Genomic DNA, 108,828 nt, shown 5'->3' with positions numbered 1-108,828 from the left:
TTTGTCATTTTGTTTGAGTGTTTCTTTAAAACATATATGGACAATTTCCACGCTGCGCTTTGGTCTCATTCCAACGACAATCATTACGTTATAATTATGTGTTTAAATGAATCAGGTATTTATTAACTCAGTAACCTGGGGCACCATGGGAAAGTTTTGTTTTTTATTGAGTGTCTATTTCCCAAATAAACTCAAATAATATCAGAATATCGATTTTACAGCAGTAGTTAATTAATTATTTTCCTCTACAGTCTCATCCTGAAAGTCGCATAATCCGGCTAAAATGATAATATAAGATATACATACACAAACACACAGTCTAGGCTATTGATTAGAATTTAGTTCAATGAAACAGGTCCCTAGCAGGCCAACACAATATGACACGTGTTACACAAAATGGGGATTTCAAAGGAGCGCGAAAGAGAGTGAACAAGAGAAAAGCACACTTGGGTAAATTTGTAAACTATGCTTAGTTTTAGCCCTAACCTTGCCCAGAACTGCCATTCCTATGGGTCAGAATAAAATGACATAATTACATGTCGAAGGTCTCCAATGGGGTGTCTATTCGTGGTCCGGGTTCGCCTTCTCTGATGACGGCCCGCCTTCGGTTACCGGGTGTAACTCTGTTTGTCCTCATGATGTCAGTGTCTTTTCTCTTAGTGGTCTGTTTCCTCACCCTTCTTCTGAAAGATGGGTCTTCTGAGGACGGCTAAACAGCTGAGTAGATGGTTCCAGCGTGGGAATGAAAGCAGTGTAGAAACACGATTCCTTGGAGAGTGGTAACCGGGTGGTCCCGCTTGAATTCACCCTCTTAGACACAGTTACTCATCCGTAGCATAGATTGTTAAAAGGTTCCTTTGTCTTCAACCTCATGTTGTATTTTGGGGTTACAACTAATTGGACGTTGGCTGCAGCTCATGGTCCCTAATCATAATGTTAAGAATTAACTCGTGTTTTATACCCTCGGGTCAGAAATGGACATTTCCACCATTAGGGCAAGTTCTCTGGGCATAACTAGTTACGAGGCAAGGTCTGGATTTTACTCAGATCCAATTTTAGACAACAAACTTCATATTTCATTTTTACAAAAACATTCTCTTTGATCTGGACCTTTTCCACAAAACGTGTAATATGCAAACATCAGGTACATCTTGTGAAAACTCTCCACGTTACAATGTTTTGTTATAACGTCGTCATTTAACTTTTAATAACATAAGAAAAACAACATTCATTTTCATATTCCATCTATCGTCATTACTACCATTTTGGCAAACGAAACATATTGTCCCAAAGTCCATTTATTGCATGTTACTGTTCAGAGGTAGATTCTCCATAGGCCCATCATACATTCCATTCCTCCATACTGTGAGGACAAAGGGATTTTGTCTGCTGCTTTAAGATTTACAATGGGCGTGAGGTGTCATAAAACCCTTGCAACTCCATAACTCTCGATCTCTCGCCAGGTGGTGGGTGTGAGAGATGTCTCTGTGGGATTATGGTCCACGGTAATCTGACCCGAACAGGCCAGTCATGACAGTGTGCTCTTCTCCATATATGTGTTAGTGTGCTCTTCTCCATATATGTATTAGTCTGCTCTTCTCCATATATGTGTTAGTGTGCTCTTCTCCATATATGTGTTAGTGTGCTCTTCTCCATATATGTGTTAGTGTGCTCTTCTCCATATATGTGTTAGTGTGCTCTTCTCCATATATGGGTTAGTGTGCTCTTCTCGATATACAGTGGGGCAAAAAAGTATTTAGTCAGCCCACAATTGTGCAAGTTCTCCCACTTAAAGATGAGAGGCCTGTAATTTTCATCATAGGTACACTTCAACTATGAAAGACAAAATGAGAGAAAAAAAATTCCAGAAAATCACATTGTAGGATTTTTAATGAATTTATTTGCAAATTATGGTGGAAAATAAGTATTTGGTCACCTACAAACAAGCAAGATTTCTGGCTCTCACAGACCTGTAAATTCTTCTTTAAGAGGCTCCTCTGTCCTCCACTCATTACCTGTATTAATGGCACCTGTTTGAACTTGTTATCAGTATAAAAGACACCTGTCCACCTGTCAAACAGTCACACTCCAAACTCCACTATGGCCAAGACCAAAGAGCTGTCAAAGGACACCAGAAACAAAATTGTAGACCTGCACCAGGCTGGGAAGACAGAATCTGCAACAGGTAAGCAACTTGGTTTGAAGAAATCAACTGTGGGAGCAATTATTAGGAAATGGAAGATATACAAGATCACTGATAATCTCCCTCGATCTGGGGCTCCACGCAAGATCTCACGCTGTGGGGTCAAAATGATCACAAGAAGCCTACCATCAGTAACACACTACGCCGCCAGGGACTCAAATCCTGCAGTGCCAGACGTGTCCCCCTGCTTAAGCCTGTACATGTCCAGGCCCATCTGAAGTTTGCTAGAGAGCATTTGGATGATCCAGAAGAAGATTGGGAGAATGTCATATGGTCAGATGAAACCAAAGGAGAACTTTTATGTAAAAACTCAACTTGTCGTGTTTCGAGGACAAAGAATGCTGAGTTGCATCCAAAGAACACCATACCTACTGTGAAGCATGGGGGTGGAAACGTCATGCTTTGGGGCTGTTTTTCTGCAAAGGGACCAGGATGACTGATCCGTGTAAAGGAAAGAGTGAATAGGGCCATGTATCGTGAGATTTTGAGTGAAAACCTTCCATCAGCAAGGGCATTGAAGATGAAATGTGGCTGGGTCTTTCAGCATGACAATGATCCCAAACACACCGCCCGGGCAACGAAGGAGTGGCTTCGTAAGAAGCATTTCAAGGTCCTGGAGTGGCCTAGCCAGTCTCCAGATCTCAACCCCATAGAAAATCTTTGGAGGGAGTTGAAAGTCCGTGTTGCCCAGCAACAGCCCCAAAACATCACTGCTCTAGAGGAGATCTGCATGGAGGAATGGGCCAAAATACCAGCAAGTGTGTGAAAACCTTGTGAAGACTTACAGAAAACGTTTGACCTCTGTCATTGCCAACAAAGGGTATATAACAAAGTATTGAGATAAACTTTTGTTATTGACCAAATACTTATTTTCCACCATAATTTGCAAATAAATTCATAAAAAAATCCAACAATGTGATTTTCTAGATTTAATTTTTTTTTGTCTGTCATAGTTGAAGTGTACCTATGATGAAAATTACAGGCCTCTCATCTTTTTAAGTGGGAGACCTTGCACAATTGGTGGCTGACTAAATACTTTTTTGCCCCACTGTATATATCTGTTTATTATACCTGTTGATACAGGGCTCATATGTGAAACTATTCTAACTGAACATTTTCTTTCACAGTGACACTGACTCCGAATGGGAGTCTTATGCGGTGTCCTGTGTGAATTTAAGTATGCTCTCTAATTCTCTCTTTCTCTCTCGGAGGAGGACCTGAGCACTAGGACCATGCTTCAGGACTACCTGGCATGATGACTCCTTGCTGTCCCCAGTCCACCTGGCCTTGCCGCCGTTCCAGTTTCAACTGTTCTGCCTTCGGCTATGGAACCCTAAACTGTTCATTTTTACTCTTGAGGTGCTGTCCTGTTGCACCCTCTACAACCACTGATCTCCACCCGGCACAGCCAGAAGAGGACTGGCCACCCCTCATAGCCTGGTTCCTCTCTAGGTTTCTTCGTAGGTTTTTGCCTTTCTAGGGAGTTTTTCCTAGCCACCGTGCTTCTAAACCTGCATTGCTTGCTGTTTGTGGTGGGCTGGGGCTGGGGCTATATAAATAGATTTGATTTGATAGAGGACTGAGGGTCTTCCAAATATTGAAAGTGTGTAAATAGTTACCCATGTTATTTTGTAAATGTGTATATATATATATATATATATATATATATATATATATATATATATATATATATATATTTTTTTTTTTTTTTTTTTCATATCTTTTTAAAATCAATAATAAATAAAATAAAACACTTTTTTTTCTTTTTTTTCCTAAATTTTTTTTTTGGGGGTGTGTTAGAATACCATTTTGGTATTTTGTATATAGTTATTTGTTTCAAAATGTATACCTTCACCAATTTGGCCACTTGGGTACATTTGGGCTACTTGTGTGGGACACCTGGGTGACTTCATGATAAATGTCATGTAGCACACTCATTTTGGAAGTTATCATTCTGAAACTTTGCACAAGTACTGTTGCCCTCTTATATTTTTCCACTGAAATTGTCCCCATCATCCTATCTGAATGTTTGTTATATCTCATTTTAAAGATGATGATACAAAAATAAAAAACGTATGTTTTTTTGTTGTTTTATCTAAACCAGATCTATTGTGTTATATTCTCCTACATTCAATTCACATTTCCAAACTTCAGAGTGTTTTCTTTCAAATGGTACCAAGAATATGCATATCCTTGGTTTTGTGCCTGAGCTACAGGCTGTTAGATTTGGGTATGTCTTCAGGCGGAAATTGCAAAGTAGGGGGGAGCTCTACAACCCCCCAGACGAGCTTCAATGCCATACAACTCTCCTTCCGTGGCCTCCAATTTCTGTTGAATACAAGTAAAACTAAATGCATGCTCTTCAACAGATCGCTGCCGTCACCTGCCCGCCTGTCCAACATCACTACTCTGGACGGCTCTGACTTAGAATATGTGGACAACTACAAAAATACCTAGGTGTCTGGTTAGACTGTAAACTCTCCTTCCAGACTCACATCAAACATCTCCAATCCAAAGTTAAATCTAGAATTTGTTTCCTATTTCGCAACAAAGCATCCTTCACTCATGCTGCCAAACATACCCTTGTAAAACTGACCATTATACCAATCCTCGACTTCGGCAATGTCATTTACAAAATAGCCTCCAACACCCTACTCAATAAATTGGATGCAGTCTATCACAGTGCCACCCGTTTTGGTCACCAAAGCCCCATATACTACCCACCACTGCGTGCTCTCGTTGGCTGGCCCTCGCTTCATACTCGTCGCCAAACCCACTGGTTCCAGGTCATCTACAAGACACTGCTAGGTAAAGTCCCCCCTTATCTCAGCTCGCTGGTCACCATAGCAGCACCCACCTGTAGCACGCACTCCAGAAGGTATATCTCTCTGGTCACCCCCAGAACCAATTCTTCCTTTGGCCGCCTCTCCTTCCAGTCCTCTGCTGCCAATGACTGGAATGAACTACAAAAATCTCTGAAACTGGAAACACTTATCTCCCTCACTAGCTTTAAGCACCAGCTGTCAGAGCAGCTCACATAATACTGCACCTGTACATAGCCCATCTATAATTTAGCCCAAACAACTACCTCTTTCCCTACTGTATTTATTTGATTTATTTTGCTCCTTTGCACCCCATTATTTCTCTCTCTACTTTGCACATTCTTCCACTGCAAATCAACCATTCCAGTGTTTTACTTGCTATATTGTATTTACTTCGCCACCATGGCCTTTTTTTGCCTTTACCTCCCTTATCTCACCTCACTTGCTCACATTGTATATAGACTTATTTTTCTACTGTATTATTTACTGTATGTTTGTTTTACTCCATGTATGACTCTGTGTTGTTGTATGTGTTGAACTGCTTTGCTTTATCTTGGCCAGGTCGCAATTGTAAATGAGAACTTGTTCTCAACTTGCCTATATGGTTCAGGATAGGGGGCAGTATTTCCCCTTTGGATGAATTGCGTGCCCATAGTGAACTGCATCAAAATCTGTCCTAAATTGCTAATATATGAATATTATTATTAATATTGGATAGAAAACACTCTGAAGTTTCTAAAACCGTTTGAATTATGTATGTGAGTATAACAGAACTCACAGGGCTTCCAAACTAGTTTTGAAATCCTGAAAGTTGGGGCAACTGTGACGTCATCGCCCCCTCCCTTCCCAACAAGTTATGGATCTGGAAACACTTCCTATGTCTTCCACTAGATGTCCTCATTCAGTAGAAAGTGGAATGGAGCATTTGCTGTGAACTTTGACCTAATGGGAAGAAAAGTAGTAGGTGTCGCAAAGATTTTCATGTGCGTGAAGGCGCGCATGGGATAGAGTGCTTCCTTTGTTCCAATCAGCCTCAGATGAACATGGATGTCCCGGTTGGAATGATATTCGATCTGTATGATTATAACATCCTGAAGATTGATTCTGCACTTAGTTTGACCAGTTTCATCGACCTGTAATATGTAATTTGGAAGTTTTGATGCAAAATTATCCTTGACCAGAAGTCCGTTTTTGGGCATTTGAGCTGAAAGTGGTAGCAAATGCTGCTACATGGACACTAGAATTGAACATTATGGAACAAAATAACGATTTATTGTGGAACTAGGACTCCTTGCACTGCATTCTGATGAAAGATCATCAAAGTAAGGGAATATTTATGATGTAATTTCGTATTTCTGTTGACTCCAACATGGCAGAGAAATATATTTACGTCTGAGTGCCGTCTCAGATTATTGCATGGTAGGCTTTTTTCGTAACGTTTTAAAAAAATCTGATACAGCGGTTGCATTAAGAACCAGTGTATCTTTAATTCAAAATGATGATGAGTATTTATTTTATCTGGCGTAGCTTTCTATAATTCCTCCGGGTATTTTGGAGGCATTTCCGAACATGGCGTCAATGTAAACCGAGATTTGTGGATATAAATATAAATATGCCTATTATTAAACATGAATGTATTGTGTGACATGTCATATGAGTGTCATCTGATTAAGATTATCAAAAGGTTAGTGATTCATTTTATCTCTAATTCTGCTTTGTGACTATCTTTGGCTGGGAAAAATGGGCGTGTTTTTTTTTGTTGATTTGGTGGTGGTCTAACATAAATATATGTTGTGTTTACGTTGTAAAACATTTTAAAAATCGGACTTGATGGGTAGATTAACCTCTAACGTCGAGCAATCCCGTATCCAGGAGCGTGATCATAGCCTTAAGCTCATTACCATAACGCAATGTTTCCTATTCATGAAAATCGCAAATGAAATGAAATAAATATATTGAAACACAAGCTTAGCCTTTTGTTAACAACACAGTCATCTTAGATTTTCAAAATATGCTTTAACCTGTTATGGCTGCAATCCCGATACCGGGATAGATATGACAACTACCAGTGAAAAAAGAGGGCGCCAAAATTCAAACCACAGAAATCTCATAATTACAATTCCTAAAATATACATGTGTCTTATATCATTTTAAAGCTATTCTCGTTGTTAATCACACCAAAGTGTCCGATTTCAAATAGTATCTTCAGCAAAAGCACTACAAACAATTATGTTATGTCTCCACCAATCCACAATAAGCACAGCCATTTTCCAGCAAAATATAGCATTCACAAAAACCAGAAATAAAGATAAAATTAATCACTAACCTTGAATTATCTTCATCAGATGAAACTCATAGGACTTCATGTTGCACAATACATGCATGTTTTGTTTGATAAAGTTCATATTTATATAAAAAAAATCTGAGTTTACATTGACGTGTTAGATTCACTAGTTCCAAAAACAAACAAAGTGATTTTGCATAGCCACATCATTCAACAGAAATACTCATCATAAATGTGAAATCTGACACAGCGGTTGCATTAAGGAGAGGTTTATCTAGAATTCCATGTGTATATTATAGCTATATTATAGTTATACAGATGGAATTATAGATAAACCTCTCCTTAATGCAACCGCTGTGTCAGATTTCAAAAAAATGTTACGGAAAAAGAAATGCATGCAATAATCTGAGACGGCGCTCAAAAGTAAAAACATCACAGCCGCAAAGATGGCGTCAACATAAACAAGAAATTACATGATAAATATTCCCTTACCTTTGATGATCTACATCAGAAAGCACTCCAGGAATCCCAGGTCCACAATAAATGTTTGTTTTGTTCGAAAATGTCCGTTATTTATGTCCAAATACCTTCTTTTGTTAGCGCGTTTGGTATTATATATATATATCCAAACGCTAATTCTGATCAGCATTATATCGGACAAAAACTTCAGAAAGTGATATTACCGGTCGAAGAAACATTTCAAACTAAGTACAGAATCAATCATTAAGATGTTTTTAACATATAGCTTCAATAAAGTTCCAACCGGAGTATTCCTTCTTCTCTTCGTGAGCCATGGAACTCAAGTGACTACCATGAGGAAAAAGTGTGATCACAAAATGGCTGCTTGATGGACATCTGATATATTCTGCTCTCATTCACTCCCACAACAACATAGAAGCCTCATTATAATTTCTATTGATGCTTGACATCTAGTGGAACCCCTAGGCAGTGCAACATCATTCATATCTCAAGGGAATTTAATTGGGGAATACATACAAGCTCAGATTTCTGACTTCCTGTTTTGATTTCAACTCAGGATTTTGCCTGCCAATATGAGTTCTGTTATACTCACAGACATCTTTTAAACAGTTTTAGAAACGTCAGAGTGTTTTCTATCCAATACCAATAATATTATGCAAATACTAGCAACTATGACTGAGGAGCAGGCCGTTTGATATGGGCACCTTTCATCCAAGCTACTCAATACTGCCCCTGCAGCCATAAAAAGTTAAAGCTTGGTTGCAGATGGGTCTTCCAAATGGACAATGACCCCAAGCATACTTCCAAAGTTGTGGCACAATGGCTTAAGGACAATGAATTCAAGGTATCGAAGTGGTCATTACAAAGACCTGACCTCAATTCTATAGAACATTTGTGGGCAGAACTGAAAAATAGTGTGCGAGCAAGGAGGCCTACAAACCTGACTCAGTTTCTCCAGCTCTATCCGGAAGAATTGTCCAAAATTTACCCAACTTATTGTGGGAAGCTTGTGGAAGGCTACCCGAAACGTTTAAGCCAAATAAAAAAATTGAAGGCAATGCTACCAAATACTAATTGAGTGTATGTAAACTTCTGACCCACTGAATAAATAAAAGCTGAAATAAATAATTCTCTCTACTATTATTCTGACATTTCAAATTCTTAAAATAAAGTGGGGATCCTAACTGACCTAAAAAGGGGATTTTTTACTTGGATTAAATGTCAGGAATTGTGAAAAACTGAGTTTAAATGTAATTGTATGTAAACTTCCGACTTCAACTGTAAATCTGATAGACTTTGGTTTTTAATGTAAAGATAGCATAATAGTATTATTATTTGTGTTGAAGTAGAAAGCAATGGGTTAGAGGAATCCTACATAATCCATAAAGTAATATGCAGCATCCATTTATGGCCAGCTATGTAAGCTATGATTTTTCCTGCAATAGATGCCTTTCAATTGATAATATACATTTTTGTATAAAGGGAAAAGTAATCTAAATGTAACTGAAAGCAACAGAAAGTTACATAACTGATACATTTTGGACAGGTAACTAGTAACAGTAACGGATAACATTTAGAAAGTAAGCTACCCAACCTCAAATAGTGCAATACACATGGTCAAAAATATGAACAAAGGTGTCATGTTGTGTCTTGTCTCTGTCCTTTCCCTTCACCCTGTCTCCCTCTGCTGGTCGTTGTTAGGTTACCTTTTCTCCCCCGCTTTCTCCCAGCTGTTCCTTGTCTCCTCTAACTACCCATTCACCCCGTTTCCCACCTGTTCCCTTTTTCCCTCTGATTAGGTCCCTATATCTCTCTCTGTTTCTGTTCCTGTCCTTGTCGGATTCTTGTTTGTGTTTCATGCCTGAGCCAGACTATCGTCATGTTTGCTGTAACCTTGTCCTGTCCTGTCGGAATCTGCCGGTCTATCTGAGCCTACCTATGTTTGGTTATTAAAGAAGCTCTGTTTAAGTTAGTTCGCTTTTGGGTCCTCATTCACTCACCATAACAGAAGAATCCGACCAAGAATGGACCCAGCGACTTCGGATCCTCTCCACTCAGCCGTCGGGATCCAGGGAGCGATGCTAGGCAGACACGAGCAGGAAGTGTCTGCTGCTCGACATGCCGTTGAGACCCTGGCCACCCAAGTCTCCAACCTCACAGAACAGGTTCACCATCTCCGCCTCGATCCACCGGCCACTTCCAGGGCTTTCGAATCTCCGGAGCCCAGAATCAATAACCCGCCGTGTTACTCTGGGGAGCCCACTGAATGCCGCTCGTTCCTCACCCAGTGTGATATTGTGTTTTCTCTCCAGCCCAACACTTACTCCAGGAGCACTGCTCGTGTCGCCTACGTCATATCTCTCCTTATTGGACGGGCTCGTGAGTGGGGCACGGCAATCTGGGAGGCAAGGGCTGAGTGTACTAACCAGTATCAGGACTTTAAGGAGGAGATGATACGGGTTTTTGATCGATCTGTTTTTGGGGAGGAGGCTTCCAGGGCCCTGTCTTCCCTATGTCAAGGCAATCGATCCATAACAGACTACTCTATTGAGTTTCGCACTCTTGCTGTCTCCAGTGGCTGGAACGAGCCGGCCTTGCTCGCTCGTCTTCTGGAGGGTCTCCGCGCAGAGGTAAAGGATGAGATTCTCTCCCGGGAGGTTCCTTCCAGCGTGGATTCCTTGATTGAACTCGCTATTCGCATTGAGCGACGGGTTGATCTTCGTCACCGAGCTCGTGGAAAGGAGCTCGCGCTCTCCGTCGCCCCCCTCTCCGCATCACTACCATCTTCCTCTGCCGGCTCGGGTGCTGAGCCCATGCAGCTGGGAGGTATCCGCATCTCGACTAAGGAGAGGGAACGGAGAATCACCAACCGCCTCTGTCTCTATTGCGGTTCCGCTGGTCATTTTGTCACTTCATGTCCAGTAAAAGGCCAGAGCTCGTCAGTAAGCGGAGGGCTACTGGTGAGCGCTACTACTCCTGTCTCTCCTTCAAGATCCTGCACTACCTTGTCGGTCCATCTACGCTGGACCGGTTCGTCTGCTTCCTGCAGTGCCTTAATAGACTCTGGGGCGGAGGGCTGTTTTATGGACGAGACCTGGGCTCGGGAACATGACATTCCTCTCAGACAGTTAAAGGAGCCCACGGCCTTGTTCGCCCTGGATGGTAGTCCTCTCCCCAGGATTCAGCGTGAGACGCTACCTTTAACCCTCACTGTTTCTGGTAATCATAGTGAAACCATTTCTTTTTTAATTTTTCGTTCACCTTTTACACCTGTTGTTTTGGGCCATCCCTGGCTAGTTTGTCATAATCCTTCCATTAATTGGTCTAGTAATTCTATCCTCTCCTGGAACGTCTCTTGTCATGTGAAATGTTTAATGTCTGCTATCCCTCCTGTTTCCTCTGTCTCTTCTTCACAGGAGGAGCCTGGTGATTTGACAGGGGTGCCGGAGGAATATCACGATCTGCGCACGGTGTTCAGTCGGTCCAGGGCCACCTCTCTTCCTCCACACCGGTCGTATGATTGTAGTATTGATCTCCTTCCGGGAACCACCCCCCCCCGGGGTAGACTATACTCTCTGTCGGCTCCCGAACGTAAGGCTCTCGAAGATTATTTGTCTGTAGCTCTTGACGCCGGTACCATAGTCCCCTCCTCCTCTCCCGCCGGAGCGGGGTTTTTTTTTGTCAAGAAGAAGGACGGGTCTCTGCGCCCCTGCATAGATTATCGAGGGCTGAATGACATAACAGTGAAGAATCGTTATCCGCTTCCTCTTATGTCTTCAGCCTTCGAGATCCTGCAGGGAGCCAGGTTTTTCACTAAGTTGGACCTTCGTAACGCTTACCATCTCGTGCGCATCAGGGAGGGGGACGAGTGGAAGACGGCGTTTAACACTCCGTTAGGGCACTTTGAATACCGGGTTCTTCCTTTCGGCCTCGCTAACGCTCCAGCTGTCTTTCAGGCATTAGTCAATGATGTCCTGAGAGACATGCTGAACATCTTTGTTTTCGTCTACCTTGACGATATCCTGATTTTTTCACCGTCACTCCAGATTCATGTTCAGCACGTTCGACGTGTCCTCCAGCGCCTTTTAGAGAATTGTCTTTTTGTGAAGGCTGAGAAGTGCACTTTTCATGCCTCCTCCGTCACATTTCTCGGTTCTGTTATTTCCGCTGAAGGCATTAAGATGGATCCCGCTAAGGTCCAAGCTGTCATTGATTGGCCCGTCCCTAAGTCACGCGTCGAGCTGCAGCGCTTTCTCGGCTTCGCGAACTTCTATCGTCGTTTCATCCGTAATTTCGGTCAGGTGGCAGCTCCTCTCACAGCCCTTACTTCTGTCAAGACGTGCTTTAAGTGGTCCGTTTCCGCCCAGGGAGCTTTTGATCTCCTCAAGAATCGTTTTACATCCGCTCCTATCCTTGTTACACCTGACGTCTCTAGACAGTTCGTTGTCGAGGTTGACGCGTCAGAGGTGGGCGTGGGAGCCATTCTTTCTCAGCGCTCCCTCTCTGACGACAAGGTCCACCCATGCGCGTATTTTTCTCATCGCCTGTCGCCGTCGGAACGTAACTATGATGTGGGTAACCGCGAACTGCTCGCCATCCGGTTAGCCCTAGGCGAATGGCGACAGTGGTTGGAGGGGGCGACCGTTCCTTTTGTCGTTTGGACTGACCATAGGAACCTTGAGTACATCCGTTCTGCCAAACGACTTAATGCGCGTCAGGCGCGTTGGGCGCTGTTTTTCGCTCGTTTCGAGTTCGTGATTTCTTATCGTCCGGGCTCTAAGAACACCAAGCCTGATGCTTTGTCTCGTCTCTTCAGTTCTTCAGTAGCCTCCACTGACCCCGAGGGGATTCTCCCTGAGGGGCGTGTTGTCGGGTTGACTGTCTGGGGAATTGAGAGGCAGGTAAAACAAGCGCTCACTCACACTCCGTCGCCGCGCGCTTGTCCTAGGAACCTTCTTTTCGTTCCCGTTCCTACTCGTCTGGCCGTTCTTCAGTGGGCTCACTCTGCCAAGTTAGCCGGCCACCCTGGCGTTCGGGGTACGCTTGCTTCCATTCGCCAGCGTTTTTGGTGGCCCACCCGGGAGCATGACACGCGTCGTTTCGTGGCTGCTTGTTCGGTCTGCGCGCAGACTAAGTCCGGTAACTCTCCTCCTGCCGGCCGTCTCAGGCCGCTTCCTATTCCCTCTCGACCGTGGTCTCACATCGCCTTAGATTTTGTCACCGGACTGCCTTCGTCAGCGGGGAAGACTGTTATTCTTACGGTTGTCGATAGGTTCTCTAAGGCGGCTCATTTCATTCCCCTTGCTAAGCTTCCTTCTGCTAAAGAGACGGCACAAATCATCATCGAGAACGTTTTCAGAATTCATGGCCTTCCGTCAGACGTCGTTTCGGACAGAGGTCCGCAATTCACGTCTCAATTTTGGAGGGAGTTTTGCCGTTTGATTGGGGCTTCCGTCAGTCTCTCTTCCGGCTTTCACCCCCAGTCTAACGGTCAAGCAGAACGGGCCAATCAGACTATTGGTCGCATCTTACGCAGTCTTTCTTTTCGCAACCCTGCGTCTTGGTCAGAACAGCTCCCCTGGGCAGAATACGCCCACAACTCGCTTCCTTCGTCTGCGACCGGGCTATCTCCTTTTCAGAGTAGCCTCGGGTACCAGCCTCCGCTGTTCTCATCTCAGTTCGCCGAGTCCAGCGTCCCCTCCGCTCAGGCTTTTGTCCAACGTTGCGAGCGCACCTGGAAGAGGGTCAGGTCTGCACTTTGCCGTTATAGGGCGCAGACTGTGAGGGCTGCTAATAAGCGTAGAACTAAGAGTCCTAGATATTGTCGCGGTCAGAGAGTTTGGCTCTCCACTCAGAACCTTCCCCTTAAGACGGCTTCTCGCAAGTTGACCCCGCGGTTCATTGGTCCGTTCCGTATTTCTCGGGTCATTAATCCTGTCGCAGTTCGACTTCTTCTTCCGCGATACCTTCGTCGCGTCCACCCGGTCTTCCATGTCTCCTGTATTAAGCCCGTTCTTCGCGCCCCCGCTCGTCTTCCCCCCCCCCCCCCCATCCTTGTCGAGGGCGCACCCATCTACAGGGTCCGCAGGATTTTGGACATGCGTCCTCGGGGCCGTGGTCACCAGTACCTTGTCGATTGGGAGGGGTACGGTCCTGAGGAGAGGAGTTGGGTTCCCTCTCGGGACGTGCTGGACCGTGCGCTGATCGAGGATTTCCTCCGTTGCCGCCAGGTTTCCTCCTCGAGTGCGCCAGGAGGCGCTCGGTGAGTGGGGGGGTACTGTCATGTTGTGTCTTGTCTCTGTCCTTTCCCTTCACCCTGTCTCCCTCTGCTGGTCGTTGTTAGGTTACCTTTTCTCCCCCGCTTTCTCCCAGCTGTTCCTTGTCTCCTCTAACTACCCATTCACCCCGTTTCCCACCTGTTCCCTTTTTCCCTCTGATTAGGTCCCTATATCTCTCTCTGTTTCTGTTCCTGTCCTTGTCGGATTCTTGTTTGTGTTTCATGCCTGAGCCAGACTATCGTCATGTTTGCTGTAACCTTGTCCTGTCCTGTCGGAATCTGCCGGTCTATCTGAGCCTACCTATGTTTGGTTATTAAAGAAGCTCTGTTTAAGTTAGTTCGCTTTTGGGTCCTCATTCACTCACCATAACAAAAGGAGTTAAAGAAGTAGTAAAAATAAAAGCAGAAGCTCTCTCTCTCGTGCTCTCTCTACACACATATACACACACTTTTTCAGCATGAGTAACTCAGCGCCTCATCATTACCCTCCTTGTATGCAAAGCTGTGAAAAAAAATCTTACAGAATACAATATTTGGCAGGCAGGCAGGCAGACAGTAGCTAGCGTGTGTGTGTGTGTGTGGCAGGTGTGTTCAGCGGGGGTGTTGTGTGGAAATGACGGTAGGCTCTCTGCTGTGACTGAGTACTGAGTTCGAACAAGTTTGCCTGATGCATAACAAACTAACCAACACCAGCCAGGAGAGGAGTCAATGCATGTACGCCAGATAGCTTTGGAATTCAAATAATTCCAGGTATTCAGTGAATATGATTATCCAGCTTCCTTCGCTTCAGCTAAAGCTAAGACAGGCTGTGTCCTCTTCCATCAACATTCACCAATCAACCTATCCCTCATCTCTGTCCTCTCCCTCTACCTTTTCTTTTTCTCAGTCACACTTTATTTGAAGGTGGTATACATGTCGCATTCATAGCATAAGATATTCATAAAACTTCTCTCCAAGAAAGTTATTGTCATTTCTCCTTTTTTCTTCTTCTGTTTCTGCTCTAGCCCTCTCCCTGACAGAGTTGGTCAATGATAACACTGAAAATATGCTGTTTTACCCATTAGCCAGACTTGTCCGTCAATTTCCATCCTCCTTTGTCTATCACCCATCCCCCATCTCTTATTTCCTTCCATCTCTGAGGTCACGGTGTATCGGTCTTTCTCCTCACGTCTTCTTGGGACTTTGAGTGTTGTGTCCTGCAAAAAGAGTACTAGTTGGTTCAGTCACAGAATGACTGACGATACATATTTAACGCATGGTATTAAAAATGAAAGGATCCGTTCTCCTTCTTTATTCTGAGACCCAGGGGGGGAAAAACAAGCTTCAATAATGGATGAGAGAAAGGTTCGCTAAGAAAAGCCAGGGCCATGAGATTGAGCTAAGGGAGAGAGTGGAAATTAGGGATGGAGGGAGAGAGGGAAGAGGGATGAAGGTAGATAGGGATGATGGATGGAGGGAGAGAGGGATGATGGATGGAGAGAGAGTGGAAAAGAGGGATGAGCAGGGAAGGAGGGAGATAGAGGAAAGGAGGGATGGAGGGAGAGAGGGATGGAGGGATGAGGGAGAGAGTGGAAAAGAGGGATGAGACAGAAAGGAGGGATGCAGGGAGAGAGTGGAAAGAAGGGATGGAGCTGGGAGGGAGGGAGAGAGTGGAAAGGAGAGATGGAGGGAGAGAGGGAGGAGGGATGGAACAGGAATGGAGGGAGAGGGCGAGACCCAGATGCAGACCCAGGAGGCAGATGGATGGAGTCTTAAAATGTTTATTAATACAAAAAGGGGTAGGCAAAAGAATGGTTGTGTACAGGCAAAAGGTCAAAACCAGTTCAGAGTCCAATAGGTACCAATGGACAGGCACATTCAAGGTCAGGGAAGATAGGATGATCAGGCAGGGGGGAAAGTAGAGTCCAGAGTCAGGCAGTGGTCAACACCGGGAAGACTAGCAAAAGAGAATAGAGAAACAACGCTAGTTGACTTGACTAAACATATTAGATGAACAGACACAGAGAGACAGAAACATAGGGATGAATACACTGGAGAAAATGGGTGAAACAGACCAGGGCTTGACAGAGGAGGGATGGAGCAGAGATGAGGGAGAGAGTGTAAAGAAGGGATGGGAGCAGGGATGGAGGGAGAGAGTGTAAAGAAGGGATGGAGTAGGGATGGAGGGAGAGAGTGTAGGGATGGGTAGAGAGTGGAAAGGAGGGATGGAGTAGGGATGGAGGGAGAGAGTGAAACGGAGGGATGGAGGGATGGAGGAAGAGAGTGGAAAGGAGGGATGGAGTAGGGATGGAGGGAGAGAGTATAAAGAAGGGATGGAGCAGGGATGGGGAGAGAGTGAAACGGAGGGATGGAGGGATGGAGGAAGAGAGTGGAAATGAGGGATGGAGCAGGGATGAGAGAGAGAGTGGAAAGAAGGATGGAGCAGGGATGAGGGAGAGAGTGGAAAGAAGGGATGGAGTAGGGATGGAGGGAGAGAGTATAAAGAAGGGATGGAGCAGGGATGGGGAGAGAGTGAAACGGAGGGATGGAGGGATGGAGGAAGAGAGTGGAAATGAGGGATGGAGCAGGGATGAGAGAGAGAGTGGAAAGAAGGATGGAGCAGGGATGAGGGAGAGAGTGGAAAGAAGGGATGGAGTAGGGATGGAGGGAGAGAGTGAAACGGAGGGATGGAGGGATGGAGGAAGAGAGTGGAAAGGAGGGATTGAGTAGGGATGGAGGGAGAGAGTGAAACGGAGGGATGGAGGGATGGAGGGAGAGAGTGAAACAGAGGGATGGAGGGATGAGGAAGAGAGTGGAAAGGAGGGATGGAGCAGGGATGGGGAGAGAGTGGGAAGGAGGGATGGAGTAGGGATGGAGGGAGAGAGTGAAACGGAGGGATGGAGGAAGAGAGTGGAAAGGAGGGATGGAGCAGGGATGGGGAGAGAGTGGAAAGGAGGGATGGAGTAGGGATGGAGGGAGAGAGTGAAACGGAGGGATGGAGGGATGGAGGAAGAGAGTGGAAAAGAGGGATGTAGGGATGGAGGGAGAGAGTGTAAAGAAGGGATGGAGCAGGGATGGGGAGTGAGTGGAAAGGAGGGATGGAGTAGGGATGGAGGGAGAGAGTGAAACAGAGGGATGGAGGGATGGAGGAAGAGAGTGGAAAGGAGGGATGGAGTAGGGATGGAGGGAGAGAGCATAAAGAAGGGATGGAGCAGGGATGGGGAGAGAGTGAAATGGAGGGATGGATGGATGGAGGAAGAGAGTGAAAATGAGGGATGGAGCAGGGATGGAGAGAGAGAGTGGAAAGAAGGGATGGAGTAGGGATGGAGGAAGAGAGTGAAACGGAGGGATGGAGGGATGGGGGAAGAGAGTGGAAACGAGGGATGGAGCAGGGATGGAGGAAGAGAGTCGAAAGAAGGGATGGAGCAGGGATGAGGGAGAGAGTGGAAAGGAGGGATGGAGGGATGGAGGGAGAGAGTGAAACAGAGGGATGGAGGGATGAGGAAGAGAGTGGAAAGGAGGGATGGAGCAGGGATGGGGAGAGAGTGGGAAGGAGGGATGGAGTAGGGATGGCGGGAGAGAGTGAAACGGAGGGATGAGGAAGAGAGTGGAAAGGAGGGATGGAGCAGGGATGTGGAGAGAGTGGAAAGGAGGGATGAGTAGGGATGGAGGGAGAGAGTGAAACGGAGGGATGGAGGGATGGAGGAAGAGAGTGGAAAAGAGGGATGTAGGGATGGAGGGAGAGAGTGTAAAGAAGGGATGGAGCAGGGATGGGGAGTGAGTGGAAAGGAGGGATGGAGTAGGGATGGAGGGAGAGAGTGAAACAGAGGGATGGAGGGATGGAGGAAGAGAGTGGAAAGGAGGGATGGAGTAGGGATGGAGGGAGAGAGCATAAAGAAGGGATGGAGCAGGGATGGGGAGAGAGTGAAACGGAGGGATGGATGGATGGAGGAAGAGAGTGAAAATGAGGGATGGAGCAGGGATGGAGAGAGAGAGTGGAAAGAAGGGATGGAGTAGGGATGGAGGAAGAGAGTGAAACGGAGGGATGGAGGGATGGGGGAAGAGAGTGGAAACGAGGGATGGAGCAGGGATGGAGGAAGAGAGTCGAAAGAAGGGATGGAGCAGGGATGAGGGAGAGAGTGGAAAGGAGGGATGGAGGGATGGAGGGAGAGAGTGAAACAGAGGGATGGAGGGATGAGGAAGAGAGTGGAAAGGAGGGATGGAGCAGGGATGGGGAGAGAGTGGGAAGGAGGGATGGAGTAGGGATGGCGGGAGAGAGTGAAACGGAGGGATGAGGAAGAGAGTGGAAAGGAGGGATGGAGCAGGGATGTGGAGAGAGTGGAAAGGAGGGATGAGTAGGGATGGAGGGAGAGAGTGAAACGGAGGGATGGAGGGATGGAGGAAGAGAGTGGAAAAGAGGGATGTAGGGATGGAGGGAGAGAGTGTAAAGAAGGGATGGAGCAGGGATGGGGAGTGAGTGGAAAGGAGGGATGGAGTAGGGATGGAGGGAGAGAGTGAAACAGAGGGATGGAGGGATGGAGGAAGAGAGTGGAAAGGAGGGATGGAGTAGGGATGGAGGGAGAGAGCATAAAGAAGGGATGGAGCAGGGATGGGGAGAGAGTGAAACGGAGGGATGGATGGATGGAGGAAGAGAGTGGAAAGAAGGATGGAGCAGGGATGAGGGAGAGAGTGGAAAGAAGGGATGGAGTAGGGATGGAGGAAGAGAGTGAAACGGAGGGATGGAGGGATGGGGGAAGAGAGTGGAAACGAGGGATGGAGCAGGGATGGAGAGAGAGTGTAAAGAAGGGATGGAGCAGGGATGGAGGGAGAGAGTCGAAAGAAGGGATGGAGCAGGGATGAGGGAGAGAGTGGAAAGAAGGGATGGAGCAGGGATGGAGAGAGAGTGGAAAGAAGGGATGGAGCAGGGATAATTGAGAGAGTGAAAAGGATGGATGGAGGAAGAGAGTGGAAAGGAGGGATGGAGCAGGGATGAGGGAGAGAGTGAAAAGGAGGAATGGAGGGATGGAGGAAGAGAGTGGAAAGGAGGAATGGAGGGATGGAGTCAGAGAGTGGAAAGGAGGGATGGAGCAGGGATGAGGGAGAGAGTGAAAAGGAGGGATGGAGCAGGGATGGAGGGAGAGAGTGGAAAGGAGAGATGGAGCAGGGATGGAGGGAGAGAGTCGAAAGAAGGGATGGAGCAGGGATGAGGGAGAGAGTGGAAAGGAGGGATGGAGCAGGGATGGAGAGAGATTGAAAGAAGGGATGGAGCAGGGATGAGGGAGAGAGTGAAAAGGATGGATGGAGGAAGAGAGTGGAAAGGAGGGATGGAGCAGGGATGAAGGTAGAGAGTGTAAAGAATGGATGGAGCAGGGATGGAGAGAGAGTGGAAAGAAGGATGGAGCAGGGATGAGGGAGAGAGCGAAAAGGATGGATGGAGGAAGAGGGTGGAAGGGAGGGATGGAGCAGGGATGAAGGTAGATAGTGTAAAGCACGGATGGAGCAGGGATGGAGAGAGAGTGGAAAGGGGGGGTGGAGGGATGGAGGTAGAGAGTGGAAAGGAGGTATGGAGCAGGGATGAGAGAGAGAGTGAAAAGGAGTGATGGAGGAAGAGAGTGGAAAGGAGGGATGGTGTAGGGATAAAGGCAGAGAGTGGAAATGAGGGATGGAGCAGGGATGAGGGAGAGAGTGAAAAGGATGGAGGAAGAGAGTGGAAAGGAGGGATGGAGCAGGGATGAAGGTAGATAGTGTAAAGAATGGATGGAGCAGGGATGGAGAGAGAGTGGAAAGAAGGATGGAGCAGGATTGAGGGAGAGAGTGAAAAGGAAGGGTAAAGCAGGGATGGAGGAAGATAGTGGAAATGAGGGATGGAGCAGGGATGAGGGAGAGAGTGAAAAGGATGGAGGAAGAGAGTGGAAAGGAGGGATGGAGCATGGATGAGGGAGAGAGTGAAAAGGAGGGATGGAGGAAGAGAGTGGAAAGGAGGGATGGTGCAGGGATGAAGGCAGAGAGTGGAAATTAGGGATGGAGCATGGATGAGGGAGAGAGTGAAACGGAAGGATGCAGGAAGAGAGTGTAAAGGAGGGATGGAGCAGGGATGAGGGAGAGAGTGAAAAGCAGGGATGGAGGGATGGAGCAGGGATGTAGGGAGAGAGTGTAAAGAAGGGATGGAGCAGGGATGAAGGTAGATAGTGAAAAGGAAGGGTAAAGCAGGGATGGAGGAAGATAGTGGAAATGAGGGATGGAGCAGGGATGAGGGAGAGAGTGAAAAGGATGGAGGAAGAGAGTGGAAAGGAGGGATGGAGCATGGATGAGGGAGAGAGTGAAAAGGAGGGATGGAGGAAGAGAGTGGAAAGGAGCGATGGAGCAGGGATGAAGGTAGATAGTGTAAAGAATGGATGGAGCAGGGATGGAGAGAGAGTGGAAAGAAGGATGGAGCAGGATTGAGGGAGAGATTGAAAAGGAAGGGTAAAGCAGGGATGGAGGAAGATAGTGTAAAGAACGGATGGAGCAGGGATGGAGAGAGAGTGGAAAGGGGGGGTGGAGGGATGGAGGTAGAGAGTGGAAAGGAGGTATGGAGCAGGGATGAGAGAGAGAGTGAAAAGGATGGAGGAAGAGAGTGGAAAGGAGGGATGGAGCATGGATGAGGGAGAGAGTGAAAAGGAGTGATGGAGGAAGAGAGTGGAAATGAGGGATGGTGTAGGGATAAAGGCAGAGAGTGGAAATGAGGGATGGAGCAGGGATGAGGGAGAGAGTGAAAAGGATGGAGGAAGAGAGTGGAAAGGAGGGATGGAGCATGGATGAGGGAGAGAGTGAAAAGGAGGGATGGAGGAGGGATGAAGGTAGAGAGTGTAAAGAACGGATGGAGCAGGGATGGAGAGAGAGTGGAAAGAAGGATGGAGCAGGGATGAGGGAGAGAGTGAAAAGGGGGGATGGAGGGATGGAGGTAGAGAGTGGAAAGGAGGGATGGAGCATCGATGAGGGAGAGAGTGAAAAGGAGGGATGGAGGAAGAGAGTGGAAAGGAGGGATGGTGCAGGGATGAAGGCAGAGAGTGGAAATTAGGGATGGAGCATGGATGAGGGAGAGAGTGAAACGGAAGGATGCAGGAAGAGAGTGTAAAGGATGGATGGAGCAGGGATGAGGGAGAGAGTGAAAAGCAGGGATGGAGGGATGGAGCAGGGATGTAGGGAGAGAGTGTAAAGAAGGGATGGAGCAGGGATGAAGGTAGATAGTGTAAAGAATGGATGGAGCAGGGATGGAGAGAGAGTGGAAAGAAGGATGGAGCAGGATTGAGGGAGAGAGTGAAAAGGAAGGGTAAAGCAGGGATGGAGGAAGATAGTGTAAAGAACGGATGGAGCAGGGATGGAGAGAGAGTGGAAAGGGGGGGTGGAGGGTGGATGAGGGAGAGAGTGAAAAGGGGGGGTGGAGGGATGGAGGTAGAGAGTGGAAAGGAGGTATGGAGCAGGGATGAGAGAGAGAGTGAAAAGGAGTGATGGAGGAAGAGAGTGGAAATGAGGGATGGTGTAGGGATAAAGGCAGAGAGTGGAAATGAGGGATGGAGCAGGGATGAGGGAGAGAGTGAAAAGGATGGAGGAAGAGAGTGGAAAGGAGGGATGGAGCATGGATGAGGGAGAGAGTGAAAAGGAGGGATGGAGCAGGGATGAAGGTAGAGAGTGTAAAGAACGGATGGAGCAGGGATGGAGAGAGAGTGGAAAGAAGGATGGAGCAGGGATGAGGGAGAGAGTGAAAAGGGGGGATGGAGGGATGGAGGTAGAGAGTGGAAAGGAGGGATGGAGCATCGATGAGGGAGAGAGTGAAAAGGAGGGATGGAGGAAGAGAGTGGAAAGGAGGGATGGTGCAGGGATGAAGGCAGAGATTGGAAATTAGGGATGGAGCAGGGATGAGGGAGAGAGTGAAACGGAAGGATGCAGGAAGAGAGTGTAAAGGAGGGATGGAGCAGGGATGAGGGAGAGAGTGAAAAGCAGGGATGGAGGGATGGAGCAGGGATGTAGGGAGAGAGTGTAAAGAAGGGATGGAGCAGGGATGAAGGTAGAGAGTGTAAAGAACGGATGGAGCAGGGATGGAGAGAGAGTGGAAAGAAGGATGGAGCAGGATTGAGGGAGAGAGTGAAAAGGAAGGGTAAAGCAGGGATGGAGGAAGATAGTGGAAAGGAGGGATGGAGCATGGATGAGGGAGAGAGTGAAAAGGAGGGATGGAGGAAGAGAGTGGAAAGGAGCGATGGAGCAGGGATGAGGGAGAGAGTGAAACAGAGGGATGGAGGGATGGAGGAAGAGAGTGGAAAGGAGGGATGGAGTAGGGATGGAGGGAGAGAGCATAAAGAAGGGATGGAGCAGGGATGGGGAGAGAGTGAAACGGAGGGATGGATGGATGGAGGAAGAGAGTGAAAATGAGGGATGGAGCAGGGATGGAGAGAGAGAGTGGAAAGAAGGGATGGAGTAGGGATGGAGGAAGAGAGTGAAACGGAGGGATGGAGGGATGGGGGAAGAGAGTGGAAACGAGGGATGGAGCAGGGATGGAGGAAGAGAGTCGAAAGAAGGGATGGAGCAGGGATGAGGGAGAGAGTGGAAAGGAGGGATGGAGGGATGGAGGGAGAGAGTGAAACAGAGGGATGGAGGGATGAGGAAGAGAGTGGAAAGGAGGGATGGAGCAGGGATGGGGAGAGAGTGGGAAGGAGGGATGGAGTAGGGATGGCGGGAGAGAGTGAAACGGAGGGATGAGGAAGAGAGTGGAAAGGAGGGATGGAGCAGGGATGTGGAGAGAGTGGAAAGGAGGGATGAGTAGGGATGGAGGGAGAGAGTGAAACGGAGGGATGGAGGGATGGAGGAAGAGAGTGGAAAAGAGGGATGTAGGGATGGAGGGAGAGAGTGTAAAGAAGGGATGGAGCAGGGATGGGGAGTGAGTGGAAAGGAGGGATGGAGTAGGGATGGAGGGAGAGAGTGAAACAGAGGGATGGAGGGATGGAGGAAGAGAGTGGAAAGGAGGGATGGAGTAGGGATGGAGGGAGAGAGCATAAAGAAGGGATGGAGCAGGGATGGGGAGAGAGTGAAACGGAGGGATGGATGGATGGAGCAAGAGAGTGGAAAGAAGGATGGAGCAGGGATGAGGGAGAGAGTGGAAAGAAGGGATGGAGTAGGGATGGAGGAAGAGAGTGAAACGGAGGGATGGAGGGATGGGGGAAGAGAGTGGAAACGAGGGATGGAGCAGGGATGGAGAGAGAGTGTAAAGAAGGGATGGAGCAGGGATGGAGGGAGAGAGTCGAAAGAAGGGATGGAGCAGGGATGAGGGAGAGAGTGGAAAGAAGGGATGGAGCAGGGATGGAGAGAGAGTGGAAAGAAGGGATGGAGCAGGGATAATTGAGAGAGTGAAAAGGATGGATGGAGGAAGAGAGTGGAAAGGAGGGATGGAGCAGGGATGAGGGAGAGAGTGAAAAGGAGGAATGGAGGGATGGAGGAAGAGAGTGGAAAGGAGGAATGGAGGGATGGAGTCAGAGAGTGGAAAGGAGGGATGGAGCAGGGATGAGGGAGAGAGTGAAAAGGAGGGATGGAGCAGGGATGGAGGGAGAGAGTGGAAAGGAGAGATGGAGCAGGGATGGAGGGAGAGAGTCGAAAGAAGGGATGGAGCAGGGATGAGGGAGAGAGTGGAAAGGAGGGATGGAGCAGGGATGGAGAGAGATTGAAAGAAGGGATGGAGCAGGGATGAGGGAGAGAGTGAAAAGGATGGATGGAGGAAGAGAGTGGAAAGGAGGGATGGAGCAGGGATGAAGGTAGAGAGTGTAAAGAATGGATGGAGCAGGGATGGAGAGAGAGTGGAAAGAAGGATGGAGCAGGGATGAGGGAGAGAGCGAAAAGGATGGATGGAGGAAGAGGGTGGAAGGGAGGGATGGAGCAGGGATGAAGGTAGATAGTGTAAAGCACGGATGGAGCAGGGATGGAGAGAGAGTGGAAAGGGGGGGTGGAGGGATGGAGGTAGAGAGTGGAAAGGAGGTATGGAGCAGGGATGAGAGAGAGAGTGAAAAGGAGTGATGGAGGAAGAGAGTGGAAAGGAGGGATGGTGTAGGGATAAAGGCAGAGAGTGGAAATGAGGGATGGAGCAGGGATGAGGGAGAGAGTGAAAAGGATGGAGGAAGAGAGTGGAAAGGAGGGATGGAGCAGGGATGAAGGTAGATAGTGTAAAGAATGGATGGAGCAGGGATGGAGAGAGAGTGGAAAGAAGGATGGAGCAGGATTGAGGGAGAGAGTGAAAAGGAAGGGTAAAGCAGGGATGGAGGAAGATAGTGGAAATGAGGGATGGAGCAGGGATGAGGGAGAGAGTGAAAAGGATGGAGGAAGAGAGTGGAAAGGAGGGATGGAGCATGGATGAGGGAGAGAGTGAAAAGGAGGGATGGAGGAAGAGAGTGGAAAGGAGGGATGGTGCAGGGATGAAGGCAGAGAGTGGAAATTAGGGATGGAGCATGGATGAGGGAGAGAGTGAAACGGAAGGATGCAGGAAGAGAGTGTAAAGGAGGGATGGAGCAGGGATGAGGGAGAGAGTGAAAAGCAGGGATGGAGGGATGGAGCAGGGATGTAGGGAGAGAGTGTAAAGAAGGGATGGAGCAGGGATGAAGGTAGATAGTGAAAAGGAAGGGTAAAGCAGGGATGGAGGAAGATAGTGGAAATGAGGGATGGAGCAGGGATGAGGGAGAGAGTGAAAAGGATGGAGGAAGAGAGTGGAAAGGAGGGATGGAGCATGGATGAGGGAGAGAGTGAAAAGGAGGGATGGAGGAAGAGAGTGGAAAGGAGCGATGGAGCAGGGATGAAGGTAGATAGTGTAAAGAATGGATGGAGCAGGGATGGAGAGAGAGTGGAAAGAAGGATGGAGCAGGATTGAGGGAGAGATTGAAAAGGAAGGGTAAAGCAGGGATGGAGGAAGATAGTGTAAAGAACGGATGGAGCAGGGATGGAGAGAGAGTGGAAAGGGGGGGTGGAGGGATGGAGGTAGAGAGTGGAAAGGAGGTATGGAGCAGGGATGAGAGAGAGAGTGAAAAGGATGGAGGAAGAGAGTGGAAAGGAGGGATGGAGCATGGATGAGGGAGAGAGTGAAAAGGAGTGATGGAGGAAGAGAGTGGAAATGAGGGATGGTGTAGGGATAAAGGCAGAGAGTGGAAATGAGGGATGGAGCAGGGATGAGGGAGAGAGTGAAAAGGATGGAGGAAGAGAGTGGAAAGGAGGGATGGAGCATGGATGAGGGAGAGAGTGAAAAGGAGGGATGGAGGAGGGATGAAGGTAGAGAGTGTAAAGAACGGATGGAGCAGGGATGGAGAGAGAGTGGAAAGAAGGATGGAGCAGGGATGAGGGAGAGAGTGAAAAGGGGGGATGGAGGGATGGAGGTAGAGAGTGGAAAGGAGGGATGGAGCATCGATGAGGGAGAGAGTGAAAAGGAGGGATGGAGGAAGAGAGTGGAAAGGAGGGATGGTGCAGGGATGAAGGCAGAGAGTGGAAATTAGGGATGGAGCATGGATGAGGGAGAGAGTGAAACGGAAGGATGCAGGAAGAGAGTGTAAAGGATGGATGGAGCAGGGATGAGGGAGAGAGTGAAAAGCAGGGATGGAGGGATGGAGCAGGGATGTAGGGAGAGAGTGTAAAGAAGGGATGGAGCAGGGATGAAGGTAGATAGTGTAAAGAATGGATGGAGCAGGGATGGAGAGAGAGTGGAAAGAAGGATGGAGCAGGATTGAGGGAGAGAGTGAAAAGGAAGGGTAAAGCAGGGATGGAGGAAGATAGTGTAAAGAACGGATGGAGCAGGGATGGAGAGAGAGTGGAAAGGGGGGGTGGAGGGTGGATGAGGGAGAGAGTGAAAAGGGGGGGTGGAGGGATGGAGGTAGAGAGTGGAAAGGAGGTATGGAGCAGGGATGAGAGAGAGAGTGAAAAGGAGTGATGGAGGAAGAGAGTGGAAATGAGGGATGGTGTAGGGATAAAGGCAGAGAGTGGAAATGAGGGATGGAGCAGGGATGAGGGAGAGAGTGAAAAGGATGGAGGAAGAGAGTGGAAAGGAGGGATGGAGCATGGATGAGGGAGAGAGTGAAAAGGAGGGATGGAGCAGGGATGAAGGTAGAGAGTGTAAAGAACGGATGGAGCAGGGATGGAGAGAGAGTGGAAAGAAGGATGGAGCAGGGATGAGGGAGAGAGTGAAAAGGGGGGATGGAGGGATGGAGGTAGAGAGTGGAAAGGAGGGATGGAGCATCGATGAGGGAGAGAGTGAAAAGGAGGGATGGAGGAAGAGAGTGGAAAGGAGGGATGGTGCAGGGATGAAGGCAGAGATTGGAAATTAGGGATGGAGCAGGGATGAGGGAGAGAGTGAAACGGAAGGATGCAGGAAGAGAGTGTAAAGGAGGGATGGAGCAGGGATGAGGGAGAGAGTGAAAAGCAGGGATGGAGGGATGGAGCAGGGATGTAGGGAGAGAGTGTAAAGAAGGGATGGAGCAGGGATGAAGGTAGAGAGTGTAAAGAACGGATGGAGCAGGGATGGAGAGAGAGTGGAAAGAAGGATGGAGCAGGATTGAGGGAGAGAGTGAAAAGGAAGGGTAAAGCAGGGATGGAGGAAGATAGTGGAAAGGAGGGATGGAGCATGGATGAGGGAGAGAGTGAAAAGGAGGGATGGAGGAAGAGAGTGGAAAGGAGCGATGGAGCAGGGATGAGGGAGAGAGTGAAAAGGATGGAGGAAGAGAGTGGAAAGGAGGGATGGAGCATGGATGAGGGAGAGAGTGAAAAGGAGGGATGGAGAAGAGAGTGGAAAGGAGGGATGGAGCAGGGATGAAGGTAGAGAGTGTAAAGAACGGATGGAGCAGGGATGGAGAGAGAGTGTAAAGAAGGATGGAGCAGGGATGAGGGACAGAGTGAAAAGGGGGGATGGAGGGATGGAGGTAGAGAGTGGAAAGGAGGGATGGAGCATCGATGAGGGAGAGAGTGAAAAGGAGGGATGGAGGAAGAGAGTGGAAAGGAGGGATGGTGCAGGGATGAAGGCAGAGAGTGGAAATTAGGGATGGAGCAGGGATGAGGGAGAGAGTGAAACGGATGGAGGAAGAGAGTGGAAAGGAGGGATGGAGCATGGATGAGGGAGAGAGTGAAAAGGAGGGATGGAGGAAGGGAGTGGAAAGGAGGGATGGAGCAGGGATGAAGGTAGAGAGTGTAAAGAACGGATGGAGCAGGGATGGAGAGAGAGTGGAAAGAAGGATGGAGCAGGGATGAGGGAGAGAGTGAAAAGGGGGGATGGAGGGATGGAGGTAGAGAGTGGAAAGGAGGGATGGAGCATCGATGAGGGAGAGAGTGAAAAGGAGGGATGGAGGAAGAGAGTGGAAAGGAGGGATGGTGCAGGGATGAAGGCAGAGAGTGGAAATTAGGGATGGAGCAGGGATGAGGGAGAGAGTGAAACGGAAGGATGCAGGAAGAGAGTGTAAAGGAGGGATGGAGCAGGGATGAGGGAGAGAGTGAAAAGCAGGGATGGAGGGATGGAGCAGGGATGTAGGGAGAGAGTGTAAAGAAGGGATGGAGCAGGGAAGAAGGTAGATAGTGTAAAGAACGGATGGAGCAGGGATGGAGAGAGAGTGGAAAGGGGGGGTGGAGGGTGGATGAGGGAGAGAGTGAAAAGGGGAGGTGGAGGGATGGAGGTAGAGAGTGGAAAGGAGGGATGGTGTAGGGATAAAGGCAGAGAGTGGAAATGAGGGATGGAGCAGGGATGAGGGAGAGAGTGAAAAGGATGGAGGAAGAGAGTGGAAAGGAGGGATGGAGCAGGGATGAAGGTAGAGAGTATAAAGAACGGATGGAGCAGGGATGGAGAGAGTGGAAAGAAGGATGGAGCAGGATTGAGGGAGAGAGTGAAAAGGAAGGGTAAAGCAGGGATGGAGGAAGAGAGTGGAAAGGAGGGATGGAGCATGGATGAGGGAGAGAGTGAAAAGGAGGGATGGAGGAAGAGAGTGGAAAGGAGGGATGGAGCAGGGATGAAGGTAGAGAGTGTAAAGAACGGATGGAGCAGGGATGGAGAGAGAGTGGAAAGAAGGATGGAGCAGGGATGAGGGAGAGAGTGAAAAGGGGGGATGGAGGGATGGAGGTAGAGAGTGGAAAGGAGGGATGGAGCATCGATGAGGGAGAGAGTGAAAAGGAGGGATGGAGGAAGAGAGTGGAAAGGAGGGATGGTGCAGGGATGTAGGCAGAGAGTGGAAATGAGGGATGGAGCAGGAATGAGGGAGAGAGTGAAACGGAAGGATACAGGAAGAGAGTGTAAAGGAGGGATTGGAGCAGGGATGAGGGAGAGAGTGAAAAGGAGGGATGGAGGAGGGATGTAGGGAGAGAGTGTAAAGAAGGGATGGATGAGGGATGGGGAGAGAGTGGAATGGAGGGATGGAGCAGGGATGGAGGGAGAGAGTGGAAAAGAGGGATTGAGCAGGGATGGAGGGAGAGAGTGTAAAGAAGGTATGGAGCAGGGATGGGGAGAGAGTTGAAAGGAGGGATGGAGGGATGGAGGAAGAGAGTGAAACGGAGGGATGGAGGGATGGAGGAAGAGAGTGGAAAGGAGGGATGGAGCAGGGATGGGGAGAGAGTGGGAAGGAGGGATGGAGTAGGGATGGAGGGAGAGAGTGAAAAGGAGGGATGGAGGAAGAGAGTGGAAAGGAGGGATTGAGCAGGGATGGGGAGAGAGTGGAAAGGAGGGATGGAGTAGGGATGGAGGGAGAGAGTGAAACGGAGGGATGGAGGGATGGAGGAAGAGAGTGGAAAAGAGGGATGGAGTAGGGATGAGGGAGAGAGTGTAAAGAAGGGATGGAGAAGGGATGGGGAGAGAGTGGAAAGGAGGGATGAAGTAGGGATGGAGGGAGAGAGTGGAAAGGAGGGATGGAGCAGGGATGGAGAGAGAGTGTAAAGAAGGGATGGAGCAGGGATGAGGGAGAGAGTCGAAAGAAGGGATGGAGCAGGGATGAGGGAGAGAGTGGAAAGGAGGGATGGAGCAGGGATGGAGAGAGAGTGGAAAGAAGTGATGGAGCAGGGATGAGGGAGAGAGTGAAAAGGATAGATAGAGGAAGAGAGTGGAAAGGAGGGATGGAGCAGGGATGGAGGGAGAGAGTGAAAAGGAGGAATGGAGGGATGGAGGAAGAGAGTGGAAAGGAGGAATGGAGGGATGGAGTCAGAGTGGAAAGGAGGGATGGAGCGGGGATAAGGGAGAGAGTGAAAAGGAGGGATGGAGCAGGGATGGAGGGAGAGAGTGGAAAGGAGAGATGGACCAGGGATGGAGGGAGAGAGTCGAAAGAAGGGATGGAGCAGGGATGAGGGAGAGAGTGGAAAGGAGGGATGGAGCAGGGATGGAGAGAGAGTGGAAAGAAGGGATGGAGCAGGGATGAGGGAGAGAGTGAAAAGGATGGATGGAGGAAGAGAGTGGAAAGGAGGAATGGAGGGATGGAGTCAGAGAGTGGAAAGGAGGGATGGAGCAGGGATGAGGGAGAGAGTGAAAAGGATGGATGGAGGAAGAGAGTGGAAAGGAGGGATGGAGCAGGGATGAAGGTAGATAGTGTAAAGAACGGATGGAGCAGGGATGGAGAGAGAGTGGAAAGAAGGATGGAGCAGGAATGAGGGTTAGTGAAAAGGAAGGATAAAGCAGGGATGGAGGAAGAGAGTGGAAAGGAGGGATGGAGCAGGGATGAGGGAGAGAGTGAAAAGGGGGGGTGGAGGGATGGAGGTAGAGAGTGGAAAGGAGGGATGGAGCAGGGATGAGGGAGAGAGTGAAATGGATGGATGGAGGAAGAGAGTGGAAAGGAGGGATGGAGCAGGGATGAAGGTAGAGAGTGTAAAGAACGGATGGAGCAGGGATGGAGAGAGAGTGGAAAGAAGGATGGAACAGGAATGAGTGAGAGAGTGAAAAGGAAGGATAAAGCAGGAATGGAGGAAGAGACTGGAAAGGAGGGATGGAGCAGGGATGAGGGAGAGAGTGAAATGGAGGGATGGAGGAAGAGAGTGGAAAGGATGGATGGTGTAGGGATGAAGGCAGAGAGTGGAAATGAGGGATGGAGCAGGGATGAGGGAGAGAGTGAAAAGGATGGATGGAGGAAGAGAGTGGAAAGGAGGGATGGAGCAGGGATGGAGGAAGAGAGTGGAAAGGAGGGATGGAGCAGGGATGGAGGAAGAGAGTGGAAAGGAGGGATGGAGCAGGGATGAAGGTAGAGAGTGTAAAGAACGGATGGAGCAGGGATGGAGAGAGAGTGGAAAGAAGGATGGAACAGGAATGAGGGAGAGAGTGAAAAGGAAGGATAAAGCAGGGATGGAGGAAGAGAGTGGAAAGGAGGGATGGAGCAGGGATGAGGGAGAGAATGAAAAGGGGGGATGGAGGGATGGAGGTAGAGAGTAGAAAGGAGGAATGGAGCAGGGATGAGGGAGAGAGTGAAAAGGAGGGATGGAGGAAGAGAGTGGAAAGGAGGGATGGTGCAGGGATGAAGGCAGAGAGTGGAAATGAGGGATGGAGCAGGGTTGAGGGAGAGAGTGAAAAGGAGGGATGGATTGATGGAGGAAGAGAGTGGACAGGAGGGATGGAGCAGGGATGAGGGAGATTGTGAAAAGGAAGGATGGAGCAGGGATGGTAGAGACTGGAAAGAAGGGATGGGGAGATGGAGGAAGAGAGTGGAAAGGGGGGATGGAGCAGGGATGGAGAGAGAGTAGAAAGAAGGGATGGAGCAGGGATGAGGGAGAGAGTGAAACGGAGGGATGGAGGAAGAGAGTGTAAAGGAGGGATGGTGCAGGGATGAGGGAGAGAGTGAAAAGGAGCGATGGAGGGATGGAGCAGAGATGTAGGGAGAGAGTGTAAAGGGGGGATGGAGGGATGGAGGTAGAGAGTGGAAAGGAGGGATGGAGCAGGGATGAGGGAGAGAGTGAAAAGGAGGGATGGAGGAAGAGAGTGGAAAGGAGGGATGGTGCAGGGATGAAGGCAGAGAGTGGAAATGAGGGATGGAGCAGGGATGAGGGAGAGAGTGAAAAGGATGGATGGAGGAAGAGAGTGGAAAGGAGGGATGGAGCAGAGATGGAGAGAGAGTGTAAAGAAGTGATGGAGCAGGGATGGAGGGAGAGAGTGGAAAGGAGAGATGGAGCAGGGATGGAGGGAGAGAGTGGAAAGGAGGGATGGAGCAGGGATGGAGGTAGAGAGTGGAAAGAAGTGATGAAGCAGGGATGGAGCAGGGATGGAGGGAAAGTGGAAAGGAGGGATGGAGCAGGGATGGAGGGAGAGAGTGGAAAGAAGGGATGGAGGGATGGAGGAAGAGAGTGGAAAGGAGGGATGGAGCAGGGATGGAGGGAGAGAGTGGAAAGGAGGGATGGAGCAGGGATGGAGAGAGAGAGTGAAACGGAGGGATGGAGGGATGTAGGAAGAGAGTGGAAAGGAGGGATGGAGCAGGGATGGAGGGAGAGAGTGAAAAGGAAGTATAAAGCAGGGATGGAGGAAGAGAGTGGAAAGGAGGGATGGAGCAGGGATGATTGAGAGAGTGAAAAGGGGGGATGGAGGGATGGAGGTAGAGAGTGGAAAGGAGGGATGGAGCAGGGATGAGGGAGAGAGTGAAAAGGAGGGATGGAGGGAGAGAGTGGAAAGGAGGGATGGAGCAGGGATGAGGAATAGAGTGGAAAGGAGGGATGTAGCAGGGATGGAGGTAGATAGTGGAAAGAAGGGATGGAGCAGGAATGAGGGGGAGAGTGGAAAGGAGGGATGGATCAGTGATGGAGGTAGAGAGTGGAAAGGAGGGATGGAGGTAGAGAGTTCAAAGGATGGATGGAGGAAGAGAGTGGAAGGAGGGATGGAGCAGGGATGGAGGGAGAGAGTGGGAAGAAGGGACAGAGGGATGGAGGCAGAGAGTATAAATGAGCGATGGAGCAGGGATGGAGGCAGAGAGTGGAAAGGAGGGATGTGGAAGAGAGTGGAAAGGAGGGATGAAGCAGGGATGGAGGGAGAGAGGTGGGAGAGAGGAAAGGGGAGGGGGGCTGGGAGAGAGAAATGATGATGCATTGGTGGACAGATTTAGAGATAGAAGGGAAAGAAAAGGAGAGAGGGGTGGAGAGAGAGGTAAATGGCGACAGAGAGAGAGAGAGCTATGTGGTTCGAGAGCCCTGTGGTGTCAGTCAGCGCGGTTGGGCTGTCAGTCGGTGAAGGTGGCTGTGGGTATGACCTGGTGTTGCAGTGATACGTCTCCCCAGATTCAGGTCTTTGTCCCATTTAGGGTTACACATAGCTGGCTGCTCCTGATGCTTGGCTCTCAGACACGCACATCAAGCAAAAGCAGAGTCAGCCTGGCCCATGCAGCCGCAATGTCAACCAGCAACACACACACATACAATACCATTCCTCACGCTCTCTCTCTGTGTGTGTGTGTGTGTGTGTGTGTGTGAGAGAGAGAGGTAAAGTCAATTCATGTGTGTTTGAACTGAGAGACTTTTCTTCTGGAGAATCTGAAACCTTGCCTGTGGCATTCCCAAAGTATTCCCAATCCACGGTTTTTCCTGGATGAAAGTCTGAATGGTAAGGCTGGTAAGGCCTTCCCACACTGTGCAGTCGTAGCCAAAAGTTTTGAGAATGACACAAATATTAATTTCCACAAAGTTTGCTGCTTCAGTGTCTTTAGATATTTTGTCAGATGTTACTATTGAATACTGAAGTATAATTACAAGCATTTCATAAGTGTCAAAGGCTTTTATTGACAATTACATGAAGTTGATGCAAAGAGTCAACATTTGTAGTGTTGACCCTTCTTTTTCAAGACCTCTGCAATCCGCCCTGGCATGCTGTCAATTAACTTCTGGGCCACACTGATGGCAGCCCATTCTTGCAAAGTAAATACTTGGAGTTTGTTTGAATTTGTGGGTTTTTGATTGTCCACCCGCCTCTTGAGCATTGACTGCAAGTTCTCAATGGGATTAAGGCCTGGGGAGTTTCCTGGCCATGGACCCAAAATATCGATGTTTTGTTCCCTGAGCCACTTAGTTATCACTTTTGCCTTATGGCAAGGTGCTCCATCATGCTGGAAAAGGAATTGTTCGTCACCAAACTGTTCCTGGATGGCTGGGAGAAGTTTCTCTCTGAGGATGTGTAAAAACTGAAAGTATGCAGCTTAGAAATAGTTTTCAGATAGAAATTGTATGTCTGAGCTAAGAATCATATCGGCTTACAAAAAAAATACATGGTCGCTGAGGGAGAAAGTTCATTCTTGTGCATTTATCAGGCTGATCAGGCCTATTTGTCATGTAAACAAGATAATTAGGGAAATTCTTGAAAAGCAGTAACACATTTAAATCAAATATTATCTACTGCTATTACATTAAACTATTATACTAACATGACTAAACACAACAATCATATTATTTTGTCCATTATCAGTGTTATTGGTCAGTCCCCAGGATCGGCTTGTAACACAAGCCACACTAGACGACATTAAAAATACAACGTCGTAACATTAAACATTCTTGAAAATGCAAGCGTCTTACATTCTTCAAAAGATTAGGATCTTGGTAATCAAACTACGTTTTCCGATTTAAAATAGCTACTACAGAGAACAAATACCATGCTTTTGTTTGAGAAGAGCAATCAACAACAGAAACATTTTCCGCCATGACAGTTTTTACACATTCACATCTGAAGGTAAAATTATGACTTACATTCTGATATCTTGCTCTTATTTCTCTTCCTGAGGGTCCCAGTGATCAAATGAAGTGCCGTTTTCTTTGATAAAATCCATTTTTATAGCTTAAATCGAAACATTTTGTAACCTGTTTGGGCCGTGAATTCCATCTCTATCAATTTTTTAAGGAGCATTCGACGTGATTACACACCGTAAACAATCGTTTATCTAGTCATGGTTGGTTTCAGTGCATTGCTCTGGATGTTTGCAACATAGCCAAAAGTCATTGTCATGGACATGTACAGGCCCGTCTGAAGTTTGCTCGAGAGCATTTGGATGGTCCAGAAGAAGATTGGGAGAATGTCATATTGTCACGCCCTGGTCTTAGTATTTTGTGTTTTCTTTATTATTTTGGTCTGGCCAGGGTGTGACATGGGTTTTGTATGTGGTGTGTTTTGTCTTGGGGTTTTGTTAGGTATTGGGTTTGTGGCTTAGTAGGGGTATCTAGTATAGTCTATGGCTGTCTGGAGTGGTTCTCAATCAGAGGCAGGTGTTTATCGTTGTCTCTGATTGGGAACCATATTTAGGCAGCCATATTCTTTGAGTGTTTCGTGGGTGATTGTTCCTGTCTCTGTGTTTGTTTTGCACCAGTATAGGCTGTTAGGGTTTCTAGTTACGTTTATTGTTTTTGTACTGTTTGTGTTTCATCTTTATTAAACATGTATCAGAATAACCACGCTGCGTTTTGGTCCGCCTCTCCTTCGACGGAAGAAAACCCTAACAGAATCACCCACCACAACAGGACCAAGCGGCGTGGTGAAAGGCTGGAGCAGCGAAAAGAGGAATGGACGTGGGAGGACGTTTTTGGACGGCAAGAATATGGACTATACTACTTGGGAGGAAATAGACAGGTGGGCGGTCGACCCAGGGAGAGTGCCGGAGCCCGCCTGGGATTCTCTGGAGCAGTGAGAGGAAGGTTATAGGAGAATGGAGTTGGAGAAACGAACACGGCGGTGTGGAAGGAAGCCCGGGAGTCAGCCCCAAAAATGTCTTGGGGGGGGGGGGGGGGCTCACAGGGAGTATGGCTATGCCAGGTAGGAGACCTGCGCAAACTTGCTGTGCTTACCGGGGGGCTAGAGAGACCAGGCAGGCACCGTGTTATGCTGTGGTGCGCACGGTGTCTCCAGTGCTGGTGCATAGCCCGGTGCGGTACATACCAGCCCCGCGTATCGGCCGGGCTAGAGTAAGCATCGAGCCAAGTGTCATGAAGCCGGCTCTACGCATCTGGTCTCCAGTGCGTCTCCTTGGGCGGCTTACATGGCACCAGCCTTGCGCTCGGTGTCTCTGGTTCGCCTGCATAGCCCAGTGCGGGCTATTCCACCTCGCCGCACTGGCAGGGCGACCGGGAGTATTCATCCAGGTAAGGTTGAGCAGGCTCGGTGCTCAAGAGCTCCAGTGCGCCTGCACGGTCCGGTCTATCCAGTACCACCTCCACGCATCAGCCCTCCGGTGGCAGCTCCCCGCACCATACCTACTGTGAAGCCTGGGGGTAGAAACATCATGCTTTGGGGCTGTTTTTCTGCAAAGGGACCAGGACGACTGATCCGTGTAAAGGAAAGAATGAATGGGGCCATGTATCGTGAGAATTTGAGTGAAAACCTCCTTCCATCAGCAAGGGCATTGAAGATGAAACGTGGCTGGGTCTTTCAGCATGACAATGATCCCAAACACACCGCCCGGGCAACGAAGGAGTGGCTTCGTAAGAAGCATTTCAAGGTCCTGGCGTGGCCTAGCCAGTCTCCAGATCTCAACCCCATAGAAAATCTTTGGAGGGAGTTGAAAGTCTGTGTTGCCCAGCAACAGCCCCAAAACAACACTGCTCTAGAGGAGATCTGCATGGAGGAATGGGCCAAAATACCAGCAACAGTGTGTCAAAACCTTGTGAAGCTTTACAGAAAACATTTGACATCTGTCATTGCCAACAAAGGGTATATAACAAAGTAGTTTAGATAAACTTTTGTTATTGACCAAATACTTATTTTCCACCATAATTTGCAAATCCATTCATTAAAAATCATACAATGTGATTTTCTGGATTTTTTTTCTCATTTTGTCTGTCATAGTTGAAGTGTACCTATGATGAAAATTACAGGCCTCTCATCTTTTTAAGTGGGAGAACTTGCACAATTGGTGGCTGACTAAATACTTTTTTGCCCCACTGTAGATTAGGGTATGTCTTCAGTAGTGGTACTGAATCAGCAGACCTAGACCCTGTCACACTGAACCAGCCAAGACGTAGTGGTACTGAATCAGCAGACCTAGACCCTGTCACACTGATAGCGCGAACATGTCTGAAAATCGTTTACAACCTAAGAATTTGCCCGCGATATGGACATTTTCTTTGGGACAGCAAAATCGTGGTTAGCGATGGTTGCCAGATTTACTACTGACTGACCAACCCCGAAAGTGATTTCATATGATTTGATTTCCGTGACTGGCACAGCTTGACTGACTAACACACACTCATATCAGCCCACCGACATCCCATTTTACTCTCCCTCATTCTCTCTTGCTCTTACACACAGACACACAAGCATGCACACACCGCCCATCCCCATTTGCTACACATGGCCAACACACTGCATCACTATCCCAATAGCTCTTGAATGAGCACATAGCCTATATTAATCATAATCATATTACATTTGAAAGGGAAGCTCTTGCACCATCTGTTTGGCTCGGTTTCTTCAAGGGCAACCACAGATTCACCATCACTGTCAGGAATTTAAAAAATGAAAAGTGCATTCACTTACTGCGGTGTAAGTAAGCATGTCACTGTTAGTCTACACCTGTTGTTTACGAATCGTGTCAAACAACATTTGATATGTAGGATGCTTGGCAAACGAGAAAGCAAGGCAAATCAGTGCATTGTAACATACTGTATTATTCAATCCATAACCATTATCGGTCTGTGTGTGTGTATGCACACAATAAATAGCTTCGCGTGTGTGTGTGAAATGTCTGTTTGTCATATAGACAATGGATAATAAAGTAATATTATTTTTAAAAGGCCTACATGTATTTCATCAAGAGGGAGTTATTAAAACTGTCACACCCTGACCATAGTTTGCTTTGTATGTTTCTATGTTTTGGTTGGTCAGGGTGTGATCTGAGTGGGCATTCTATGTTGGATGTCTTGTTTGTCTATTTCTATGTCTGGCCTGATATGGTTCGCAATCAGAGGCAGGTGTTAGTCATTGTCTCTGATTGGGAACCATATTTAGGTAGCCTGGGTTTCACTGTGTGTTCGTGGGTGATTGTTCCTGTCTCTGTGTTTTGCACCAGATAGGGCTGTTTTTGGTTTTCCACGTTTAATGTTTTGTAGTGTTCATATTTATCGTTTTTAATTAAACATTAATCAATATAACCACGCTGCATTTTGGTCCGACTCTCCTTCACAACAGGAAAACCGTTACAAAAACATGCATGTTTGATAGTAAAAATAATATACTATAAGGATGCACAGTACCAGTCAAAAGTTTGCACACACCTACTCATTCCAGGTTTTTAAAATGTATTTTTACTATTTTCTACTTTGTAGAATAATAGTGAAGTCATCAAAACAATGAAATAACACATATGGAATCATGTAGTAACCCACATTTCTTTCCATCATAAAAATAGATTGTACATTTGAGATTCTTCAAAGTAGCCACCCTTCGCCTTAATGACAGCTTTGCACACTCTTGGAATTCTCTCAACCAGCTTCATGAGGTGTGCATTTAATTTATCAAGGTGTGCCTTATTGAAAGTTCATATGTGGAATTTCTGTCCTTCATGGATTTGAGCCAATCAGTTGCGTTGTGACAAGGTAGTGGTTGCATTTGATAAAATACCAAGTCCATGTTATGTCAAGAACAGCTCAAATTAGCAAAGAGAAACGACAGTCCATCATTACTTTAAGACATGAAGGTCAGTCAATACAGAACATTTCAAGAACATTGAAAGTTTCTCCAAGAGCAGTCGCAAAACCAACAAGCTCTATGATGAAAATAAGCTCATTAGAGTTAACTGCACCTCAGATTGCAGCCCAAATAAATGCTTCACAGAGTTCAAGTAACAGATACATAAACTATTCAGAAAAGACTGTGTGAAACAGGCCTTCATGATCGAATTGCTGCAAAGAAACCACTACTTTTTTAAATTGTATTTTTATTTCACCTTTATTTAACCAGGTAGGCCAGTTGAGAACAAGTTCTCATTTACAACTACAACCTGGCCAAGATAAAGCCAAACATTGCGACACAAACAATTAGGGTTACACAGACTTACACATGGGATAAACAAACGTACAGTCAATAACTCAATAAAAAAGTATATATACAGTGTGTTGCAAGAAGTAATATTAGGGAGGTAAGGCAATATATAGACCATATTGGCGAAATAATTTAAATTTAGCAATTAAACACTGGAGTTATAGATGTGCAGAAGATGAATGTGCAAGTAGAGATACTGGGGTGCAAAGGAACAAAAAAATATATATAAATATGGGGATGAGGAAGTTGGGTGGGATATTTACAGATGTGCAATGTACTAAAAGGACACCAATATTAAGAAGAGACTTGCTTGGGCCAAGAAACACGAGCAATGGACATTAGACCGGTGGAAATCCGTCCTTTGGTCAGATGTGTCCAAATTTGAGATTTTTGGTTCCAGCCGGCGTGTCTTTGGGAGATGCAGAGTAGGTGAATGGATGATCTCTGCATGTGTGGTTCTCACCTTGAAGTATGGAGGAGGAGGTGTGATTTTGTGGGGGTGCTTTGCTGATGACACTCAATGATTTATTTAGAATACAAGGCACACTTAACCAGTATGGTTACCACAGCATTCTGCAGTGATACGCCATCCAATCTTGTCTGGGCTCAGGGGGACTCTCATTTGTTTTTCAACAGGACAATGACCTAAAACACACCTCCAGGCTGTGTAAGGGCTATTTGACCAAGAAGAGTGATGGAGTGCTGCATCAGATGACCTGGCCTCCAAAATCACCCGACCTCAACCCAATTGAGATGGTTTGGGATGAGTTGGACTGCAGAGTGAAGGAAAAGCAGCCAACAAGTGCTCAGCATATGTGGGAACTCCTTCAAGACTGTTGGGGAAATATTTCTTAATGAAGCTGGTTGAGAGATTGTCAAGAGTGTGCAAAGCTGTTGTAAAAGCAAAGGGTGGCTACTTTGATGAAGAATCTCAAATATATTTTGATTTGTGTAACATTTTTTTGGTTACTCGGTTCGACTCCTACAGCAGTAGAGCAGCCCAGCCAAAGTAAGGAGGCAATGGCATTCTGCCATCTAGTGGCACAAAAATTAGGTTCAACCCTATACTCAGCACACATTTTGCTCACATCACTAGCCTTTTACCTTTTACTAAGAAATATATATATATATATATATATATATAACAATAATAACATGGTTATGCCATACCTATGCTAAATAGGGAGATGTAAAAGTATGTTTGGCCTCAAGCTTTGACTGGCTCCGTCAAATAAGATGAATATTACAACTGATATTTTCCTGGCTATTACTGAGCTGGCTCTCGCTCTACGAATATAGACTGAGTGAGCCCTCACTAACCTTCATAAATGACAGCCAGCGCTTTAGGGTTTAAAAACTCAAAAAGTATGTCAGTGTGAATTGAAGGGGCCCACAGTATGCTAATATTGCAACTGATAGAACTAGGAAGTATTCGAAAGAGGTATTCGCAAAGACCAACTACAGCCCCAAATTCCCTGGTTTGCTCTAAGGCAGAACATGCTGTACAAACAGTGAGAAACACAGACACGCACACTCATGCGCGCGCGCACGCACGCACGCACGCACGCACGCACGCACGCACACACTCAAACTATGCAAGGAGCCTCATTTGCACACCACCATGTATTATCAGTCTAATTCGAGTATTACTAACATAGCGACAGTAGTAAACATGGAATGTCAGAGATAACCAGAGAGGTTGAGAGAGGCTGAGGACACAGAGACAGAAGCCCCCACTTCCCAACAGGGAAGACAAAGATAGTAGTAACAGGCCTGTAGAGGACACTGACAGAAGGCCCCACTTCCCAACAGGGAAGACACAGATAGTAGTAACAGGCCTGGAGAGGACACAGAGACAGAGGGCCCCACTTCCCAACAGGCAAGACAAAGATAGTAGTAACAGGCCTGTAGAGGACACTGACATAAGGCCCAACTTCCCAATAGGGAAGACACAGATAGTAGTAACAGGTCTGGAGAGGACACAGAGTAGACATACGCTTCAAACCAGTCTGGGACATGATACCATGATCCTCTAACAGAGCTTCCGAATAGGCCTTGATATAACTCCACAACTACTATAGGGCATAATGAGATTACTCGTAACCCGATATGGGAACCTAGGGTTTACAATAAAACATGTAACTTTCCCACACTTCTCAAGTTTTCTGGAAACCCCAGTTGGAGGATTCAGGGATTTCCTGCATATTCTCTCTTGATGCTCTGAATCTTCCAAACAGGATTTCTGAAAAATATGGGAATTTGGGGAAATTTTGCAACCCTACTTTGAACCCGTTCTTGCCTCTGCTGGCCAGCTTTTAGCAGACGATCATCGTGACAGAACTATTCTAAACCAAGTTCAATCATAGATCTATAAAAACATTGAGGACTTAGTTGCAACTGACTTACAATAAACCCACTGGGCACACATTGGTTGAATCAACGTTGTTTCCATGTAATTTCAATTAAATTATGTTGACCCAATAGATGTTGAATTGGAATCTGTGCCCAATGGGAAGGCAGACTATTGACACACATCGATCTCACAGCCTCTTTTGACCAAACAAAGCAGACTATACAATTCCACAAAGACATGTCCCAAACTCCAATAGATACTGTAGCTCTCATAGCTCTTCACAAATGCCTGAGAAAGATTCAAGATTGACACACTCCAACAGTCAGCACAGTATCCATCCAACAGATTTTCATTGTGTTGATTTTGCCCCCTCTTCTGCTTTGGCTATTTTATCTTTTGTTTACTGCCGGGTTTATTATCCTCGAGTCGGGAGTGCACCACAACACACACACACAATACACCAAACTTTTGGCAGCCTCTCTGTATGATCCCCCAGTAACAGATGAAAGGAACCAGAGGGGGGAAATGCCAAAATGAACGACGGGGCTTAAGGAAATATGAAAACACTAGCTAATTACAATGAAATGACATAAGGATAAGAGGGAATGACAGTTACAGCCAGGGAAAGTGCCAGAGCCGGTATTGTCATGGTAAACAGTGTGTGAGAGAGTGGTTGTGGGTAGCAGTAGGGGTAGAGCATCTACAATAGAGCAGACACACACACACATATTGACACAGATGCGAGCGCACACACACACAAACACGGAGAGAGACAAGTATGCACACACACACAGAAAGAGTGGTTAGTTGTGGGACACAGTAGAGGTTACCTCTACAATAGGCCAGCTTGTTTTCAACAACAACAAGCCCGGAATGTCACTCACAACCCAACGTGTCAGTCTGTAGAACTTGAGTCTCTGGGGGGACAAACCATTTAGCATCAACAACAATAATACCAGACTCCTGTGTACCAAATACACTATTAGAAAAAGGGTTCCAAATGGGATCTTTGACTGTCCCCATAGGAGAACCCTTTTTGGTTTCAGGTAGAACATTTTTGGGTTCCATGTTGAATCCTTTGTGGAAATTGTTTTACATTGAACCCAAATGGGTTCTACCTGGAACCAAAAAGGGTTCTTCAAAGGGTTATCCAATAGGGACAGCCGAAGAACCATTTTAGGTTCTAGATCTTTCTTAGAGTGTAGACTATTATTTGCTGTGCATTCTCTTGAAAAACAAAAATACTCAATCACTTGAAAAACTTTATCCGCCTTCTAGGCTCCATTCTCTCAATTGTTGTTGATCACTCGTACTAAACCACATCTTTTAAATGTTTATTCACTGGACACACAGTATCAAAATAACTTACTGTCCATCTAGTATTTGAAACCAATGTCTTCTGTTTCGTACGTAGGCTCTTGAAGCGTGTGGGCAAAATGCTAAATCGACAAATTACCAAACCTAGAGAGTTCAATGACCATCACAGAGCTCTAAGAAGACAGGAATATTAGAACAATTCTTAGAACATGACTTAGAACAGAGAGCTCACCAACATCACCACAAACAACGAACAGGTACCAGTACATAAGATAAGAGACACAAGAAACCATCCATCTCCATTCACAACAACGCATGCATACACATACACACACAGAGAAAACAAAACAAACCTCCCCACGACCTCCCCATTATCTCTTTCCACCCAGGCATTCTCTCTCTGGCACTCCTACACACACATACATAGACACACACTGATTGTGTTCAGCAATACAGTACACTGCTACTGTGTTTTCAGTCAACAGTAGTGGATGTTTACTGGCTATCTTTCATCCCTTAATTAGTTGAGGCAGCTGCCCCCAAATCTCTCTCATCCTCTCCCAGCTATTCTTTCCCACCAACTCTCACAGGCACCATCTCTGTCCTCCTTTTTCTCTTTAATTTCTCCCCTCTCTTTCCCACCTCATCCCTGTCTCCAAAACCTGGGTTCAAATAGTATTTAGGGTAGCCTAGTGGTTAGGGGGTAGCCTAGTGGTTAGAGCTTTGGACTAGTAACCAGAAAGTTGCAAGTTCAAACCCCCGAGCTGACAAGGTACAAATCTGTCGTTCTGCCCCTGAACAGGCAGTTAACCCACTGTTCCTAGGCCATCATTGAAAATAAGAATTTGTTCTTAACTGACTTGCCTAGTTAAATAAAGGTAAAAAAAAAATAGAATTTGGAAGGTGAGATTAGTTTGCACTTTTGGAACTAGTTCATTGGTTCCATTGCTGCAGGCAAGCTCAAACAATCACAGCTTAAGTATTTAAAATATTTTGAATACTATTTGAACCCATGTATGCCTTCTGCATCGTTTGGTCCATTGGTCTGGCCCTGTCTGGGCCTAATGCCTGCGTCTCTGTCTGATTATGCCCCTTTCCTTCAAATTCCTTAAACCCTGTGTTGGCCAACCCTGCTCCAAGTCTTAGTAAGCTGCAGTGGGGAAATCGCAGAATAGCTGAATCAAGCCAGTGTCTTCAAGCCAAAACAACAGAGTACTACTGACACAGCGGCTCTCTCCAGGACCAGCCATGCTGGCAACAGAAAACATGGTTTACAGGTCTTTGTAGACCATGTCTATCTGTTTGAACATATTGCCACTGTACATTCATTTAAACTATGGCCACTGACTACAATAAAGTGCTACACCTAAGATGTGCTGTTTTGCCTTTTTCTGAAGCTCAGTTGGCAGAGCATGGTGCCTGCAATGTCAGAATAGTGAGTTTGATTCCTAGAGCAGCCATACATAAAAGGTATGAATGAATGCTGTAAGTTGCTTTGGATAAAAACATTTGTTAAATATGATATGATATATTAACACTTCTGTTAGTTAGCTGTGGATGAAAATGTGTCCAAATAATAATCAAATAACCCAGGGATGTTCTCTATCTATTGGATCCAGATAAGCATGATAAGATGACATCTCTTTCACTGGCTCTTACTCTAGAACCCTCAAATTCACATCTGGACCTAGAAGCCAGTTCCACAGACCCCCCCCCCCTTCATTCTACCCTCTAAGAAGCAGTGGAGGACGGCTCATAATAATGTCTGGAAGGGTGCTAATAAAATGACATCAAACACATGGAAACCATGTTTTTGATACCATTCCACATATTCCGCTCCTGCCATTACCACAAGCCCATTCTCTCCAATTAAGGTGTCAGCAACCTCTTGTCCTAGCAGGTACTGATTTAGACCATGGACAACAGGTGGGTGCAATTAATTGTCAAGTAGAACAGAAATACAGCGGTACTCCCAGACCTTGTAGAGAAAGATTTGAATATCCCTGCTCTAAAAATTCTCCAAAATTGAGATACTGTATTTACGGCTCTGTCTAGTGTGAGTTTGTATTGACCCCTGCTGGCCAACTAGAATACTGCATGTCAATGGAGGCTTTATAACAAGTGCAACAGGGCCATCTACAGGCTGGATTAATAGGTGCATCATTCCCGGCAGACAGACAGACTTGTTACTTCCCTTATGCACTACGCTTTTCCGGGTGCTTACAGTACCACAGGTCAATATACCAGTCTAACAGTTCATTTCCACATAACTCATTGGGGGCATTGAAACAACAGAGCCCCATTAATGTTCAATGCAGGGAAGTGAAGTGGACCGGGGGACCATTGGGTGAGGGGCATAAGGGCAGGGTCGTGTGAACAGGGAAGGAACAAAGTTGGGGAAAGCTGAACTTCATGCAAATAAATAAAAGCAATGTCCATGTCTTCCAAGAATAACATGCTGACCAGACCGCCCAAGTTGAGTGCACATATACAGTGCCTTGCGAAAGTATTCGGACCCCTTGAACTTTGCGACCTTTTGCCACATTTCAGGCTTCAAACATAAAGATATAAAACTGTATTTTTTTTGTGAAGAATCAACAACAAGTGGGACACAATCATGAAGTGGAACAACATTTATTGGATATTTCAACATTTTTAACAAATCAAAAACTGAAAAATTGGGCGTGCAAAATTATTCAGCCCCTTTACTTTCAGTGCAGCAAACTCTCTCCAGAAGTTCAGTGAGGAGCTCTGAATGATCCAATGTTGACCTAAATGACTAATGATGATAAATACAATCCACCTGTGTGTAATCAAGTCTCCGTATAAATGCACCTGCACTGTGATAGTCTCAGAGGTCCGTTAAAAGCGCAGAGAGCATCATGAAGAACAAGGAACACACCAGGCAGGTCCGAGATACTGTTGTGAAGAAGTTTAAAGCCGGATTTGGATACAAAAATATTTCCCAAGCTTTAAACATCCCAAGGAGCACTGTGCAAGCGATAATATTGAAATGGAAGGAGTATCAGACCACTGCAAATCTACCAAGACCTGGCCGTCCCTCTAAACTTTCAGCTCATACAAGGAGAAGACTGATCAGAGATGCAGCCAAGAGGCCCATGATCACTCTGGATGAACTGCAGAGATCTACAGCTGAGGTGGGAGACTCTGTCCATAGGACAACAATCAGTCGTATGTTAGAATGGCCAAGTCAAAGTCCAGACCTGATTCCAATCGAGAATCTGTGGAAAGAACTGAAAACTGCTGTTCACAAATGCTCTCCATCCAACCTCACTGAGCTCGAGCTGTTTTGCAAGGAGGAATGGGAAAAATTTTCAGTCTCTGGATGTGCAAAACTGATACATACCCCAAGCGACTTACAGCTGTAATCGCAGCAAAAGGTGGCGCTACAAAGTATTAACTTAAGGGGGCTGAATAATTTTGCACGCCCAATTTTTCAGTTTTTGATTTGTTAAAAAAGTTTGAAATATCCAATAAATGTCGTTCCACTTCATGATTGTGTCCCACTTGATGATTCTTCACAAAAAAATACAGTTTTATATCTTTATGTTTGAAGCCTGAAATGTGGAAAAAGGTCGCAAAGTTCAAGGGGGCTGAATACTTTCGCAAGGCACTGTATGTTATTCAATCATCTCATCCAAACTGCTTGCTGGCGTCTGCGTAGTCAGGCGCCAAAACAGAACTTGACGCGCTGCAAGTCCCACCTCTCCCATCTACTCATTGTTTTTTACAAGCATATACCCACATGGGTGATTGAAAGATGAACAAGGTCCACACTCCAGTCCCATTGGTGGCAGTAATACACCTTAAACTTGGTTGCCAACCGCCATTTAAAATCCATAGAAGAAGAAGAATAAACGAGGAGATACCAATCAAAGGAAGCCAAACAAAAACAAATAAGGTTATCCCCTTCATCAGTGGAAAGGTTGCCGTGGGTACAGAGCACATGATTCTGTGTGACCTAAAATTGGTCAAAACTTCAAAGATCCAGAAACATAAAGGACCATATGCACCTAAGGTAGAATCGCAACCCATGTTCATCTCCCAGGACAAAACAGCAAACTAGCTAAATGTCCATGAAATCTTAATGTGTTTCGACCTGTCCCCAAATTTATATAGTTGGTTCACAGTTGACCTTGGTATCACAACCGGTCATGCGCCAATTTTCTATATAAATCCACAAGAACATAGAGGAATAGCTGATTGGCAGTAGAGAGGCCAGGAGCATGAAAGAACAGAACAGCTGTTTCATTCCATTTGGATCAGTAGTGGGTCTATTCATGACAGTTTATAAGGTCTAGAACGGCCCAATAGCAGGGCTGTCTGGCTGTATTTTTACGTCTGATACTGAGATGCGCTGTCTGTTGCGGATCAGCATTCTCCCAAGTTGTATAATAATGTGGCCACATAGTGATATTTTCCACATTTTGGAAAATGTTCTAAAATAGATTTTTTTAAAAACTATAACCCCAGCAATCCACACACAATATCAAACAATTACGAAGCAAAAACCGTTTTTTATAAATGTTTGTACAGAAATACCTTATTTACATAAATATTTACATAAATATTCAGACCTTTTTCTATGACAAACGAAATTGAGCTCAGATGCATATTGTTTCCAATTGATCATCCTTGAGATGTTTCTACAACTTGATTGGAGTCCACTTGTGGTAAGTTGCATTGATTGGACATGATTTGGAAAGACACGTCTATATGAGGACCCACAGTTGACAGTACAAGTCAGAGCAAAAATTAAGCCATGAGGTCCGAGACAGGATTTTGTCAAGGCACAGATCTTGGTCCCCAAGAACAGTGGCCAACACCTACATCATTATTAAATGAGGGTAGGTAGCAACATCTGCCACGCTGATCATCAACACTGGAGCTCCCCAGGGGTGCGTGCTCAGTCCATTCCTGTAGTCCCCGTTCACCCACGACTGCATGGCCAGGCACAACTCCAACGCCATCATTAAGTTTGCTGACGACACAACAGTGGTAGGCCTGATCACCGACAACGACGAGACAGCCTATAGGGATGAGGTCAAAAACCTGGCTGGGTGGTGCCAGAATAACAACGTAACCAAGACTAAGGAGATGATTGTGGACTACAGGAAAAGGAGCACCGAGCACATCCCCATTCTCATCGACGGGGCTGTAGTGGAGCAGTTTGAGAGCTTCAAATGCCTTGGTGTCCACATCAACAACAGACTAGATTGGTCCAAACACACCAAGACAGTCGTGAAGAGGGCACGACAAAGCCTATTGCCCCTGAGGAAACTAAAAATATTTGGCATGGGTCCTGAGATCCTCAAAAGGCTCTACAGCTGCTACATCAAGAGCATCCTGACCGGTTGCATTAGTCAGGATGCTCTTGATGCCTGGTACGGCAATTGCTCGGCCTCCGACCGCTAGGCACTTCAAAGGGTAGTGCGTACGGCCCAGTACATCACTGGGGCAAAGCTGCCTGCCATCCAGGACCTCTACACCAGGCGGTGTCAGAGGAAGGCCCTAAAAATGGTCAAAGACCCCAGCCACCCCAGTCATAGACTGTTCTCTCTACTACCGCATGGCACGCGGTACTGGAGTGCCAACTCTAGGACAAAAAGGCTTCTCAACAGTTTTTACCCCCAAGCCATTAGACTCCTGAACAGGTAACTAAATGGTTACCCCGGGCTATTTGCATTGTGTGCCCCTCAACCCCTCTTTTACTCTGCTGCTACTCTCTGTTTATCTTATATGCATAGTCACTTTAACTATACATTCATGTACATACTACCTAAATTGGCCCGACCAACCAGTGCTCCGGCACATTGGCTAACTGGGTTATCTGCATTGTGTCCCACCACCCGCCAACCACTCTTTTTACGCTTCTGCTACGCTCTGTTCATCATATATGCATAGTCACTTTAACGATACCTACATGTACATACTACCTCAATAAGCCTGACTAACAGACGTCTGTATATAGCCTTACTACTCTTTTTTCAAATGTCTTTTTACTGTTGTTTTATTTCTTTACTTACCTACCTACACACACACACACACACACACACCTTTTGTTCCGCACCATTGGTTAGAGCCTGAGAGTAAGCATTTCACTGTAACACCTGTTGTATTCGGCGCACGTGAAAAATAAACTTTGATTTGATTCGATTTGAAATGGAAGAAGTTTGGAACCACCAAGACTCTTCCCGGCCAAACTGAGTAATCAGTGTAGAAAAGCCTAGGTCAGGGAGTTGACCAAGAATCCGATGGTAACTCTGACAGAGCTCCAGAGTTCCTCTGTGGAGTTGGGAGAACCTTCCATGAGGATAACCATCTTTGCAGCACTCCACTAATCAGGCCTTTATGGTAGAGTGGCAAGACGGAAGCCACTTCTCAGTAAAAGGCACAGACAGCCCGCTTGGAGTTTGCCAAAAGGGACCAAAAGGACTCTCAGACCATAAGAAACAGAAACAAGATTCTCTGGTCTGATATGAAACCAAGATTGAACTCTTTAGACTGAATGCCAAGTGTCACGTCTGAAGGAAACCTAGCACCATCCCTACAGTGAAGCATGGTGGTGGCAGCATCATGCTGTGGGGATGTTTTTCAGAGGCAGGGACTGGGAGTCTAGTCAGGATCGAGGTAAAGATGAACAGAGCAAAATACAGAGAGATCCTTGATGAAAAAAACCTGCTCCAGAGCGCTCAGAACCTTAGACTGAGGTGAAGGTTCACCTTCCAAATGGACAATGACCCTAAGCACACAGCCAAGATAATGCAGGAGTGGCTTCAGGACAAGTCTCTGAATGTCCTTGAGTGGTCCATCCAGAGCCCGGACTTGAACCCGATCTAACATATCTGGAGAGACCTAAAAATAGCGGTGCAGCGACGCTCCCCATCCAACCTGACAGAGTTTGAGAGGATCTCCAGAGAATAATGGGAGAAACTCCCCAAATACAGGTGTGCCAAGCTTGTAGTGTCATACCCAAGAAGAATTGAGGCTGTAATGGCTGCCAAAAGTGCTTCAACAAAGTACTAAAGGGTCTGAATAATTATGTAAATGTAATATTTACGTTTTAATTTTTGCTTTGATTTGTCATTATGGGGTATTTATAGATTTTAGAATAAATCTAACGTAACAAAATGTGGAAAAAGTCAAAGGTTCTGAATACTTTCCGAAGGCACTGTAGGGCTATGTGCTCAGCAGGCCCAGTTAATCAGGAAACATTAACACGCAGTCTGCCTCTCTATTCCTCACACATCTAGAACCTAACACTTCAATATAGCCTAAATACTTGTCATTTAACTTTTTAAATGTTTTCTATGTTTTGTGTGGCGTAAACACAACCAGTCAAAGTTATAATCTGATTAGGGCACTTCAAAAGTCTCCTGTAAGCTACCTGTGCATGTTGGTCCACTCCACTCTGATATTATTCCAGCATCCAAACTGTGCCCCGGCCACTGATGAATGGAAAGAGACATCTGTTACAAAACAACAAATAGTTGAATGACCTAAGAAGTTGTCTGGCCAAGCCTTTGATACTGAGTACAAAGTAGGGAGGGATATATTTTGTAGGGAGGGATATAGTTTGTTGAGATTGACATACTGTTTTTGATTGTGGTGTTGAAAACGCAAACTATGACGTTGAAGCGCCCGAATTTGGTAATCGGTATGCAGTTATGCTTTGCTTATTGGCACAGAAACCTGTTGGTAGAAAATATTGGTAGCATACATTTTATATAATTATAAATATAGCATCAAAATGTTGAAAATCAAATTACCCCCCCTTCAGGCCTGTGCAATTTCAGTCCTCGGGGGCCTGATTGGTGTCACACTTTTCCACCATCCCTAGCAAACACAGCTGATTTAAACTAATTGGGTTCCAAACTGAAGGTCATGATTAGTTGATTATTGGAGTCAGGTGTGTTAGCTGGGGCTGGGGAAAAAGTGTGACACCAATCAGGCCCCCGAGGACTGGAGTTGCCCAGGCCTGCGCCTAGATGATAATTGTCTGCAGCTGGCTCTGATCGTAGTGTAATGAGACAGGCAGGGAGAGTGAGCTCGTCTGTGGTGGCTGGCGAACCCTCAATCTTCTGGCCCTGAGCCCTGCGTGGTATCGACTCTGCCACAAAAGCTTGCTGAAGTGGTAAAGTTGATATCCACGTTTATAAATACAGGGTTGCTACAGTTATTGTTATTTGTGGTGGTAATCCTTCTTTTTTAGTTAATTCAATGAGAGGGTAGGGTGTGTAATATTTTAGTTTGGTGTAACATGCCTTCCCAACCTGGACTAGGCCTACTGAAATGTTACATAAAAAAAACACAAAAGGATACTAGCCTACATAATGGTAAGACCGACAGATAAATTAATACATTCTTCTCAAGCCCCAGTAGGCCCATAGTTTTCCTTCCTTCCATGCCGACCCAGCCATTCAAAAGGTAAGATGAAGCTCTTACCATGTTGCCTCAGATCTGCTGAGGGTGTAGTAGGGGCTAGGGGTCTACAAGCAGTCTCCCCATTGCAGTCCTTTCACATAACTACTAGCTACTGTGTTGGTTTAGCACAATGGACAGCACCAACCTACATGGTTCTTCACTCAGCACCATGGATAACGGCAATCATGTGGATGAAACTTCAAACTTGTAAACTGAACCAAATCTGTATGTTACTGCATATGTGCAAACCTTAAACACTGTGTGCATGGGATACTGTGAAAATATTAGACATGTATGTGAGTTCATCTACCATTATGTATATTAGGCTATGAATTTATAATTCATTTTGAAGAACAAAGTAGCAGTCATCCAATCACTATGTGGCCACAGATAAATCATATCTTTGAATGCCAGCACTCAGCGGTGGACTTACCATTAGGCAGAAGAGGCCTCAGGCCTCACATCACCAAGGGGCCTTGTGAACTGGGCATAATTTAAAAAGAGAATAGTAATCCATTTTTATGTCTGTTTTCATTTTAGGAAATGGGTAAATGGGTGTGAGGTGACTCTGTTTCCTCAATGGCGCCAACACACTTGGTTGTCCTTCCTTATCCTTATCTATACTGAACAAAAATATTCATGCAAAATGCAACAGTTACTGTTTATAAAATTACATCAGTCAATTTAAATAAATTCATTAGGCCCTAATCTAGGGATTTGACATGACAAGTCAGGGGCGCAGCCATGGATGGGGCTGGGAGGTCATAGGCCCACCCACTGGGGAGCAAGACCCAGCCAATCAGAATATGTTTTTCACCACAAAAGGTCTTTATTGCAGACAGAAATACTCCTCAGTTTCACCAGCTGTCCCGGTGGCTGATCTAAGACGATCCCGAGGGTGAAGAAACCGGATGTGGAGATATTGGGCTGGTGTGGTTACACGTGGTCTGCAGTTTTGAGGCCGGTTTGGACGTACTGTCAAATTATCTAAAATGATGTTGGTGGTGGCTTATGGTAGACAAATTAACATTCAATTATCTGGCAACAGCTCTGGTGGACATTCCTGCAGTCAGCATGCCAATTGCAAGCTCCCTTCAAAACTTGAGCCACCCGTGGCATGGTGTTGTGTGACAAAACTGCACATTTTAGAGTGGCCTTATCCCCAGCACAAGGTGTGCATGTGTAATGATCATGCTGTTTAATCACCTTATTGATATGCCACACCTGTCAGATGGATGGATTATCTTGGCAAAGGATAAATGCTCACTAACAGGGATGTAAACAAATTTGTGCACAACATTTGAGATAAATAAGCTTTTTGTGCATATAGAACATTTCTGGAACCTTTTATTTCAGCTCTTAAAACATGGGAACAACACTCTACATGTTGTGTATATATGTTTTGTTCAGTATACAAGACATATTGCCCCCCCGCCCCTGTTAAGAACACAGCAGCAGCGGTCTACCATTTTGGAAGGAGACAGGGGGAGGCGCGCCGCGTGCACTAACCAAACCGGGCCAGTGCAACTGAATCTGTCTGTGAGGGACAATTTACCCCCGACCGAGCCGCGTGAGCAAAACGATTCCGCGATTATTGTATAGGCTCCATTTCGACAAATGAACGGCTCAGATCATCTGATTGCATTGATTTAGGAGGGATTGTCATCCGGAAGCTATTCCGTAGCCTAGCCTACAGAGGGTAGCCTACCAGAGCTAGAGTGGATTGTGATGCGTCAGTGTGTTTGACGGCTTTTCACGTAGGCTATATGTACCTTTGAAGATAGTGCTGAGAATGTAACAGCCTATATTAAACCAGCTCATGGGACAGACAAACACAGAGTTGTTATAGATTGAGAGAACTGAGCACCGTCAGCGCTGACACGCTCATCACTGTCGGCTTCCTCTGGTGTGGGTATTGAATCGTGTCTCTCTCTTTTCTCTCATCCTTCTTCCGGCATCACTGACGGAGGCTGCTGATGCTGCCGTAGCTCGTGAAAAAAATCTCTGTAGCAACTACCTGGACTGGGCTGTGCGTTATCTATAGCCCGCTAGATGCTGTGAATTATCCCGCAGGATTGTGATTTGGGCTATACAAGAAGGAAGGCATCATAGACATTGCGTTTCGTTTGCTCCGGTTTGACACCGTCACTGTCGTTATCATTGCTTAGGAAAGAGCCATAGGCTATTGCAAAAAACTGCTGTTCTATTAGCTATTGGAAGGCCTTATTATTTGATATTGATTTGACTCTTAATTAAAATTAGTAATGTGTTATGGGTAATATCCGAATAACAATCTGATATTTGCTGTGTTAAGGAGGTATTCCGGAGGCATACAAGTGACATGTGCCAGAAGCGATGTCTGACAAACGGTTAGACGGCCATACATAGCCTATGAGAAAGGTGGGAGGGAATTATTTCTCATATAGGCTAGTTCAGGAGTCGCCACATTCTCAGAGTTATCATTTAGGTTAAATAAAGGCACAAGCTTGCAGATTAGCTTTTGGCTATTCAGTTTATGCGCCAGTATCGGGGTGCGACCTCGTGAGTTGAATATGCTTGCCAGATGTTGCCTTTGATGTGATTCATTCAGTTGCATGGGTGCATAGGCTACTTTGGGTTGCATTTATTATTGCTCAACTAATTAATTAGTCAGTGCCCCCCCTTTGCTCATATACCTACTTTAATAGGCTTACCTACTTCATAAGAATACCGGGACTGGGATACAACACAAACTGTGCTACAATGATACCCGGATCGGCTGCGTCGATGCTCCCATCAATGTCTTCGGAAGACATTAAACTATACCAGCATAACTATGTCCGCAACTCCCGTGCCATCGGACTCCTGTGGGCCATCTTCACCATCCTGTTCGCCATCTTGAACGTGGTGATTTTCAGCCAGCCCTATTGGATCGGGGACGGCGTGGACACCCCACAGGCCGGCTATTTCGGCCTCTTCCACTTCTGCACCGGCGACGGGATCCAGAGGGAGCTCGACTGCACAGGGACCTTCACTGAGTTCGCTCAGATTCCTTCCACCGCGTTCAAGGCCGCGTCGTTCTTCGTCGGGATGTCAATGATGCTGGTGATAGCTTGCATTGCTTCTTTCACTCTCTTCTTCCTGTTCTCCACCACCACCGTCTATAAGATCTGTGGCTGGATGCAGGGGGCCTCGGGTAAGTCAGTGAGTGCCGCTAGGTCAGCTTGTTTTTTGAGTAATGTCTTGGAAGTAGTCATAAACGTTCCACCTGCAAGGTTTGTGTAAAGCGTTTTAGGTTAGCTATATGCCTACAAATGAACTGAATAGTATGTATTGTTAGCTTATCTGGCCTGGTTAAGTGATCAAAAGTTAACACATATGCATATTATTTCAGTGTCTTTCTATGCATGGAGCTAATCAAGTGTTAGGATTTCAGGTTTCATGTTAAGAAATAGACTAATGCGGACTGCCTGTGCACTGATACATTTTTGGTCCTACATTGTAACAATTCCAATGCATTAGGAAATAGCCATATGTCTATCCATCTATTATGTTTCCTATTAGGAGGGTATTCGGTTCTGCCGACTGTATGGTGGTAGGCAGGTGGTGCTAAAAAAACAGCAATACTGTTTTAATCCTGTCTGAAAAGAGTGCTGAAAACAGATATGTGATGTGGTACTGTCCATTGTGCTGAAAGGAGAGCTATGTAGATTGGTTAGGTATTGTGATTGGCGCTGTCCATGGTCCTGAAGGGACCTGTAGGGGTTGTTATGCTGTACTTTCGTCGGTTGACTCTGACCATGGTGCTGAATGGACAGCCATGTATACTGAACAAAAATATAAACACAACATGTAAAGTGTTGGTCCCATGTTTTGTGAGCTGAAATAAAAGTTCCCAGAATTTTGCCATACGCACAAAAGCTTATTTCTTTACAATTTTGTGCACAAATTTGTTTACATCCCTGTTAGTGAGCATTTATCCTTTGCCAAGATAATCCATCCACCGGAGGAGTGGCATATCAAGAAGTTGATTAAACAGCATGATCATTACATAGGTGCGCCTTGTGCTGGGGAAAATAAAAGGCTACTCTAAAATGTGCAGTATTGTCACACAACACCATGATGTCTCAAGTTTTGAGGGAGCCTGCAATTGGCATGCTGACTGCAGAAATGTCCACCAGAGCTGTTGCCAGATAATTGAATGTTCATGTCTCTACCATAAGCAATACAATGTTGTTTTAGAGAATTTGGCAGTACATTCAACCGGCCTCACAACTGCAGACCACGTGTAACCACACCAGCCCAGGAACATCTGGCTTCTTCACCTGCAGGATCGTCTGAGACCAGTCAACCGGACAGCTGATGAAACTGAGGAGTATTTCTCTCTGTAATGAAGCCCTTTTGTGGGGAAAACTCATTCTGATTGACTGGGCCTGGCTCCCATTTGGGTGGGCCTATACCCTCCCAAGCCCACCCATGGCTGCGCCCCTGCCCAGTCATGTGAAATCCATAGATTAGGGCCTAAGTTATTTATTTAAATTGACTGATTTCCTTATATGGACTGTAACTCAGTAAAGTCGTTGAAATCATTTAAATTATTGCATGTTGCGTTTATATTTTTGTTCAGTTTTGGTTGGTTAGCGGGTGGTTCTGCAGAGAGAAATAGACTGGTTAGAGCTGTCTTTGGTGCTAAATGGACAGCTATATGGGTTGCACCTGCAGTCATGTTATTGTCACAGGTGCATGCAGTTCAGAATACACTGAGTATACAAAATGTTAAGTAGACCTGTTTTTTCCATGACATGGACTGACCAGGTGAATCCAGGTGAAAGCTATGATCCCTTATTGATGTCACTTGTTCAATCCACTTCAATTAGTGTAGATGAAGGGGAGGAGACAGGTTAAAGAAGGATTTTTAAGGCTTGAGACAATTGAGACATGGATTGTGTACGGGTGCCATTCAGAGGGTGAATGGGCAAGACAAAACATTTAAGTGCCTTTGAACGGGGTATGGTAGTAGGTGCCAGGTGCATCAGTTTGAGTCAAGAACTGCATGGCTGCTGGGTTTCCTGGGCTATGGTCAAAAGTAGTACGCTGTATAAGAATTAGGGTAACATTTGGGACTCAACCTTAAATGGGATTGAACACCATCAACATACAGTATATTTACTTACTGTTTTTATGCTAATGTGAGATAATGCTAATGTGAAATAATGTTTTAGAACCTTCTAGTACATATTTTGTCAAATTCCTGGAATCTTCTTTCCTTCCTCTCCCATCAATCTAAACATGTAAATAAGCATTGCATCAAATGGTTCCTACTTTCTCTATCTCTGACCACATACACACTGAACACACACACCCAAACACACATACAATCCGAATGAGAAGGTGATTATTTGGAAGGAGTCCAGGTCTATAGTGTGTTATCTTGGTCTGAATAAAGGCAGCAATAAGCCAGTCTTAATTAGGGCACCACTGTGCTCGTGGTGCTGCAGTTAGAGAGATGAAAGAGACGAGGGAAACAAGCAGCCTTTTCAAACCAACAGGAAGCATAGGAGTCAACATGGGCCAGCGTCCCTGTGGAACACTTTCAACACCTTGTAGAGTCCTTGTAGATGTAGAATTAAGGCTGTTCTGCTGGCAAAAGGGAGGGGGGGGGGGCTGCAACTCAATATTAGGAAGGTGTTCCTAATGTTTGGTATACTCAATGTATGTGAGTGTGTCAGTTAAGTGTGTGAGTGAGCATATATCTATATCTCTGGATCTCAGAGGTGCACTTCTCTCTCTCGGTTTAAAACCTGGGGAAAGAGCTGCGAAAAGGCTTCATGCAAAACCAAGGAAATAGGTTGCAGCGTTAATGAAAGAGTAAAAACCACCAGGAGACAGAGGAGGAGAAGTAGGGTAGAGATTCTATTATAGCTACTCAAAATGTCTACCATTCATGTGTGTAGTGCACTCCATGCGTTTCCTAAAAAGGCGATGAGCGCATAAGTGCTCCTTTTCGGTCCCACTCACCACTACTCCCTTCCAAGGACTCAGTTCTCTACCTAGTCTTGAAAAGCCAACCCTAGGTAACTAGGGTCTAGTTTAAATGACACTCTTTTGGAATAGAGGAACTACATCCCTGCCTACGTCTTGCGATGTTGCGCCTCTGGGTTTAGGACCTCTGTGCTTTCTCCCTCTTTCTATCCCTCATTCTTTCTATCCCTCTCGGTCTCTGTCCTCTCTCCTCCCTCGCTTCCTCTATCATCAGATCCTGCCGCTCTCCTCCTTGCAGTCTGTACATTATGTCCTCCCTCTCTCGTTTTTCCTCTCTGTCCACGCTCTCTCCCTCTTATCCTGAAGATCTCCACTTGGTGCACCAATTAACAGTGAAAGGCTTAACAAAGCCATCAGTGCCCTTAGAGGCAACCAGAGCGTGAGGTCAGTAATAATTTCTCCTCTACAAATTATGTTGTCATGTTTTGTACATTTTTATCTCCTTCCCTCTGTAGTTTTGGCTGTTGTTTTTCAGCCAGAACATTGAGAATAAGCTGTTGTTCCTGTAGTGAGAAACATGCACATTGAAAATGACTCATCTCTAATGCGCGTGACGAGGGAAGGCAGGTGTGTGTAAATGGTGGCAGGAGTGCGTAATGCAGGGCAGCCTGGTGCCCTCCAGCGCCAGGGGGGGAAGAGCGGGAGCGGGCGTGACCGTACCCCCCCCGGCCCTCACTTGGCGAACCGGCTGAGACATGGGCGCTGGATAAGCCAGTTGGGGGTAAACTCCCCACAAACCGGCAGGGGAGTGGGAGACTGGCGAGCCTGGCGAAAGTAGAGTGGTAATTCAATGGCTCAGACACTAGAGGTATGTGGCAGGGTCTACAGTCAATCGCGGACTACAAAAGGAAAACCAGCCCTGTCGCGGACCACGATGTCTTGCTCCCAGACAAACTAAACAACTTCTCACTTTGAGGACAACACAGTGCCAATGACACGGCCCGCTACCAAAACATGTGGGCTCTCCTTCACTGCAGCCAACGTGAGTAAAACATTTAAACATGTTAATCCTTGCAAGGCTGCCGGCCCAGACGAGATCCCCAGCAGTGTCCTCAGAGCATGCGCAGACCAGCTGGCTGGTGTGTTTATGGACATATTCAGTCAATCCTTATACCAGTCTGCTGTTCCCACATGCTTTCAAGTGGGCCACCATTGTTCCTGTTCCCAAGAAAGCGAAGGTAACTGAGCTAAATGACTATTGCCCCATAGCACTCACTTCCCTCATCATGAAGTGCTTTGAGAGACTAGTCAAGGACCATATCACCTCCACCCTACCTGACACCCTAGACCCACTCCAATTTGCTTATCGCCCCAATAGGTCCACAGACGACACAATCACAATCACACTGCACACTGCCCTAACCCGTCTGGACAAGAGGAATACCTATGTTTGAATGCTGTTCATCGACTACAGCTCAGCATTTAACACCATAGTACCTTCCAAACTCGTCATTAAGCTCGAGACCCTGGATCTCGACCCCGCCCTGTGCAACTGGGTCCTGGACTTCCTGACGGGCCACCCCCAGGTGGTGAGGGTAGGTAACAACATCTCTACCCCACTGATCCTCAACACTGGGGCCCCACAAGGGTGCGTTCTCAGCCCACTCCTGTACTCCCTGTTCACCCATGACTGCGTGGCCATGCACGCCTCCAACTCAATCATCAAGTTTGCAGACGACACTACAGTGGTGGCTTGATTGCCAACAATGACGAGACGGCCTACAGGGAAGAGGTGAGGGCCCTCGGAGTGTGGTGTCAGGAAAATAACCTGACACTCAATGTCAACAAAACAAAGGAGATGATTGTGGACTTCAGTAAACAGCAGAGGGAGCACCCCCCTATCCACATCGACGGGACAGTAGTGGAGAAAGTGGAAAGTTTTAAGTTCCTCTGCGTACAAATCACGGAGAAACTGAAAAGGTCCACCCAGACAGACAACATGGAGAAGAAGGTGCAGTGCCTCTTCAATCTCAGGAGGCTGAAGAAATGTGGCTTGTCACCAAAAACACTCACAAACTTTTACAGATGCGCAATTGAGAGCATCCTGTCGGGCTGTATCACCGCCTGGTACGGCAACTGCTTCAAACACAACCGTAAGGCTCTCCAGAGGGTAGTGAGGTCTGCACAACGCATCACCGGGGGAAAACTACCTGCCCTCCAGGACACCTACACCACCGGATGTCACAGGAAGGCCAAAAAGATCATCAAGGACAACAACCACCCGAGCCACTGGCTGTTCACCAAAGCTGGGACCGAGAGACTGAAAAACAGCTTCTAACTCAAGGCCATCAGACTGTTAAACAGCCATCATCGAGTGGCTGCTGCCAACATACTGACTCATCTCTAGCCACTTTAATAATGAAAAATGTATGTAATAAATGTATCACTAGCCACTTTAAACAATGCCACTTTATATAATGTTTACATGCCCTACATTACTCATCTCATATGTATATACTGTACTCGATACCATCTACTGCATCTTGCCTATGCCGTTCGGCCATTGCTCATTCATATATTTTTATGTGCATATTCTTATTCATTCCTTTATACTTGTGTGTATAATGTAGTTGTTGTAAAATTGTTAGGTTAGATTACTTGTTAGATATTACTGCATGGTCGGAACTAGAAGCACAAGCATTTTCCTACACTCGCATTAACATCTGCTAACCATGTGTATGTGACAAATCCAATTTGTCACAAGCCCAACGTGACCAACAAAACAAGATCTCATGGGCCGGCTGGGCGAACAAGACCTGACGATCCTGCTGAGGCCCGATGTGATATGGGCGCCTTCTGAGCCAACCGGGGCAAGGAAACCTCTTGATTCAGCTAGGGCGTGGAAGACCGAGGAGCTGGTTAGGCACCCCCGGTTACATCAGCGTCGACCCACCACCCTCCAGCGCCAGTGGATGGGGGGGAGTGGGCGTGACATCTACCAATCTCACACTGGTATAAAGGATTTGGAGACAGGCTCAGGAATACACAATAAGGGTTTTTAATACACCCAAAACAAACACTGGTGAACAGAATGAGTATCAGTGACAATCAAGACTGAGGAAGGATGGATCTATCAAGACTGAGGGAGGATGGATCTATCAAGACTAAGGGAGGATGGATCTATCAAGGCTTTCAATGGCCACATTTTGGGGATGACCAAATGCAAGAGAGTTTTGCAAAAACACCAAATGTATGTTTTTTTTGTAAGATTACAAAACAATAACTTTTTCATTGTATGTTTGTCATATTGGTTTTCACATTTGTACTAACCTCTGTGGTAACTTTAAGACAAATACACTTACAGCTTATGATACAAAAGGTGTAAAATAAATGCAAGTCTTATGTCCAGGGTGAATACATTTTTATTCATGTATATCAGACACACCACACCCCTTACAAAAAAGATTGCAGTTTTGAAACTGCAGTAAAGATGCAGTAAATACAGTTGACTGTGGCATTTTGGATGCAGTAATTGCAGAATTACTGCAGTGTACTGCACTTGACATTCAGTTATACTGCACTGTAACTGCAGTAATACTGGATTGTACTGCAGCTGTATTGCACTTTGACTGCAATCCTTTTCGTAAGGGACAGGTGTGTCGACTAAAATATATACAGTACCAGTCAAAAGTTTGGACACACCTACTTATTCAAAGGTTTTTCTTATGTTTTACAATTTTCTACATTGTAGAATAATAGTAAAAACATCAAAACTGTGAAATAACACATATGGAATCATGTAGTAACCAGAAAAGTGTTAAACAAATCTAAATATATTTTAGATTTTAGATTCTTCAAAGTAGCCACCCTTTGCCTTTGACAGCTTTGCACACTTTAGGCATTCTCTCAACCAACAGTCTGAAGGAGTTTCCATATATGTTGAGCGCTTGTTGGCTTCTTATCCTTCACTCTGCGGTCCGAACTCCTCCCAAACCATCTCAATTGGGTTGAGTTCGGGTGATTGTGGAGGCCAGGTCATCTTATGCAGGACTCCATCACTCTTCTTCTTGGTCAAATAGCCCTTTTACAGCCTGGAGGTATATTTTGTCATTGTCATGTTGAAAAACAAATGATAGCCCCACTAAGCCCAAACGAGATGGGATGGTGTATCGCTGCAAAATGCTGTGGTAGCCATGCTGGTTAAGTGTAACTTTAATTCTAAATAAATCATTGACAGTGTCACCAGCAAAGTACCCCCTCACCATCACACCTCCTCCTCCGTGCTTCACGGTAGAAAATACACCCGCGGAAATCATCTGTTCACCTACTCTGCGTCTCTCAAAGACATGGTGGTTGGAACCAAAAATCTGTATATGTAATTCTGTGTGATTATGTAGTAAATAAATAATTACACCAAATGTTGTATTGCTGATTCAACTTGTTAGTCAGGGTTCGTGAAGATAACCAAGAATTTTACGACGTTCAGACTGAATAAGGTGCCGATTAATAATTGACTGCTATTGATATAAAAGATTACCAGGTCTTTAAGAGTTTATTCGGAAGACAACAACTCTATAAACATTCTTCCGTGGTGCCCTGACCTCCTAGTAATTACATTTTACATAATTAGTTTAATCGGGTAATATTAATTACAGAGAAATATTTTTTTTAAATAGTGTGTCATATCACTTAATCCGGCATAGCAAAGACGCGGCAACCATGAAGGCCTTATTCACACAGTCTCCTCTGAGCAGTTGAGATGTGTCTGTTATTTTAACTCTGTGAAGCATTTATTTGGGCTGCAATTTCTGAGGCTGGTAACTCTAATGAACTTATCCTCTGCAGCAGAGGTAACTCTAGGTCTTTCTTTCCTATGGTGATTCTCGTGAGAGCCAGTTTCATCATAGCACTTGATGGTTTTTGTGACTGCATTCGAAGAAACTTTCAAAGTTCTTGACATTTTCCGGAATGACTGACCTTCATGTCTTAAAGAAATGATTGACTGTCGTTTCTATTTGCTTATTTGAGAAGTTTTTGCCATAATATGGACTTGGTCTTCTACCAAATAAGGCTATCTTCTATTTTTATTGCCAAATGTAACTTGCAACATGACCTTAAATGAGACACAACCACATGGCTGTCTGGCTCACACACACACACACACACACACACACACACACACACACACACACACACACACACACACACACACACACCCATGCACACACATACCCTGCTTGCTTAAGTTTAATTGCACACCTAGGGATTTACTGTAGTGTTTGTTCCTGTTAGTGCTTTGGAGTGTGTGTGTTTGCATGTGCATCAAAGCCAACATTTGAGCGTTTGTATGTAATTCAATGAGAAACTTGGGCAGTAAATGTAAGGTTCCATGTCATTACATATGAGCCTCAGAAGAACCACTTCAAGCTAGCATTGGGGAGAGGGGAGGAATATAATCTCTACCATCACATCGTGAAGTGTTAAAGAGAAAAAATAAATGAGTGGTGATAAATTAAGGATAAAAAAAGATAAAGAAAAGAACGACATACAGACAATGCATGAAAATATGAGGTTGAGAATAGGATGATTCTCTCACTTTCTCTATATCTCGTTCTGCCTCTCTTTCCTTACCCCCCCCCCCCCTCCCCGTCTCTCTCTGTGGCTCTTATTCTCACAGTCCATTAGCTTTACTGAGAGGATGTTACTGAAAGGAGCATTAAAGACCAGTGTGTGCATGCATTCCTGCATTGGAGTGTGTGAGTGTTTCAAAAAGCAGATCCCTGCACTGTAAAACTTTTCTGTAATTTCAACAGTAAAACACTGTCAAACAGTAAAATACAGTACATCTGTTTTACAACATTAATACTGTAGGTTGCACTGCATTATGGGTAAAATTCTGGAAAATAATGTTATTAACTGTAATTGGAAGCCTCCTGTAAAAATGTCTCTAACATACTGTATTTATTTAAAGTAATAGCTTAGGCCTACTGTAGATTCAAATGATCAGTTATTATGACCTTGTGCTGTCGGGTGAGATGAATCTCAGACTATTTTAGTAAATCTTCTTGAAGCAGCTGTGAAGTGGAAGACTATTTTTAGCAGCCGCTGGGTAGGTACCTTGACTTGTTTATAATTATCTTTATTGCTAGCCAATGTTGAATTTATTTTCTTAGCTAACCTAACTAGCTAGCTAGTTAGCTCAAGTTGACACAAGCCATTTCAGTCTGTTCTGTTCTTGCTGTACAACCTAGAAAAATATCACCTAGATAATAATTGACAGGTATGTTTTCACCAATACTACAGACAAATTGGCTTGATTCTAGCAGTCCAAAAGATATGACCAGTACTCTTTTCACTACTTTAAAACATTGCAACATCCCTGTCAATTTACAGCAGGGATGCAGGGATGTTGTAATGTGTTGTAATATGTAATGTGTTATTACAGTTATTACAGGAAAATAGTACTGTTAAATATATTACTGCATCTCTGCTGTAAAGCCAATTTACAGTATTATACTGGCAACTCACGTGCCAGTATAATGCTGTAAATTTACAGCGAAAAGTTAGTTGACTAGCTGACTCTGGATCAGTGGAGTGAGTCATCCTCAGCAGTTCCTCTGAGAGAGACAACCTGTTAAATGTAATATCAAAATGTAGATTTACACCTATTACGAGCGGGCCATGAACAATACATAGTAATGCTTATATTGCCAGAAAGAGTAAAACCTCACCTTTCTCTATAAAAATAGTCACTTTTGAGGACACAAGATCAAGTATATAGTACAAATATGAGAAAAAGATTAAAGAAAGAATTGACATTCCACAAACGTGGGGGAATAGGGTTTGAAATTATTGAAATGCCTTCTGAATATATTAACAATCAAATTCTAAACAACTTACGATTGTATTTCACCTTTCTTATACTGTTACTGTAAAAGAACTTCAGCTTTAAGCACAAGGGGATTTTGTCCCTCTGATCAGCAAGAAAAGGTAGTTTTGTTTCAATTCGACACAATTCTGTTGTATTTCTTTCATGTTGAGAGCTCGAAATCCATCTGAGAATATAACAGCAAGATGGGTTTGTGTTTGCTGCAATCACTAGGGTCTTCCGTTTCATATGTCGTATTGTAAGCGGGACTGCGAGGTTCATAGCCAGGGGAAATCGGTTCTTTGTCTAGATAGGGCAGAAAATGTGACATTTCGCTCCCTATGCAAATTAGGTGTCAGATTTCACATACTGCATTTCAGATAAGAGTGGAAAGCGGCATGCGAGCGGGTCCAAAGCTATCACGGAGGGCACAGCAATTGATGTTGCGCTGTTCACAGAGCGCTCTGTACGTAAATATGTTGGTCGGAACCGTTCCAGAACCGCTGAAAGTGAATGGAGACTTTCCTGAGTAGATGACTTCACACCCCCAGTGGGATAGATGTATTTAATGTAGATAGTACACAACACTCCCCTGTTGTTTCACTGTCTACATTTCTTTCTTGTGTCTACTGTCTACAGACAGCTAGACACTAATGGAGCTTCAGTGCCATGAAGTGTTAGTTAACCATGAAACACAAGAGAGAAAGGGGGTGGGGGGGTAAGAGAGGAGAGACAGACAGAGAAAGAGAAGGGGGTAATGCAATATAGATAGTACTAGAGAGAGGGAGGTGTAGGGAGATAGTGCTCCAGAGATAATTTTTATATCACCAGATTGAGTTGATGATGCGGCAGTGGTAGGTGTGTAGTGTGTAAGTGTGTGTGTATGTGTGTGAATGTCTGTGTGTGTGTGTGTGTGTGTGAATGTGCAGATGGTAGTGTTGTGCCTCCAGTAGATTTGATTGAAAAGGGTTTAGGGTTCAGGACAGACAGTTTCAGGCAGCGCTAGCTAAGAAGGAACACCCCCTGAGAATACAGATTGCTTGTGCATTTTCCCAAACCTCTCCTCTCCTCTCCTCTCCTCTCCTCTCCTCTCCTCTCCTCTCCTCTCCTCTCCTCTCCTCTCCTCTCCTCTCCTCTCCTCTCCTCTCCCTCCTCTCCTCTCCTCTCCTCTCCTCTCCTCTCACTCAGTGCTTCAATCTCCTACTTGAGCAGGGGCATTGTGTGTTTTAGATGTGGGCTGACTGGGCTCTGTCCTCAGAGTAGCTCTCACTGCTGCAGTTTCATTGTACGTATAGCTTCAAAACTTCTCCTTCACCTGTGTCTGTGTCTCACTTCTAATTCATGATCAAAAGGAGCCGAAACACAAAGCATGAGAGCAAATCTGCATTCTATATTATTCAACTAGTGAATAATATGGTGAATCTATGGCTCAGTGGTATGTTACATACAGTAGATATGCAACAACTAAAGTTAATTTGATCACTTTTGTCACTAAAATGTTTCCGGTGCATCAGGAAGAATGTAGAATGGCGCCGGAGGGAATGATTGATGTTTTACGTGCTCCTAACTAACTGTATAATTTGTTTTTCCGCATTGTTTTTAAACTTATTTTGTACATAATGTTGCTGCTTCTGTCTCTTATGACCGAAATTAACCTCTGGCAATTACCCACCTCAAACTGGAAGAAGGATTTTTATTTAAGGACTCGAAGGATATACTGCTTTCTCCAGAATGGGCCCAAATCCCCATAATTTGCGTGAAGAAAAGACAAAGAAAAAGGGGGCTGAGGTCGGACTGCCTTCTGAGAATTCTTTAGAGAGTGAATAAACTCCCACTGCCATCCGTTCTATTGGCCAACGTGTAATCATTGGAAAATAAAATGGATGACCTATGATCAAGATTATACTACCAACGGGACATTAAAAACTGTAATATCTTATGTTTCAACCGACTCGTGGCTGAACGACGATGTGTATAATATAGAGCCGGCGGGATTGTCCATGCACCAGCAGGACAGAGAAGCTATGTCTGGTAAGACGAGGGGTGGGGTTGTGTATCTATTTGTCAATAACAGCTGGTGGGCGATGTCTAATATTAAAGAAGGCTCAAGGTATTTGTATTTATTATGGATCCCATTACTCTTCCTGGGGTCCAGCAAAATTAATGCAGTTTATGAAATGTTAAAAACATTACAATACATTCACAGATTTCACAACACACTGTGTGCCCTCAGGCCCCAACTCCACCACATATCTACAGTACTAAATCCATGTGAATGTTACCTTGTGTGTGTGTATGCATGTGTCTGTGCCAATGTTTGTGTTGCTTCACAGTCCCATAAGGTCTTTCTTATCTGTTTTTAAAATCTAATTTTACTGCTTGGGTCAGTTACTTAATGTGGAATAGAGTTCCATGTAGTCATGGCTCTATGTAGTACTGTGTGCCTCCCATAGTCTGTTTTGGACTTGGGGACTGTGAAGAGATCTTTTGTGACGTATGCATGTGTGTCCAAGCTGTGTGCCAGTAGTTGAGACAGACAGCTCGGTGCATTCAACATGTCAATAGCTCTCATAAGTATTGCTTCCTTGAGGTAGAATACCTCATGATAAGCTGTAGACCAAACTATCTATCAAGAGAGTTCTCATCTATATTATTCAAAGCCATCTATTTACCACCACCAACCTATGCTGGCACTAAGACCACACTCAACCAGCTGTATAAGGCTATAAGCAAACAAGAAAATGCTCATCCAGAAGTGGCGCTCCTAGTGGCTGGGGACTTTAATGCAGGCAAACTTCTCAATTTTACCTAATTTCTACCATGTGCAACCAGAAGGAAAAAAAACTCTAGACCACCTTTATTCCGCACACAGAGATGCGTACAAAGCTCTCCCCCGCCCTCCATTTGGCAAATCTGACCATCATTTTATCCTCCTGATTCCTGCGTACAAGAAAAAAATAAAGCAGGAATTGTGTGACAGGAAGCAGTGACTCGCTCAATACGGAAGTGGTCAGATAACGCGGATGCTACGCTACAGAACTGTTTTGCTAACACAGACTGGAATATGTTCTGGGTTTCATCACATCGCATTGAGGAGTACACCACCTCAGTCATCGGCTTCATCAATAAGTGCATCGACAACGTCGCCCCCACAGTGACCGTACGTACATATCCCAACCAGAAGCAATAGATTACAGGCAACATCCGCATTGAGCTAAAGGCTAGAGCTGCCTCTTTCAAGGAGCGGGGCTCTAAATCCGGATGTTTATAAGAAATCCCGCTATGTCCTCAGACGACCATCAAACAAGCAAAGTGTCAATACAGAATTAAGATTGAATCCTACTACAACGGCTCTGACACTCGTTGGATGTGGCAGGGCCTGAAAAATATTACAGATTGCAAAGGGAAACCCAGCTCCAAGCTGCCCAGTGACGCGAGCCTACCAAACTAGCGAAATGCCTTTTATGCTTGCTTCGAGGCAAGCAACACTGAAGCATGCATGAGAGCACCAGTGGTTCTGCACGACTGTGTGATTGCGCTCTCGGTAGCCGATTGTGAGCAAGACCGTTAAACAGGTCAACATTCACAAAGCCGCAGGACCAGACAGATTACCAGGACGTGTACTCAAAGCATGCGCGGACCAACTTGCAAGTGTCTTCACTGACATTTTTAACCTCTCCCTGACCGAGTCTGTAATACCTACATGTTTCATGCAGACCACCATAGTCCCTGTGCCCAAAGTGGCGAAGGTACAGTGGGGCAAAAAAGTATTTAGTCAGCCACCAATTGTGCAAGTTCTCCCACTTAAAAAGATGAGGCCTGTAATTTTCATCTTAGGTACACTTAAACTATGACAGACAAAATTAGATTTTTTTCTCTCCAGAAAATCACATTGTAGGATTTTTAATGAATTTGCAAATTATGGTGAAAAATAAGTATTTGGTCAATAACAAAAGTTTATCTCAATACTTTGTTATATACCCTTTGTTGGCAATGACAGAGTTCAAACGTTTTCTGTAAGTCTTCACAAGGTTTTCACACACTGTTGCTGGTATTTTGGCCCATTCCTCCATGCAGATCTCCTCTAGAGCAGTGATGTTTTGGGGCTGTTGCTGGGCAACGCGGACTTTCAACTCCCTCCAAAGATTTTTCTATGGGGTTGAGATCTAGAGACTGGCTAGGCCACTCCAGGACCTTGAAATGCTTCTTACGAAGCCACTCCTTCGTTGCCCGGGCGGTGTGTTTGGGATCATTGTCATGCTGAAAGACCCAGCCACGTTTCATTTTCAATGCCCTTGCTGATGGAAGGTTTTCACTCGAAATCTCACGATACATGGCCCCATTCATTCTTTCCTTTACATGGATCAGTCGTCCTGGTCCCTTTGCAGAAAAACAGCCCCAAAGCATGATGTTTCCACCCCCATGCTTCACAGTAGATATGGTGTTCTTTGGATGCAACTCAGCATTCTTTGTCCTCCAAACACGACGAATTGAGTTTTTACCGAAAAGTTCTATTTTGGTTTCATCTGACCATATGACATTCTCCCAATCTTCTTCTGGATCATCCAAATGCTCTCTAGCAAACTTCAGATGGGCCTGGACATGTACTGGCTTAAGCAGGGGGACACGTCTGGCACTGCAGGATTTGAGTCCCTGGCGGCGTAGTGTGTTACTGATGGTAGGCTTTGTTACTTTGGTCCCAGCTCTCTGCAGGTCATTCACTAGGTTCCCCCATGTGGTTCTGGGATTTTTGTGATCATTTTGACCCCACGGGGTGAGATCTTGCATGGAGCCCCAGATTGAGGGAGATTATCAGTGGTCTTGCATGTCTTCCATTTCCTAATAATTGCTCCCACAGTTGATTTATTCAAACCAAGTTGCTTACCTATTGCAGATTCAGTCTTCCCAGCCTGGTGCAGGTCTACAATTTTGTTTCTGGTGTCCTTTGACAGCTCTTTGGTCTTGGCCATAGTGGAGTTTGGAGTGTGACTGTTTGAGGTTGTGGACAGGTGTCTTTTATACTGATAACAAGTTCAAACAGGTGCCATTATTACAGGTAACGAGTGGAGGACAGAGGAGCCTCTTAAAGAAGAAGTTACAGGTCTGTGAGAGCCAGAAATCTTGCTTGTTTGTAGGTGACCAAATACTTATTTTCCACCATAATTTGCAAATAAATTCATAAAAAATCCTACAATGTGATTTTCTGGATTTTTGTTTTAGATTCCGTCTCTCAGAGTTGAAGTATACCTATGATACAAATTACAGACCTCTACATGCTTTGTAAGTTGGAAAACCTGCAAAATCAGCAATGTATCAAATACTTGTTCTCCCCACTGTGGTATGGTATTTGGTGTGGATGGCCATTACATAGGTGAGATTTCCATTGATAAGCTGTTATGCGCCAGCTACAGTAGGATTGGCCCACTGTACTTTCATTTTGATGCCGGCATTTGAAGTAATCCTTGTTGTGGATTGAAAGCCGGTATTGTGTGGCTTTAATATTTCATTTCGTAAAACTGTCTATGCATTTTCACCTATCCAAAGACAATTTTGTTAAACTGAGATTCGAACCCATGACGACTCTGGCATAATTATGTGTGTGGCTGTAACTGCTAGACCAGACAGGCATTGATGCAACCAATAATGGATTCTTCCTATTGCTTGCCTTGAACATATAATAAAACAATTAATTTAAAAAAGAAAAATACCACTACCTGCAGTCTAAGGTACAGTACAATGTAGGTAACTACAGTACTTGTAAACAAATCTCTCTTTGTGGAACTCTACCTCCCTCGCTCTCTGTATTGCTCTCTCCCTCGCTCTCACTACCCCCTTCTCTTCCTCCCCCCTCTCTGCATAGCTGATTAGCTTTAAAACCACTTCTGCATTAATACCTTACTGTACTGCTTTTTAATTAAGAAACAAGCCAGTTGAACACCATTTAATTTGGGTGCTAGGAGGCAGAGGGGAACCATCAGCCATGCACTTCACACACACACACAAACACATGCACACATGACAAATATGCACACACATGCACTTCACTCTCTCGTTTGATGGCGTCAAACTACCAAACTAGGGGTTGGAACCGGTTCAGGGAACCGAACCAAAAAAACGTAACAAAAATCAGAACCGGGCACGAAAGGGATCTCTAGTGAACAGAACCATTATGTTTGAAGCATGGGAACTGGTTAATAAAGTGCCTGTCTATGCAAAGCACTCCGAAATTTCTCCTTCCAGTGTCAGTCTGCCGGTTAATTTTCTAGGTTAGTTAAGGATACTATAGTTGTCACATTTCACATTGGATTTATTAACAACAAAAAGGTAAGATGTGTTTTGAATTCTGGTGCCACTGCACACACAAGTTTGTTGGCTAGCTTTGGTCCAGGACATTCAGCTTGCCTCAGCATTGAGCCAACTCTCGGACGTTCAAAGTTCCTCCATACAGTATTTACCGCTCCTCCGTAGTTAGGTATCTACTAGCTACCATATAACGATGGAATTCAGTGAAGTAATGATATACCTACTAATATCCTAAACACATTATAATGCACATCATATTATGATGCCAAGCCTCCTCCATATCCATTGCTCTCTCTTGCTCTTTCCCCACCCGCAGCATTTCTTCATATCTTGCGCCCTACACTTGTCTGCTCTTCAAGCATGTTAACAAATAGATTGGCCGGTCCATAGAAAGCTGCTCTATCTGCACTGATTGGTGGAGTCATTTAATGATCTGAATATAAAAGCAAATGTCTATTTCACAAGAAAAACAATGTACAGAAAGGAACGATATAAAGAATATGGTTAGGGACTGTGAAAGTCACAATGTTTGTGGAATTCAAACCAAAACGGTCAATGCTGATGAATGAATACATTGTTTGTGTATATCGGTGGGATCCACCAGGTTGAATAAGAGTAAGACGTCCCAAATGACATGCCATGTCATCCTGCCTGACTCCTCCAGTGTCCCAGAGTTCCCCGCTGGATGTGGACTATAGATTTCCTATCGGAGCTATGATCTCTATGATCTCAGATTGGGAGGGACAGACACACACACACACACACACACACACACACACACACACAGACACACACTGCTGATGATTTATTCCAGAGATGAGGTGAGACAACAAGGACACTGTGACCCATTAAAACTCACCACACTGTAGTGACAGCAGCCGCATGTGGATGTGTGCGCGTGTGCATGGATGTGTGTGCTTGTCTGTGAGTGAGTGTTTGTGTGCATGAGTGTGTGCTCATTTGTGACTTTTTGTATAGTACTGGAAAGATTCTCTATGTCAGTATGGGGTCAGAAGGTTTATTTGCCAGTGCATTTTTGTTTTGTTCTAATGGTAGAACTGATTAGCATAGTATATATAGCTGCTTGGTAGGGCATGTATGTACCATTAATTTACTCTGTTACATTAAATACCATGTTAAAATGTGTTGGATGTGCACTAACAATACAATTGTCCAATACTGATTATTCTGCCTATTTGCTTGATCATAAAATAAAAACAATTGACGAAAAAATAAAAAAAAAAGAGAATGACCCTCGCTACAATGTACATGATTTATTTAGGGCAACGGTCTGTCTTTTTTCTTTTTCTATGGCCATTTCCATGGTTTCATAATGCATGGCTCGAAAGTGTTCGCCACATAATTAGTCAAGTCAATGACCTCTTTTAGCAGGCGGTACCAAACCCCCACAGGCCCTTAGCCCTAATCCTGGCCTGCATTCACATTGACACTGTTTGGTCGGTGAATCACTGACTGAAAGATACAAGCCCTCAGATCCAGTCATGGCCTCTTCCCAATGTCCAGCTCTCAATCCTTTTGATCCTCGCTGCAGCATGGTAGCCCTGCCCGGCCTGGCCAATCCCCATCCTCTAATGAGGTATACGGGGTCGGGCTTGGGACGCATCTGGACCAGTTATATAAGAGAGAAAGAGAGAGAGCGAGCTCTGCAGCCCCACTTCTAGCTGCCTGCTTTCTGCTTCCTGCTCGACTCTGCATACTGCAGTTAACACTGCCTTCTGCTAGCTACAAACTTCAGTTATCAACTGCACTACTCTCTCCCATCCATCTCTCCCATCCCTTCATCCCTCCATCACCCAGCTCTACTAGTTACAACCTTTGCTGCCTGCTCTGCACACTGCAGTTAACAATGACTACACTCCTCCCCCATCCCTCAATTCCTCTATCCCCCAACAAAAAACTATTCTGCAACCTGTGCTCCCTGCTCTGCTCAGCACATTGCTCCTGTTACCACTGACTGCACTCCTCCCCCATCCCTCAATCCCTCTATCCCCCAACAAAATCCTCTTCTTCAACCTGTGCTCCCTGCTCTGCTCAGCACATTGACCCTGTTACCACTGACTGCACTCCTCCATTCATCCCTCCATCTCCCATCTTTGCTAGCTACAATCTGGAGTAATTTTTTATAACAATTGTTTACAGACAGATTATTTCACTTAGAATTCACTGTATCACAATTCCAGTGGGTCAGAAGTTTCAAGTTTCAAGTGACCATCGTTATGTTTCGAGGAAAAAGGGGGGGCTTGCAAGCCAAAGAACACCTTCCCAACCATGAAGCATGGGGTGGCAGCATCATGTTGTGGGGGTGCTTTGCTGCAGGAAGGACTGGTGTACTTCACAAAATAGATGGCATCATGAGGGGGAAATTATGTGGACATATTGAAGCAACATCTCAAGACATCAGTTAAAGCTTGGTTGCAAATGGGTCTTCCAAATGGACAATGACCCCTTGCACTTCCAAAGTAGTGGCAAAATGGCTTAAGGGCAATAAAGTCAAGGTATTGGAGTGGCTATCACAAAGTCCTGACCTCAATCCTATAGAAAATGTATGGGCAGAACTGAAAAAGTGTGTGCGAGCAAGGAGGCCTACAAACCTGACTCAGTTACACCAGCTCTGTCAGGAGGAATGGGGCCAAAATTCACCCAATTTATTGTGGGAAGCTTATGGAAGGCTACCCGAAACGTTTGACCGAAGTTAAACAATTTAAAGGCAATACTACCAAATAATAATTGAGTGTATGTAAACTTCTGACCCACTGGGAATGTGATGAAAGAAATAAAAGCTGAAATAAATCATTCTCTTTACTATTAATTCTGACATTTCCCAATCTTAAAATTAAGTGGTGATCCTAACTGACCTAAAACAGGGATTTTTTATTTGGATTAAATGTCAGGAATTGTGAAACACTGGGTTTAAATGTATTTGGCTAAGGTGTATGTAAAGTTCTTTCTTCAACTGTATCTTCAATGTTTTTCTTGCCTCTACTTTCTATACATATAAAATAACACCCCATGCTCAGTAACACCTTGTGCTATTTGTAGTGGCTGCAGACTACGTAGACATTTATTCAGTAAATGCCTACAGACAGCTGTCAGCTGGGCTTTCAAAGCTCCCGTTATTCACCATCGTTCTAGTCTTCTCACCATAAGACTATCACCATAAGACTATGGGTGTCACACCAGTCTTCGCTTTGGCTCCCCCTTCTGTCCAGCTCAGCCGTTCGGCCCTTCACTCATCAACCCCGGACATGTCTCGTCATCATTACACTCACCTGGTTCCAATCCCCACTCTATCATTGTATATGTACCCCCTCTTTCATTTGTCTTTGTCAGTCATTGTAAATGTTACTTGTTTTCCTAAGAGGAATCTCACCTATTATTTCCTGAGCACTTTATATTTTGCAATTTGGGTTCGCCCAGTGCCTTTTTGTTTATGAAGAATTATTTTGAGCACAACAGCGTTTGGGTTTCGTCCCACTTTGATCTATGGTGCTTAAATAAATTCAGTAGTTTTAAACCTGCCACTGCCTCCTGCCTACTCCTCTCTATACCAGTGACAATGGTTACCTTTTTATTGTTCAGTACTATTAGTTTTATTTTTTTATACAGATTCATTGAAATTTACTTACCTTACTGAAATTCAGTCGCCATGTCACTCAATTATTTGCAGATGATGCGTTTCCTCCTGGGCAGCTCACATTAAGGGTCTGGTCTGGGCGGGTTCTCGTCGTCTTTTGGTCAGACGGGAATTTCCCTCACGCTTCATAAAATGTGCCACCGGTTTTCCTCTCAGACCCCCACTGGAAAGCTCCACAGGCAGAATCAATCATCCTGTTCATTGACACCAAATTGTTGTTGAAATTCTACACATGGACACTAAGTCAATCATAAATGAATCACTGTTTTTTAACAGCAAGCTGGAGAGGTCACAATCAAACTTAGATGCATAAAGTACCGGTCTGAAGTGAGCTCCACCAGAGCAGTCCCGTTACTTCTCTTATATACTGCTTACACAGACAAGTTATATTTGCATGATTTAGCTTATTCATCATTCATAATTAATTCATCATTAATGTTTGGTTCATGCATGTGACTGACCAATACTGGTTCATGCATGTGACAGACCAATACCTCACAAGGCTTCTTCTCTCTAAGCTGAGACCTTGAAACTGAGAGATCCCTTTCGTTCTCAAAACAAGGTTCTGTGCGCACTGCCAAATTGCAGATACTGATAGTGAGTCAATAACTTGCATGAACATAGAAATGGGTTATTAGAAAAGCACAAACACAGAACACAGAAATTGGTTATTAGAAAAGCACAAACATAAAATGTTCCATCACACAGTCATACGCAGTACCATATCTGAAATGTGAATTCACGTCCTTTTATTATAAAAAAAACGAATGTTTAAACGTTTAAAAAAATTGACGTTTTAATGCTGATATTTTTTTTACATTTGTCACATCCGTACACCCCACAGATGCACGTGCACACGCGTACTCTCACTCAGTCCAAACACAAAGGGTCCATCAGAGATGAGATGGTGATGGAATAAACTGTTTTCTAGCAGAACATAATCCCTGAATTTATGTGACAGGTATTATGTTGCTGGCTGGGCAGAAAATACATGATGTTGACAGTAAGGGCTCTCTCTCTCAATGTCCTCTGAGCTCCTCAAACTCTCCACATGTCATTAACGGTCTTTACTTCCTGTATGATCCAAATTGCTCCATTTATTTTTCCCTCAATTATGCCAAGCAGAACCTGGGATTTAGCTTAGTCTGACTGAGGATCTACTGATTGTCCAGAGTGAGTGAGAAGATGGAGCTGGTTCTGTTCTCACAGTATGGAGTCCATTTTAGGACATCCTCATCCAGCCTCATAATATGTGTATGTGATCCTTGCAGGAATTAACCTATGACCTTGGCACTGCTGGAGCCATACTTTTGCCAACTGAGCCACACATCATCCATTTTCTGTATGTGATCCCTTGAGGGAATTGAACCCACAGCTTTGGCATTGCTGGTAGAGCCACACTCTTACCAGCATGCACTTACCAACTGATCCACACAGCCACAAGCTACCATCGGCCAGCTCCCACTACTTTCACACAGTCTGGGCATGCAGTGTGGTGACTCATCCAGTCATCCAGTTATCCTCTATAGCCAGAGTCCCTATGCCTGGAGGTCCTAGACTGGTCAGACCATGCCAGACAACAGGGACACACAGGAGCACAGAGTGTCTGTAGGGCAGGGCATCTTCTAGAGTCTGGAGGGCAAAGGCCCGGGGGAGAGGTCATAGTTTCCATGCCAGGTAGCCAACTGGATCATACCTAATAAACCACACTAGGGAACAAACTCTTGTTATTTTTGCTTCATTGTGTTTTGGGCACATTTGGGTCAGCATTGCACCTGTGGCTCCTGTGGCTTTGGGAGAAGAACATTTGTAACACTGTCCGGCTACACTGATAAATATTCATAATAACACAAATCCCCACAGGGATAAAATCTGTCTCCCCAAAATAATATAGCAAGTTCTGTTTAGAATAATACATTTAACTTTTTTTTTGTTTACCTGAAATGCCATCCTGACAGCCTTATGACATTTCAGACACTAGTTAATATGCATGTTTCTAGGGAGACTGTCTGTTAAGTAAACATGCAAACATATTTATCGGCACAAAGAGGATGTGTCACTGCAAGATGTAACAAAGGATGTGAGCACAGAGATAGCTGTGCTCCAGAAAGGACGGTGGAAGCTGTGCAGGTACATAGAGTCATTGAATATTGGTCACTTTAATAATGCTTATTGTTCTGAAATTGTTTCTGTACTTAGATACAAATAAGATTACCATTCCTGCAGCATTATTATGTTGAGATTTTATTTGATCTGATTTTATATGTACATGCTGTATTCTCGAAATAAAGTAGGTCCTCCTATTTAACTACTGCTGTACATACTTATATATTGTCCATAAGCCAAGTTAATATTCACGTAATAATAAATAATTCCCCTTGACCATGCCCACAAATTGGGGAAAACAAACATTCTTTCCCATTGGCCCCCAGTGTAAAAGAGACACGTTCGGCGTAAATAACAAAACATGCCGAAAAGCTGCTGTGTTGTTCAATGTACATGTAAACAGGTCACAAATCTCGACCTACAGTATAGTTTGCAATGATCCCACATAGGGAAATGGAGCCTGCGAGAAGAGCCCTGTGGCTTCAGGCTATTCGGCATTGGAGAGTGGGGAATTGTGGGGGACATTGCTCGTTTTGATATTTCTTAATTTCTTGTTTCGCTTTTAATTTTTTTTATCTTTGTATTGTATTGTTAGACATTTACTGCACTGCATGAGCTAGAAACACAAGCATTTCACTTCACCTGCTTTAACATCTGCTAATTTGTGTACGCAACAAATAAACTTTGGTATGATCATAATCCCATTTCATGGCTTCTTACTGTAGATGTGCTACTGCAGATGATGCAGAGATGAGAAGAGCACAGCTACTGAGCCCTGCAGAGAGATGCTCACACACGCGCACGGACACAGGCAAGCAGGCAGGCATGAACACATGCACGCATGCATAGTCATACGCAAATGCACGCACACACCAGTAGAGGCTCCTCAGAGGAGGAAGGGGAAAACCATCCTCAGTGAATTTCAAATAGTGAAACATTTAAAAAGTTACCCTGTGAATTCACATATCACCAAATAATTGATTGAAACACACTGTTTTGCAATGAAGGTCTACAGTAGCCTCAACATTACAACATTACTGTAGGGTAGAATCATGGTGTAGCCGGAGGACAGCTAGCTTCCGTCCTCCTCAAATCAAATATTATTGGTCACATACACATGGTTAGCAGATGTTAATGTGAGTGTAGCGAAATGCGTATGCTTCTTGTTCGACAGTGCAGTAATATCTAACAAGTAATCTAACAATTCCCAAACAACTACCTAATACACACAAATCTACAGGGGTGAATGAGAATATGTACATGTAAATATATGGATGAGCGATGACCGAGCGGTATAGGGAAGGTGCAATAGATTGTATAAAATACAGTATATACATGTGATATGAGTATTGTAAGATATGTAAACATAATTAAAGTGGCAATATTTAAAGTGGCATTGTTTAAAGTGACTAGTGATCTTTTTATTAAAGTGTCCAGTGATTTGGTCTCAATGTAGGCGGCATCCTCTCTGAGTTAGTGATTGCTGTTTAGCAGTCTGATGGCCTTGAGGTAGAATCTGTTTTTCAATCTCTCAGTCCCAGCTTTGATGCACCTGTACTGACCTCGCCATCTGGATGATAGTGGTTTTAACAGGCAATGTCCCTGATTATCTTTTTGGCCTTCCTGTAACATCGGATGCTGTAGGTGTCATGGAGGGCAGGTCATTTGTCGCCGGTGATGCATTTTGCAGACCGCACCACCCTCTGGAGAACCTTGCGATTGGGGGCGGTGCAGTTGCCGTACCAGGCTGTGATACAGCCCGACAGGATGCTCTCAATTGTGCATCTGTAAAAGTTTGTCAGGGATAATATGTCCGTAAACATACCAGCCAGCTGTTCTGCGCATGCACGGCTAGGGATGCCGTCCAGCATCCTTGTGAGGGTTAATACGTTTTAATGTTTAATGTTAATGTTTAATGTTTTAATGTTTTACTCACGTCAGCCACGGAGAAGGAGAGGGGGGGACGCAGTCTTTGGCACAGTATTATCCTCAAAGTGGGCAAAGCAGGTGTTTAGTTTGTCTGGAAGAGTGACTTCGATGTCCGTGATGTGGCTGTTTTTGTTTTTGTAGTCCATGATTTCCTGTAGATCCTGCCACATATGTCTCGTGTCTGAGCAGTTGAATTGCCACACCACCTTGTCCCTGTAACGGCATTTCACTTGTTTGATTGCCTTGCGGAGGGAATAACTACACTGTTTATATTCAGCCATATTTCCAGACCTCTTTCCATGGTTAAATGCGGTGGGTCGCGCATCCATCCACGGTTTCTGTTTAGGGTAGGTTTTAATTGTCACAGTGGGTACAACATCTCCAATGCACTTCTTTATAAACGCACTCACCGAGTCAGCGTATAGGTCAATGTTGTTCTCTGAGGCTGACCGGAACAGTCCGCGTTATCAAAACAAAGCGTGGCTTCCTATTGGTCAGACCAGCGTTGACTGGTTCTCGTCACTGGTACATCCTATTTGAGTTTCTGCCTATAAGACGGTATGAGCAAGATGGCGTTGTGGTTGGATTTGCTGAAGGGAGGGCGGGGGAGGGCTTTGTATGCATCGCGGAAGTTGGAGTAGCAGTGGTCGAGAGTATTAGCCCTGCGTGTCATGCAATCAATATGCTGATAGAATTTAGGTAGCCTTGTTCCCAAATTTGTTAAAATCCCCAGCTACAATAAATGCAGCCTACGGATATATAGTTTATACATAGAGTACAGGGAAGTTCCTTGAGGGCAATCTTGGTGTTGGCTTGAGGGGGAATGTACACAGCTGTGACTATAACTGACGAGAATTCTCTTGGTCGGTAAAATGGTCGGAATTTGATTGTAAGGAATTCTAGGTCAGGTGAGTGGGAGGATCTGAGTTCCTGTATGTTGTTATGAATACACCATGAGTTGTTAATCAATAAAGCATACACTCCCGCCCTTCCTCTTCCCAGAGAGGTGTTTATCTCGGTCAACGCGATGAATGGAGAAGCCCGGTGGCTGAACCGATTCCGACAACATATCCCGAGAGAGCCATGTTTCCGTGTAACAGAGAATGTTACAATCTCTGATGTCTCTCTGGAAGGCAACACTTGCTCGAATTTCATCTACCTTGTTGACGAGATACTGGACAATGGCTAGTAGTATACTCATGAGCGATGTGCACGTGTACGGAGCCTGACCAGGAGGCCGCGGCTGTCTGCCCCTTCTGCGGCGCCATTGTTTTGGGTTGGTTACTGGAATTAGATCCATTGTCCTGGGTGGTGGTCCAAACAGAGGATCCACTTCGGGAAAGTCTTATTTCTGGTCGTAATGTTGGTACGTTGCCATTGCTCTTATATCCAATAGTTCTAACCAGCTGTATGTAATAACATTTCCTGGGGTAACAATATAAGAAATAATACATTTAAAAAATCGAAATACTGCATAGTTTCCCAAGAACTCAAAGCGATGCGACCACCTCTGTCGGCGACATTTTGGGTACATTGACTTTAATACTAAACATAGGAGGCTAAATGGTTCTCACCCCCATCTATAGTCTTACACGGTAATTATTACAACTTCCTAATTAGGACATTCTCCAACCCATCAGAGCTCTTTCAGAATGAACTGACATGTTCTGCTCTCATAATGTGTATGAAGTACAAAGCTTGGCAGACAGCTAACATCACAATAAAGTTCCAGGAGGCAGGAGTACAATTTGTAAAATATGTATTAGAAAATGTTCAGCATACATTCACACATACAGTTGAAGTCGGAAGTTTACATACACCTTAGTCAAAACACATTTAAACTCAGTTTTTCACAATTCCTGACATTTAATCCTAGTAAAAATTCCCTGTTTTAGGTAAATTAGGATCACCACTTCATTTTAAGAATGGGAAATGTCAGAATAATAGTGAAGAGAATGAGTTATTTCAGCTTTTATTTCTTTCATCACATACCCAGTGGGTCAGAAGTTTACATACGCTCAATTAGTATTTGGTAGCATTGCCTTTAAATTGTTTAACTTGGGTCAAATGTTTTGGGTAGCCTTCCACAAGCTTCCCACAGTAAGTTAGGTGAATTTTGGCCAATTCCTCCTGACAGAGCTGGTGTAACTGAGTCAGGTTTGTAGGCCTCCTTGCTCGCACACGCTTTTTCAGTTCTGCCCACACATTTTCTATAGGATTGAGGTCAGAGCTTTGTGATGGCCACTCCAATACCTTGACTTTGTTGTCCTTAAGCCATTTTTTCACAAATTTGGAAGTAAGCTTAGCGTCATTGTCCATTTGGAAGACCCATTTGCGACCAAGCTTTAACTTCCTAACTGATGTCTTGAGATGTTATTTCAATATGTCCACATAATTTCCCCCTCATGCCATCTATTTTGTGAAGTACACCAGTCCTTCCTGCAGCAAAGCACCCCCACAACATGATGCTGCCACCCCCGTACTTCACGGTTGGGATGGTGTTCTTCAGCTTGCAAGCATCCCCATTTTTCCTCCTAACATAAAGATGGTTATTATGGCCAAACAGTTCTATTTTTGTTTCATCAGGCCAGAGGACATTTCTCCAAAAAGTACGAAATTTGTCCCCATGTGCAGTTGCATACTGTAGTCTGTCTTTTTTATGGTGGTTTTTGAGCAGTGGCTTCTTCCTTGCTGAGCGACCTTTCAGATCATGTCGATATAGGACTGGTTTTACTGTGGATATAGATACTTTTGTACCTGTTTCCTCCAGTATCTTCACAAGGTCCTTTGTTGCTGTTCTGAGATTTGCACTTTTCGCACCAAAGTACGTTCATTTCTAGGAGACAGAACGCGTCTCCTTCCTGAGCTGTAATGACGGCTGCGTGGTCCCATGGTGTTTATACTTGCGTACTATTGTTTGTACAGATGAACGTGGTACCTTCAGGCATTTGATAATTGCTCCCAAGGATGAACCAGACTTGTAGAGGTCTAGAATTCTGACCTCTGGAAATGTAATACAGTGAATTAGAAGTGAAATAATCTGCCTGTAAACAATTGTTGGAAAAATTACTTGTGTCATGCACAAAGTGGATGTCCTAACCGTCTTGCCAAAACTATAGTTTGTTAACAAGACATTTTGTGGAGTGGTTGAAAATGAATTTTAATGACTCAGGGGCAGAGATAATAATTTTGTTAATAATGAAGTAAGGCAGCTCCAAATGCAGGTGTTTCAGCCTAGCTCAGTGTTTTCTGTGGTGGTGGGGCAAGCCCAAGCCAGCAGAAAATACAGAGCGTTGCGCCATGATTGGTTCAGTGTTCTGTTACTCATGGGGACAATATATCACCGCCAAGTCTAAAGGTAGACCTGGAAAATTCTAGCCCCTTGAGTCCTGCCATAGAGTTACATTAGAAGTGCCCATCCAAGAATGCTCAAGGTCATTGGCCACAGATAAAATGACATCAAATCACGTTATATATACAGTGGCTTTGATTGGACTGATCGTATCAACATCATACTTTCAAAATCTTAGCTCATGAATCAAGTCGACAATCTACTTGCAAATCCTTTTTAATCCTTGTCATATGAAGAGAAATAATGAAGAGAAATTATAGATAAAACGTATCGGTGCTCATGGGCCATTGGACATAAACATTACACAACAAGTTGGAAATTGCAAATTCAACAATGAGTGGTTTGGAAGGAATCAGTGACAGTGGCTGTGTAGTCCCTAATCTGGGATTAAGGGACTCTTTTCCAAGTTTAAAATTATAAACATTCAACATTGGCCATGCTGTCAATGAAGCATGATTTGTGCTGCGCTCAAAACAACTGTTAACTCTGAACTGAAAAAACTTGACTTCAGTGAGTTCAAGACATCTGGGAAGTCAGGAATAAACAAGCTCCGACTGGGAAAATATGTTTTGAACGGTCATCCAACTCGGAATTGTAAATCTGCCCTCTTTCTAGAGCTACGACCTGAAGATCCTTAACGTCATCATGATTCAACCTTGTTTTTTCCCGAGTTCCCAGTTGTTTTGAAAGCACCATAAATCCAGAGAATGCCAGACTTTGATGACAAAACTTGCCCACAAAGGACTCCCGCGCCACCTTTCTGTTCAAGTGAGCAGAGCACAACAAGGTGAATCCAAAAATGTATTGTATGCTGCAGCATTAATTATGTAATATGCCAGGGTGATATGTATACTATAGCTAAAAAAGTAATTATAGTGTATGTTGTAAGATGTTAGTAGCCCATGTGCCTCACCCTAATAATTTGGTCTATTTACCCCTCTTCATTTTGCCTACTGTTCTGACTTGGTGGTGCACATGTAGCCTATAACCTGTTTTAGAGAAATGTAATCATAAAATATTGTAAGAGCTTTCATTGTATGCTTATATGGCCTCTTTATTTGTCCTATGGTTCTGACTTGGTGTACAGGGAGAACACTGTAAGAACGGCCCATGTTCTAAATTTTGTCACTGTACATTTCAAAAGTGCTAAACAAATAGTTATATTGACTAAATCCGTCCTAGCTCGCTCATTAATGTCTTAATTGAAATTACGGATTGCCTATTATCCATTTGTCATTCCCTTATGCCATATTTTGTACATCTCAATTGTTATTAGAAAGCACATTTGTGTAAGCAAGTCAGACATATCAGCTGTTTTTTTTTTAAAGGCAGTAAATGAGGCTGAATGAACTGTTTCACTGCCAGACAAGGCTCCGCTGATAGCCAGGTGTAACAGTGGTAAGCTGTTGGGACTGCTGCTGGGACAGCTTTATGTAGGCCCTAACAGTTTGTGGGCACCGTTTGCACCAGTACCGTTTGCACCAGCACGAGTACTCAATTTGCCCACTAGATGGCAGTGGGCAAATTGGTATATGGGCAATGGAATATGGGCAATATACCATGTCTAAGGGCTGTTCTTATGCACGGCGCAACGTGGAGTGCCTGGATACAGCACTTGCTGTGCTATATTGGCCATATACCACAAACCCCCGAGGTGCCTTATTGCTATTATAAACTGCTTACCAATTGTCCGATATGCCACTGCTTTCATCTAATCAGCATTCATGGCTCGAACCTCCCGGTATATAAAGACCAATATAATAATATATATACAGACAGATGTACAGCTATCAGAATACTTCCTATTATATTCTCTGTGTTATGCTGCCCGCAATGTAACATGATGAGCTATTGGACTGATTTGTTTTAGTGTATTTGTATCACAAAATGATTACAGTCATCGGAGTACACTGGTTAACAGCCAGAAAATTACTTTACAGATGCGGTCAAATATATTGGCACCCTTGGATGATTCACCGTTTCTTTAAAAGAAAGTTGAAAAAACTATTGGTTACATTTATTTGGTTTACAACTGCACAGGACTAAAAAAAAAATATAATCTGGAATTGAGGTTTTTCACTTCAAAGTAAAACATGGTCTGGACTAAATTATTAAAAGTTTAAATTATTTGGTTGGAGGCAATTCTCATTTAATCTGTAATTTATCTCACCAGTTGCAGGTACTTAAAGGGGTAAAACTAGCCATTCAACGAGTTTTGAAAGGATGTTGTTAGGATAGTTTGAGACTTCCGTGACCTTACATTTTTTGTACCAGTACTCCTTGTATAGCCTTGTTATTGTTATTTTAATGTGTTACTATTTCCTTTTTAATTGCTCATCTTTTCTTACTTTTTTTTAACTCTGCATTGTTGAGAAAGTGTTCGTAAGTAAGAATTTCACGGTAAAGTCTACACATTTGGCTGGTAACATTTTCAGACACAGCCCAGTTTTCCAATCCCAAGATCCCAGTGCTTCAGCTGGGTGCCTGAGAATAGCCTCTTTGGGCCGAAGGGCTCTGGGCTCGAGGCTGAGGCATATGGCATGATGACGTGTGTGTGTGCATGTGCATGTGTGTGACATGTGTAGTGGTACTGTACCATCCAGGGAACATGCTGTGAGCTCTCTCTCACTCTTCCATTTCCTTTCTCTTTCTATCACTCCCTCTCTCTTTGCTTCCATCACCGTTCTCTCTTTTTTTGTCCTCTAGCACTCTTTCTAATTGCTCATTTTATTTTCTCTACGCTCTCTCTTTCCCTCTCCTCTCCTTCCCTTTCTCTTTCTCTCACGCTCTTTCTCTCTCTCTTTCTCTTGCTCTGGAGGGAACAGGACAGAGAGAAAAGGGCAAAGCTAAAAGAGGAGAAAATGTCATCAGTTAACATCTTCTTTGATAGACAGCTGCATGCAGTCAGGTGGTAATGATGCTGTTGCTATGACTCATTGCATAATTCATCCATCTCAGAATATTACTCAGTAAATGAAGGGTCAGTCTTCACATTCAGATGTACTTACAGTAATGAAATGCTTGAACAAATAAACACTGATGTCAACTGTACTACAGTATTGCAGGTTTTAGCTAGTGATATATGATTTACTTAATTTCTAATGTCAGACTTTCATTTAGAAATAAAAGATAACCAGCGCATAAGAGATTATTAATATATTTACTACAATAAGCAGTGTTGTTTAGAATCACTTTAATACATCCCCAATTCCCTAAAATTTCTGCGCAAAGCAACTTGAAGCAGTGGGATTGGGGTTGAGAGAGAAACCCCTGGTTGTCACGTCAATATGAATGATTCGGAAGACAGGCACAGGAATGCGTAATAGGGTTTTTTATTAAACCCAAATTTTACAGCGTGCCGTGTAAAGGCACGGGGTCAAAGACCAAACAAACACTATACAAAACACAGGGTAGAAACCCAATCAAAAGAGCGAGGAGTACCTTGAATAAATAACACAAGCGCACAATGATTAACACACGGAACGAGACCCGTAATCAGCTGCGCAATCCACAATGGCACGAAAGCCAAAACACACAGCACAGGTATTCACACGCACCAACGGACATTGTAACAATAATTGACAGGACACTGGTAAACCAAGGACACACTTATACAATTACTTATCACTGGGAATAGGGGCCAGGTGTGCGTAATGAAAGTTCCGGAGGGATCCGTGACACTGGTTGAAATTATGCAATATATACAGTATAACCAGATTACAACCAGTTGTCAACTCTGTCACTTCCTACAGTGTGTTTAAACCCCACAGTTTATTTTATTTTATTTCACCTTTATTTAACCAGGTAGGCTAGTTGAGAACAAGTTCTCATTTACAACTGCGACCTGGCCAAGATAAAGCATAGCAGTGTGAACAGATAACACAGAGTTACACATGGAGTAAACAATAAACAAGTCAATAACACAGTAGAAAAAAAAGAGTCTATATACATTGTGTGCAAAAGGCATGAGGAGGTAGGTGAATAATTACAATTTAGCAGATTAACACTGGAGTGATAAATGATCAGATGGTCATGTGCAGGTAGAGATACTGGTGTGCAAAAGAGCAGAAAAGTAAATAAATAAAAACAGTATGGGGATGAGGTAGGTGAATTAGGTGTGCTATTTACCGATGGACTAGCGATCGGTTAGCTGCTCAGATAGCAGATGTTTAAAGTTGGTGAGGGAGATAAAAGTCTCCAACTTCAGCGATTTTTGCAATTCGTTCCAGTCACAGGCAGCAGAGAACTGGAAGGAAAGGCTGCCAAATGAGATGTTGGCTTTAGGGATGATCAGTGATATACATCTGCTGGAACGCGTGCTACGGGTGGGTGTTGCCATCGTGACCAGTGAACTGAGATAAGGCAGAGCTTTACCTAGCATGGACTTGTTGATGACCTGGAGCCAGTGGGTCTGGCGATGAATATGTAGCGAGGGCCAGCTGACTAGAGCATACAGGTCGCAGTGGTGGGTGTTATAAGGTGCTTTAGTAATAAAATGGATGGCACTGTGATAAACTGCATCCAGTTTGCTGAGTAGAGTATTGGAAGCTATTTTGTAGATGACATCGCTGAAGTCAAGGATCGGTAGGAAAGTCAGTTTTACTAAGGTAAGTTTGGCGGGGTAAAGGAAGGAGGCTTTGTTGCGAATTAGAAAGCCGATTCTAGATTTTAATTTAGATTGGAGATGTTTGATATGAGTCTGGAAGGAGAGTTTACAGTCTAGCCAGACACCTAGGTACTTATAGATGTCCACGTATTCTAGGTCGGAACCATCCGGGGTGGTGATGCTAGTCGGGCGTGCGGGTGCAGGCAGCGAACGGTTGAAAAGCATGCATTTGGTTTTACTAGCGTTTAAGAGTAGTTGAAGGCCACGGAAGGAGTGTTGTATGGCATTGAAGCTCGTTTGGAGGTTAGATAGCATAGTGTCCGAGGAAGGGCCAGAAGTATACAGAATGGTGTCGTCTGCGTAGAGGTGGATCAGGGAATTGCCCGCAGCAAGAGCAATATCATTGATATATACAGAGGAAAGAGTCGGCCCGAGAATTGAACCCTGTGGCACCCCCATAGAGACTGCCAGAGGACCAGACAACATGCCTTCCGATTTGACACCCTGAACTCTGTCTGCAAAGTAGTTGGTGAACCAGGCAAGGCAGTCATTAGAAAAACCGAGGCTACTGAGTCTGCCGATAAGAATATGATGATTGACAGAGTCGAAAGCTTTGGCCAGGTCGATGAAGATGGCTGCACAGTACTGTCTTTTATCGATGGCGGTTATGATATAATTTAGTACCTTGAGCGTGGCTGAGGTGCACCCGTGACCGGCTCAGCAACCAGATTGCACAGCGGAGAAGGTACGTGGGATTCGAGATGGTCAGTGATCTGTTTGTTAAACCCTCTATCCCAAAATCTGGACTGACATGCTGAACAGACCGGACACGTCTGGTCCGCATGGACACGTCAATTATTGCACCCACAATGCTGGACATGTAAATTATTGCGTCAACGAGCGTCTGCTTTCCCCAGGGCTAAAATAGAAGTCATTCCTATTTCTGACGCAAATCGCGCTGCAAGTCCTGCCTCTCCCATCTCCTCATTGGTTTATAGAAGCAGGTACCCACGTGCCATCTCCTCATTGGTTATACCCACGTGGGTGATTGAAAGACAAACTGTTTTGCCACTCGTCGTGGTAATACTATGAAAGTTTAGATGCCAATCACCATGTAAGTTCAAAGATGAAAAAGCCTGGAAGGAGGAGAGATGACTAGAAACGGTTTGGTTGACCGTTTTATGAGTGGATTAATTGTCTGAGTAGAGCATCTTGTGCATTCAGGTAAAATAACAACTCTGTTTATTTCCCAGGACAAATTAGCTAGCAACAGCAAGCTAGCTGAATAGGACAAATTAGCTAGCATGTGCAAGCTAGCTAGCTATATTGCCATACATGTTTAATGCTTTTCGACCTATCCCCAAATTAATAAGTTTGTTTTGATATTTTAACCTGCGTGTCGTGATTGAGTTTGGTGTAGGGGGACAAAATAAATGTATGCACGATGGCGCACGCACGCAGCCGGTTTGGGTTCAGTATTAGTGGTTGTGATTAAGCCTTGGTTTTGTTATTAAATCAAATCAAATGTTATTTGTCACATGCGCCGAATACAACAGGTAGACCTTACAGTGAAATGTTTACTTACAAACCCTAACCAACAATGCAGTTATTTTTTTTTAAATAACTATGGAAATATTACAAATAATTAAGGAGCAACAATAAAATAACAGTAGCGAGGCTATAAACAAGGTGTTCCAGTACAAAGGGTTCGGTTACAGAGTCAATGTGCGGGGTAGAGGTCGACCGATTATGGTTTTTCAATGCCGATACCGATTATTGGAGGACCGGAAAAAGCCGATATCGATTAATCGGCCAATTTTAAAAAACTTTTAATAATGACAATTACAACAATACTGAATGAACACTTATTTTAACTTAATATAATACATCAATAAAATCAATTTAGCCTCAAATAAAATGAAACATGTTCAATTTGGTTTAAATAATGCAAAAACAAAGTGTTGGAGAAGAAAGTAAAAGTGCAATATGTGCCATGTAAAAAAGCTAACGTTTAAGTTCCTTGCTCATGAGAACATATGAAAGCTGGTGGTTCCTTTTTTAACAGGAGTCTTCAATATTCCCAGGTAAGAAGTTTTAGGTTGTAGTTATTATAGGAATTATAGGACAATTTCTCTCTATACGATTTGTATTTCATATACCTTTGACTATTGGATGTTCTTATAGGCACTTTAGTATTGCCAGTGTAACAGTATAGCTTCCGTCCCTCTCCTCGCACCTACCTGGGCTCGACCCAGGAACACATCGACAACAGCCACCCTCGAAGCAGAGTTACCCATCGCTCCACAAAATCTGCGGCCCTTACAGTGCAAGGGGAACAGCCACTCCAAGTCTCAGAGCGAGTGACGTTTGAAATGCTATTAGCTCACACCCCACTGACTTGCTAGCCATTTCACATCGGTTACACCAGCCTAATCTCGGGAGTTGATAGGCTTGAAGTCATAAACAGCTCAATGCTTGAAGCACAGCGATGAGCTGCTGGCAAAACGCACGAAAGTGCTGTTTGAATGAATGCTTACGAGCCTGCTGATGCCTACCATCGCTCAGTCAGACTACTCTATCGAATCATAGACTTAATTATAACATAATAACACAATAACAATGTAATCAGGTGGTTAGAGCGTTGGACTAGTTAACTGTAAGGTTGCAAGATCGAATCCCCGAGCTGACAAGGTAAAAATCTGTCATTCTGCCCCTGATCAAGGCAGTTAACCCACCGTTCCTAGGCCGTCATTGAAAATAAGAATATATTCTTAACTGACATGCCTAGTAAAATAATGGTGTAAAAAAAAAAATATATATATATATTTTTTTAAATAATCGGCCAAATCGGTGTCCAAAAATACTGATTTCCGATTGTTATGAAAACTTGATCGGCCATTCCGATTAATCAGTCGCCCTCTAGTGCTGGACATCGGTTAGTCGAGGTAATTGAGGTAATATGTGCATGTGGGTAGCGGTAAAGTGACTATGCATGGAGTAGCGGCATAAAAATGGGGGGTGGGGTGTGGGCAATGGGGGTAGAATATTTACTGGGCCGTACACATTACCCTCTGTAGTTCCTTGTGGTCAGAAGCCACAGAGTTGCCATACCAGGTGTCGATGCAACCAGTTTATGCTCTCGATGGTGCAGCTGAAGATCTTTTGAGGATCTGTGGACCCATGCCAAATCTTTTCAGTCTCCTGAGGGGGAATAGGCATTGTCGTGCACTCTTCATGACTGTCTTAGTGTGTTTGGACCATGATAGTTTGTTGTTGATGTGGACACCAAGGAACTTGACGTACTCACCATGCTCCACTACACTCCAGCCCCATCGGTCCTCCTTTTTCTGTAGCCCACTATCATCTCCTTTGTCTTGATCACATTATGTTATGTAACACAGTTAAAAGGCAGATTGGTGCTGTGCCGCTGCGAGAGTTTTAGAATGGGGCTGCTGTCTGCTGCACGTCTCCACACACACTGTAATAACACATGCACAAACACAAGCACACAAGCATACACTAATACATAAACACTTTAGCGACAGGCAGATTGGTTCCGTGCTGCTGTTTGAATGGAGCTACTGGGTGCTGACTGTCTCAGGTGCTGCATTGTATAGTTATAGATTATAGTGTTCCTGGGTTGATACAGTGTGTGTGTGTGTGTGTGTGTGTGTGTGTGTGTGTGTGTGTTGTTACAGTGTGTTTGACATGTGTACCCCTTCTGTGTATGTTTTGACACGGTGTCTCAAGAGACAGAAGATGGGAAGTGTGTGTGTGTGTGTGTGTGTGTGTGTGTGTGTGTGTGTGTGTGTGTGTGTGTGTGTGTGTGTGTGTGTGTGTGTGTGTGTGTGTGTGTGTAAAATGGGAAAGTAAATCAGTTTTGCCCCCTGGTGGTTTTAAACGGCCATTTTTAACCAGACAATGCTGTGTTCACCATTGTTTCTATAGCAGTTCAATCTCTCGATCCCTCTCTCCATTTTCACACCTGTACCAGTAGCACTCTAGCTGTGTGTACCTTCCCCCCTCTCCCCATTGACACAATGTAAAATTAATATATGTGACAAGACAAAGCCAAACCCAACGACAGGACACCCCAGAGCTTTTCTCAACTTTGAGACATTCATGAGACTGAAGATTTAAGCCATACATTTACTTACGCCCTTGGGGTAACTTGATGACATCATCATTTTAAAAATCATAATCTTTGTCAAAGTAGCCCATGACCTTGAGTATTATCTCATTCAGTCCGACGAATGCTGGCATTACTAACGCATTATTGTATTTTAAATACTGTCACTTGGCCCTTTAGGCCAAGTGACATCTCCTATTCTCCTCTGTAGCGCACCCAGCAACATGGACAGCCCAGCACATAGTCTGCTTCCCTAATTTTCAGCACAATTGACAGCTCCTCTCTCTTAACAGCTCTCTTTTCACTTTGTCCAACATGGTTCCAGCAACTAGGGCATAACCAGACTGGTGCAGTACAGCCCGGCTTAGCTTTGCTCAGCTCAGTAGTGTGAAAAGGGTACAAAGTCAGTCCCTTTCAGCTAGTCTCGTTCCCTTCATCATATCCCTGATGTGGAAACGGCTTAGTCCACTCTGCACTTATCCAGCCATCCCACTGATAGCATTAGATAGAACTGAACTCTCTCCTTCCATCCCAGGCTGATAACAGTCAGTAGAGCCACCTGAGCTTTTGAGTCAGAGCCAGAGGGACTGGAAGGAGAGGATAAGAGAGGAAAGGAAAAAGCTAGGAGAAACTCTGTTCTATATGTTACTTGTTCTTTCACTCACAAATGGGTCCTGTCCACGTTTATGAGAAGGTACAGGCATGAGCTCGTCAGGAAAAACAAATCCAATGGAGTGGTGGTTTCAGTAGCAAACAGCGAGTCAGCTCGAATACTACAGGAGGAGATATCCTCTCTGTTGGGCAAAACGGCAATCAGAATAGTACCAGCAACTCTCGTTACTTCCTGGTTCCCAAAAAGGAGGGAGGGGGGGATACGCCCCATATTAGACCTACGCATCCTCAACAGATATCTGAGAAAGTTGACGTTTCATATGCTTACGCAAAAGGTGCCGCCTCGCTCCATTCTTCAAGACGATTGTTTAACCACAGTCGATCAACAAGATGCCTATTTTCACATAAGCATTTTGCCAGCCTTCCAGGACACGACCTAAGAATATCTTGTTGTCCCATTCAAACTATTTCTAGTCCCAAGAACATTAGGTAAATCTGTGGAAACGGCTCTGAACATAGAATACCTGGGTATCAGAATAAATCACATTTCAGAAGGGCGAGTCACATCATTCTGCCTGTTCCAATTAGGGCATACAGTCAAACTACAGACTCCGTTTACTAGGGTTGATGGCCTCCACCATATCAGTCGTCCCACTGGAATTATTGATAATGAGAGATTTCCAATGCTGAGTTTCTGCCCAACATGTGTGTCCCCGTCTTCATCTCGAACAGTGGGTAAGGGTATCCTCGTCCTGCATTGCTGCTCTCAGCCACTGGAGGGGCCCCTCGACATTCGCCAAAGCCTCTCCCCTAGGGGTAGTAGCTATGAGGAAGGTGACGATGACAGACTCATCTCTCACAGGGTGGGGAGCAGTTTACGAGGGCAGAGATGAGAACTGACTATGGCCCCCACAACTCCGCCCCACTCACATAAACTACCTCAATCTTGGACACCTCCCCACACAGGGAGGCCAATCACTTGCTAGTAAACACTAGCGAGTGATGAGATAAACATCCAATTGCATAGTGGAAGATATTATAATGGCATATATTGTAAGGGTTTGACACCTCTGGAGGGCTTGAGGTATGGCATCATGGGAATTGTTCAAAGGCATCTCTGTTCAAGAGATCTGTAATACGGCATGTCGGGGAACCCCCCCCCCCCTCCCCCTCACCATCAAATCAAATCAAATTGTATTAGTCACATGCGCCGAGTACAACAGGTGTTGTACTTTACAGTGAAATTCTTACTTACTTTGACAATTTTTAGGGTCTTCCTCTGACACCGCCTGGTATAGAGGTCCTGGATGGCTGGAAGCTTGGCCCCAGTGATTTACTGAGCCGTTCGCACTACCCTCTGTAGTGCCTTGCTGTCGGAGGCCGAGCAGTTGCCATACCAGGCAGTGATGCAACCAGGATGCTCTCGATGGTGCAGCTGTAGAACCTTTTGAGGATCTGAGGACCAAATATTTTCAGTCTCCTGAGGGGGAATAGGTTTTGTCGTGCCCGCTTCATGACTGTCATGGTGTGCTTGGACCATGATAGTTTGTTAGTGATGTGGACACCAAGGAACTTGAAGCTCTCAACCTGCTCCACTGCAGCCCCGTCGATGAGAATGGGGGCGTGCTCGCTCCTCTTTTTCTTGTAGTCCACAATCATCCCTTTTGTCTTGATCACAATGAGGGAGAGGTTGTTGTCCTGGCACCACACGGCCAGGTCTCTGACCTCCTCCCTATAGGCTGTCTCGTTGTTGTCAGTGATCAGGCCTACCACTGTTTTGTCATCGTCAAATGTAATGATGGTGTTGGAGTCGTGCCTGGCCGTGCAGCCATGAGTGAACAGGCAGTACAGGAGGGGGCTGAGCACGCACCCCTGAGGGGCCCCTGTGTTGAGGATCAGCATGGCGGATGTGTTGTTAACTGCCCTTACCACCTGGGGGCGGCCCGTCAGCAAGTCCAGGATCCAGTTGCAGAGTGAGCTGTTTAGTCCCGGGGTCCTTAGCTTATTGATGAGCTTTGAGGGCGCTATGGTGTTGAACTCTGCACTGTAGTCAATGAATAGCATGTTCCTTGGTGTTCCTATTGTCCAGCTGGGAAAGGGCAGTGTGGAGTGCAATAGAGATTGTTTGCTTATGGCGGAATACAGCTCATTCAATGCTATCAGCTACAAAGAATATAGATGAGAGCTTTTTCGGTTGGTAATGTGGTCTGCAGGTTATCATGAGAAACTACTTCAATGGCAATGGCTCGAGACTTCCTTAGATATCATGCACCAGCTGTTGTTTACAAAAATACATAGACCACAGCCCCTTGTCATACCAGACGCCGCTGTTCTATCCTGCCTGTACATCGTATAACCAGCCAGCAATATGTTGATATCGTCGTCGTTCAGCCTTGACTCCGTGAAGCATAAGATGTTACAGTTTTTAATATCCTGTTGGTAGTTTAATCTTCCCAATAACTTGTCCATTTCATTGTCCAAAGTTTTCATGTTTGCGAGCAGAATTGAGGGGAGTGGGGGCATATTTCATCGCCTCCTACTCCTCAGAAGGAAACTCGCCGTCCGGCCTCTCTTTCTCCGCCTCCTCTTCACGCAGATCACTGGGGTCGGGGCCTGTTTCCAAGGGAGCCGTATATCCTCCGCTTCGAGCTCGTCAGGGTCGCGAAAGAAGAAAAAGCATTCTGCTAGAATTTCCCAGAAGTAAAAGACTGAACGAGTAATTGAAATAGAACTTAGGGTAACTTAACCTAACCCCGGTTCTCTGATATTAAGAGTGAGGTCTCTTCACGCTTTGTGTAAGAAAGACGAACATGTACTTACAAGTGAAGATAAGAGCGGACTACGGCACCTTATATGGGAAGTGGAGTGGTCCACTATTGGCCGTTGCTCCTGTCTGTCTACGACAGACGTTGTGTGATTGGATCTTCCATTCCATCATGAGTGATCTCGCTCATAATACACTGCTCAAAAAAATAAAGGGAACACTTAAACAACACAATGTAACTCCAAGTCAATCACACTTCTGTGAAATCAAACTGTCCACTTAGGAAGCAACACTGATTGACAATACATTTCACATGCTGTTGTGCAATGGAATAGACAACAGGTGGAAATTATAGGCAATTAACAAGACACCCCCAATAAAAGGAGTGGTTCTGCAGGTGGTGACCACAGACCACTTCTCAGTTCCTATGCTTCCTGGCTGATGTTTTGGTCACTTTTGAATGCTGGCGGTGCTTTCACTCTAGTGGTAGCATGAGACGGAGTCTACAACCCACACAAGTGGCTCAGGTAGTGCAGGTCATCCAGGATGGCACATCAATGCGAGCTATGGCAAGAAGGTTTGCTGTGTCTGTCAGCGTAGTGTCCAGAGCATGGAGGCGCTACCAGGAGACAGGCCAGTACATCAGGAGACGTGGAGGAGGCCGTAGGAGGGCAACAAAACAGCAGCAGGACCGCTACCTCCGCCTTTGTGCAAGGAGGAGTAGGAGGAGCACTGCCAGAGCCCTGCAAAATGACCTCCAGCAGGCCACAAATGTGCATGTGTCTGCTCAAACGGTCAGAAACAGACTCCATGAGGGTGGTATGAGGGCCCGACGTCCACAGGTGGGGGTTGTGCTTACAGCCCAACACCGTGCAGGGCGTTTTGCATTTGCCAGAGAACACCAAGATTGGCAAATTCGCCACTGGCACCCTGTGCTCTTCACAGATGAAAGCAGGTTCACACTGAGCACATGTGACAGACGTGACAGAGTCTGGAGACGCCGTGGAGAACGTTCTGCTGCCTGCAACATCCTCCAGCATGACCGGTTTGGCAGTCATGGTGTGGGGTGGCATTTCTTTGGGTGGCCGCACAGCCCTCCATGTGCTTGCCAGAGGTAGCCTGTCTGCCATTAGGTACCGAGATGAGATCCTCAGACCCCTTGTGAGACCATATGATGGTGCGGTTGGCCCTGGGTTCCTCCTAATGCAAGACAACGCTAGACCTCATGTGGCTGGAGTGTGTCAGCAGTTCCTGCAAGAGGAAGGCATTGATGCTATGGACTGGCCCGCCCGTTCCCCAGACCTGAATCCAATTGAGCATATCTGGGACATCATGTCTCGCTCCATCCACCAACGCCACGTTGCACCACAGACTGTCCAGGGGTTGGTGGATGCTTTAGTCCAGGTCTGGGAGGAGATCCCTCAGGAGACCATCCACCACCTCATCAGGAGCATGCCCAGGCGTTGTAGGGAGGTCATACAGGCACGTGGAGGCCACACACACTACTGAGCCTCATTTTGACTTGTTTTAAGGACATTACATCAAAGTTGGATCAGCCTGTAGTTTGGTTTTCCACTTTAATTTTGAGTGTGACTCCAAATCCAGACCTCCATTCATTCATTCAGATCTAGGATGTGTTATTTTAGTGTTCCCTTTATTTTTTTGAGCAGTGTATAATAGAACCGGGTTATGTTAAGTTATTTTTAGTATGCAGTTAGACTGCAGCTCTGCAGCAGCATACAGCTCTGCTCTTTCCTTCTCATTCTTTTCTTTCACTCTCTGTCTGTTGCTATCCTCTCTCTCTCTCTTTCTGTCACTATCCTCTCTCTCACACACTGTATGTCGCTATCCTCTCTCTTTCTGTCTGGCATTATCATTTCTCTCAAACACTCTGCTTCCTCTCCTTCTCTCTCCTCTCCCTCCTGATGTCTTTCAGGAATATTAAAGACCGCAGCTGTACTGTACTCGTGAAGCAAAGTAGCTCAGTTGTAGTTCATTTCCCTCTTCTGTAGAACTAAATCATTGTGAGAGGAAGGAGAGGATGAAAGGAGGTCAAAGTACTAAAGGAAAGATAGGGAAAAGGAGGAGATGAGAGCATGAGAGTCCAAATTCACATACACATCCTCATTTACACTGTATCATGAAGACAACACACCCACACACACCCACACACCCAGCCAGACACACACACAAACACCTATATACAGACACAAACACACACACAAACAGTGTCAAGGGATGTGAGGGAAGTTGTGGGGGTGAGGAAGTGGAGGAACATGTTGTATTATTAATGTTGAAATGCATTCTGGGTAACTGTGCAGTCAGCTCCTTTTCTACCTTATTCTACTGCCACAGCATCAACTCAAAGAAACACACTAACGCGTGCACACACACACACAAACTCTCACACACAGACACAAACACACTCTCACGCACGCACACATGCATGCACACACACACTCTCAAGCACGCGCACACACACAGCACACACACATACACCTCATCCAAGTTGAAGATCAGGGAGATTCTTCCCCTTGGGCGACAACCAAACCGTGATAAAGCCGTAGCTGCTTAATATTGAAGATGGAGAGGCGAATGGGTGAAAGTCAAATTCAAAGCAGCACATTTGTGCATGGTCTGCGTGTCTCTTCAGTGTGTGTGTGTACTATGCATGGAGTTTATGAATATGTCATGTAGCAGAACAAGACTAACTAACAGGCTAGCTCAGCCCGGACTGTCAGTTCACTGACCATCACACATATAGAAGAAAGCAGGGAAAGACTTGCAGGGAAATGATTTCATACCATCAACCTCCTGTTACTCTTAGCTTCTGGCAAAACGTTTCAGCCTTGTTGCTGTTGTGCAACTGACTAGGTATCCACTTTCCCCCTGCGAGCTTGCAGATATAAACTCTTGTGGTTCCCAGGAGAGCATAGGTCTGGGATCGATAGATGAATGCATTAATAGCAAACAGGGTGATGATAGAAGGGCAAAGACTTAATAAAGCACTGGAAATAATATTTGTTTTTTCTCTATCATTCTCTCTCTTTCTCCTAACCCTCCTTATCCCACTACTTTCCTTCGCTATACCCCTACTCCTCATTTTTCTCTTCTCCTCCCACCTCTCATCCCCTCTCCCCTCCTACTCCTCTCCTCCGTTCACCCCTTCTCCCCCCTCCTCCTCTCCTCTCCCCCTCCAGGTGTGTGTCTGGTGATGGGCTGTATAATCTACCCTGATGGCTGGGACAGTGATGAGGTGCGGAGGATGTGCGGTGAGCAGACAGACAAGTACTCCCTGGGAGCGTGCTCCATGCGTTGGGCTTACATCCTGGCTATCATGGGGGTCCTGAATGCCCTCATGCTCTCCTTCCTGGCCTTCGTACTGGGCAACAGGCAGGATGGACTCATGACCGAGGAACTGCTGGCCGAGAGCAAGGGTAATACTGGAGAATAGTCAATGCAGTCCATTACGACCCGTACACACTATTGCTCCACCATACCTTTATTTGACTAGTTACTTGACAATGTCTTGATCAAAAGTGGTAGGGAACTAACCAAATAAAGGTATGGTGGAGCAATAGGAGCATTTTGGAGCAAATCATGTGCTGTGCGGTTCCTATAAGGAGTGTAGAAGACACTATGAATACACTGCAAGCAAGCAGCACACAAACAGGACACAGAGACACACACCCACACACACACACTGTCGTGACGTGACTATCATTAATCTGACGACTGTTATTTATTTCATCAACTAACTATGTTTAATTGATACTCAATTAAATGAATCATGTAAAAATTAACTCATTAGGAATTTGGGGCACCAAAGGAAAAGTTGTTTAATGAGTTACCATTTCCCGAATTAACTAAAGAATATGTGGATATCATTACAGTCACTAAATAATAATTTCCTCATATCATTCTCGTTCTGAACGTCATAGATCTGCACAAACCCGGGTCTCACTGATCATTCCATACCACACATTGATTTGATAATTTATTTACTAACACTAAATGATAACATAGGATACACACACACGGTATAGGTTATTGATTGTAAACTTAATACGACGACAACAAGTCCCTGGCGGTCTAACGCAATATGACACTTGTTACACAAGATGGAGAGTTAAAAAGAGAGAGAAAGAGAGGGAGAGAAAGAGAAGCAACACTTGGATACATTTGGGAACTATGCTCACAGTCACTGTAATACCATGCCCCGAACTGCCTCTCTTTTGGGCAAGAAGTAATTAATGTGTTGAAGATCTTCATCGGGTATCTCTGCCGGGCCCAGGCCTTCGTGGGCAGGGTTTCACTTGGTGAGGAGGGTTCAATTGGGCCTTCTTTTTTCGAGTGGCCTTCTCCTTTTGTTCTCTGGTGTAAGTCTCTGATTGTCCACAAGAGGTCACAATGTCCATCGTGTCTGTTTACTTGCACTCGTTCTGGAAGAGTGGTCTCCTGAGGACGGCTAATCAGCCATGTTGATGTTCCCAGATTGGTGAAAGCAGTGTAGGAAACAATGATTTGAAGAGAAGAACCGGATGGTCCTACTTAAAATCACCTTCTTAGATACAGTTCAGTTACTCGACCATAGCATTGATTGTTAAGGGGTTATTTTGTCTTCTTCAACCTCATGTTGCATTCCGGGGTCGTGAGTATCGTAGACCTCGCTGCAGCTGTGGTCCGTTTTAGTCTGTTCATTCTTAACTCAATCTTGTTATACCCTCGGGTAAAACGGGGAGGGGGGGGGGGGGGGTTTGTCATTCACACATGCTCTCTGGGCTACTTGGGGAGGGGCTGGTTACGAGGCAAGGTATCAGAATTACTATGATCTCGTTACAAAACTAAAATCACAAAAATATATTTTTTATCCTTGATATTTTCTACACAATGTGTAAACCTAATAAACACAGTGTAAAAGCTCTTGAAGTTAAAATGTATTCGTTATAACGTGTTTATAATCATTTTAATGACATCACAAAATAGACATATATTTTCCATATTCCATTCGAATGTTGAAATATAATGTCCCAGTGTCCATTGTTTGATGTTGAAGTTTTTAGGCGGCAAACTCTTCTGTAACACAAAGAGACATTCCATTCGCCCACATTAGACCCCAAAAGGAATCATCGGCTGCCTAAAGTTTGCGATTGACGTGAGGTGTCATAAAACCCTCTCATATTGACGCTAATCCACCGTAACCTGATCCTTGGATCCTCACAGGAGAGTCATGACAACACACACACACTCATGTGCGGATGCATGCTAAAACACACACATATATGAGAGTACACTCTTAGAAATAAAATGTGGTAAGTAGAACCGTGCCTTCAGAAAGTATTCACACCCCTTTACTTTTTCCACATTTTGTTGAGAATTTAAAGTGGATTACATTGAGATTTTGTGTCACTTATCTACCTACATACAATACCCCATAATGTCAAAGTGCACATTTCTTTGTAGAACATTTTAGAAATTAATTAAAATGAAAAGCTGAAATGGGCCATAAGTATCCAACCCCTTTGTTATGGCAAGCCTAAATAAGTTCAGGAGTGAGTCCATGCATAATAAGTTGCATGATAGTTCTATAATAGTGGTTCATGTGATTTTTGAATGACTTCGCCATCTCTAGAACCCCACACATACCTGTAAGGTCCCTCAATCGAGTAGTGAATGTCAAGCATAGATTCAACCACAAAGACTAGGGAGGATTTTTTAATGTTTCGCAAAGAAGGATACCGATTGGTAGATTTGTAATATCAAGAAAAGCAGATGCTGCGTATCCCTTTGAGCATGGTGAAGTTATTCATTAGGCTTTGGATGGTGTGTCAATACACCCAGTCACTACAAAGATACAGGCTTCCTTCCTAACGCAATACTAACCCTAAATGACAGAGTGAAAAGAAAGAAGCTTGTACAGAATACAATTATTCCAAAACATGTATCCTGTTTGCAACAAAGCAATTAAACATGAACTGCGTAACTATGTGTGTATATGTGTTTTTGAAGACCCCTCTGGCAAGAATGCAGTATTTGTTGTTGTTGATTTGAACATGGTATCCAAGAAACCCCAGCTCTCATTGTTATTCGCAGCTGGGATGAAGTAGCATCAACATCCGCTCGGAGACTTTGTGGCTGTGTTATCTAGTGACAACCCAAAAGTGTCGGGAAATTTGAGACTGTGCGATAACAGTTACGGACAAGATTGAAGATAACTCAATTCCATTTGAGCAACAATGTCTTCAGAAAAGGTACACATTTTTTATACATGTTATAATATTGTTACGGTTTTCTTTAGGTGAAGGAGAGTCGGACAAAAATGCAGCGTGGTATTCTTGATACATGTTTTGTGTTGCTAGCCCAAATTCTGATATCTGCTTCATTGATTTCTGCTCTCGTAAAAGCCTGGGTTTTCTGCACTAGAAGCTAATTACCTAAAATGGATCAATTGAAAGTGTGGGTTCACAGCTCCAATATGTTGGAGACGTGTTTTGGATACTGATGCTAAACTTTCTGGTTATAACCTTTTTTGGCAAGACAGATCTTCCAAAGGTCAGAGAGTGGCAATCTTTACCAAGGATCACCTTCAGTGCTTGGTTGTCTCCACCAAGTCTGTCCCCAAACAATTTGATTGACTGGTTTTAAGCAATACACTTTAAAATAGCTCTACTTTGACTGTTGCTGGGTGTTATCATCCTCCTTCAGCACCGGCCTATACCCTACCTGCCCTAAGCTCTCTCCTGGCCCCTTGCACTAAGTCTGAATTTGTCCTGATAGGTGACTTAAAATGGGACATGCTTAAACTTGACCCCCCTCCCCCCTCAGAAAATCTGGGTCAGATGGTTTAGACCCTTTCTTCTTTAAGGTTGCTACCCCTATCATCACCAAGCCTATCTCTGACCTTTTTAACCTGTCTCTCCTCTCTGGGGAGGTTCCCATTGCTTGGAAGGCAGCCACTGTGCATCCTTTATTTAAAGGGGAGATCAAGCTGATCTTATGTTATAGGCCTATTTCTATTTTGCCCTGTATATCAAACATGTTGGAAAAACTGACTGTCTTTCTTGATGTCTATAGTATTCTCTCTGGTATGCAATCTGGTTTCCGCTCAGGTTATGTTTGTGTCACTTCAAATTTAAAGGTCCTCAATGTCGTCACCATTGCCCTTGATTCTAAGAAATGTTGTGCTGCTATTTTTATTGACTTGGCCAAATCTTTTGATATGGTAGACCACTCCATTATTTGGGCCGGCTAAGGAGTATTGGTGTCTCTGAGGGGTCTTTGGCCTGGTTTGCTATCTACCTCTCTCAAAGAGTGCAGTGTATAAAGTCAGAAAATCTGCCGTTTCAGACACTGCCTGTCACCAAGGGAGTACCCCAAGGCTCGATCCTAGGCCCCACGCTCTTCTCAATTTACATCAAAAACATAGCTCAGGCATTAGGAAGCTCTCTCATCCATTTATATGCAGATGATACAGTCTTATACTCAGCTGGCCCCTCCCCAGATTATATGCTAAATGCTCTACAACAAAGCTTTCTTAGTGTCCAACAAGCTTTCTCTGCCCTTAACCTTGTTCTGAACACCTCCAAAACAAAAGGTCATGTGGTTTGGTAAGAAGAATGCCCCTCACCCCACAGGTGTGATAACTACCTCTGAGGCTTTAGAGCTTGAGGTAGTCACCTCATACAAGTACTTGGGAGTATGGCTAGACTGTACACTGTCCTTCTCTCAGCACATATCAAAGCTGCAGGCTAAAGTTAAATCTAGACTTGGTTTCCCCTATCATATTTGCTCCTCTTTCACTCCAGCTGCCAAACTAACCCTGATTCAGATGACCATCAGTACCCATGCTAGATTATGGAGACGTAATTTATAGATCGGCAGGTAAGGGTGCTCTCGAGCGGCTAGATGTTCTTTACTATTCGGCCATCATATTTGCCACCAATGCTCCTTATAGGACACATCACTACACTCTAAACTCTTCTGTAAACTGGTCATCTGGCCACTGGTTGATGGTTATTCATAAAAAAAACTTTGGCCTCACTCCACCCTATCTGACATATCTACTACAGCTCTCATCCTCCACATACAACACCCATTCTGCCAGTCACATTCTGTTTAAGGTCCCCAAAGCACACACACCCTGGGTCGCTCATCTTTTCAATTCACTGCAGCTAACGACTGGAACGAGCTGCAACAAACACAACCTGGACAGTTTTATCTCTTCATTCGAAGCCTCAATCATGGAGACTCTTACTGACTGTTGTAGCCGCTTTGCAATGTATTGTTGTCTCTACTTTCTTGCCCTTTGTGCTGTTGTCTGTGCCTAATAATTTTGTACCCTGCTACCATGTTGCGCTGCTGCTATGTTGTGTTGCTACCATGTTGTTGCCATGTTGTGTTACTACCATGCTGTTTTGTCGTGTGTTGCTGACAGGCTATGTTGTTGTCTGAGGTCTCTATTTATGTAGTGTTGTGTTGTCTCTCTTGTCGTGGTGTGAGTTTTGACCTATATTTTTATTTATTTATTAGTATTTTTAATCCCAGCCCCCATCCTCACAGGAGGCCTTTTATTTTGCCTTTTGGTAGGCTATCCTTGTAAATAAGAATTTAGAAGGACAGCCTTAACCTTTATTTCCTAGTTAAATAAAGGTTAAATAAAAAAATTGCCATTTCAAGCTAGCTAACTTAGTTATTTGTAGCTAGCTACATGGTTGATAATCGCTACCATGAGTTTCCCTGCCTGGTGCAAGATAACAATATGACCAGTGCCGACCTGTCATTCAGGGCTCTGCCCCAGATATTTATATACATATATATATATATATATATATATATATATATATATATATATATATATATAGGCCTGTTTTGCATGTTATTTTTGGAATAATACGTGTCACAAAACAGTTTGCAAACAATGTAAAAAATAAATAAATAGATATATCATACAAACATTGTCTCTTTTTTGCCCTCTTGACTAAGGCAGCTCCAAAATGGAGGTGTTTCAGCCTAGGTTAGTGCTTTTTGTGGTGGTGGGGGAGCCAGCGGAATATACGGAGCATGGTAATGTTCTATAGTTGCGCCGTGATTGGCTCAGTGTTCTGTCACTCATGAGGACACTACATCACCTCAGAATTTACGGGGAGAGCTCTACAATTCTAGCCTCTTTGGTGCTGCCATAGAGTTACATTAGAAGTGCCCATCCAAGAGGCTCAAGGTCATTGGGCACAGATAAAATGATGTCAAATCACGTTATATCTAGAGTAGCTTTGATTGGACTGATCAACATCATTCTTTCAAAATCTTAGCTAGCAAGCTAGCAGTCATCATCATGAATCAAGTTGACAATCTACTGGCAAATCCTTTTCAATCCTTGTCATATGAAGATAAATAATGAGAAATGTCGGCCCATAATAACGGCCAATGTTCTGAATTCTGTCGCTGTACATTTCAAAAGTGCTGAACAAATTGACTACGTACGTCCTAACTCTCCCATTAATGTCTTAATCGAAATTATGGATTTCCTCTAATCCACTCGTCGTCTCCTTATGTCATAGTTTGTTCATCTCAATTGTCTGTAGAAACCACATTTGTTTAAACAAGTCAGCCATATCAGCTATGTTTTTTTTAAAGGCAGTAAATGAGTCTGAATGAACTGTCTCGCTGCCAGACAAGTCTCTGCTGATAGCCAGGTGTAGCAGTGGTAAGGTGTGGTCAGCTTTATGTAGGCCCTAATAGTTTATGGGCACCGTTTGTCACCATTATACTGCAATGAATGTATTGTTTAGTGATGCGTTGTGTGGTGGCTTTGATTTACAAGATTTACATGCTTTAATCACCACTGAAAATGATGATAGCTTTAGTACATTAGTTATCACACTTGCATAAAAAAGCTGTGTAAAAGGAAGAATTTTGACTGTCATAGCTCTTTATGGAAAATAACCTTGGATTTGGCAAGTCCTTTGCCTTTCTCTGACTCCTATACTAGCTAGCTAGCTAATAATATTATGGGCATGGCTCCTTGTCTTGATTCTTGAGAGCTATGGCTATGAAGGTGTGTATTGATTGTAAAAGTGTAATTTTGACTATCATAGCTCTCCATTCATAGAAAATAACATTGGCTTTGGCATGCATTCAATCCTTTGTCCTTCTGACTCCTAGCTATAATAGTTAGCTAGTAACATCACTGAGAAAACACGTCACTTATTGTGCACACCACAAAATGTAGTGGGAAAATCCGACCCGACTGGGAAAATTAATACCAGTGAATACAGCAGTTCTCAGGCAAGCTAGGGGCACACTATTGTCACTGTGGCATCACTTTGGATGACCACTAGCGACTTACACAGAACCAAAACCAGCTGCGTGCGTGGGCCATAGTGCATACATTTATTTTGTCCCCCGAAATGAGAAAACAACACGCAAGTTAAATATATCAAAACAAACTCTTAACCAATGACATACATTTGGGGACAGGTCGAAAAGCATTAAACATTTATGGCAATTTCGCTAGTTAGCTTGCTGTTGCTAGCTAATTTGTCCTGGGATATAAACATTAGGTTGTTATTTAACCTGAAATGCACAAGGTCCTCTACTCCGAGGAGCATCCAACAGATGCTGGGAGACAAATTCACCTTTCAGCAGGGCAATAACCGAAACACAAGGTCAAATCTACACTGGAGTTTCTCACCAAGACAACTTTGAATGTTCCTGAGTGGCCTACTTACAGTTTTGACTTAAATTGGCCTGAAAATCAAATGGCTGTCTAGCAATGATCAACAATCAAGTTGACAGAGTTTGAAGAATTTTTTAAAGAATAATGAAAAAAAGTCAATGAGACGTCTGCAATTTCTCTTTCTCTCTCTCTCTCACACACACACACACACACACACACACACACACACACACACACACACACACACACACACACACACACACACACACACACACACCAATCAGGCCTTTATGGTAGAGTGGCCAGACGGAAGCCACTCCTCAGTAAAATAAACATGACAGCCCGCTTGGAGTTTTTCAACAGGCACCTAAAGGATTCTCAGACCATGAGAAACAAGATTATCTGGTACAATTTTTTATATTGATCTCTTTGACCTGAATGCCAAGCGTCATGTCTGAAGGAAACCTGACACCATCCCTACGGTGAAGCATGGTGATGGCAGCATCATGCTGTGGGGATATTTTTCAGCGGCAGGGAATGGGAGACTGGTCCAGAGTGCTCAGGACCTCAGACTGGGGCTTAGGTTCACCTTCCAACAGGACAATGACCCTAAGCACACACCCAAGACAATGCAGGAGCGGCTTTGGGAAAAGTCTCTGAATGTCCTTGAGTGGTCCAGCCAGAGCCTGGACTTGAACCCGATCGAACTTGAACCCGATCTGGAGAGACCTGAAAATAGCTGTGCAGCGATGCTACCCATCCAAACTGACAGAGCTTGAAAGGATCTGCAGAGAAGATTGGGAGAAACTACCCAAATCAGGAGTGCCAAGCTTGTAGTGTCATACCCAAGAAGACTCAAGGCTGTATTCGCTGCCGAAGGTGCTTCAACAAAGTACTGGGTAAAGGGTCTGAATAGTTATGTAAATGTAATATTTAAAGTTTTTTTTAAGTATACATTTGATGAGGCAAAAATTGATGAGATTGATGAGGCAAAACAAATATTTAATTGATTTTAGAATAAGGCTGTAACGTAACAAAATGTGGAAAAAGTCAAGGGGTCTGAATACTTCCCAAATGCATTGGGGCGGCAGGGTAACCAAGTGGTTAGAGCGTTGGAATAGTAACCGAAAGGTTCCCCGAGCTGACAAGGTAAAAATCTGTCGTTCTGCCCCTGAACAGGCAGTTAACCCACTGTTCCTAGGCTGTCATTGAAAATAAGAATTTGTTCTTAACTGACTTGCCTAGTTAAAAAAAGTACTGTATATGATTAATGTAATACCAGATACATGCACAAATATTCCCTTATAGGTACAGTTTTAAACATTCTCACATCTTCCTATCGTTTCACATTTATCAGATTACCCACTCCTAATGTTGAAGTTTAAACACTGAGGTAACCACTAATGCTCAGGCACTATTTAACAGAAAAACATTTACTATAAAAAGCTTATTCTGAACGGTTCTATGTAGAACTGTTCTTTCTTCCCAAATAATCGCCAAACAATGCTTTCTTCCAAAAGGGGTTCTTCAGATGAAAATGGTTCTTGATAGAACTCTATCTTTACGCAAACAACCCCATTGGGGAATGGGATCACTGTGTAGGTTTTAATGGAACCAGACAACCGAGTGAGTGAGTGAGTGAGTGAGTGAGTGAGTGAGAGAGAGAGAGAGGTTAATTGCAGAAGTATCATTGGCATACTACACTCATGTGACACACAATGCTGGTTGTTATAGATACTACACACACCACTTATCAGTGTATTTTTGCTAAAACAATCTCTATTTTTCTCTCTCCCCCACTGGCTCTATACCTCTCCCCTTCTCTTCTCGCACAGAAGCTGGGAATGCCTAAAACATCCATAGGTAAGTGATCCAAAATACAGTGAAACTGTCCTCACTGACAAACTACATTTTGGCTCCCAAAAACGTATCTATGGTTTCAATTAGCAGTGGGGGCCACTTCGCATAAAACTATCATGTCCTATTTAATTGAATATGATTCCAACAGGCTTGATTGGCATGGAAATTTAATATATGTCCTCACTGTGCTATTGTGGGACTACAGAGGAAATGGGTCCTAAATTGAAATGTCTGTGCATAAACAATTTGATTTTTCACACCCTAACCATGTCCCCTTTTTATCTCCCCCCCCCCCCCCCCCCAGGTGTGTTTCCTAGTGTGTGTGTTCACCGCTCATCACTCTCCAGCTTTTTACCCATCATCCCCAGATGGCTTTGGGAGAGAGAAGAAAGAGAGAGAGAGGGGGAGAAAGGAGGGAAGAGGAGGAGAAATGGATAGCTATGGAACTAGATGCCTCCACTCCATTCACACTTGCACGTTCACACTGTAATATTCCACACCTTACCCTCTAGTTTATAATATATACTGTATCTGCCAATGATATGTACATACGTGTGTCTTTGTTGTCCATCCTGCTCATAGTCCTAGCCCTATCGAGCGTCTCTACCCCACACTACTCCCTTATCACTGAGCCCGTAGAACCCCAGCAGAGACTGACAACCCTTACACAACTGATAATCAACCAAGGCAGGGACAGAGACTTTGACTGACCAACTGAAGACGTATGGATTATCTGCAAGAATGTGGATGGGTTGTACTATGTTGAAGTATTATACTGATACAAATACACAAACACGGTAGTACAGTTCACACATACATAAATGCACGTGGGGGAGCAAATACACACACACACACACACACACACATACACACTCATCTAAAGTCACACGTGAATACATATCCTTAGACTTTAACCTTGTAATAAATCCATACGCTAACACGTTGAGCAACAGTAGATATTGTATATTAGTGTACCATGCCATCTCCTGAGTATGTGTTTATGTTTTAGTTGTGAAAAGAAGGAAATTACCTATTCTCATCTAATATTGGGTGTAAATTTACGATATCTCAAAATAATGTGTGAACTCTTACAAACAAAACCTATCCCTCCTCCTCATTCTCCCCCTCTTCCTCAAAAGCCGTCTTTACTAGCGCACTGTTGTCTAACGTGAGTGGCTACAGTTACTGTATATAGATAATTAATTATAGTTTTACAAAGTTGGGGCTGAAATATATGTATAAATACTAAAATATAAAAGAAGCACTGTTGTTGGAATTCAGTTTGTTACTCCATTTCAAGCGTACGTCGTCGATGCCCAGCTCAGTTCGTTTTGCACACTACTTGCATTTGAGGAGAATCTCAATGTTTTGTAGTTTGTGGTATGGTATATTCTTATTCACTGTGATGGGGGAGGTATTTGACTGTATGTCTGCTCCATATCTTGTAGCTGTTGGGTGAATGCGTGTTTGTATGAGTGTGAATGTAGGGGGGTGGGGGTGGGTTGGTTCTTCTATCCTTGTGGGGCTCTAAAATCCCCAAAAGTCTCCATGACAGTAAAATAAGGAAAATTGTCCACCGGGGGGACACTTCCCATGTCCCCATGAGAACAAAGGCTATGTTAGGTTTAAGGTTAGGGTTATATTTAGTGTTAGCGGTTAGGAGTTAGATTTTGGGTTAAGGAAAATATTATTTTTAATGGAAATCAATTTTAGGTCCCCACGAGGATAGAAGAACAAAACCTGTGTGTGTTTTTTAAATGCACCTTTTTAATGTACCAACACACCAGCCTCGTCCCATAACGACTCTTATACTATATAGTCCTGAACATACAAATGTATATTTCCCTCTCTTTTGATCTCTCGCTTTCGCGCTCACTTTCTCTCGCTCTTTCTCCATCTCATTCTCTCTATTGCACACTCCCTCGCTCTCCCCCTTTCCAGCTGTCTCTCTCTTTCTATCTCTCTCTGTCATGTTTTTATGAATGAGTGTATTTGTCAAATTAACCTTTTTAATGTACCATCAACTCTCTCTCTCTCTCTTCAATGTTTTTTCAGTATGAGTATGTTTGTTAAATGCACCTTTTTAATGTACCAACACACCAGCCTCATCTCATAACGAGTCTTATACTATGTAGTCATGTACATATTTATTTATTTCCCTCTCTTGATCTCTCACTTTCTTTCTCTCTCATGTCTCTTTTTCAGTATGTGTTCATAATTCATTATGGGGATGTGCAGGTAATATTAATTGTGGAGAGGGTCATATGTAATAATTGATTGATTGATTAATCTAGAAGGCCTGGTGAGGTTATTTAAGTCCTATACCTCCATCATGAGCTGAGGGGAGGAAGAGCAAAAAGAGGGGGAGGAGAAAAGGGATGAATATGAGAAGGAAGAGGTGTGAGCTAATAGTGTTAATACTGTAGGAACGAAAGGCCTGTCCCAGCCTCTTCTGTATGTATTTATGTACCACCAATGTAAATATAAATATATTACAGATACCAAACATTAAGCAAATACATGGACGAGAAGGGTAACGGCAATGGAATAAACAAACTTATTATAAAGCATATATGAATATGATTAATAAAGGTTTTCACTGTAGAACAATGGTGTGTTTGCCCAGTGTTTTTTCATGGATTTGCATAGATTTTGTGGGCAGTACTGATCACTGGGGGCTCCCGAGTTGGCGCAGCGGTCTAAGGCACTGCATCTAAGTGCTGGAGGTGTCACTACAGACTCTGGTTCAATTCCAGGCTGTATCACATCTGGCCATGATTGAGAGTCCCAAAGGGCGGTGCACAATTGGCGCAGTGTCGTCGGGTTTAGCTGAGGTAGCCCGTCATTGTAAATAAGAATTTGTTCTTAACTGACTTAACTAAATAAAATCATGTTATGGGACCTTTGGCACCCTATGCTGTCTAGTTATAGAAACTAGCACTAGTTCGACATAAGACACAAGTGTACATACAGTTTTCTTACCCTGTTTACATCAATTATGTATATAATCCCTGGATTGCTTATGCTATGGGAGACCATATTGGCACGATCTCTAATATTAAGGAAGTCTCAAGGTTCTGCTGGCCTGAGTTAGAATACTTCATGATAAGCTATAGAGAGTTTTCATCTATATTTTTCGTAGCTGTCTATTTACCACCACAAACCGATGCTGCATTGTTGGGAAGGGCCCGTAAGTAAGCATTTCACTGTAATTCTACCCCGGTTGTTTACAAAGTATGTGACAATTAAAATGTAATTATAAAATATTTACCATGGTGGAGGAGTGCCAAGATGGAGGTGCAGTGGCTTCAAAACAGCGCCTCCTGTCAGTCATCTAGTGTATATGCACTGTGTGTACAAAACAAGAAGAACACTTTTCTAATGTTGAGTTGCACTCAACCCTCTTTTGCCTTCAGAACAGCCTTAATTCGTTGGGGCATGGAGTCTACAAGGTGTCGAAGGTGTTCCACAGGAATGCTGGCCCACGTTGACGCCAATGCTTCCCACAGTTGTGTCAAGTTGACTGGATGTCATATGGGTTGTGGACCATTCTTGATAAACACAGGCAGAAAGAGCTGTCATCTTTGTGTATGAGGATATGCTACCTTTGAAACATAGGTACTGGACCACGAACTGACAGACTCATGATCACATAGCAATACTGCAGGAACTCATGTAGGTTCCTCAATCTCAGAATCAATACAATTTAACAGTGGGACTAGGCAGGGGACCCCGAGGGGTGCACATTTTGGTTTTTGCCCTAGCACTACACACACAGCCGATTCAAATAATCAAAGCTTGATAATGAGTTGATCATTTGAATCAGCTGTGTAGTGCTACAGCAAAAAAACTAAATATGCACCCCTTTGGGTCCCGAGGACCGAGTTTGGGAAACACTGCTATA

The 108,828-nt window shown here is 44.6% G+C and overlaps 1 protein-coding gene across 2 annotated transcripts; it reads left to right on the top strand.

Moving 5' to 3' along the window:
• Window positions 1-49,911: 49,911 nt before the first annotated feature.
• LOC110525476 (LHFPL tetraspan subfamily member 3 protein) lies at window positions 49,912-107,534 on the top strand. Of its 2 annotated transcripts, none has more exons than XM_021605620.3 (4): window positions 49,912-53,279; window positions 95,590-95,826; window positions 104,903-104,927; window positions 105,229-107,534. In XM_021605620.3, exons 1-3 carry the CDS (start codon window positions 52,847-52,849, stop codon window positions 104,914-104,916), a joined length of 684 nt encoding a protein of 227 aa, XP_021461295.1. In that variant the 5' UTR covers window positions 49,912-52,846; the 3' UTR covers window positions 104,917-104,927; window positions 105,229-107,534. The 2 variants fall into 2 exon arrangements, with proteins under 2 accessions (XP_021461295.1, XP_021461287.1); XM_021605612.3 differs by having other exon boundaries at window positions 104,900-104,927.
• Window positions 107,535-108,828: the final 1,294 nt, after the last annotated feature.

Source organism: Oncorhynchus mykiss, chromosome 1 (genome assembly GCF_057628025.1).
Source record: "Oncorhynchus mykiss isolate SJ-2025 chromosome 1, ASM5762802v1, whole genome shotgun sequence".
Classification (NCBI taxonomy): Eukaryota; Metazoa; Chordata; class Actinopteri; order Salmoniformes; family Salmonidae; genus Oncorhynchus; species Oncorhynchus mykiss.
Note: the sequence above shows the minus strand (reverse complement) of the source record. Positions and strands in the feature narration are given on the sequence as shown.

What these genes read in the sequence shown, in the direction of transcription:
- LOC110525476 (XM_021605612.3), top strand. Translation starts at nt 52,847, where the DNA reads ATGATACCCGGATCGGCTGCGTCGATGCTCCCATCAATGTCTTCGGAA. An exon ending in CTGGATGCAGGGGGCCTCGG is followed by an intron (nt 53,280 to 95,589) that starts GTAAGTCAGTGA and finishes CTCCCCCTCCAG; the next exon opens with GTGTGTGTCTGGTGATGGGC.